This window comes from Vicugna pacos, chromosome 12, assembly GCF_048564905.1.
Source record: "Vicugna pacos chromosome 12, VicPac4, whole genome shotgun sequence".
Lineage (NCBI taxonomy): Eukaryota > Metazoa > Chordata > Mammalia > Artiodactyla > Camelidae > Vicugna > Vicugna pacos.
In genome coordinates this window covers 56,570,019-56,714,197 of record NC_132998.1, presented here as the reverse complement: position 1 = coordinate 56,714,197, position 144,179 = coordinate 56,570,019, and the positions used below count along the sequence as shown (strand labels likewise).

Below are 144,179 nucleotides of genomic sequence, written 5' to 3'. Positions count from 1 at the left end.
TCTCTAAGTCCACCCATGTTCTGCAAATGACATTATTTCATTCTTTTTTATGCTGAGTAGTATTCCATTGTATATACCACAACTTCTTTATCCAGTCATCTGTTGATGGACATCTAGGTTGCTTCCGTGTCTTGGCCATTGTAAATAGTGCTGCTATGAACATTAGGGTGTATGTATCTTTTCGAATGGGAGTTTTCTCCAGATACGTGCCCAGGAATGGGATGGCTGGATCATATGGAAAGAGACTCACAGACATAGAAAACAAACTTACAGTTACCAAAGGGGAAAGGGAGTGGGGAGGGATAAATTGGGAGTTTGGGATTAGCAGATACAAGCTACTATATATAAAATAGGTAAACAACAAGGTCTTACCATACAGCACAGGGAACTATATTCAATAACTTGTAATAACCTATAATAAAAAGACCATGGAAAGGAATGTATGTATATGTTTAACTGAATCACTATGCTGTACACCAGAAACTAACAACATTATAAATCAGCTATACTTCAATTAAAAAAAAAAACAGCTTTGTGAACACTATACTGGCAATTCACACGTATCTCAGTTTTATTTTGTGTGCCTACTCTTCGAAGCGGATGTTTTGCACCCAACTTTGCAGAAGAACCCCGAAACGTGACATGACTCACCTGGCCAGCAGAAGCAGGACTTGAACCTGTGTTCCCTCCGACTCAGGCCTCTTTCCATGACCTTGGGCTGCCTTCATGGCATCTAGGAGTCTTTTATCCCCCACCAAGTGCCTCACTGCAGATTCCAACAGCAGCTCCCTTTCGTAGGGTTGCTGGGGCTCAGGGCGTGGCAGGGAGACAGCCCCTCTTCATACTAGGATCCCCCAGGGCCCCTTCCAGCCTGTTTCCTCTCACTCAACCTTCACACAACAACCCAGGAGGCCCGGGCAACGTTCCAGCTTCACGGCTGAGGACACAACGGGCCTGTGACCTTGGTTCTGAATGCAGCTTTCCAGGAACGCCCACAGCTACTTTCGGGGATCTGTGAATCTCAGGACGCATCTTGAGGAACCTTGGGTCCTTCCGAACAGCCTTCCTTCCACACCTTCCTGTTCTAACAAGCAGAAGGTGGTAACTCCGAGAAGCAGAGCGTGGAGCTGTGCACCAGCACACGGCGTTCTAGCTTCTGGAGTCAAACAGTTCTGGGTTCAGATCAGGGCTCCACTCAGCCACTCCCTCTTAGAGTCACCTTGGGCAAGTCATCTCATTGCCACGGGCGCGGTAATATCACCTTCCTTGGACGGTTGCTAAGGACTCACTCTATGGCGGGACTTAGAGAACACTCAGCCGGTGCTGGAATGGTCACTGTTCAGGCTTTATGATCATTGTTGCTGTGTTGCCCCCATCCTGCGTGATCCCGGCAAGTGGAGTCTGCTGCTCCCCACCCTTCATCCAGAGGCGTTCTGGGGCTGGGAGGCCTGCGTCCCCTGTGAGTGACCCCTGGGGTGTGGCCTGCCGTGGCTCAGAAAAGCCTGGAGAAAGACTGGATGGGGGACCAGGAAACCTGGGTTAAAATCCACTTCTTCCCCTCACTGGGAGGGCCTTTGCCTCCAGGCCTCTGTAATGACAAGATTGAACTGAAAACCCCTGAGTCCCCGTGGTTCTGACTTCTTTGGTTCTCCATGCACAGCAGGCAGGCGAGAAGGGTTTAACCAACCATTCTGGGCACAGAGCTGAGGCACCTCAGTCAGCCTTGGCCTTCTGAGCACCAGCCACAAACCAGGCCTTGTGGTAGGCGCAGGGTCTTCACGGCTGAACAGGAGTTGGAAGACCCCCCTCCCTCTGAACAAGGCTACAAAAGAGGCCTATTTTAGATTGGGGAGAAGGTTGTCCAGCAAAACCTCTCTGTTGAAATATGAAGGGATGGATATGAGGGGGTGGGCGTTGTGTGTGAAACAGGGAAATTATATATTGGCCAGAGGGAGCAGCATGTTCAAAGGTCCTGAGGCAGAGAGGAGCAGCAGTCCCACTCCCTTAGCAGATCTCAGCAGAGCCTCCTTCTCTGCCCTCACTTTCCCAGAGTTTCCATGTGATGCACCTCCCACCCCAGGAGAATAGCTGGCGCCAGATATGGAAGAACAGATGCCCAGATGTGGGCCTTGAGCTAAGGTGGGTCAGCCGCTCTCTCGCAGTGTGGCATGAGCAGTCCTGGGACTTCACACAGGACTTACTCAGCGCCAGACCCATCCACGGGCTGCAAAATCAGAGTAAAGGCCTGAGGGCAGCCGCCCTGGCCAGTGGAGGCGAGAGACAAAGAGAGCGAAAGCCACGTGGGGCGGCGGAGGCTCTAAGACCCCAGGACTGTAGCTGGGTGGGGTGGGGAGGCGCCTTCATCTGCCCGAAGCTCCCATCATGTAGATGGAAAGATACAGGCATGAGATGTCCCAGGGCACTGCCATTGCAGCTCACACACCGTGCTGCCTTCCCTCCCCTCCCTTTACCCCCTGTGACACGGCAGGGCATGCTCATTTGAGGGCCGAGGAAGTCAAGCCCCAGGGAGGTGAAATGACTTGTCTTAGCCATGCAGACAGCAAGGAGGGAAGGCAGACACTCCCCTAGCTGGTGCCTCCTCTGTGCCTGGCATCTCATATCCTTCATCCCTTCATCCTCACAACTGCTTTTCCTGGTGGGCGTGGTTTTGCTCGCTTTTACAGTTGAGGAAGCTGGGGGTCAGAGAGATAAAGCCAATGGCTCGAGTTCAGTCAGAAAACAGAACCCACGTAGAGCCCATGCTCTTTTGGCCACTAAGGAGCCCTGGTGGGCAAGCAGGTACCCAGCAAGGACACCGTGGCTAAGAATGCTCAAGGACAGGCCTGCCAGGAAGGCACTGTCCTGGAGGACAAGCAAGGAAAACCCACATAATAAACACCGTGAACTTGGAGAGTTGGTGAAAGCCCCCCCCCCCAGAAGGGTGGAGGTCGGGGTTATGAAGTGATGGGGAAGGGCAGGTAAGAGCCCAAGGTTACATTTACTAAGGACTCAGCTCACAGTAGGGCCTCAGGAAAGGTGAGTTCCCTTGGCCTCCTCCCAAGGGAGGTCCTACTTCTACCACAAGCCACCTAGTGAGGGCCTCACTGTGCTGTCAGGTACTCCCTGAGGCATCTGTAGCGTGGCCCACACCCCTCCCCCCGCACTCTCCCGCCACCCTCTCACCCTCCAGTCTTGCATCCACTGCGCCAGAGCCCCCGGGATCCATGTCCCGCACACCCAGTGCTGCTGGACGTCTGGGTCATATCACATCACACCTCGCCATGCTGCTCAGCGCCCCCAGCCAGCCAAGCTTGTCAGCTTCTCCAGGATAGCAGCAAGGGCAACAGAGCCCAGAGGAGGCAGAGAAGGAGAATATGGGACCGGCAGACCCTCCTGACCCCTTTCAGATCGCGCTCACTCCCGAGACCATCTGCTCAGGCAGGCGCGGGCCACACCGGGCACTGGGGCAGAAGCAGCCGGCACCAGGCTGGCCACGTGCTGGCCTCCAGGGCCTGCCCCGGTCAGGAGGGCCGGCTGGCCTTCCCACTGCAGCTGCCAGCCCTGGCTGGGCTGTAGGGAGTGCCAGGCTCCAGACACAGACCCTCCCTGACAGAGGTCCCCGGGGTGGGGGGCAAGGAAGGACACTGTGACCTCAGAGGAGGGGAAAGGGGTGTGTGGAAGGGAGGAGCTGCGGTATCCAGTGTGTGTTTCCTCTTGTGGGATGAATGCTGCAGGCTGGATGCAGGGAACAGAGCCCCTGTGATGCCTGGATACTCCCTGGCCTTCTTGGTGTCCTCCAGGGCTCCAGAGACCAATGAGCGAGCTCAGTGCCCCCAGCTGACTGCCAAAGCCCCCACCCATCCCCTTGCAGCCCTGTAATCCTGGTTTGCCTCGGTCACCACGGTGACGCTGTCCCAATATCAATCTGAACATGTCACCCCATCTGCATAAAGCCCTTCTAAGGCTTGTCCCTAAGTTAATGACCCAAAACCTTGTCCTGGCCTGCACATCCATCTCACCTTGTCCCATCTTGTCCCATCTCAGACACACACACACACACACAGAGTTGGTGTTTTGGTTTCAAAGAGCATCTTTTGATTCTGTGTTTACTTAACTCTTTCGTGTCTCAGTTTCCTCATCTATTAAATGGGATATTTAATACTGTCTTAGTTTTAGTTACTCCCCAAAATAGGCCCAGAGACTAGGGTTCAGGAGCAAGTGATTATTTTGGAGGTGACCCCAGAAGCATAGTGTGCGACAGACGGAGGGGGGGCAAAGCCAAGGAGGTGGGCATTAATGGGGTTTTCCCTGCAGCAGGGGGCTTTCATATTGCCCGGCGGCCTCTGAGAGGCAGTGTCTGGCTGCCTGGAATTGCCCACTAAGGGAGAAGAAGCTGGGATATTTATCCTCCAATTCCCATCAGTCACTGGGGAGGCCAGTCCTGGGAAGTGTGGACTCCCCAGCATTTCCAGCCAACAGAAGCTGCCGGCAAGTATGAGAACTGTCCTCAAGGCAACTGGGATTGGGAGAAGCAACATGGGCAAGGCACTAATGGCTTCTGCAATTGTGAATATCATTCTCATAGAGAACTAACTGACGTAATACATGTAAAGTGCTTAGTACGGTGTCTGGCACATGGTAAGTACCCAGTCTGAGCTATAATAATAATAATAATGTCATTATTGTTGTTGTCATGACTGATATAAAGCTCTCTCTGACCTCAGGGCCTTTACCCAGGCTGTTCTCTCTGCCTAGCACACTCTTCTCTGCTCACCCTCCCTCTACCTGGTTAACATCTGCCTTGCTCAGGCCATATCCCAAATGCCACCTCCTCAGGGAAGCCCTCCCTGATCACTGGATGACCTGTCAGGTTTCTCCCTTAAATGTGCTCAGAGCATCTACTCTGCCCTTTCCTCTCAAGGCACTTAATCACTGTCGTCATTTTAAATTTAGTTGCAAGATTGTGATTCTCTGCTCATCACTGGTCTCTCCCGCTGGACTGCAAACTCCCTGAGGACACAGGATGGGTCTGTTTTGTTCACCAAGACATGCCCAGGGCCCAGCATGGTGTTCCTGCACAGGAGATGCCAGAAAAGAAGTTGGTGGAGTAGAAAGAGGAATTTGACTATGAGTGGAGAAACAGGCACAGAATGAGGAAAACACAGGGATGTCAGTGCCAGAACAGAGGTAATTACAAAGTGCTCCAGGAACGTGCGCAAAAGACAGATTCACTCTTTTCTTCAGTAGCTGTCTCCAGAATACCTATTCTGTGCTGAGCGTGGGGCAGGCAGTGTTATATAAGACAGGCGTTGTCCTGGCCCTCAGGGTGCTTCCCATACCATGGGAGGTATTTGTGCAGGGAGCAAAGCCATGGAGAAAAGGTATGGAGAGACAAGGCTGTGTGCCAAGGAGACCCTGCTTCACTGCCGTCTGAGACAGAACTACAATTCCCAGCATCCCTGTAGCTTGGTAGGATCATGTGACAAGCTCTCACTAGTGGAATGTGGGAGGAAGTGAGGTGCAGCATTTAGAGGCCTGGCTGGTAGAAACCTACCCCCAGATCTTCCACACTCTCTTCATAGGCCTACAGAGCCCAAGAGCAAGGGTTACCAAATGCTTTCTGTGAAGGCCAAAGGGCAAACATTTTAAGTTTTGTGGGACATTGGGTCTCTGTGGCAGTCAGCTACTCAATGCTGATGTTCAGGTGCCAAAGCAGCTTAGAAGATGTGGAACTAATGGACTTGGTTGTGTCTCAATAAAACTTTATTTACAAAAACAAGTCCTAGAGGATGGTAGAGCCACTGGACAGAGGATCTCAAGCTCCCATATGACTGTATAAAGCAGAGGTCACCTACCTCACCCCAGCCAACTTTGACTCAACTGTGCTCTGAATGAAAAATACTCTTATGTATTAACCATTGTGGTGTTGGGGTGTTTTTATAACAGTTAGCAAATGCTAACAAATAAAAAACCCTCACAGAAGAGATGGCATTCCTGGCCTTTACAGATGAGTAAGGCACGGTCAAGGAGGGTGAGGTAAGGAAGGGCATTCTTAGGGAAGATGAGACCCCTGTGAGTCAACCTATTGAAGAGTTGGGTGGAGTGTGGAGGATATAGTAGGGCTTTTGCTGCCAAAGGGACATAAAAAGTGGTCCCAAGGGACTGGAAAGGAGGAACTGGACGTTTGGAGGTAAGGCCAAGGGATAGAGAGGAACCATGACCTTGGAGACTTGCTGTTCCCTACCGCACTGTGTGTTTCCCCCATTTCATCCATGTGGTACCCCTGCCTCACATGCCCTCCCTTCTCCCACCTACTTTGACCCCAGCCTTCCTTCAGGACTTAATGAAGTCTCTGCGTGCCCCAGCGTGCAGAGAAGCAATAGGTTTCTCAGCAAGGGCGCAGACTTCTAGAACAGAGAGTACTGGATGCAAATCCTGCCTCTGTCAATAAGAGAAGCCAAAGAACAGACTAGTCAGTATGAAGGAGCCAGGACTTGCTGAGTTTGAAAACTTTTCTCATTCCCAGTCCACCCACGTGACAAACAGTTCTCAAAAGAAGAAATGACTTCCAGGCAAAGGTCAAAGCCAGGAACACTATCAAGAAAATGGTGTAAAGATGAATCCAAGGTGTGACTATAAAGGCTTTTGTTAAGACCTCAGAAAGAATTTAAGTGCCTCATAGTCCCTCTCAAACAAAGGCCTTCTGAGGATCTTGACAGCATATCCTGTAGAACATTTCTTTTAAATATTTGAGCTTTAAAGAATCTTAAGGGTAGCCCTTGCCAGGAGCCCAAACTAAAAAAGAGATTTGTGGGTGTGCCTTTTGTTAAATGGAATGAATTACAAACTGATTCATGAGAAACCCAAAAGATTTTTAAAGGAATTGTTTGGGCTATGAATGAATAGGACAGAGAGAGCACCAAATGAAAAGAGAGCCCTTTGGACCCGCAAATCTCTATGGGCAGAAGACAGGCTAAGAAAATTACTCAGCTGCAGACATGAATCATTTCTTATGGAAATACAAGGATGACTCAGAGAAAAGAACCAAGACTCTAGAGGGCAGAGTCAAGAGCCACAAGAATCATTCTCAGGTAGGAGGACGAGTACTAGTCAAGAAATTGGCAGCATGTGCCCAGATGGATTTCAGAATTGCTATGGACCAGTGACTGCTGTGTGCTTCCTGCATCCCCCCTTTTAGTGGGGTTGTCATATGCCTGTGCCACCACTGTTTGCTGGGTATGGAGGAGAAGGCAGAGAACTTGTTTCTTTAGCTCACAGATCTTCCTATTGAGAGGAGTGGTGCTCAAGGAGCTTTACCCAAGGATCTCTGCCTAAGGAGACGTGTTCCCGCCTGCACCTGGCTTAGATGACAAGGTCTTGGGAGAGAAGAATGAGGATCTTCTGTGTGTGGAGGTGTGTATTAGTTTACTAGGGCTGCTATAACAAAATCACTGACTGAAGGGCTTAAACAGCAGAAAGTTACATCCTGACAGTTCTGGAGGCTAGAAATCCAAGATCAAGACCTTCTGAGGGCCACGAGAGGAGATGCTGTTCCTGGCCTCTCTCCTGGGCTTGTAGATGTATGTCTTCTCTCTGTGTGTATTTGTGTCCAAATTTCCTGCTCTTATAAGGACACCAGTCAAGTCATTTTGGATTAGGGCCCACCCTGAAGACCTCATTTTAACATAATCTTCTCTTTATAGACCCCCATCTCCAAATACAATCATGTTCTGATGTATTGGTGTTAGGACTTCAACATATGAATTTGTCAGGCGGGGAGACACAACTCAACATAACAAGGGGATGTGAGCTGTTGTGAATTATTCTGGCCAGAGGGCACACTATGGAAGAAGTCTTTTCCAAGGATGTTCCCACATAATCTTCTTACAGGTGACCTCTTGACTCCCCTACCAAGAGGTGGGGTCTATGTCTGCTCCCCTTAAACCCAGATGGAGTTTTGTGACAGTCTTAGGCTATAAACTATTGCCAAGGAAGTCCGACATGAGCAACAACTTATGACTTCTGAAGATAGATCATTAAAGACAAAACAGCTGCTTAGAACCCAGTCACCATGCTGTGAGGAAGCTCAAGACACCTGGAGAGGCAAAGAGTGGCCAAACTGCCAGATGGGGTCCAGCCACCAGACATAGAAGAGACGAGGCCTTCAGAAAGACTCTGGCCTCAACCTCAGCTACTATCTGAGCATGACCCACTGAGACCCAGGGTGGGAACTACAAAGCGGAGCCCAGTCACCCCCAGAACCATGAGCCATGAGCAATAATAAGAATAATAAATGACCACTATTGCCTGACACTGCTCCCCACCATTGAATTCAGAACGATTTACAATGCAGCAAAACTGACTGATGCACCTGGGGGTGAGTATGGGAATGAGGGCAATGAGAAGGGAGGAGGCATCAATGGGAGGAAGGAAGAGGAAGAAGGAAAGAGAGGAGCCCCAGGGCAGGGATTTTGTGCATCTTATTTGCTGAAGAGGCCTGGCATACACTAGGTGCCCCGTTAATACTCGTCAACTAGTAAATACACAAAGGAAGGGGGAGAAGGAAGTACTGTAGCTCCGAGTGAGCTGAGTTTCGGGATGCACATTTGGAGACAAACCCCAGGATGGACCCAGGAGAGACAAATTCCCAGACAGAGCCCTTGGCTGCACAAGGTCCTCTGTGTGACGGTTGAAGAAGAAGGAAATCAAGTCCAGGCGCATGACCTGGGGCTTGGAGTGCAGTTGACTCTTGAGCAAACAGCAGCAGGACTCCCTAGACTGATGACCTCAGGGCAGGACAGGGCAGGTGACAGGTCTGGGAAAGATCCCGCGGAGGAGCGAGGCTCTGTGGGCTGGACATGCCCAGGATGGGCTACAGCATCACCCAGCTCTCAGAGGCTGGCCCACCCACTGTCCAAGGCCCCCAGCTTCCCCGGACCTGCCCAAAATTGCTTTCCATCTTGTCAACCAACCTTTTCTCCCCAACACTCCAGCCTTGAGGTCTTGTTTTATCTCACATCCTCTGTTTCTATTTTCCAACAAACGGCCCAACCTGATTTTCCAGGTGGTCTATTTCATCCATTTTTTCATTTCTTTTGTCCCCTTCATCCCATTCTGCCTCTTTCACCAACTTTCTTCTAGGTCTGTCTTCTTCTCTGTTCCATCCACTTAATGTTCTTTCTAAGGCTTTCATTTGTTCTTTTCAGTATTTTAGTTCCTCTAATCCCATTACCTCCCCTGAATCTCTTTTGCTAATTTCTCTTCTCTACCTTGTTTTGGCATCTCTCTTCTTCCTTACCCATTTCTCCCCCATCTTTCTCATATCATTCACCCTCACCCTTTCAAATTCCTGAGCATCTGCCTCACTCTTTCCTGCTCCCTACTCCTCTCTGCATTTTCTTCTTTTTCTTCTCTTTCTCAAACTGGGTTGTGAATGCCGTCCGCCTCGGAGCAGAACACGCTGTAAAGCTGAGGTTCCCCGAGGGCCAGGTTGTGATCATTTTATTTTTACAACGTCCTTGGATGGATCGAGGTGTTTGTGCAGGATGGGGTCGCGTGCTGCGTGGGAGGGGACCAAGACGGCGAATAGCACTTGTGATTAATGTAGGTCAGTTGCTGAGCAGTGTCCCAGTGGTCCCGGGGACGGGAGAACCTTGTCATCTGGGGACGGCTCTGCAGAGGTGACTGCGGTGCCGTCTCTGGAAAGCTGCATGGAGGGGACCTGGTGGGAAACGGAGATGGGCGGGCTGCTCTTCTGGAAGCAGAAGAGCTCCTCCTGCTTCTCCTGGGGACCTGGGAGTGCAGGAGGGCCTTCTCTAAGGCAGGCACTGCTCCTTCAGACAGGAGGACCACTCCCCATTGGCTGGCAGATGCAGGAGGCAGCCTGATCTCACCTGAAATGCAGAGAGCCCACCTTCTACCCAGCTCTGCTGCTATGTTCTTGAGCAAACTGCTTAACTTTGGTTCCCAGCATCCTTGTCTGCAAAATGGGAGCAAGGACATTTATAAAATGGGGAAGAAATAGCATTTTCTTTATATCTTCACCGTGCCAGGCTCTTCCATATCTTATCACATCTATCCTTCCCGTATATGAGGCAGCCCAAGTTAGTCTCATTTTAAAGATGATGAAATCGAGGTTTAACTGTCCCGAGAGCTAAATGAGATTAGAGATCCGAAAGAGCTCTAGAACTAGTGCTGGTTGACAACCGCATCTGGGGCAGATTCTTTCTCCGTGGCCCTTTCTAGCATGGGACTGGAATGGGCAGTTTCAGGCATCCTGGGGAAACAGCAGAAACATCCTCATTTGTTCAACTGAAACTGCTGTGTGCCCAGGCACCATGCAGGGGACAGGGACATGAGGGTGGGCAGGTAGACAAGGGTCCTGTCCTCACAGAGCTCACATTCTAAGAAGGAAACAGACTTCAAGACAAAACCAAACCATACGCACAAGTAAAAACACAAATGACAGATTATGCAGGGTGAAGGAAACACAGAGTTCTGCAAAAAAGAAAAACCAGAGAACCTCATTTAGAGAGGAAGCAGAAGGGAGCATCCCTTAGAAAGTTTCTGTTGCAGTCTGAAGGAGGAGCTGGTGTTGTTCAGGCAAAAAGCATGAGAAAAGTATGCTCCAGGTTGAAGGGTGAACATGTGCAAAGGCCCAGGGGCAGGAAAGAGTACAGTGTGGTGAAGGAACTGAAAGGTAGCCAGGGGACCACAGAGAAAGAGCTAAAGGCAGGGGCAATGACAAGAGGCAGACCTTGAGGGGACAGGCAAAACTAGGTCACACAGGGGACTGAGGATGCATGTGAACCCCGTTAAAGGTTTTAAGTAAGGACTTGACATGAACTGATGTCTGTTTCAAAAACAATCCCTCTGGCTACTGCACAGAGAAGATGCTGCAAATGAAGGAGCAAGAGTAAACAGGAGAAGACCCCTAAGAAATATCTAAGCAGTAGATGACAGCAGCTTAAATAAAGAAAATACTCAGAACTTTCCAGTTTGTAAATCTCTTTCACCTGCCCCTTGGAGATCAGTATGATTGTGCCCATTTGACAGATGAGAAAACTGAATCTTCAGGAGGTTAAATTGGTTTGGACAACATGACTCATCTAGGAAGTGCTGGACTCTGGATTGTAGGTCCAGGTACTCCCATGCCCAGTCCACACATCTTTCCTTTCTGTCATGTGATCCTAGAAAAATTAAAGACATGGGAGCCAAGGGAGTGCTCAAAAACAAGCTGTTGGGCCTTTGAAATGTGCAAGCTTTGTGACGCCTTCTTTTTATTTTCTTATGTTAGCCTTTCTAACCCTTCCTAAATCTTGGTTTCTTCATCTGTGAGATGGAGATAATGACCTTCCCTCTCTTCCAGGGCTATTGTAAGAATTAAATGATGATGGAAGTAAAGCCCTTGGGATGTCTGGCACACAGTAGGTGCTCAATCAATGTCAGCTCTCCTTTCCTTTGAAGAGGACGGAGGGTCCAGCCTGCCTGCCTTCAAGAGCCAGTGACATATGCCCACTATCAGGCCATGGACCATGGGTGACGGATTTGACAATCAGCCATGCTACACGCCCAGCCCAGGCTCCGACCAACGGCAGGGAGGCTGAGTCAGTCCTCCGGGTGCATCCCATGCTCTGGCCATGAACATATAGAGGAGGCGCCAGTCACAGAGCTGCCCTCTGGTCAGGATGTCCCTGCATCGCCCCCAGGAGCAAGCCTGGTTCCTGATTCCATCTCCTTCCAACCACATGCCCTTCTCCTGGGTTCAGCCAAAGGACAGGTCTTTCCTGGGCCCAGGAAATGCAAGAACCTGAGCAGGGAGCTTGTCCTTCCCACAGGGGACTTCGTCATCAGCACACATTGAGTCTGTGCTCCCACGGAGCCTTACAACCGAGTCCCAGGGGAAAGCTGGGTCAGGGACTCACAGCCACCTGACTCGCCCTGTGTTCCTTGTCCACGACACCCTCCTCCTCTCCTCACCCCACCCTTGTCCAGAGCACATCCCTCCTAAACACCAAGCCAGGGTCAGTGACAGCCACGTGAAAGGAGCCTGTGTCCCTGGATGACCAGAGGGAGCAGAGCCCCTACTCTCCTTGCTGCTGAATGGACTTTAGGCAAATAAATAACTTTCTCTGTGCTAAGCCACTGGGGTTTGGGGGTTTATCTGCTTCTAGAATTACCTCCATTTAATCCTAATGATAACTACAGTCCAAGGAATAAAGAGCTGCTCAGGGAAAGCAGGTAGGTGAGCAGAGAGAGGTAAGAGTGGGAGTCCAGGGGAGCATGGATGCTTATGGGATGCACAGAGGAAGAGCTATCTCCCAGGAAGTCTGGGCTGGAGAAACAAGGGGTAAAAGGAAACCTCGAAGGTGCGGTAGCAGATAAGCTGAGGGAAGCAAGGGGTTCTGGGAGGGAAGAGGCATCAGTAGGTCCAGTGCTACCCAGAGCGCCAGGGACTGAGGTCTCAAAGCATCCCCTGGAGTTAGTAACGTAGAGGTAGCCGCTGTCCTAAGCATGCCAACAGCAGGTTAGTGGAGGGATGAGGAAGCGGGTCTCAACGGAGACAATTGTTGAAAGCCTGGCTTGAAAGCGCTAGCTGCAGAGGGGTGGGGGGCTGAGCGGATTTGGGGGCGTCCTCTTTCAGAGTGGGGCATGTCACACACCAGTGAGGAAGAGCCAGCTGTAGGAAAGAAAGGCATCATTCAAGATGCAGGCTTTGTTTTGTTTTGTATCTGCGCCTTCTCAGGCTGCCCCAAATCCTGTTTGAAAGTAGAGTATAAATGAATGATCCAATAAGAAGACACTGTTCATTCCCCACCAGCTGGTGACCTTGAAAGGGTCTTCAGAACCGCCTTCGTCCTCTCCTGGCTTGCTCCACTGTCAACAACAATCAAACACTGACTGGGTGGACAACTGCCACGTGCCGGGCCCTGGGCCAGCTTGGGACACAGGGCCAGAGCCCAGCCTCCGCCCTCCAGGAGCGCACAGTCTGATGGTGCAATGGATGTGGCCCCAGCAGGACACACAACCCACACAGAGAAATGCACTTGAGGTACAGAAATCATTCTCTCAGAACTCAGGAGGGTGGAGGATAATAGAAGACCTGAGGAAGAGGCAACACCTAATCAGGAGTGCATCATGCAGAAAGAGGCACTGCATGTGCAAAGGCCCTCGGGTCTGATGGAGCAGGAGCCTACAGGGGCTTTGACACTGGAGGAGCCTAAAAGTGAGAACTAGAGTAGATGAGATGAGCCTGGAAGTGGGGACAGGGCCAACCTTTCTTGCAGGATCACAATTTCCTGGAGATTTTAACAATACCTTGCTCAGGGGCATGAATGGATACTCCCCTGTCCCCAGTCTCAGGGAGAAAGTTGAGAGGATCAGAGGGAAACTACAGAGATTCATTCATAGAGTGTCCACTCTATGCCAGGCCATGTTCCAGAAGCTTGCAGGTGAGCAAAACAGGCAGAGAGCTTCACCCCTGTGGAGTCGACAGGCTGGCATCAGGAGTTAGACAATAAATGGTAACCCTAATTCTTCTTAAGTAAACTGTATAAGATGTCAGGAGGTGATGTTTGCTATGAAACCAAGAAGACGTAGGACAGAGTGAGGGGGACTGGGAGTTTGGGGTGTGAGTAATGCAGTCCATGTAGTCAGGGAGGAAGGGGCCTGTCAAGCAAAGATGCAGAAGAGGTGAGGGGTGAGCTGCGCACATTTAGGACTAGAAAAAGCAGCCAGTGCAAAGGCCTTAAGGCAAGAGGACAGCAAAGCGACCGGCGTGGCTGAGCAGAGTGGGCGGGGAGGAGCTGGGAGGTATGAGGCCAGGTGAGTGATCCTGGAGACCTCTACAAACCTTTGATTTTATCCAGAGTGAAATGGGGAGGCATCATCCAGGCTCAGGCAGAGAGGGGACATGGTCTGATTTATGTCTTCAAAGGATCATTCCAGCTACTGTGTTGGGAATGGATGGAGGCAGAGCCAGGACAGAAACGGAGAGATCAATTAGGAAGCTAATGGGATAATCCAAGCAGGAGAGGAGGGTGGTTCAACCAGGGTGAAAGCAGAGAGAAGTGATTGATTGTGAATATAGGATTTCCTAATGGATTCGATGTGGGATGTAAGAGAGAGAGGAGCCAGCAATGACTCCAGGGCTGATGGATGGAACACGAGAAGGCTGGAGACACTGGGAATCAAGGTGGAGGGAGCTGCAGGAGAGGCAGGGTCGGGGATGGAGGAGACCTGGGGCTAGGATGCATGGAGTTCCAGGTCTCCCAGATAGCCCAGTAGAGATGAAGAGCCTGTGGGAGGTAAGAGTGCAGGAGAGGTCTCTAGCTGGAGGTCGTGTCATTGATGGATAGAGGTCATTGGTGAGGATAATGCTGTTTGTCCCCTTATGGTTACCAGAGGGGAAAAGGGGTGGGAAGGGATAAACTGGGAGTTTGAAATTTGCAGATCTAACTACTGTATATAAAAGAGATAAACAACAAATTTCTACTGTTTAGCACAGGGAACTATGGTCATGTCTTGTAGTAACCTATAATGAAAAAGAATATGAAAAGGAACATATGTATGTATATGTATGACTGGGACATTGTGTTGTACACCAGAAATTGATGCAGCATTGTAGGTTGACTAGACTGCAAGAAAGAAAGAGAGAGAAAGAGAGAAAGAAAGAAAAGAAAAAGAAGGAAGGAGGGAAGGAGGGAAGGAGGGAAGGAAGGAAGGAAGGAAGGAAGAAAGAGAGAGAGAAAGAGAGAAAGAGAGAAAGAGAGAAAGAAAGAAAGAGGGAAAGAAAAAGGGAAAGAAAGAAAGAAAATACGGTTTGTCCCCAAAGGATCCAGATGTGGCTCAGGGAGGAGATGAAGTCCCTGTTAGTATCACAGAGCCAGGATGATTTTTACAAGGAGAGAAATCAAAACCATATTAATAGTAACTGAAAAATTGTGCTCTACACTGGAATTTGACACGACATTGTAAAACGATTATAAATCAATAAAAAATGTTAAAAAGAAAACCATATTAATAGGCGTAGTGTGTGTATTTCACGTGGAGATCAAACTGCTGTCTCTGGAAGAATCAAATACTTCTGTGTTTGCCTTGAAGAAACTCAGAAGAAGCCAGGCACAGCCACTGCTGAAGAAGCGACCCCTACCATGTCTCCCCAATGCCATCCTTCAGCCTCAGCTTATTCATCTGCAGTATGGGCATATGCTTCCTCATAGGAGCTCTGGGAAAAGTAACCATGATAATGTAGGTTGCTGCTGCTTTTATGATTAGAATTGTCCTTCTCCTCAAGGACCTGGCACATGGTAGGTGCTCAGAACAATAATGATTGTCACTCTTAATAGCAAGGCTGAGAATGACGGTGATGAGGAGAATGGTGAGTCTGGCCCTTCCCGGCTGAGATCCCACCTGCCTATCGGAGAGACCCTGTAGAACTGGGGAACAAGACGGCAAGTCCGCAGCTTGAGGCCCCTGGAACATAGCAGCAGGGCCGGCTTCCCATCATCACGCCCACCTGCCAGCCTCCCGAGCCCGCTGCCACGCCGTAACATGGTCAATTAGCGCAGCTGCGGTGAGCGGCCATCTGATGTGACTTGAGCATCTGCCTGGTAGGCACTGAACCAAGACTTGTCAGCTCAGGCTGAGGGAGGCTCACCCACAGCCCTGAGGCCTCAGGACCAGGCGTGGCCACACACCCTGCCTGGATCCAACCTGAACCTGCGCCCAAGAGGAGAACAGTAATGCTAACAGCCACGGTCACTCCCTGGGTGCCAGCCTGCACCGGGCCCTGTCCTGAGCGCTTTATAAGTCAGAACTCATTGAGTCACGGAGAACAGAAGGATCCCATCAGGCAAAGGGCAGGACCCCCCAACACCACACTTAGGGTACCAGGCAGGATTATTTGATTGCAAACAACGGAAACCAACTGTGGCTGACAGGAGCTAGCAAAGTGGCGAATGGATTTTGTGGAAGGATGTTGGCTACTTCACTGAAGTGTCAGGTGAGCTGGAGAACTAGGGTCCAGAAAAGGGCAGGAAATGCAACAGTCCAGCAACCAGGAAGCCTGAGCTCCTCATCAGCCCATCAGAGCAGTGCTGGAGTGAACAGGCACCAACTCTTCCTCAGGGCTGGTCTGTTGCTTTTTATTTGGGGAGGGGGAGATGCTTGTCACTGTATCTCTCTGTTCTACATGCAAGGTCTGGACAGAGGGTCTTATAGAGACGAGTTGGAGTCATGTGTCTAAGGGAGAGCAGAGTACCTGAATTTCGGTACCCCCAAGACTGTGTCCAAAGGGGAAGAGAGCATTGCCCCAAAAGAATCAGGGTGCTGGGACCAGAGGATGAGGAGTTGATTCTGGGTGGCCCCAAATAACTAACGCCTACCACTTCTGGGCTTTGAAGACAGGCCGACCTGGATTCAAATCTTGCTTCTGCCACCTTCTGCCACTGCCAGTTCAGGCAAGCTACTTTACATATAAGCCATGGTCTCCTCCTCTGTAAAATGGGGATAATAAACCCACTGTGAGGGATGTGAGAAGCGTCAACAGATAATGTTCATCAAGAACCTGACAGTGGCTGGAGCAGACTGAGAGCTCAGTAAACAGCACTATGTATAATAGGATGCCATGAATCTGGGGCTCCCCCTGCCCCCGCACCCACCCTCCCTCTGTTGGATTCTAAATGTTCATGGTGGAGAACAGAGGGACTAAATTCTCCAGGGCCATGTCAAAGAAGGTCTGATTCCTGGACTCCTCAGACTTCCCACAGGCCCAGGGGCAGGAGAGACCAACCTGCTCGGGCAGGATTCACCAGTAAGAGAGCAGCCTGGGGAAGGAGTGCAGAGCACCTGTACAGGTGCCTTTCTATGAGACCAGAGCGCCTGAAACCACCTCCGCTGCCCACCTCCCCAGGTAAGCGAGTCTCCTTCTCTGACGGTTCTTAGCCATTGAACCTGCAAGGCATCCCATGCTTCCAAGTTTGACAATCCCTGGGGACACAGAGAAAGGGACGGAGGAGATGGTGGGGTGGAGAGGAGGGCGCCCACTGCTTGGTATGGCAAAGACACATAGGTATGCAGTGGCTTGAATGGACATCAAAGTAGGTGGCAAGGACTTAAGTCCACGGGCTAGCCCACCTCCAAGATCAGGTGCCTGGCAGTCAGAGCTTTGAGATGGACCCCCACTTGCCCATGAGAACCAAGAAGAGGAAGGAAAGTCTGAGCTCTGAGCTACCTCTGACCAATACCTCCTCCCTAGAGATCCTGACCTTGGGTACCAGCCTCACACAGGGAGCTGACAGCTACTGTGTTTTGGACAGAAATACAAGCAATACAATGATGGGGAGCAGTGTAGCAAACTCACCATCCCTGACACAGGGCTGTCTGCAGAGGAAGCAACAGGTCTGAGCCACCCAGGCGGGCACAGCCCACTCACCAGATGCAACATGACGAGGTAACCTTCCCCTGGACCCGACTCCAGAGGATGCCCACACACACGCAACCCCTGGTGGTGGGGATCTCCCAAGTTCCATTTGAGATGAACAGGAGCCTTAATAACCAAAATGAAATTATTCTTTCTAATAACTGAAAGTGATTGCAAAGTTATGGAAGCAGCCTGAGGTGTCCTGAAGGAAACCAGCAAGGACGACAAAGCTTGACAGAGAAGAGCGGGAGTAGTTATTAGAAAAAATAATACACAACCTTTTCTGTTGACCTGGCAGGCTGAGGTTTCTCTCACAAACTGGCTTTATTAATTACTATTATCGCCCTGTTTCAGGCTGGGAAGCTTCCTCGCCATCCTTCCAGGACACAGAGGAAGCTTCCATTAAGTTGGGAAACTGATGTGTAAACAAAAAAACTGGTAAATTGGAGGCACTCTTACTGCAGCCTAGTTGATTTCATATCACAAAGTATGTTTGCAGAGAAGTTCACCAGTCTGAATGGTCTAAAGAAACTTCTATAACCAAGATCCAGTAATGTTCTCCTTCTTACAGTATAATGTCATTTCTCTCCTATCCCCAGGCCTTCCCATTTCCTCCCAAATCAAGCAGAACGTAAGAAGGAGCTGGGAATTTGGAGGCAACAGATACAGATTGAAGGCCCAGTTCTGCAATTTACTAGCTGTGTGACCTGGGACAAATCACTCCCCCTTTCTGATCCCGGAAATCTTACTTGCTGTGATCATAATGCTCAGCTCAGTTAGTCTGTATGAAAAGCAGATGAGAGACGCTGTGCGGGAGAGCCCCCTGTACGTGGTAACCCACAGACGTGTGAGTTACTACCTTTAGAAACAACTTCAGAACTCCAGCTACTTACCTGCAACCAGTAATCTGATCCGATACTATAGAAATTGACTCATTCATACAAGACCAATGGAGATCACTGAAAGATTTTACTCCCGTCTTCTAAAGAGACAGGAAATTCTCTCCACTTGGCCTTAATAAAAGAAGCTTCCAAAGGTTTTTATTTTGCAAGCACCTATTTCGTGCCTGGCTCCTACCAGCTGTTTAGACACCCTGCTCGGGGGAGCCCCACGATAACAAATACCCCCACTTCACACGTGCGTGTCAGTGGGATTGCTCCGACAGCATGACAGGGGTTTGACCTCAGATCTGTCTGCCCCAAGCCCAGGAGCCCTCCCTCACCTCCCCTGTCTGGCTACGGATGCTAACGGGCTGGCCGAGGTCTCCACTAGTGTGAACTTCTGCTCTCTGAGAGGGACTCTGCTCGAAGGCCGTGCCATTCAGGCGTTTCCTCTGATTACTGCAGGATGAGTTTTCCCCACTGATCCTCCTGCCTGTGAATCAAAGCTTGTCTTTTTTTTTCCTGCTCCCAGCCTAGAGTTTCCAATTTCACCATTAGCTCATTGAACAGTGGCAACATTCCCAAACTTCATTCAGGAAGAGTCCATCTTCTGCAGGACTCAGAGGGAGAGCAAGGAGGCAGAGCCCAGGGGCTGGAGTGGCGTGGGAATCAGACCACTCCCCCTGGGGCCACCCCAAGGATGGGGCCTTAGGCCCAAATGTGACACTCTCAGCCTCTGTGTCCTCATCTGTGAGTCGAGGGTCGGCATCCTTAAACCCCAGCAGACCCTTTATGATGTATAAGCTGTAAAACACTAGAGGTGAGTGAGGGGTAGACACGTATTGTGTAGAAATAAAGGGCTTTGGATGCTGTGAGTGCTACACCCGTGCTAGGCATTAGTGCTTTTGCAAACATCGGGGAGCTACTGCAATGTGCCTTTAATGATGTCTAGAAAATGCCCCCTGGACTGGGCCTGTGAGGGTGAGACAGGGGCAAGATAATTATTGGAATTTTGAAATCAAAGACACCAGGAGGTGTCTTTGGGGCCGCTCAGGTCCCCAGTTGTCTGGGTTGTTATTAAATGAGAGAATGATGACTATGATTACCATCTGCTCTGCTGAACGCTCTGTGTGCTTCTGTCCCCTCAATGACACCACTCTGGAGGAGATGACGTCACCCCCTCCATTTGACAGATGGGCAAACTGAGACCTGGTGAGTAAGTGTGCCAAGGTCACACACTGGGGCTTGGTGATCCCAGACTCGGATTGACCAGCTGACTCCAGGGGAGCCCTCTTAACCTCCGACTGGTGTTGAGGGAGTGGCCCAGGGAATGTGGCTTCCCTATGCTTCTCACATCATGGATAGGGGGAAAGTGTCCAGCTCAAGCGAAGGAAAGCTGACTCTGCCTCTCCTGGGAGTGGACGAGAGACCAGGAATGGGACTATGGCGGCTGGGAAGGCGGGGAGATGCCTGCAGTAGATGACAGCAGCGGGATGAAGAGGATGATGTGCACTCAGGAGGCGTTAAGAAAGCCCCAGATGCTTCAGTGAAAAGAGTCCTGCGGTCACATGAGATTGGACACCTGCATTCCACGTCCCCTTCTTGGGGAGCCTAAAGACACACGAACACCGGCAAGGCACAAAGACCCGCAGTCATTGGAGCCTGTTGTGTGCACTTCAACGCAGATTCCCAAACTTGATTTGCCACAGAACCCTCATGTTCTCATTTTAATTCTGACTCCCTACTTAACATACAATTCCATGGAATTTACTATGAGGAAGCAAACTATGGGAATAGACTGAATGAGCAGGGTGACTGTATTGTTCTGTACACGTGCATGGCACGTGGTCAGTGCTTACATGACGGTTTGTTGGATGGACCAGTGGGCACAGGTGAAGTCAGAGGCCACCTGCTGGTGAGGTCCAGGGCCCAGTGAGAGGCTTTCTGCCACGTCCTCTCTCCTCCACTGCAGACCTTTGTCATCATGGCATTCATTCACCCTACTCTGTGCCAGGCACTTTATTCCATGCTTTGTTTACAATATCTTCTCACAATCATACCTCAACCCTAAGAGGATCTGAGAAGACAAGAAACCAGGTCACAGTCACTGAAAGAAAAAGTACCAGAACTAGAATTCCGATCCAAATTTGACTAACTCCAGAACTCTCTTTCTTAGCTGCTAGATGTTACTGATTCTCAAAACTCCATTCTCACGCCTTCACCCCTTTGGCTTAAACTTCTGCTGTCAAAGATAAATGTATGATCTCTTCTTTATACTATCTTATCAGACATTTACACTGTAGTATGAATGTATGTGTTGAAAAGAGTATCTGACATGTGCTTATACTAGCACAAATGCCATTACTGATTTCACCACTAGCATAAAAAATAACTGTTATCACTACAAATAATGTCTGTAATTCAATGAGCACATGTTACATGCCCAGTACTACTATAAGCACTTTAAAGTTAGTAACTCATTTAACTTTCACAACAAACCATGACTTAATGTGATTGGTAGAATTTCTGTTCAACAGAGATTCACTCCCTTCCCCTCCCGCTAGGGAGAGGGTATACATCCCTGCCCCACTGACCTGCTTTAACCAATCGGATGTTAGTAGATGTGACTCAGTAGGGGCTTGATGTGTGTTGACATGGTTGGACTTGCCCTCCTATGCTCCTGTGTTTTGCCATGAGAACATGCCCAGGTAGCCGCTGGTAAATATGGAGAAGACCTATCCTTAATCTACAGCTCAGAGCCCAGCCTAGCAAGCCCCCCTAGATAAGCCAAACCCAAGCCCACAGGTGCATGAGTGGAAGAGCAAAGCTTGTTGCTGATGTCACTAAGTTTGGGGGTGCTTTGACACACAGCGATAACCAAGACAAAAAAGTACTGCTATAAATCCCCATTCTACATACAAAAAGCCTGAGACACAGGGAGATGTAGTAACTCACAGAACTAGTGAGAACCAGAGCAAAAATGTAAACCCGCGTGGTCTGGTTCCAGAGCCTGTGAACACAGGGTAGGGGTGAGAACCTTGAAGAACAATTTCCAAAACCTTGTTAACAAAACAAACCGAAAAAGCAAATAACTCTTCTGTTTATGTTCAGACTTGACAGAAGTTAGAACCTCCAGGCCAGAGTCTGAACGTGTTGGGAAAATTCCAAGATTGAAGTGAAGTGGAAGAAAGGGGTTTTGCCCTCATTTAGAGCTCCAGGGGCTCTTCCGAGAGAAGAGGTGCAGAGACGGGGGTGTGGGTTCCATGGAGGGAAGTTCAGGGCACAATGAGACATCAGGGGTAATTAACAGTTGCTAAACATCCATAAAGTTGGCAGGCACCCTCTGGGAAGATGTCACTCACAGAATGCGTCCTCCTCCAGCTCTCCGAGGAGGAGAGGAGGAGACACTGGTCCAGGGGACAGGGGAGCAAGGAAAAGAGGTGTCTGCATACAAGGGTGGTGTGGAAGGAAGCTCTGTACCCTGGGCCATAGAATTCCTCTGTCAAAAGAACTTCATGAACCTCACTTTGTGACTCCCTGTGTCTCAGTATCCTTGCTGAGCCAAAAGAGTAATCAAGGCTCAGAGGAGGAATATGACTTACTCAAGATAAAATAATAATGAGTAATTTTCCAAGTCAGTAGGAATTCAGATCTCTCTAGAGTCTTGGATCAAACACAGTTTGAGGATGCTGTTAGGTGTCTGAATGGGAGAGCCAGAAAGACCGTTTTTGCTCCTCAGCTCTATGTTCTGAAAGATGGGGAAACAGAAACTCAGAAGGGCCACTGACCTGGCGAGAGTCACAGGGCAAAACCCACCAGGTTATTCTCTCCCCGAAACTCACTGTGATTTTCGCTTCTAGGAACCTACCTTAAGACAAAACCCAGAAACCATTTATGCACCAAGATGTTCATCTCAGCATTATTTATATTCATGAGAAATGGGAACATTCTTAATGCCAATAGTAGGAAAATTAAATCACATTTTTTCCCAATCACACATATCCTAGATTTGAGGTCATTCACCTGCTGTCTGCTTTGGGAAGACTCCCTAGCATTTGAAACCCTTCTGTCTTTGCACTTGTTACTCCCTCTGCCTAACATTCCCTTCCTTTAATCTCTGTCTGTAAGCTCCTATCCACCCTTCAATACACACCTCAAAATTATCCACAAAGATGAACAGTCTATCCTTACATGCCCATCATCTATCTCAGACCTGGCAGACAGAATTGCTCACTCAGTAACCTACTGGGTGAAGGAAGGGACCATCTAGTGAAGCAAGGACAAATATGACTGTGACTCTATCTAGAGATGTTTACTTTTTCTGGCCTTTTTACCTAACACCTAAAATCAAAAGACATTTTCTAATGTCTACATTTATGGCTTGGCATAAACTTTCACTAAATCTTTGGCCAATCTAGCATCTTTGCAGAGCAGTTTTCCTCTAGCATCCACTCCTTTGAGCCTGTAGCCTTGTTGAAGCCATGACCCATGTGGTCCAGGCCACAAAGAAGTGTAATAGTCAAAGAATCAATCCAACAACCAAAAAATTCAAGATAACTCAAGCTCCTTAGTTATGCTTCTCAGACACTATAAAGGAACGTGTTATCTGCAATGATGTTTGTTAAAATCCACCTTTCCATTCCCATCTGCTTCCTTTATTTGCCCTGCAGTTCCTCCAACTTGCTTTCCTCCAAAGCCATGAAAAATTCTGTCAGAGCCCCAGTGGACAGTTTCTTGTCTATTTCCCTCTGCCCCATTTTTTTCATTATTTCTTATTTTACTTTCTTTTTTATATATACTTTTATTGAAGTTTACAATGTGTCAATTTCTGGTGCACAGCACAATGCTTCAGTCATACATGAACATACATATATTCATTTTCATACTCTTTCTTACCATAAGTTGCCTCAAGATATTGAACATAGTTCCCTGTGCTAGTCAGCATCAACTTGTTGTCTCCCTCGCCCCCATTCTTGTGGTGTGTGAAGGCTATACTACAAATGTACCTGTGTCACCAGCCATTTTTCAAGGGAAACACTGCGCTTGGGCACATATTATCTACAGACTGAACGTGACATTGTCAGATATTTACAAATACAAACTAGCAGGGACCGTGCGAAATATTAAGCATACACACATGAGTTTGATGCAAGCAGTTACCACCAACTGCATCCTTGAGAATCTGCCTTGCAGACGCTCCTCTGACATTTGGGCCACTGGACCGCAGGTAAATTCACCTTATCAGAGGTCACCCATGCCTGGTCCCCAGCCTGTCACACATAGTTTTCTGCCTGTCAGAAGTCACTAACCACTTGCTTCCTGAGCTCCCAGTTGATCTGACATTTTATAAGCAGCATAGATCAATTGGAAAAGTGAATTATCTCTGGTTAGTGACTAATAATAAGATAATAGTGCTATAACCATCCAAAGAAGTGTGTAGGAGCTGCAGAAAATGTGGCAAGAGCAGAAAAAATTGAATCAAGTTATGCAAAAAATAAAAATCAGAAGTGGGTGACTTTGTGAGAAAGCAAAGAGCAGTTAATTTGGCTTCAGAATTAAATTTTTCCTCTGTTATAGATGAAGTTAGCACTGCAAAATGTAGGAAAATGTATTTAAGTGATCATTGAGCTAATAAACCCAATAAATCACTTTGCTCTTACTGCGATGTCTTAGTGCCTTTGTTTGAACTTATAAACATGCCTTACAGTCTGCAGTAAGATCTCGTCTGCCGCTTTGCTTATATGGCCGGCGTCCTCATCAGCTGTGATCCAGCTCCATCAGACTTCTATTTCTATCACAGAGTCTCTGCATTTGCTCGTACGCCTGCTTGGACATCTGTCCCGGATCTCCACGCAGCCTCCCCACCTTCATCCTCACTGAAGAAGGACCCCACCCCCTCCATCCTCAGTTCCACTTCCTCCCACTAATAGTCTTTCTTCCACAGTCCTACTTTAGATCTTTCACAGCCCTTCCTGATATATGAAGTAATCATATATATATATTTAGATAGATAGATAGACAGACAGACAGATTTTCATTTACAAGTTCATTGCAATGAAGAGTAGACGTAAAAGATGTGAAAGGAGGACGTGCTGCTGGAGAGCAGGGCCTTGGGGCCAGACAGCTCTGCCACTTACTAGTAAGTTACTGGGTAAGTTACTGAATTTTGTGGAGCCACGTTTTTCTCATCTGGGATGATAATATCCACCTCATGGGGCTTAATATGGACTGAACTGAGGTCCCTCCAAATTCATATGTTGAAGCCCTAACCCCTCAATGTAACAGTGTTTGGAGCTGGGGCCTTTGGAAGGAGCTCTAATGATGGAATTACTGCCCTTCTAAGAAGAGCTCAAAATCCCCTCACCCTTCCTCCCTCTCTCTCACCCCTTGCTCCCTCCCACCTCCTCCGCATTGTGAGAACGCAAGAACAATGTGGCCGTCTGCAAGACAGAAAGAGGATTCCCACCAGGAACCAAATCTGCTGGCACCTTGATCTTGAACTTCCCAGCCTCCTGACCTGTGAGAAATAAACGTCTTGTTTATGCCACCTAGTTCACTGTATTTTGTTACAATAGCCGAAGCTGGTCTAAGACAGGGCTATTTTGAGGATTTGATGAATTAACAGAAGTAAGGAGATTAGAACAATGCCTGAAACATAATAAGCTCTGAATGCATTTAAAAACTTTTTTTTATTATGGAATATTTCCAATATACACAAAAGTAGAAAGAAGAGTATAATAAATCCCCATTAAGCCATCATTGAGCTTCTATAATTATCAATTCACAGCCAATCTGGTTTCATCTATACTTCCATCCATTTCTCCCACCCCTAGCTTATTTAGAAGCAAATTCCCAGACTTAATAAAATTTTCTTCATAAATATTTCAGTATTATCTCTGAAAGACAAGGACTTCTAAGCATAATCACAATATCATGATCACACCAAAAAATAATGAACACATACCATTGTCACACTATAAAAATCAAACTTTTGTCTTGGCCTTGGCCACCACTATATCCCCAGACCCAGAATAAGGTCTAGTATACAACAGGTATTCAATAAATAGGTGTTAACTATATGAAAGACTTATCTCGTTGCTTTAAAGGTCTCAAATTGTTGTATTGGACACACCCTCCAAGTGTCTCAACATCTCTGAAGCTTTCTCTAGTTAGATCTGTCTACCCTGTATATATTTTCATGCTAACTAGTTTTGGCCTGAGTGTCACCATTTGATACCTCTTCTAGTCCTGCAGGTGGAGGGATAAGACGCAAAAGGGAAAGACAGGAGTATCAACAACAGTTAGCAAGTATCTCCTGCTCCCCAGCTGAGTGCTTGACCCCATGCAAATCGCTGAGATCCAGTGGTGACCAGATCCTATGAAAGAAAAGAGTATTAGGAAAGAACATGGCTTCTTAGAGATCAAAACATATTAAGTTCTCCATAATCAAGTCCAAATGCTGCTGACAAGGGAGTGATACATAGATCAGTGGAACAGAACAGAGAGATCAGAACTAAATCAACACAGCCACGAGAATCCAATATGTGCAGTGATGGTGTTGGTATCTCAGTGCAGTTGGAAAAAGAGTAATGGTTTAATAAATGAAACTTGCACAGCCAGCTAGCTTTTGTAAGAAAGTTGGAATCTGATTTTACATCATATAAATAAACCCCAGATGGATTAAAATGTTAATAGTCAAAAAATAAAATTAAATAATAAATATCTTAGAAGAAAATGCAGAGATGACAAGGGCAGTCACATAAAAAATAAGAAAGTCATATTTAAACAGACATTTTACTCCACAGAATTATTTTTGTGGCAATAGACATCATTCACAAGGTCAACATAAAAACAAGAAATTTGATTATGAAATTATTTGCAGCACAGATATCAAATAAAAGGTTAATATTTATAATATGCAAAGAGCTCTTACAAACTAACAAGAATTGAATGAGGAAGATTGGAGTCAGGCAAAGGATAAGACTAGACAGGACATGGTGCAAATCCAAACAGCCAACAAACGTAAGGAAAGGTGCACAAGCTCACTAGCTGAACAGGAACTTGAAATTGAAGTAACTATGAGATTTTGTTTTATCCCCATCAGACTGGCAAAAAATTAAAAATAATACTAACACCTATTGCTAGAGTGGATGTGGGGAAATAGCAGGCTCATGCATTGCTGGAGAAAATACGACTTGTTACAGCATTTTGGAAAGCAGTCTGGCAACATTGCTGAAATTAAAAAAAAAAATACATACACCCTTCGATTGAGCAATCCCACTCCTGGGGATCCAATCCATCGAAATAAAAATGCCATTTGAAAGGATGTATGTACAAGGATGTTTATTGCAGCACTGTTTATAGAGGGTGGGAGGGAGAAGGAGCAAGAAATAAAATGAATGCCTGTCAGTAGAAGGCTGGGTAAAGAAATGACAGTAATTCCTCACTATGAAATATTATGCTGCCTTTAAAAGAATGAATTAGATCTATTGCGGCTGACTCGGAGAGAATCCCATGAGTGTTGTTGTTTGAATGATAAAGCAATATGCAGGAAGGGTGCCTCATAGGATCCCACTGTGTGAAACCACCCCTTGACCTGTGAATACACACCTGTAAGTGCAAGTGTGTATTTACATGCAAAAGTTATCCACATGTATAGTTTTGTTTCCACTTGTGTGAACATGTAGAAATACACAGGTTGTTAATATGGCAGTGAAGGAGATGAAAGAGTGATATATGTCAGCAGGAGGGAGGCGAGCCAAAGAGGAAAAAGTAGGACTGAAAGAGAGCTGGCATGTCCCACATCATCGCGGTGATGCCCTCTTGCAGGTTATCTCCACGTGGATTTAAGTAGAAAGACAAAGGGAAAAGTGAGAGAATGGACCACGTAGAAGAGCATGGCTTGTCCAGAGAAAGAAGGGGAGTGTGGCTGGAACAGTGTGCATGTGGAGACGGGGAAAGAGGGACTGATGTTGGGGGGACAGGTAAAATGGTGGGTGAGATCGGAGGACACGGGGCAGGTCTGCCTAAACATGTGTAGACTCCATTACAGGTTCTAAGCAGGGAGGCGCTACCATCTCACACATTTCCAGCGCATCTCTGTGAACCACACAGTGCTGGGTGCTTAATATAAATTAACCCATACTATCCTGAGGGCGTCACTATTAGTCTTCCCATTTCTCAGATGAAGAAATTGAGGCTCCAAGGGGGAAGCAGTTTTCCCAGGGTCTCTGGGGACTCTAACCCAGGCTTCTAACTCCAGACTCCATGCTCTTTGCACTATCCATTCAGTTTTGCCTCCACAGCTAAATATAATCCCCATAGCAGAAGGGACAGGCCCAGGTGTGAGCCCAGCAGCCCCCACTGGGACAAAAAAAAAAGACAAGAGTTCAGTAGATACCTACTTGTCACTGAGTTGAGGGGAAGGGAGGAGGCAGGTGAACCTCTCCCCACTCAGAGGTGCAGACTACCTGCTGACCAAGACTGTGCCAATGGGCAGAGCTGCGTGCACGTCACAAATATGCTGTTTCCTGGCTGTTTGCCTTGGCATGTTCACACCCTGAGCTTCAGTTTCCCCAGAGTTCCTGCAGCTTCATAGGAGAAAGGATCTGGCACACCATAGGCAATCTTCAAATCAGCAGCTCCGGGGTGTGAAAGCCTCAGAGCTGGAATCAAGACTGTCACCTAGGAGCTGTGTAGCCATGGGCAAAGCTCTTAACCTCTTGGTACCCCATCTGTGAAATGAAAGCCACAGCAGAACTTCCCACGAGGGCTGGCTGTGGAGATTAAATGACTTCAGCCGATGTGAAGTGTCCCTGGCACACAGGCCATGCTCCACAAATGTCGTGGGAGCTGGATGGTCAACAGGATCCCCATCATTAAAGAAAACATGCCGCTGTTAGTCCTTTTTCTTCTCTTCTCTCTACTTCCATGTACCCCATCCCATTCACCAATGAACACATATTGAGGGCCTGTTCTGTGCCAGACTCTGGGCACGATGCAGAGGTCACAACAGAGAGCACGAGCAACAAGGATCCAGTTGCTCAGAACTTAGGGCTTATCAGGAAAGACATGAAAAGGTATTTGAGGCAAGGGGGTGAGACCCAAGGGAAGGAGGTTGGGGGAGCCCAGTTAAGGTACCAAGCCTGTCCTGGTCTGGGGACAGGCCCCCCACCCCCGGCTTGTGGAAGCCCCACGTCCACCTGGGAGACAGTGAATTTCAGGCAGTTTCTGGAGACGGGTTGCCCTGCTAGTGCACAGTGAGTTACTTGGCTCAGATCACAGACTGCTCACAAACGTGCAAGAGACTCCCACTGATGCTGATGGGGAGATTCAGGTACCCATGGGCTGATGAAGTGGAAACTGGCACCCTGAAGAACCGACATCAGGGGCCAGTGGTCAGGGTCATCGTCCACCCTCATCAGGTTTGGCCAAAGCAGGACATGGTCCTGGGCCCCATCCTATAGGCATTCAGAACTTGGCTACCCTCCCACCCTCCACGGAGCCCCCTTGGCTGTTTTGGCCATTTCCGTAAGGAGCCGGGTCAGCCACATTTATGGAATTGGTGGTACACTTGGCAGTACATAATAACAAATCACTCGTTATGAAAACTTACCAGAGGAGAGACCCCAGGCCAACCCAACTCAGTCCTTATGATTTCAACAGCCCCATGAAGCCACCATTACACCTGTTTTACAGATGAGCAAACAGAGGCACAGAAAGGTCAGTAACTTGTCCTGAGCTCACATAGCTTGGGATGGAGGGGTGGGTGGAGCCAGAACACTAGAGTCTTGGCCCCACCGCCAGGCTGTCAGTGCCCCCACATCCTGGTCTTTGGATCCATACATCAATGTAATGTCAATTCCTCCTTCCCTTGCATCCCAGGCCTAGAGAAGGAACTCTGTCAGGCTCAGAACCCTTTGCTATTAAGCCACCCTTGGGTGTGAGTAATGCTCCTTTAAGCCTACAGGAAAGAGAAAGCTGGCTCCTGAAAGGCAGGATGGTGGGCTTTGGGATTGCCATTCAATTGAAGAAAGGAGCAAAGGTCTCTTCCTCCAGGAAGCCTTCCCTGCTTGTCATTTTCCATGCTGTGTTCTTGTTGCACCGTAGACCTTCCTCTATCAATTCACATTCAGTCCTTGGTTCCTACAATGACATGCTTAGTGTTGTTCATCTTTGTATACATCCCAAAGAGCTTGGCACACAGTAGGTGTGTTCAGTGCAAGGCCCTCCCTGACCTGGTCCACCACCCTTTGCAGCCTGATCTCTGACAGTTCCTCCAGGCACTTTGGCAAAACGGAATTACCTGTAGCTCCCATAAGTGTACTGTGATTGCAATTAAACAATCAATTGTGTAATCAGTGACTGAATGTCTGCCTCCCAGGCATGTGCATTCCTGGTGGCAGAGTCTGCACCAGTCTTGTTCAATCATGTGCCTTAACACATAATAGGTGCTCAACAAACTTTTGTTGAGGGAATGTTCACATTCCTTACCTTCACATCTACTGTTCCCGCTGCCTAGAAAAGCCTTCCTGGCTTTCTCTGCTCTTGTCTTCCACTCCTCTTTCAAGCCCTTGCTGAATAGCCAGGTGGTGTTACCTGCCCCCTTGTGGTGCCCCCGTGCGCCTCCCTCCACCCCCATCCACCTTATATTGAGCTCCGTTGCAGGTCTCACTCTGCGGATTATTTCTGAGCAGGACCCGCATCTTTTTCATTTTTGCATTTAATTCAAGGCACGTAACACTCAACAGGAGCTTGATGTGTAGCTAATATTTACTTAGGGCTTACTATAAAGGAGGCACTGTGAGCACTCTTTTATTTCATTTTGTTATCAGAACCGCAACTCGAGGCAAGCGTGCTGCCCCATTTTCCAGACAGGCCAGCTGAGACTTGGGAACGTTTGGCCACTTGCCTGAAGCCACATGGCTAGGAGGCATCAGAACCGGAACTCGATCCCTGGGCTCCGCAGTCTGCCTATGGTCCAGCCCTGCCATCTCAGCAATGCCTCCTGCTCGGTCTGCCTGACATCTGCATGGACAGAAGTACCCTCCATTTTCTTCCCTACTTGTCACCTCTCTGGGTTCCACCTTGTCCAGGAACCTCTGAAGTGCCCCTCTAATTATCTCAGAAACCTCCAGCACCTTCTCCAGAAGATACCATTGGCATCTCTGTGCAGAATTTCAGGTCATCTCTCCCAGATGCTCCAACCAGGCAGTCCCCGTTTCCTTCCTCCTCTTGCCTGCTTGAGCTTCCGTGTTGCTCCCTATTGACCCAGGGATTTTACCGTGCAGTCCACACCTATGTGGTAAGCACCTACTATGTGCCAGACCCCACGTGAGAGGCAGGGAATGTAACAGCAACACAACCAAGCTCCTACCTTTATACTATAAATAAGAAAATAAATACATATTTGAGGTGAGAGGCACCGCAAAGGGTTAAGAAGAGAAATTAAACAGGTAAAGAATGAGGATGAGGGAAGAGGGGCAGATGGGCTTTTATATCGGGTGGTCAGTTGAGCATACTGTTGTGGAAATAAAGGATTGAATCGGCTGCTGGGGGATGAACATCCCAGGTAGGGGAGCTGTAATGCAAAGGTCCTGGGGTAGGCATGGGGCCGTAGGATCCAGAATAGGAGTCTGGTTTGGCTGGAGGAGACGGAGGTAGGAAAGGAGAGGGTGAAATAGGAGAGGCTCTGAGGAGGCCCAGCCTGATCACGTAGAATATTCAACACTCATACTCTCCTCTCCCAAACTTACTCGCCCAAGTGCACTCCCTTCATCCCACTTTCTCCATCCATGGTTGGATTCCTGCTCCCCTAAAAGTCACTGAAATCACCTTTTCTCTCTGCCCTTCTGCCCTTAACATTCTGTTTCTTGCTTCTCCTCTGCATCCTTATGTGTCTTCTTTATTTTTTTAACTCTGTAACTTTCTTATTAATTTTCTATCATAATTTTCTTTGCTGTAGCTCAGTTCCTGATGAAATCCCACACCATCCCCAGAGGTGGGGGGCACTGGGTGGGGAAGCATCAGACTGATTCAGACCTCAGACTGAGGGTTGAAATCCCGGTGGGAAAGCTACTTCTCGGTGGGTATTCTTGTCATGAGCACCACTGTAGATGGATTTTTCAGGCTCAGAACTAACCACACACCCTGTTTCTGAGCTGGGCCAGCCCTGCTCCACTCTCCCAGACCCTCTGACAACAGATGCTCAGGGCTCCCTGAGGTTTCCTCGGCTGCTCTCAGCTCTGCCAGGAGTAAAACTTGCCCTGTCTCCTAGTATCTCCTTTCCTCCTCATCCCAGAGCCTGAGAGCCCCATCTGGGCCTCTCTGCAGCGGATGCTCCAGCATAGGGCTGAGCAGCCTTGCAGGTGGGAAGCCTCTGGTGATTCACAGTGGGCTGGATTTGCGATCGAGGGAGCAGAGCCGTCCAGGGAGGAGCAGCGTGGAAGCCAAGTTAGTGCTGACCTCCCACGTCTGACTCCGGAACTGCCTCACCCGCTGTCCGCTCCCAGTCCTCTCAAAGCAGCTGGGGGCCCGCTTCCACCTTTCCCAGCTGCACGCCCCATCCCCACCCCTACCTGCCAAGCACCAGGGGCTTTTAAAGACCTGTTCCTACTATTTTCCAAATGTATATGTGTTGCTTAATCCCCTTAACCATAACCTTAATCTCATTCACTCAAAAAGCATTCATTGAGCACCTACAATATCCCAGGCACTTTCTAGGCACTAGGGATGCTGCAAGGAACGAGACAGATGTGCACTGATGTCCTGGGTGAGGTGGGTGTGTAGGGAGAGATCTCAGATAATAAACAAGAGAACACCAAGTTGCAATAAGTACTGTGATGGAAACAAAACAGGTCAATGTCATAGAGACTGACATTTTAAATTGTGTGACCAGCAGTGCCTCTCTGGGGGTGATACTTCAGCTAAGACCTGAATGATGAGCTAGACATCCAGCATTCAGGGTGGACAGCAACAGAGGGAGCAGCAAGTGTAAAGAGCTTCAGGTAGGGAAAAACAAATGAGGAAGCTCAGAGCGGTTAAATCACAGTCCAATGTCACACAGAGAGTCAGCAGCAGAGCTGGGATTCAAACCCAGGTCCTTCTGGCTCCATGACCTGTTCTCTTTCCACCTCATAGCTTCTGCCTGGGCAAGGACATGGATGCCAAAGGATGTCTCACCACCCCACACACAGCATTCTCTCTGGATTCAGCCCCAGCCTTCCTGTCCATCCCCATCCGTCATACCCGCCTCCCTGAGGTTCCTGATCCTGCTTCAAGTCTGGTTACGAGGCCCTCCTCTATTCCTTGACCAGTTGTGATCTTTTCTCCCGGCCTTTGAGGGTGAGCTTGTCACGAAAGCCTTCTGAGACACTCCAAGACAGAAACAACTCTTTTCTGAGGTTATTCCTCACCTGTCTGCTCCTTCTGCTTGTGTTCAGGTCCTTGGAAGAAGGGACCACATGTCTCCTGCTCAACATCCCCAGGAAACCTACTGTGTGTACCTGACACATAGTAGGTGCTTGATTTGCTAAAAGAATGGATGAACAAATGAATTTAAACTGTGAGACTTGGATTTCATAAATTGAAAATGAAGCGTATGTCTTCATTTTGTTCATTCGTTCATCAAATATGTCCTGTGGACCTACTATATGTCAGCCATGAAACAGAAATCCCAAATCCAGAGAGATTTGCCACAAGAGGAGAAGCTTGGAGCTCGGGGGCACACCGAGGGGAATGCCAGACACCCCAGATCTTCCTGGGCCTAGGTAGTACTGCCTTGGAATTAACTGACTTCTTACTAATCTCCCTGATTATGGTATTTCAATCTTCTCTGCCTCCATACCACCTGAGCACGTTGCCAGACCCAGAGCAGGCATGCCTTTGGATTTCGGTATCAGTAAAGTAATTTGTTTTTATCAAGCACCTGCTGTGTGCTGGGCACTACTCTAAGTGTTGGAAATACGGCAAGAACACAGCAGACCCAGATACCTGCCTTCATGAGGCTTAATTCAAGTAGGGATAGAATGTCACTGAATGGATGGTTCTCATGTCCAATTACTTAGTGGACATGCTGAGGAGAGATAGAAAGAGAACAGAGAGGAGGCAATAGCATGGAACAACACTGTGCACATGACCAAAGCAGAATTCTCCATTTTCCCTGTTTCATGCAGCCCCTACGCTCCACTCTGCCTTTTCTTCAGAGCAACACATCTCAGTCATGAACACCAATATTTATCAATTTTCTCCGCAATATTCCCTAGTTCCTCCACTTCTTTCCATCCCCGTCGCCACATGCTGGTCCAGGCCACCACTGTCTCTCGCTTAGAGTCCAGTAATAGCTGCCTTACGGTCTCTCTGCCTCTGGGTTTGGTTCTCACACTTCTTATCCCACCAGCCTCCTCCAGGTGGCTTCTTCTGCTTCAGCCTCCTTCCTCTGTCCTCCAGGCTCTTAGCCTAAAACATTTCCCATCATTGTCTTTAGATCAGACATACTTAGCACGTATTCCCTAAAACCAGCCAATCCTCTTTTCCCACGCAAGCACACTTCTGCACTTTTGCACGTGCTGTTCCCTCAGCCTGGAATGCCCCTTCTCTTCTCAGCTCTCCTCCGTCCTCCCACTCCCATCTTAGCCTAGCTGACTCTGAGTTAATCTCAGTTTAAATGTCCTATCCTCCGAGAGGATGTCCCTCACCCCCTAGGTTGGGTTTAGTCTCCTTCTCTGTGGCCCCACAGCATCCCTCACCTAACATTCTCCTCAGCTCAGCATGGTTATTCCTCACCTGTCTGCTCCTTCTGCTTGTGTTCAGGTCCTTGGAAGAAGGGACCACATGTCTCCTGCTCAACATCCCCAGGAAACCTACTGTATGTACCTGACACATAGTAGGTGCTTGATTTGTTAAAAGAATGGATGAACAAATGAATTTAAACTGTGAGACTTGGATTTCATAAAACTTGAAGCAAAATGTTCAAATCTCTGCTGTTTCACTTAACTTGATATATGACCTTGGGACTTGGTTTATAGCCTCCCCAAACCTCTGTTCCCCTCTAGGAAAAGATAGTAATATGCAGGATTGTTAGAATGGTAAGTGTGAAAACCTGTGTGAAAACAACTTGCATCTAGAAGTTACTCCCTAAATGCTTGCCAAATCTGTGGATGAGAAGCAAACAGCTTTGGTGTGATACTCTCATTCAGAAAGGTCATATCTTGAGTCAAGGCACAGTGGTTAAGATATAGTCTCTTTGATGAGCTGCTGGACTAGACTCAACTCTTCCACTCACTCCCTATCATTCACAATCTTAGACCAGCTATTCAAACCATTATGTGACTCAGTTTCCTCATCTGTAGAATGGTTCTTTCCTCCACAGGATTGTTGCGGGAGGTTGCCTGTTGTCATTACTTTTAACACATAACACTGACAACCACACCACAAGGCACCTGCCAGTGGTCCTCCTTGACAGATAAAGGGAGATTTCTAGAGAGGTGAAGTGACTGCCCAAGGTCATACAATGAGGAAAAGGCAGGCTTGTGCTTTAAGGCCGGGTCTGCTGCACCCAAATCCCATGTTATTTCCACTCCATCAAAAAGGGAGCTCAAAATAGGCCTGTGGCATTTCAGCTAATTTCCTCTAAGCCCTTACCAAGTCACCAACCACAGGCGCACAAAGCTGCTCCCCTAAGAGCATCCATTCAGCAATTGCTAAGTATGTGTGCCTGGTGGATCCAAACCGTCTAATGCGGTTTGCACCAAGCCAGCCTGGTCTGCAGAGGAGACCTCAGGAGAGAGCTAGGTTAAGATGAGGGAAGGGGAGTGTGGTACATAAGTTAGATGGAAGAAGAATTTGGAGACCAATCTGGATTTAAATGGGGGGAGGAGAAATGCAAGGCAAGCCACATTAATTGAGTGCCTCCTATGTACCAGATACACCACTTAAATCTCACTATAATCACTCAGCCCTTATTTATCAAGCATCTATTATGTATCAAGCCCTGCACTAGGCCCCAAAGACATAATGGTGAACAAGGCACAGCTATTGACCTCAAAGGGCTCACAAGTCAGTGTGAAGCCGACACATGCATGAAATAAAGTGCTACAGATGGGGTGGTAGAGTTGGAGCAGGGGGCAGTCCTGCTGAAAAGCAGGGAGTACCAGGGAACAACTTCAGAAAGGAAGAGGCAAAACTAATGTGCTCATTTTACATACGGTGAAACTGAGGCTCTGGGAAGCTGGCTTGTTTAAATCGCACAGAGGCAGGCTGTGCCCCCAGGCCTGCTGTGTCTCCAGAAGTGTCTGTTCTCTCCACACCATCTGCCTAAGTCTGTTACATCCCCTCCATCAGCCCCTTTCCTTTTCTCAATGATTATCTGGCCAGAAGATTAATCAAATGCTGCTAAAGCTGCAGCCACTGTCCGTGGCTAAGATGTTAGCAGGTTCTGTGGACAAACAGAGGCTTCTGAGCCTCTGTTACTGAGCAAAAGATTCAGAGGTTGGTCAGAAAGGGATGGGGGAAAGGAATAAGAGGGAGGGCTCTATCTCTAGTCTGAAGGGACTTCTTGGACAAGTCAAAGGCAACCAAGGTGACAGGAGGAAGTGAGAGCAAGCTTCTCAGGCTCATGTGGCTGCACCCAAACCTCTCTTCACTGCCCACAAAAGGTCCAGCCCATCTAAGAGGCCTTCTTGCTGGCCCCTCACTTTTTCCTCAAAGATGGAAGCCAAGAAAATCACTCACCTGAACCACTCGCTGAACTTGCTATTTTCCTTGGTGAATGAGATCAGCAGATTAGTACCTCTTCCATCCCAATTCCCACCTGTATCCTCAAAGGACATGAAACCAAACCAGAGCAATCCTCAATCTGCAAATGTAGCTCTTGCTATACCCTGAAGGTACTTTAGCTGAGTTTGCTGAAGCCTTAGTCCTGTTCTCCAGATACCAGGACCCTCTCCCAGGTGCCAGGAGCACAGCATTTACCCCTCATAGGAGTCCTTCCATTCTGAGAAGTGAATACAGAGTAAGAGAAGGAAGTTTTATACAGAGTGGAGAAATAGGTAGTTTTTCTACATCAAAAAGGAAAAATGCACTGGCTGTATCTGCAGACCAACTCTGGGCTAAGGGAAAGAAGTTAGCAACACCAAAGAAAGTTTGTTTTGAATTCAGTCATCTTTCATATGCTCTTTGATAATCACCAAATCACTGAGAAATTGTCAAGCAAATGATCTCCAGACAAAAATGGAAGAGAGAAGAAATTATAGAATATTTGAGCTATGAAACTGAAACATCTCTAACCCCCAATTGACCCATCAGACTCACACCTCTCTCTAGGCTCCTCCCCACCAAAATTAAAAACAGTGCACCTACATCATGCCTTATGTGCTCTCCCCACCTAACTATGGAACTGATCAGAGAGAAATATAATCAGTAGCAGAAGGAATCAGACTAATGGACTTCTTTTTCCAGGGGTCACATTATCAAAAATTTGCACGAATAGAAACAAGAGATGACGCTTTAATTAGCCCAGGATAACGATTCTGCTGAAGAGGGGAAGGTTGCGATGTGTCTCAGTATTCACAGCAGGGAGATTCTTATCTCTTCCAATCCAGTTTACGAATGACATGGGAAACTTAAAAGGACTCACGTTTCACCCACTTCCCCGGCAAACATGTTTATCGTTGAGATGAAATCATTGCCAGAGCTCCAACTGCCAGCCAGTCACCCTTTTTCACCCTTTTCCATGAATAATCTTTCCAAAATGTCTGCTTGTAGGAGGAAGATTCAGAATTTCACGGAAAACTACAGAGAAACACACACAGTGCACTACACACCCCTTGTTAGCCAGAAAGAGACAAAGAGATGAGAGAGGAAAGACCAAAAGGAGACAGAGCTAACAGAATAAAACAAATCCTCCAAACAGCAAAGTGAAAATGATTTAAAAGACACATAGAGACCGTATCTGTAATTACCCATCCAGGTTATATTTTCACGGCTTCCAGGCAAGGAAACGGCTGGTTGAAGTTTTGTGCCCGTCTGATTGTGATGGGAGGGTTGTATTTGAAGCTCTGGGCACGTAGAGATGGAATGAGAAGGAGGCTGAGCTGGAAGAAACACCGAGGGGGGAGGGATGGGGAGCGAGTGTGAGAGAGGGAGAGGGAGCGGAGCTATCTCTAGCTACGCCTTCCTCTAAGCTCCGGGAGCCCAGAAGAGCGCTCATTTTAGGATTTGGGAGAGGGGTAAAAAGAGGAAAGGCAGCCCGTGCTCCGCCCTGGCCTTGCTGCCCCCGAAGGGAGGGAGGACTCTGGCCCGCGCCCCCCTCCTGGCGGGCCGCCCCGGGAGCCGGGGAGCGCGCGAAGCGGGCGGCGCAGGGAGCTGTCCAGTTCAGCACCACCCGGTAATGCAGTAGGTGGGAGCGCCTCCGCCGGGGGCCGAGCCGGCAGGGAGTTGGGGGGGGGGCAGGCGGGCGGCCCATCCTGCAGCAAGACGCCGGCTCCCTTGTTTCCAGGAGCTTTGCAGATAGGGGGAGGGAAACCCGCCTCGATTCTCCGGGAGAAACCCCCTCCCTCCCCCACTTCGCCAACACTACCACAGCCACCAACAACAATAACCGCCGCCGCTGCTCGTCCTGCCGCCGCCGCCGCCGCCGCCGCCGCCGCCGCCGCGCCTGCCCGCCCTGCTGCCGCCGCTGCCGCTGCCGGGGCAAAACCATGGAAGGCGAGACCCCCGCACCTGTTCAACTGACATCAAGGGCTTACAGAATACTGGGAAGTCTGGTCTGAAACGAAAGCGCCAGAGACCTCCCAAGGAAGAGAACTGGCGGAGCAAAGGATTTTCATGGCGCAGGCCGCAGAGCCGAGAGCGAAGACGGAAGGTTGCATCTCGGCTTTTACAATCTCTAACTGTCTAGGTCCCGACCATGAGAGATTGTGTTGAGAATGCGGCTGTTCCCTGGTTCACTGTGGAAGCCATCTCCAAATTAGCTATCACATATGGAAACTGGAGACCAGAATTTTAGGAAAAGAGATTAAGGCATCTCACTTGGGGGGGGTGGGGGGGTGTCTTTTTATTTTTTCCTTTTTTTTAAAATCACTGCAGCTGGAACAGTTTCTGATCTCAAAAGGCAAGCCTCTCTTCCCGTGTGATCTTTATAATTTACACTCTTTTCCGTGAGCTTTCTTACCTCCTTTTTTTATATCTCTCCATATTCTCTATTCACACATATAGCCATTATATTAGTAGTGGAATTATTTTTATTTTTATTTTTTGCTTTAGTACTCGCACCCTCACACACACTCTCCCGAGAACCAGAAGTCGGTTGGGTGTTTATATAATGAAGAATTATGGGGCTGTTTGATCGAGGTGTTCAAATGCTTTTAACCACCGTTGGTGCTTTCGCTGCCTTCAGTCTGATGACCATAGCTGTGGGAACCGACTATTGGCTCTACTCCAGAGGGGTTTGCAAGACCAAAAGTGTCAGTGAGAATGAAACCAGCAAAAAGAACGAGGAAGTTATGACCCATTCTGGATTATGGAGAACCTGCTGCCTGGAAGGTATTTGATTTCCCATCTCCTCCCCTTCTCCACCCCCCCTCCCCTTCTCACTCCCCCTCCCCACCCTCCTCCAAATAAGTCCCCTTTACATTCCACCATTTTCTTACTTCACTCCTTCCACCACAGATCAAGGCTGGTTGGGTTAGTTTCAGAAGAAAGAAAATCAATAAGCAAAAACCATACTCAACTCTCAAGCCTCTACCACCCCCCTTCCCCCAAACCTCTTCATTGGAATAATCTCTGATATGATCAAGACAACAAGAGATTGTCTTTAAAAGTCAAATGTGCTCCACCTGCTTTGGAATCATTAGGATTTGCCTTTTGAAGTAGCATTGCCATCTATGAGGGGGTAAAAAATAATTTCATCTCTCAACTCTGCTTCTCTTTTCGTAATGAAGAATTCCAAAATGCTCTCCCTTTTCCCTCCTCCTCCCTTTACTCCCCAGAAGTCCCAGACACAGCATCATCTGCAAATTTCCTTTCAAAAAAATCTGTTGTTTCTAAGAAACCTTATTTGGTAAATCCTAATTATTCCAGGATCGCAAGTTGAGTTCAAGAGCATTTCGTAATGTCTATGAGCCACACATATCATTCATTCGAAGCGACCGGCTGCGTCTGTGTATGTGTGTTTTAACGTTTACAAAGTCTAAAAATACGTACGTCTCTCACAGGAAACAAGCCCAAGTTCTAATAAACAGCAATTCACTGGCAGGTTAGGCTGAGAACCAATTCACTTCCACGCAGAGTGACATGTCTGTTATCCAGAAGCGAGTAGAGTCAGCACTGCAGCCAGCTTGGGAATCAGACATTGTGCAGGGAGACCGGGAGGGAGGCGAGGGCTTGGGAGGCTGAGGGAGGACAGGGGGGAGCAGTGGGGCGGGGGTGTCAGCTGTCTGCCTTGATCTTGCAGGATCATTGGGACATGTGTGCCTGTGCATGTGCTGTAGGCAAAGAGGTCCCCACGGTGTAAAGGCTGGGAGATCAGGGTACGAAATGAAAGCATGTGCTTCTGAAACACATTAATAAGCACAGGGGAAGAAAATAAAACAACTCCTGCACGTCATACAACCTGCATTTAGCAACAGACTTTAATATGAGGGACTGCATTTGAGAGGCTATGTCTGTGTGTACAAGCCACAGCCACCCATAGAAAGACGCACAGATTTACATGTTTCTGTGTGGAAAGAAATGCTTATGCTCTATGCTTCTGATACGAACCAATACGGAGGCCGTTTGAGGCAGCGTCGGGGAGCGGGGACTGCAGGATTGTTTGTTAAGCTCAACATGGGATGGTGATGCAGGGGGTTGAAGCCAGGAGATGAAAGAGAAGAGAGGGAAACAGAAGGAAGATGATGGGAGTAGGAGGACTGATGTGGCCCCAGGGTCTAACCCAAACTGAGCAAAAGCCACTCTTTGGGAAATGGTTACGTCTGGGAAAGGGCACCAATTCCGTGCCCCCGCTCCCAACATTCTTGGTGCAAATGGTTGAGTGATGGCTGAACATGTTTTGAATAGCTAAGTGACTTCATTGAGCGATGGTCTATTTGACGCATACTGCATTTGGTGCCCTTTCTCAATCCAAACTGCTGCCTTGAACATAGTCTGCAGAGGAGCTCTATGCTGAATACTATATGCTCTTCCCCAGCCAGAGAATCAATATCGGGAAATTAATAGGCACTGTTTTAAACATACCGCTCTTTTAAAAAATGAAGAGCCTTTCATGCAGCTTGTCATTCACAGTGGAAAGACTTCCATTTAATTAAACATTGATGGCAGACTTTTATTCCAAAAGAGAAGAAAAGCAAAGTGAATGAGGATCGCTCTGGGGAAATGATCATAGTAGCAATTTACCTTCCTCGGATTTTAGTTAGACAGATGGAGATAGGCAGCCAAGAGATTAGAGGAAAGACAGAACATGGTTTTAGGAGAAATATTCCCAGAAATTGGTGAGTTGGTATAAATTACTTTCTTATCAGGGTTTTATTTGCAAATTCTTAACACTGTGATCTTTTAAACATTTTATAATTCCCGGAAGGCAAGAGGACTAGAGGTAGCTTTGGATCACTTGTGCATTAAAAGTCTTAAGTATGTTCATTAAAATTCTGCTTGGCATCTACATTCCCAAATGTGCTGCCCACCCCATTCACCTCTCTCTCCAAGTCGCAACCCCAACTCTTGCTCCCTGAATCATCCCTAAAAGGATTGGAATTGCAGCACTTCCCAAGAATTGTGTGATGTGCACAGGAGCCCTGGGTTTGGCTCCTCTCCCCAGGATTGGGCCCTCCAGGCAATGGGAAAGCAGAGGGGGTGAGGGGGCCGGGCCAGCTTCCCTTCAGAATTGCTATTCCTTTTCCACTTGCAACCAAGGCCCGGGTAGGAAGGGTGGGTACTCAGGGCCCCAGTTCAATCTGACCTTTAATTTCCAAAGCCTCTGTCTGTATGGGGTTTTATAGGCCTGGGACCCCTTTAGGAGACTGGGCCTTCATCACTTAGGAAGTGGTTTGAAGGTTTTAAGCCACACATTTTCAAAGACTTGCCCTGATTTCCAAAGACTGCAAGTGCACTAATTCCCAAAGGTTGGTGTAGATGGTTCTTGTGGGGCGCTTGTGTGCTGGCTTTTTCGAGCATTCAGAATAGGGTCGGCTTTTACAGAAATCAAGTTGTCAGGATCCCCCAAACTACGAATTTTTTGCGAGAAACTAGACTTTCATAGAAGTTCCCCCACTACCTGTTTCTTGTGTTCCCTCCCCGTACCCAAAAAGTTGTGAACAGATTTCAAATCTTCTCCCCAGGATGCTGCTAATGACTCCAGGTGAAAAACAGCCCTGTCTTCTTATGATCCCTTTGGCTCTCTGGGTTGCATTAGGGCTTTTTGTATCCTGAGATGATTTTTTTCATTCACTTCTTGATAAAAAGTAAGAATCAGAAAATATTTCCTTGCCTCTCTGGCCGCTTCCTTTGGAATGAATTCACCTGCTGAGGAATGAGCAGGTACAGGACCACCTGTTAGTGGGAGACACAGCAGGGAGGGGAGGGGAATCAGGAAGAAACCACAACATTTTTCCCCCTCTGCAGAGTAAACAGCAGTAGTGTCTCTGTGTGTGAACTTGAAACTCCTAGCAAATGAGTGCCCTTAATGGGATTTGAGGGGGTGGGAGATGGTCTGCACATGGATACAGGGAGGTGGAGAGCGATAGGAGAAGTTCTTGAACTTTTCAGGAAAGCTGCTTTAAGAGCCTCCAAATGCGAAGATGAATTGGCCCTTTCAGGGAAGAGTTCAATAAAATCTTCAACAGGACACTAAAACGGCTTTTCCAAGCATGGTGTCTCTGGGCCACGCACTGGCTTGCTGCTCAGGATATTAACCTCTGTTGTCACCGAAAGGAATCATTGTCTCCAGGGGCAGCAAAAAATTCACTCTTTGTGTTTATTCTCTCCTGCCCTCTCCTGCCCACTGTCTGGGCTCCATGCCTCCCCCAGAGGACTCCCAGCCCTGCAGGGGAGGAGCCAGCAGCAGTACAACATGGTCCATAGCAGAAACGCAGCCTCCTCTCTCCCTCTCTCACCCCTTTCCTCGCTGTGAGGCAAAGCAGTCATCTTTCTCTGTCTAGACTGTTCAAGTCCTTCTGCAGAATTCCTAAGCTCTTCTGCCTTCCTGGCTTCTCCTCTCTTCCCCTCCACATGCTGCTTACTCACAGTGGCTCTGCCATCCATTCTCCAACCCTATTCTCTTTAAGTCAGAAGCGTCTCAATCTTCCTGAACTATCTTTCCCAAGTTCCCAATTGCAAAGCCTTTGCTTGACCTGCAAGGTGGCGAGTGCACCATGCTGGGTTCAGCCATGGCTCTCTTGTTCTGCAGAAGGAAATTAGATATCTTTTATTTTAGGAATGCCCACTGTCTTTCCCGGACACTCTTTCCTTTAAGCGTGGATGAGCTGAGTTTGGAAGTTATTAATGGACCTTCATAACATGCACGTATCTCTCCATAATCTCCAAGATAATTTGACTCTCTTTAGGTACGTTACATACAGTAGGTGCATAAAAAATATTAATCAATTGGATGATTCAGAAATTCTTAAAGTTATTGAAATGAATTCAAAGATCATAAGGGCATGCGGCAACCAAGTAATCCAGAGACGGAGAGAAAGGGATGAGGAAGTCAGGATGATTTGTTTGTTCTTCCTGGAACTTCTCTTTTAAAAGAATAATAATGAGTCATGAATTCAGTATTACAAAATAAGAGAATTCAAAAGGAGTCAGTTATTGGGTTGCCCAGCTCCTAATCAGCTAAAGAAAAATTATCAGTACACTCAGCCTCTACAGGGAAGGAAAAAAATAACCCATTGATTTTCTTCCCTCTTCAGCTTTTATAGTATGCCAAAGTCTAGTTTGATCTTAACACTCATCAGAACAGACACTTTGGGCAGAGAGCAGGCATCATGGACCATCCCTGTTTAGCTTCCCTGAAACCTTCCCCAGAATTGTTCACTAAACTTCCCCACCAAGTTCCCAGGACCTCGAGAAATTTGCCCAGGATCTTAGGTTCTGATCAGCAGTTTTCCAGAGAGCCAGGCCCCACATTCCTAACCCTTCTCACCTTATAAGACAAACCTGATTCCTTTAATGAGGAACCAGCCCTGCAAGCCACAGCCCATTTGTACTGCCCTCCTGCCCCTCCCTTGACAGGTAAGCAGACTGGGGCACCAGGTGTGATGCCAAGGCCACATGGGCAGAAGGTGGCAGAGCCAGAACTTGAATCCAGGCCTCTTGTTCTACCCTGCCAACTTCCAGAAGGCTCTATGTACAGACTCTGGTCTTCTGCAGTCTTGTGTTCATATTCACAGCCAGCACGGATTCTATTCTGTCTGCGATCCCACTGAATGTCCCCACTGAGCGCCCAGCCCAAGCATACCCAGACACCTGAGTTCTGACCCACTTGGCTCCCCAAACTGCCACTCCCTCCAGCCGCCCGCACCTTGCAGGGTGACAACTCTGTCATAATCCCCTCAGTCCCATGAGGCCGAGGGAATGCAACATTGAACTTCAGGCCAGACCTTCCATACTCCTCCTTGGTTTTGTCCTTCCATTTTGAAAGTGTCCTCCGTGTAAATAACCCGTGAGGTTTATGTTTGCAAGCATTTTTCAGAAAATAGCAAATTTATGTCCCCTGAAGTCATGGAAGTTTTCAGATGCAGCTTTGTGATGTGTGGTCCAGTTGAAAGAATTTTGCAGCCACCCAGACCTGGGTTTGCTTCAAGCACTGCAGCCTTATGAGTTGTGTGAGTTGGGGCAATTTACTTAACCTCTCCAAGCCTCAGTTACCCTTTCTACAAAAGGAAGTGTAACAGCCTTCTCACAGGGTGGCTGGTGGCTTAGGGATTAAACCAATGCGTGTCTGTCATCTTCTTTCGTGACCATCAGGTTTGAAATTACAGTCAACAGCCCTACCCCATACCCCTCATACATCCTTTTGGTTTGTTTTTCTTTTCTTTCTTTTTTTACATAGTACTTCCCACCTTTTAGCACACTATGAAATTTAGAAATTTACTTATGCTGTTCGTTGCCTGTCTGCACCACTAGACTGTCAGCCCCATGAGGGTAGGGATTTTTGTCTGTTCTGCCCATTGCTGTAGCCACTGCAATTATGATGATGCAACATGTTAACCCACCTTCATTAGCAAATGAACAAGCCCACCGCTGTCCACTACAGGGAAGGCACTGAAAAACGGTCGGCCCTTCGTATCATCAAAGGATTATTTTTAAATTACAGACCATAAGCAATGGTGGCAGAAGCATCTTTTTTTTCCCCCTGACATTCCAAAAAATAAATAATGGACTCAACACAGAGAAAAGAGAGAAGAGGGAGACAGGGAAGGAGAGAAAGGGGAGTGAGAGAGTTTCGACACACAAGGGACAATAACAAAGAAGGATAATCAAAAAAGAAAGTGATCGAAAAGAAAATAAACGCTGAGAAGGAGGCGCTGGGGGGTGAACGTCCTCTAAATAGATCCTGGCCATGCTTTCCTCTCTCCACATCATCCAGAGCGTCTGTCACAAAGCTCCTCGGGGACAGCTTCCCATGAGTGTTCGCTTTCAGGTCAGTGGGGGAGGAGGAGGTATGTAACCTGACTGATAATGCAAGAGATTTTATAAATGGTTCAAAATTCATTGGTTCTATTTAGCCATAAATATATATATTTTATATATATTTATATATATATATATATATATATATATAATATTAATATTATATATATATAAGTATTTTGGCCCCAAAACCCTTATTCAGATGAAATATGCATTTTTAGTTTCCAGATTAGTTTATAGCCACAGATCAAGCAATTCCATCACTTGTTTATTTTGTTTGTTAAATCTTTGATGAGTCCCTGCAACGTGCCAGGTGCTGGGCCAAGGATTGGGGTCGTGGTAGGAAGTCGCTTCCTTCAGGGTCACTGCCTTCAGGGTCCCTAGAGCATTCTGGGGAAGACAGATCCTACTTCAAAGCGTTCTCCAAAGTATACATAAGTTATAACTATTATAAGACTCAAGGCCGGTCACATGGGACTGTGAGTTTATGATACTAAGGCCATTCTAATCAGAGAAGGCTTCCCTGAGGAGGTGAGAGGTGAAGAGGTATCTGAAGCATGCGTAGAAGTAAACTGGGTAAACAGAAGAAGAAGGAACATTCTAGGTTGGAGGGCAGCAGGCGCAGAGGCCAGTGTGGAAGAGAAGGGGCAAGTAATGGGAGGAGGCCAGGGTGGCCGGAGGACCCAGATTGGGGGAATACCTGGTGGGGGGATGATGCTGGATGGAGGCTGAAGCAGAAGTAGTTAGGACTCAAAGGTGTGGACTTTGTTAGTCTTGATAAAGTTTTCTTCTTTGACTTCTGGCTTCTTTCTTATAAGCTGTGTGACCTTGAGCTGGTTAATTCTGTCTCTGTGCCTCATCTATCTAATGGACCTGATAACGCCTGCCCCTAGGGGCACTCCCCTTTTCTTCTTTGTCGTGCTCTTCCTACTTCCTCCCAGATCTGAGACTGGTGGTCACTTGGGCCTCAAGACTTACCATGACAGTGCAGAGAAGGGAGGAAATAGATTGGTTTAGCTCCAATCAACAAAATTCAGTGGAGGTGTTGACGATTGGTGCCAATCCTGCACTAAACATCGGGAGGCAGTGGTGAATAAGCCTCACCCTCCCTCAGGACTGTCCAGGTGAGTCCCAGCAGGGAATCCCAAAGAACAGGCATCTCACAAAATGACTCCACTCCATGCAAGACACCTGACATCGCCTGCTGCCATCTCTCCTTATCACCCTGCCACAAACTTAGAGAGATTCCAGGCGGCTCTTACAATCAGTTAGGATCATCAAGGATTTGAGCTGGAATTAGAATGAGGCTCAGTCAAATCCACCAGGTTTTTTGAAAATAGGAATGAGAATAGAGAGATGCGAACTGTGCTCCCAAGGCCAAGAAATGCCTGTTATGGAATCGTCAGTGAGCTCTATGACCTCGCCAGAGTCCTGGCCCTTTCTCCTAGGTATCTAAAGGGCTCTCATCTCCCAGTTTCATCTTCTCTTAGTTCTGACGCCAACAATTACAAAAATGAACTATCTCCTTGAAGAGCTTTCAAGGGAGGGGAACACAAATTTAATGTACACATCAGCTGTAAAACACTGTAATTTCAGAAACCTTTGAAACTTAAAACATATGCCTCAGAATCAAAGGAAGATGGTAAGCTGTCTTGCTGGCAGAGAGAAATGCAGGCGAGGTGCTGAGAGAGCCCAGGGAATTTCTCATTGTGCAGTAGTGCCTGTCCCATAACTCAGGAAGCAGCACAGAGAAGCATGTGGTCTTATGAGCGCTTTTCTTGATGAGGAAAAGGGTGATAGTTGATCTTTGTTCCACAGCTCTTCCCCGACTACTTGCCAGGTGCTGTGTGAGAGTCTAAGAGAGTCAAAATCTCAGTCTCTCCTCAAGAAACCTCTAGTCTAGTAGAGAAAACATACCAGTGAACAGACGATGATGATGGCACAGCATGAATCAGAAGCACAGGGGATTCTGGGAGCACAGAGACGGGGGAGGAGGGGATGCCAGGGAAGATGGGGTTCTGAAGGATGTGTAGGAGTGAGCAAGTTAGGGAGAGGAAGCGCACTTCAGACAGAAGGAACAACATGTGCAGAAACATAGATGCCCGAGCGGCCATGCCAATGGTTCAGTGTGGCTGGAAGGTAGAAGACAGGGAAGGCACAGTGTGGGAGGCAGTGGAGATGTGATTCCAAAGGGACAGAAATGGCTCACAGGACAGTTTGTGTTTCAGCATGGAAAAAAAGGGAGGCCTGTAGAAGTGGTAAGCAGTGGAGGGTCGCAACTGGCTTTGCCCACTAGTGAGATCACTGGATGTTCAGAGACCCTAATGGATGTGATCGGAGTGGGTGAGACTTAAGTGGGAAGGTGTGAGGGGGGAGCCTTCCTGACCAGCCTGTCTAAAGTAGCCTCCTGTCCCATTATCCAATTTTATTTCCTTCTCTAACATTTTAACATTGACTTTTTTCTTTTTACTTGTTTATGATCTGTGTCCGGCTAGGAGACCATGAGTAGAGGCCAGAGGCTGTGTTGGCCTTAGCAATGAAAGTGTGCTTAGGAGCTAAATGTTGAGTAAATGACTAGGGAAATGATGCCTGCCCTCAAGGAAGTCCCAGCTGGGGAGGCAGGGAGGTGGGCTTTTCAACAAAAACTCCAAGCTTCCTCTTGATCCATTGTCCCTCTCAGGTTTGGCTGGAACTGCAGCAGAAAGACACTTGAGAAGAGGCTGGGGTTTCCCTAACACCCCGCAATCTGGGATGCTCTCTGGGTGCCTCCTGGGCCACAGCTTTGCCACAAAGCTTCAGGAAGCTGATAAGCCGCCGCGAGCCTGTTCCCTCCTGGGCAGCTGTCCCCTTTGCTCGCAATCCAAATCCTTGTACGTTATCGCCTGGCCCGGAGGTACTGACTTAGCCCTGGGTCAGCCTCTGAGGAGCTGCCTCCCCTTTTTCCTTATTGACACTGTATTTATTCACTCTTCCCTGAACTTCCTTGACTTTGGGGAGTCTTCCAGCTGCTCACAAGGATGCAAAGGATTAGGTACGAGATCCCAGGTGTATGGTTGCTAAGGGATCAGCACCTTGCTTTGCTGCTGCGTTCACCGTGCAGTTTACACATCCCAGGGCCAGCCTCTCCCTGGCCTTGCCTTGGGGCAAAAGTTACTGACGACTGGCTGTTCCTGAACCCTAGACCTTTCTTTGTCCCAGCTTTGTCCCCATGCTCTCCTCTCTCACTTTCTCTGTGTAAAGTCATTCATTCTTTTCTGCCATGTTTTTCCCTCAACCTGGATCTCTGTCTGCACAAGTCGTCTTATTTATACTTCTTGACTTTTCCCTAAGACAGAACTCTGTTCCTGAATTTTCCTCCAACGTATTTTGCAAAGGTTATTTTGAAAAACGACTATTCTGGCATTAACACCAATAAGAACAATAATAATAACAATTCACTCATTGAGGCTTTCCTTTGAGCTGAGCATTGTTTAGATGCTTTCAAGAGATTAGCTCTTATTTAATCTTCACAATTTTGAAGGTATGTGCCGTGATACCCATTATCTTCATCTTAAGAGGCTCAGAGAAGTTAAGCAACTTACCCAAGGTCACACAGCAAGTGGCAGAGCTGGGATTCTGATTCAAGCCTGTCCAACCCCAAAACCTGAGCACAACCTTCTATTATGTGAATTATATTTACACCTTCCCCTTGGCCCCCAAATCTATAAATACATTTCTTTGAGAAGTTGAAGACAAGGCTGAGCAGAAAGTGCTGTTTGTACTCTGTGCATGATTAAGAATTCCAAACTTTGAAGCTTAAATTAGGATATGGTCTTTACTCAAGGCAGAGTAGGGAAAAGTGGAGGGGTTGTCAGGTTTTCCCTTTGGCTTTGAAAACAGAAGGATGCCTCAGTGTGCATGAGCAGCCCTCTCTTTGCAGTTTGTGGGGGGGAGGACGTAAAGACATGAGATTCCCTCTCCCTGGCCGTCTGCCTAGAGGTCCACCCCAACCGCATTCCACTTGTCTTCAGGACTCAGCTAAGTTGTCACTTCCCCTAACAGTTCTGCCACCTCCCACCCTGTTTCCTCCCTCTTTCCTTCCACAGCATCTATGCATGCCTCCAACACAGCATCTTCCATCTTCTCTGTTGCCTGTTTCCATTTCTGCCTCCACCTCCAGACCACGAGTTCCCTGGTCCATTTCTTCAACAAAATGTACTCAGTTACTGCTGTGCACCAGTGACCGCCCTAGGCTCTGGGACCCTGCCCTCTAGGAGCGATGGGGACACAGGCAAGCACACACAGGGGTGGAGAGGTTGTTCCAGAAAGAGGTGTGAGAGGGCACGGGGTGTTTGGGGGACCACAGAAGGGTTCTAGTATTGCTGGAGGACCAGGTGTGGGAGGAGAGGTAAGGGAAGGTATGAATACTGAGGAATGAAATTAGACAGAGATCGTTCACATATAAAGAAGCCAAAGAGGAGAATTTTGAGAAGGAAATGATAGGATCAGGTTTGCATTTTAGGAGGATGGCTCAGGAAGCCGTGTGAAGTTGAGATGGGAAGAAGAGGAGGACAGAGCAGGGAGTCCAGGAAGGAGATGATCGCAGAGACCAACGAGTGATGAGACAGCTGAGCCAGGGCAGGGGCAATGGGGCTGTCAAGCAGAAGAACAGACATCAGAGGGTCCACAGGACCTGGGATGGTTGCTTGTGTCGAGTAAGGAGTGACGGTGAGTGACCTCCACTGAGACAGGTCAAACAGGAGAAATTTGCAGGAAGAAGATGCTGCCTTTAATCTTGGATAGAGTGATGCCACACCTGTGTCTCCAGAGCTTTGCCCAGTGCTTGGCACATAGTAGGTGCTCAGTCACTGTTGAATGAATGAATGTAGGGAAAAAAACTTTGCATGAGATTATGATGCATACTTAATTTCAGATTTTCCCCAGCATCATCATAATGAAAATGAGCATGTTCTAACCAGGCCTGGAGTTCGGGTCAGCTCTGGCATCGGACAGACAGGGTTCAAATCCCGCCCCCCCACCCCCACCCCTTGATGCCTTACCAGCTTTGTGGCTTTGGACAAGGAGTTTCACCTTTCTAAGTTGATTTCTCTGGGTGTAAATGGGGGAAAGTGTATCTCACACATGAATTGATTGTGATATTTTAGTACGATGCTCCGTGCAAAGTGCTTAGCAAGATGCCGGTCCGTAATAAAAACTCAGTAAATGTCAGGCGCTGTTATTACCGGGGGGGGGGGGGGGTACTACTGATCATACCAACAGTTGCCCACGGGGACCTGCAAGCGAGTTATGTTTGGTGCTCAAATGTTCTACAAATTGAGAATTTTCCTATAAAAGCCCTGTCTTTGGCTTCCCTTGGGGGAAAAAAATGTCAGATTTTTGTAACCCTGGGCCCCCTTCTGGCTTGGGAAGTCTCCAAAGCTCCCGAGTGTCTTTTGAGGCTGCTGGGCTCCTCTGGCCTTCCCCTGGCCTCTGTAGGCATCCGAGTTTGCAAACGCTCCTCTCTGCCAATGGCAAATTACAGGCAGAGTCTTTGTCTTCTGAGGGCTGAAAACGTAAGCAAAACACCACCAGCCCAGGCGGAGCGGCGCAGCTCACAGAGTGAATAAAGCCATGCATCTGGAAATAAATGCATCAACGTTCAGCATTCCGGGCAGTGCTTGCTGATAAGGTTCAGGTGGAAGGCGATCCTCATCTACTCCCTTTTACTCAGCATTTCTAGGGTAAGTTGTTACTTTTAAAATGAGAGGCTCTTGCCCTTTTTGTGCCACCCTCACAGCTTCTTTTTTTCCGAGGCTGACATTTTCTGACCTTGACCCCAGTTCGGAAAGTGCACCCTGTTGTGCCGATCACGTGGTGGGCTTTATTCAATAACTAAATGGCAGACGCCAGGGAGACAGTCTACGTTGTTTGTGCTAGCCAGAGAGAGAGAGGTGGGGGTATTTCTGGAGAAGGTGAGATTCGCCACTTAAAATTTTTACCTCCTATTAAAGGAGACTTCATAGAGAAGAAGGGAATTTCACGAGTTTCTTGGTAGGAAAAAAAAAATGCCTAGCAATATCTCTGAAAGGACGTGAACTTAAAGACACGCAGTTTGATCTGGGTGTCAGATCTGATCCAATCTGACAGTTTTTGTATGTTTGATATGTTGGGCCCCGTGTTAATTCGTGAGGCACAGAAACAAGTCAGCTCCTATGGGGGGTGATCTGCCTGATCCCCTCCGCTAACAGTACCCAACGTGTTCCCAGTCTCTCTTGTCTATTTTATTTTCTTCCTCACAGTTTACGTTCCCTGAATTTGCCTACAGTATATATTATTTCTCTTCCAACCAGAATATAAGGTCTATGAAACCAGGACCCTTTTCAGCCCTATTTACTCCAAAGCCCAGGACTAAGATCAGCACCTGGCACCTACGAGGTGCTTAGTCAATGTTGATTGGATGACAGAAGACATATCCCTGCTCTGAAAAAGATTGAGGCATAGAAGGGACAGGCATGTACTGAGATCATTACCAGTGATCTCAGGCACTGTGAAGGTCTGTGTCAGGGCCAGACAAAAGAGCAACTCTATTTGGGGAGGTGGGGAAGGGGTCCTAAGGAAGTGCCCTCTGCAGTGGGTTTTGGAGGATGAACAGGAGTTTGCCAAATAGAACAGAGGAGAAAGGCCCAAAGCAGATGAAAGAAATTAAATCAACTGAGGCTTCCTCTTAAAGAGTAAGGGCAAGGAGAGAACGGAGCACTTCTGGGTCTAAAGCAGTACTTCTCAAATTTCGGTGTGCACACTGATCCCTTAGGGATCTATCTTGCTGAACTGCAGATGCTGATGTGGAGGTCCAAGTTGGGGCAGATCTGTGTTTCTGGTTCTCAGGTGGGGCTGATACCACACTTTGAGAAGCAAGCCTTTGGAGCAGTGGGCTCTGATGAACACGGAGCTAAATCCTACCTCTGCCACTGGCAGACTGGCCCTGTTTCCTCAACTCTAAGAAGATGATGACCACCTTCCTCCTAGGCACCGAGTAAATTCAGAGTGCCTGAATTTGGAAAAGCCATCATTTCAGCCCTGCGCACTTCATATCAGTGTATTTCAGCTAATATTGGCATTAATGGCTAAAGGTGATTGACTAGAGGTGTAAGAGGAAGGGATGATTTTCCCTAAGAACTAATGTGTTTGAAAGTCTCCTGTGTGTTGGGCCCGTCCTAGGGACCACTCATGTGTCACCTTCCTCAAGCCACATAGCACTGTATAACGTGGGGGTAGTATGGTGTCACTTTGCTAGTAAGAAACCAGGGGCTGTGTATTCATTTCCGGCATTCCACACGTGCATTCGCTGCTGTAACAAATGATCACAAATTAGTGGCCGAAAATGACACAGACTTATTGTCTTACAGTTCTGTAGGTCAGAAGTCTGGAATAGGTCTCTGTGGGCTAGAATCAAGGTGTCAGCAGGGCTCTGTTCCTTCTGGGGGCTCTAAGGGAAAAGCTGTTTCCATGCCTTATCCAGCTTCTAGAGGCCGCCCACATTCCTTGGTCAGTGGCCCCTTCCTCCATCTTCAAACCCAACAAAGTCAGACCGAGTCTTTCTCATGCTGCAATCCTCTGATGCTGATTCTTCTGCCTCCCTCCTCCATTTCTAAGGACTTTTGTGACTATAGGGACTCCTGGGTAATCCAGGATTATCTATGTTAAGGTCAGCTGATTAGCACCTTTAATTCCGTATGCAACTTTGATTGCCTCTTACTATATGAAACATATTCACAGGTTACAGGAATTGGAACCTGTACATCTTTGGCAGGTCACTATTCTGTCAAGCACAGGGAATGAGTGCTTAAAGAACTCCCCTACTGTCACAAGCTTAGAATCTTTTCCCTGGAAGGGATTTTAGAGCTTATATCAGGATTAGATTTGACTATAAGCAACAGGAAAAAAAAAATTAACAGTGGCTTATTCAACAAAAAGTTTATTCTCTCTCAAGTAGACTAATCTGGAGACATGAAATATAAGGCTGGTCTGGAGGCTCCACAAACTGGTTAGCAGTTCAGGCTCCTACCAGCAACCTGCCCCACCATCTGTAGAGTGTGGCCTTTGACCTCACAGTACAAAGTGGCTGCCAGAGCTCCAGCCACTGCCTTCACGCTCCATGCATCAAGGTGGAGAATGGCACAAAGACACAAAGGCAAAAGGCACCTGTTGCATGGCTCTTAAGGAGGTTTCCTGGAAGATATTGCACAACATTTTTGCTTCGGTCTCATTGGCCAGAAGTTTGTCATGTGACCACATATTAGCTAGAAGGAAGTCTGGAAACATAACTGTTATTCCAGATAGACACCTGCTTGGTAAAAAATGAGAGATTCTATTGCTACAAGGGAAGGAAAGAAGGAAGGCAACTAGAGATGTATCCAGGAACCTCACCTGGTCCAGACCTTCACCTTATAATCCAAGAACGTGAGGTCCAGAGAGGGAAGGGACCTGGCACCATGGAGCCAGCTTGCAACAGTGCTGGGTCTAGAGCCCACATACCTTGGTCCCAGTCTAGCATTTAGCTTCCAGCACCTCACACAGTGCCTGGCACAACATAGGAGGTGAGTGATGCTTGTGCAACTGAAGGGATCTGGCCGTTCCAGTGCACCAACAGTCCCCTCTGGACCGCACACTCTGCTGCTACCTCTTCAGGGCAGATGCAACCCCATGTTTAGGAGGCCTGGCCAACTTCACTCCAGAATCTCTTCATCCTTCTTCCTCCCAGCTTACATCCCTGCTTGCACCATTGGATAAGCTCTGGGCTTCTCTATCTGTCCCACAAAGTCCCATGAAAGGGCAGTGGGATTTGGCAAAAGAGAATTCCCAAATAGTGCTGAAAAATGGAGATTATTTTCCCCTTTGGGATTTTCTGTATGACCAGGAGATTCTACTTAGAGATTTATATCTGGGGTGGGTTGTGGCAGGAAACAGTTTCTATCATCTTGGCATTCCAGTTTTCATTCTGATACAGTGAAGGGAGGGATGGGGGCTGATCAAAGCCAGAAGCCACGTGGCAACCCTCGCCTTTTTCCCACGGACTGCAATGCCAAAGGAGCACCACTGGCCAGCATTTGCTCCCCTGCCAGTTCAGACATGCACAGAGATCTGTGTACTCTCCCATACCTCTCTGTTTTCAAGTCCTTGTTCCCCCAACCAGACAGTAAGGGTCCTGAAACATGACGGTGTCAGGTTGGCCTCTGTGCCCCTTGCCTGGCGTGGTGCCTGGCACACACAGGCACTTGGTTGAGAAATGGGGGATTGACCAGTTGCAATGAAGCAGCTAAGGCAGTGTCTGGCACATGGTGGGCTCTCAGAAAAATCTTTCCATGAAAAAAGGAAGAAAACGAGGACAGGAAGAAAGGATAGAAGGACAGATGGAGGGAGGAATAAATTGGAGTCTTGGCTTGCCATAGAAGTAGCAGCTCAGAGAAGAGGCGACTCTCCCGCCTTCAGTCCTGGAATAGCGAGCCCCTCCCCCAGGGACCGAGTTCACAGGAGAACATGAGAACCCGGAAGGTCTGTTTCAAAGGGCTTCCCCTCCAGCTTGAGAGCACTGTGCCTTTCAGGCTTCCCAACAGACCTCCGCGGCCATGGTACCTGGTGCCAGGGCTACAAGGACGTGACCAGAGACAGAATGGGTGGGGCAGCTGATGTGAGGGAAAGAGGGATTGATGTAGGGGAAAAGGAACCCACCCCCCACCCCATGCCTAAGTCAGTGGCTTTTCAAGCCAAGGGAGAGGAGGAGACAGGGACGGGAGGGATGATGGGAGGCAGAAGCTCAGCACAACGAGGTTGATGGGGGAGGGGCGAGAGCATGGAAAGGATGGGCAGAGGTGACCTGGGCACGGAGGTCTGTCTGCTCTTGGAGCAGATGGAACATGGGGGCCAGAGAGTCCAGGACAGCTGGTCAGAGGGAAGGGGAGCAGCACAGAAAGCGGGGAGGGGCCTGCCTCTCCCCAGGCAGGGACAGACACCCTTTCCAGCTCCAGAAACACTGCAGAAGGAGAACTCGCTGAGACTCGGAGAGCAGAGAGAACCACCGGGCAGGGCATAAATACTTGTGGAGTGAATGATGAAGCCACAGACCCTGTGGCCAGGGCTCAGGCTAAAATTCCAGACCAGATGACAGGACCACACACTGGAGCAGCCCAGGACCATAGATTTTCCTTAGAACCCAACCACTTCCTGCCCTAGTTTCTTCCCAGATGGATTCAGCAGCAGGATCCAGCAGAAAGAGCCCTGTTTGGGCATCAGACGGGCCTGGGTTTGAATCCTGATTAGCCCTGGAACCTCAGGCAGGGTGGCTAATCTCACTGAAAGGCCATTTCTTGTCTGCAACACGAATAATAATGCTGAGCAAGCAATGTGTTATAAAAGTTAAAATAATCTGCATAAGGGATTTGCACACAGAATAGGGGCTCAAAAGATGATTGATGTTGTTTTAAATCAAGATTCCCCATCCTTCAGTATTTTGGGTACCACCTGCATTATTTTTGCCATATCCAGTTACCACCTATATTGTTATTAATCAAACACCTATTTTTAAATCGATCTCAATTTTAGCTTCATCCTAAGCAATAATATCTAAGGAATCCCTGGTTTAATGCTCTAGTTACATTTGTGACACACATTAAAAATACTCAGATTAAATTTGTTTAAGTGTTCACCCCTATACCAACTAAGTTCATCTCGGATACCAAAATAGCCCACCACTCACTTTGCAAGAGCACATTGTGACTAATCAACCTTCCACCGGCTTTGAAAGAGGGAGAGACGAGTGTCCATCCATCCCCATTACTCATCAGCTTTTTTCTTTAGATGATAAAGGGGCAGTATGATGGAAAGCGAAGAGAAGGTCAGAGGCCAATCCTTAGAAATTGCTTGAACTACAAGAGCCGTTCGGTGGCATCAGGAACCCTTAGCTCTTTGTTACAATTTGACCCATTTTTCCCTCTAGAAAGGAGAGTGGTGCGGGTTACAGTCCACAGAGAGAGGGGCCATGAACTCGCTTCCCTTGTTGACACGCTGGCTTGAGCTAGTGGGTCTTCCCTTTGTCTTCCTGCAGGGTCTTCAGGAGATGCCCCCCACAAGACCACCAGAGTGAGAGGAATTAGCTCTTCCCTCTGCATCTACCAGAGGTGAAGGGATTTCTTTCTTTATGCTAGAGTCTTTTAAACATAGAGGGATTTGCCCCTCGTGTGAAGAGGCACTATGAGATTTCTCAGTAATGATTGTGACCGGGGGTAGCAGGGAAGAGGAAATTCAACCTTTTAATAACAATGATAACTGTCTCATGACAGCAGTGGCAGAAAGGATTTGGGAGCATATAGGATGGGTTTGAAATAATGTGATCAGAAGAGTCTCAAGGGTCAGGAACCCAGATGTGGGGTCAGAGCAGGGAACACCAGTATCTCCTTCCTTACCTTTGGTCCTGACTCAATCACTTTGTTTGGTGGGCTTCACGCCCCTCACCTAGGAAGCACGCTCTGAACTTGAAGTGTTGAACTTCACCCCGAGCCTGTTTATCAGGAAGATCCAGCACTGTCTCTTTAGAGCTTAGACTACTGAGAAGAGACAGTGATTTCTTAAACAGTTGAATGAAGTAACACATTTATTAAAGATATAAACTAATTTCTGGGCATTAATGTGAGGGCCTGGAAATGAATCACAGGGTCTGTGCAACCGTGAATGGAGAGACCAGGAAAGAAAGGCAGGAGGCCTCAAAGAAAGAGTCGGGAGCAGCATGCCTCCCCTTCGGAGGGGCCTGAGCGATCATGGACTAGTTGGCTCTAAGAGCCCCCTTTGGGATGGCAGGCGTGGGGGAAGTAAGTGTTCTCGCAATGAAGCTGATGGGATTTTAATAGCCAGACAGATGGTCTGAGAAAAAAGGAAGATTTTTTTTCAAATGAGGGAAAACACTTTCATAGCTTCCCTTCAATTAAAACAAAATGAGAGCCCTCCATGTCGGGAAGATTTATCACCATTATTAGTATTGTCACTTTGGAGGTCTTCTTTTTAATAATTGCATGATTGAGCATCAATGATAAACTAGGGTAGTATTTTCAAACAAATCAGAGGGTGTATCTGTCCACTTTCAATGCAATTATTATTTTGGCTTCATTGGATCTCACAGTTTAATGATCCCCAATCATTGTGTGGTTGTCCTGATTTATGTAATCAAACATTTATCACTTATTGGATTTTTTAGTGGCCAGTCTCCTAACGACTGCAGGTTGCATACAAGCCATGTGTGAGCCACCAGCATTTCTCAAAATCTGTTATCACAGAACCTGGGAAGAAGAGGAAATGCATACAAAGGAAGTCTTCAAAAAGAGAGGATAGAGAGGGAAGGAAAGGAGAAAAGCAACACCTATTTGAGCACCCAAATGTTTTTATTTTATCCTCAGACCAACATGTAGAATCTGCTTTAGGAGCTCCATGTAGCCGATGAAAGATTAATTGCCCAGATTCACACAGTTAACAGGTGCAGAGGTGAAAGTCAGGTTTAACACTCCCTCTTTGCCCTCTTTACTCTAGCCTGGGACTTTCTTCTCTAAGCATCACCAAGCCATGGGGAACATCCCCATCCGTGGAGATGGGCTGTGTCGTAGGGCTCCTGCAGTGAGTAAAGGGGCAGCAAATTCACCTGGGAGCACTGCCTGCTGGCCTGCCTGTGTCACATTCCCCTAATTCAATGATCAGCTTCCCCTATGGGCTGAGCACTGTAAAGATAAGTTGGTGGTAGAGGGAGAATTGAGCCCCAAGAGCCAAAGCCCATGCTTTGGCTGTACCAGAAATACACACCATGGAGAGAGGAGGAAGTGACATTCCACACGAAACATGCATGTGCCGAGCACACATCTACCATGGGCTGGCCACTTTGGGGGCTACTGTATATACCTTATTTCACTCAATTTCCACAACATTTCCTGTGTGGCTGTGATTACTGTGACAAAGATGAGAAAACTAAAACCAGAAGAAGTTAAGTGATTTTTTTTCAGGCTAATTTGGTGGAGTTTGAATTTAAACCCTATCAACCCAATGGATTCCAAATGGTCAATTTTGCTTCAGCATCTGGGTCATGAATTTTGCTAAAAGACGAAAGGAAGAAGTGGGAGAGATTAGGGATATGACCCAAAAAGAGATTGAGAATAAAGGCGGCCCAAGGGGCTATGGATTTAATTCCTTTCCAGTCCAAAAGCTGACACTCAAATTCAATTCAGCAGGCCTTCACTGGATGTCACCAGTGTGCACATCATGGTGCTAAGGTACCAGAAGCTGATCAAAGATTTGGATTACTGCCTTCTTTCATTTTAGAAACATTCCCTCTAGATGAAGAATTGTACTTTTTTCCCCACAAAAGATTAAATAATTTAGTTGCTCTTCATCCTGCAGTTTCCAAACAGAAAGAGTCTGGTATCTTTATGAGGGCATCGGGAAGCATTTTCAATATTCTCAGGTGCTGTGTCAGTTACTTTAGACTGAGGTCTAAACCAACTACAAGTGATGCTGGAAGAATGAAGAAAAAGAAAAAAGGAAGAGTCACAGAAATACAACCAAAAATAGAAAAAGAATGAGAGGGAGAGAGAAAGAGAGAGACAGATCTTGAGCTTCGAACTTATGAAGAAAACAGATAAACATTCTTAAAATAATTTTTAAAATAGGAAACGATTTTTTCTATTTTTCTTTCTTATTCTTTATAAAGGCTAGAATTACAAATACAGAGGTTGACAGGGGGAAAGAATATAAGAGGTGAAGATCAGGATCGGAGATGTTCACATACAGTGGTGGTAACGGTAGTGGTAACAATGAAGGTTGTGATGAAGATGGTGATGGTGATGGCGGTGGTGGTGATGCCGAAGGTGACTAATTGGGTTGAAACTGGTGGTGATGGAGCTGGTAGTGATGATGCTGATGGTGACAGTGATGAAGAGGTAGCCATGAAGATGGTGGTGCTGATTATGATGATACTGGGTATTGACTTCGTAACAATGGCTAACATTTGGAACATTCTTCACAGTATCCAAAGCCTCTCAACTTGCATGACTTCATTTTAGAAGAAAAATCCTATTCCCATCAATATGCTAGATTTTTTTAAAACAACAACTATTTCTAATCCTACTTCCACCCTAAGTATCGCCCCAACTCAACCAAGTTCAGAGAAAAAGAAAGTGTGATGGACTCTTTCTGCATCAAGCGTTAGTGGACATTTAGACAGGATGAATGGACAGTTATGGAAACTAGAGCAGTGCACAAAAGCCCTCTCCAGTCTTCCCTCAACCAGTCGCCCCTGCCCCAAGGTTATTCATCCAAATTAGTGCCCAAAATTGATAGTACGTAATGCCCTTGTCACCTGATGGCTCTTTAGCAGCTTTTATAAAATGCATACATGATTGTGGTCTGGTTCCAGTGGATAAATAAAAATCATTTGTGATAATTGAAGCATATTTACTTTTTAACTAGGTAGCAGCCAAGAATGAGGAGTCCACGGAGAGTCATCTCCTATAACCTCTTCAGGAGTCTTACTGACATGGCGAGGGGGGTGTTCAGTGGCAGGTGCATTTATTTGTTCTTTTCCACACTTTCCAATAAAGACCTTTAGTCCCTGACTGTCAGTCACCCCACTTCACTGGAACTATTCACACATCATATTTTTTATAGAAAAAGAAAATTCAAAGTGCTGACAGATATGCTGTCAACAAGACCATTTCTTTAAGACTAACCTAATAACTGCATATCAGATGAAGTCACAGGCAGCTGTGCCGTTTCCCCTGGCCATGCCAGGTCCCACGGTAATTGCGCGCTCTGGGTTGTGCTGCAGACTTTAACTGGGAATGTTGGCTGTGTCGGAGGGCTGGACGTTCCAGCAATGACACAAACAGCGTGTCCTTGGGAAGAGCAGGGGCAAGGAGATGGGTGGCCTGAGTAGGGCTTGTGGAGTGGGAGAATCAGGTCAAGTCACATCATCCCCGTGAGTGTCCTCAAGCAGAGAGAAGGTTGACGTGCAGAAGTGAAGCTGGGTCTTCAGCACTTTTAGAGAAGGGGCTAGTGTCCTGTGTGCAGGATGAGGAGGTAATGGTTCTGGCTCCGCTCCATTGGGATGCAAGGTGGGGAACAGGTGTGAATGATTAGCATGGAGGCGGAAATTAGGTCAGATCCGTTGTGTGGGGAGGTGTAGGGGGAACGTTATCGCATGTGCATGGGGAAGGATGGAGGCAAATTGGGTCACGTCTTTGTGGAAATGATGAGAGAATTGGGTCAGAACTGTGGGGGAGAAGGCTCGAGAATTGGGTCGAGTCTTTGGATAGAAGGGGGAACTGGGTCAAGTGTGAATGTGTGTGGACAGAGGGTAGGTCTAGAAGGTGATCTAGAAAGTGGGCTGATTCTCTAAGATCAGAGGTGGAGGAGAATGAGGAAGCAACTTTGAATCACACAGGGGTTAAAACTTGAACTGAGTTGTGGTCATTACCTCCCGATTCCATTAACTTGCTGGCTCCCCTCATGTAACATTAGACAAAGTAAGGTTTTCTTACTCTTACCCCGAATTAGGTGTCTTAAATCTCCACCAGCACAGGATGCAATTCACTCTTCTGTACTTTGCAAGCTAGGTTGGCGTTTGGGAATGTAACAGTTCCATAACTTGATGTGGCCTCATTCCACCTGGGACGTATGTCTGGTGAGCAGCCCACCTCCCCTTCGGGTTTCCACTCATCAACAAACCCAACACCAATTCCCTCTTCTCTCCAACCACCAGCATCATCATGGCATGATCACCACATGACTTGGTGCTTCAAAATACATTTTGTAAATAAAAGCTGAGTAATAAGTTCATTTTAGCAACCTCCACACTGGCTTTGTTTGAATCCATGCAATCATGGGGCAGTCGAACCACAATAATACTCTAAATTGTACCTAAAAGGAATGTACTTTTATTAATTAGCTGCGCTCTCATTGGCTACTTGGTTGAACAGAACTATTCTCAAAGCCAAAACAGAAATGGGCAATTCACAGCTCCGTCTGCTGTGAAGCTCTACAGAGAAAATTGATTAAATCCGCAGAACTTTATTATGATTGAACAGAGAGCCACAGGGTCAGCAAACACCAGTGTATATTTCTCTGGTAATTTCAGTTTCATTTATGCCCATGTGGGTTAAGTAGGGTTTCTATTGAAACGTACAGTACACCCATGACCTGCCATGTCCTCTGGGGACCTATGTAAGGAGTTATAATGAATCTGCTTAGATAGGGCTACATTGGTTAAATCTGCATTTCAGCTTCTTCCGAGAATTCCCTTCTATTGATGTGGCTCACAGTGATTAATGGGATAAGCTTGTAATAGGCTTCTGCGGCATATGGACCAGTCTGATCATCCCAGAGGAAGATGCACGTGTGGACAGTACAGAGGTGGGGAAACCGTATCGTTCTCTGTGGACCAGAGAATGCTTAAAGGAGAGACTAGAACATCAATGCTTCTTATTCTTAAGAAGACATTGGTGGTATTTTGGAATTACCAGGATAGATACCTGACAAATAACACTTTTAGATCAGATAACTTGACTGGTTTTTCTTGACTCTCAGAATCTTAGGATATAGAAGGATCTTGCAGATTCTGAAAGCCGTCGTCACCAGGAAATGAAGAGAGAGAACAAAAAGGGAGTCATTCTCTCTGCAATTCAAATCAAACCTTCAGTTTCTTCAGCAGAGTTATTTTAAGTCATTCATTATTATTTTTGCTCTGAAGCGGAGGCTGTTTGATACTGTAAGATTGTTAGAACCAGGAAGAGTAAAGAGGACACTGAAGTATTATTCTTGCTGCAATTTCAGATGAATCTGGTGCTGACAAAAAGGATTTTTTAAATACACACACGCATGCGAGTGTGTGCATACATGCACAGAGACAGATACACACACACTTCATATTATAAGAAGCAGAAAGAGGGACAAGTCTTCCACCAGGCAGCTGGGGGAAACGAAGTCCCTGCCGTTTATCCAGGGCGCTCACTGAGGCTGGCCCCAGGTGTTCCCAGCAGTGGGGTAGAGAAAGTGGCGCTGGATGTGGAGGCAGAGAATCTGGGCTAGAGGGCGGTCTGCATCTTCCACTTCTGAGCGTAAGGACCTTGATCAAGGCTCTTCACCTCGCCAAGCCTCCATTTCTTCCTCTGACAGACAGAGAATGCAGAGAATATCTAGCATTTCAGGAGCAAGACATGGCTTCCAAACCCCTTCCCAAAGAGCCCCGCAAGTCAAGCTTACAGTAGCCCCATGAGGAAGGGGATATTGACACGATGATCTAAGGCAGGGCTCCACAGCGTGGATCTGAGCATCGAATGACTTTAAATTGGAGCCAGCTGGTGTCCTTAGGCCAATGGTTTAGCCTCTCTGAGCCTCACGTTTTTTGTTTGCAAAATGAGTGCTGTTGAATGAGGTCCTAAACTGGGATCTATGAGTGACAGGTGGTCGGGACATGACAATAGTGGCCATTCGCATTGGACAGGTGGCAAATACTCTTCTAAAGAGAAGGCCGTGGTCCCAACCAGAGAAGGATCTGCTGCCGCCAACCTAGATTCGGGTTTGGAGGGACTTCCAAGACAGTTGTAATGAAAGGTCAAAGTGCACTGACAGGAAGGGCAAGAGCAACTTTGTCTGCAAAAATGCACGTGGGGCAGCAAATATCCCATGTCTGGCCTTCCCAAGAGAGATCCCAGGAGGACCCCACCCCACAAGGATTGGAACCACACAGTGTTCTGTATCGCACAGGCCTGGGGTGACTGGTCAGCATCCACCGCTGCCCAGGCATGTGGATGTAAATCTAGTGCATCTCTCTGTGCGTCCTAAAATCAGGGATGGGAGCCACATAGATTTCCTAGGGTCGTTGTGAGGATTCGGCTTGATAGTGCCAATGGCACACTTCCCGAAGAACCGTGGCCACTCCTGTTACTGTGTTATTATTGCTGTAGTCACTGTTGTTAATGGTAGTAACAGAATATTAAGACCGGCCTTTCTTTTCCTTCTCTCTCTTTTTCAAATATCTCCCTACGGAGAGAGAAGAGGTAGGGCAGGATGCTGCAGTCACAAGGGAACAGGTTTAAGGCAGGAGAGAGAAACAGCAGTCAGGGAGTGTGTGCTGGGTACTTTGGAGCCCTGACACTGCTATGACAGCTGTGCCTTCCACTTGCAGGGTGACATCAGAACCCTAAAGTAGCCCAACGGGCCACCTGGATGTTTGATGGCACATGATTCTTACTACTGTTATCCAGACAGTGAGACTCGCCATCTTGGAAGTACTCCCAGTGCTCTGAGAAAAGTCAACATAAAAAAGTGGAGTGTGTGTGTCACAGGATGGAATTCAGTCCCACCTGGCTTTAGAATCTGATCGGAGCTTACCTGTTGGGTCAGAGAAGGAGGAGCGGGGAAAGGGCTATTCATTTTTGATCTCGCATCTTGGAATCTTTGGATATAGAATGATCTTGCAGATTCTGAAAGCCATCATCAGAAAATCAAGACAGAGAAGAACAAAATGACTTTGTTTCATCCTCTCACCAACCCTATGAATAATGAGAGTGAGCATTGATTGAGCACTTACTGTATTCCAGGCACAGTTCTAAATGACTGACTTGTAGAGCCTCATTTTAATCTCCAGAACAACTTTTGAGACAGTTATTGTTAGATTATTGAGACAGAGATGTTATTATGAGTACCTTTCATTACGACTGTGTTGGGAGCCCCTGCAAGCCCGAACTTAGACTGGCAGCATACACATAAAATTATGGCAGCATAAATATATACTTAAACTTGTCTTACAGATGAGGAAACTGAGGCTCAGAGAGATTAAGTGACTTGATCAAGGCCACACAGCCTTAATTAGCAGGAAGCGGGGATTCAAGTCCAGCTCCAGAGTGCCCACTTGGAGCCTCCATCGCCCCCTCTCCCCTGCAGCCTGGCACAGAGAGTCAGAGCATGGCCTAGGGAGTCAAACTTCCTGTGTTCAATCCAGCTCTTTCAGTGGCCTGCACTAGGGTCCCAATCACAGGTAAGGTTTAAGAATTAAAAGAGAATGAGTGAGTGTATCCTGGCTTTATCTGGAGAAAGCAGGAGCCAGAAGGTGGAATAGTTTTCCCATGGTTGCCCTTCCTCCTGCTCATAGGTAGGAGAGCTAAGAACACAGCCTGGTCTGAGCCCACCACGTGGCACCCTCAGCCGGGACCAACAGTAGCCCACAGCTCTCAGCTGCAAAGTGGGTACCAGCTAGGCCATCTCTTCCATCACCAGGGCTGACCTGGTCAAGCACGGGTGCCACCAAGTCTGTCTTCAACTTGATCATGAGGGAGGATGGCCACCAGCGGCCCCAAGCCCTGTGACCCACCCACCGTCAAGTGCAACGTAGAAAAATTCATATGGGACGCCTCTATCAAATCACCCTGTCCTCCTTATTCACAGGCATATCCCCCTTCCAGAAGCACACTGCCACCTCTTCCGCCTGCCTGAGTTTTTCACCTCCTGGAAGTGACAAGTTGAGGGGACATGTGTGAAAACTCTAGTGCTCCACAAACTGTAAGGTGCACTGCTCCAGAGAGGTCTTGGTACAAAGGCTGGGACCTCTGGGTGGAGTCCATGGCCCTTCTCTCCCCATCTGCGCTCACCTTTCTCCATCTTTTGGCAACAGTGCAGCAGAAAGGCGGCCAGTTCTCGTTTGCTCTCTCCCAGGGCTTGGGACCCAAACTTCTCTTCTCTCCCCTCTCCTGCCCCTCCATCTGCCTACCCTACTCCGAACTATTCTTCCCACTGGAATGATCCCTCCATGGAGATGCGTTTCCGCAGCATTTAAGAATTTGTAAGAGATCAATATATGTCTTCTGCAAGATGTCTTTCTCATAGGCAGGCTACCGTCCACATAAGAGTTTTACCGATAGTTCTGACATCATTCGAGTTCAGAGAATTCAACTTCCAGCCTTCTCTCTCTTCTCCTAATCCTTACAGCCTACTCAGATTGATTGATGGCCTTCCTTTCTTTCCCGGACCCCCCTTCCCTGCCCCCACCATCTTTGCTTCTGCAGAGATCCATGCTTTCCCTCCTTCAATGCATGTCTATTAAGGTGCCAGTACACGACCAGCCCTGTGCTTTGGGATCAGAACAGCCAGTAAGGTAGGCACCGTCCTGAGCCCCGCACGGAGCTTGCCGTCCCCAGGTTTGCCTCTCAGACTTCAATGTGTGCCAGTCTCCTGGGGTCTGATTCAAACACAGTTCTGGTTCAGTTGGTTTGGAGTGGGGCCCTGCTGTAGGGAACCCAATGATGAATAATGGCAGTGATGTCCTGGGAAGCAGAGGGTTTATTGGGAGCCTGGGGAAGGAGGACTGATCGTGTGAACTGAGAACTGGAAGGAAACTGAAATTGCTCCCAGGTTCAAGGTCACCCCAACAAGCTGGGAAATCTGACATCTTAAGACCCAGCTAATCAGAGTGGCTGCTATCTGCACAGAGCCTTTCTGAAGCCAGCCTGTGGAAGCCCCTTCACTGCTTGTGGTTTCTCAGTCTCCTGCACTACTCAGAAGGTAGCCCCACCTGGTGCCCCTTCCTGGCTTCCCTGACAGGTTTTCCCAACAGGTGTAGCTTCGAGGTCTGTGTTCATCTTCTCTCTCTTACTGGTCCGAGGAAGTGTTTTTTCTCTTTCTGAGAATTTGGTCTGTTTCTTTCTTCCCATCACTCCTTAGTGCCCTCCTTCAAAAGTGCCCTTTTATTTTGGTTACCACCATCTTACCCCTCTCAGCCCCTCTCCCCATCTCGAACCTCTTACCTCCAGGAACATACCTCTTTTCTCTTCTCTTCAAAGAGGCTGGCCATTTTGCCCATGAGTCCTGGGCAAGCAGCTGGGAGAACTTGGAGTTCCCCCCATATTAATAGCAGGAGATATTTGTACCAGGCGATGAAGCTCCATCCTAGAGAACCAGGAGGCGGGGGCTCCATGCAGACCTTTGGAGTGTGCAGCTCCAGCCAGAGCAGTAACTTAGGGTGCAGATGTCTCCAGGTGTCCCAGAAAACATGGCCAACCCTCTCCCTTTGGTCACAGGAAAGCTAGGAACACACGTATGTTCAGAATACCCCAAAATTGCTTTACAAAAGAGTGAGATCCTAACAGAGATTTGCCTTAAGATGCTGGGGGAGGTGACTGTTTGAGCCTCTCTCTGGAACATGTCAGCCTGTAATCTCCCATCAGTCACAGCCCTCATCAAGCAAATGCCGACTCTAAGCAACGGCCTCAGGAGAGGCTATGAATTATTTAAACCAATCAGCTGTCAATGAGCGGAACCATTATGGGGGTCGAATCCAAGGGGAACATAGAGGTATTTTTCAGCCTGCTTGGAGATTGTCAGATTAATTTTCACTTATTTATTTCTGGCCTTACAGAAAATATATTACTACAAGGTCAAAATATCTCTCTATAACTTTAGAACTTCAGAAGTAGAGAGATAGAAATCAGTAAAGAATATAGATTTTGGACCTAACCTGCAATTCTGGCTGCCCTGCCTCATGGGCAAATGATGTAAACTCACTAAGCCTCAGTTTCCCCTTCAGAGTGGTAGGTATGAGGAGTCCCGTCCTGGGAGGGTGGTCTGGACATTAAGCAACTTGTAAGTGAAGCCTTGTATTTTAAAAGCTCAATTATATGGTTATTATGATAATCATTCTTTGCATCACAGCCCAGCAAGATTGCCCTGTTACAAAGATACAAACTTAAAAATAGATCTCTCCAAACAAGCCAAATAGTCAGAAGGTGTTAAGCTATATAATCTATATTTCTACTTCATATTTAACTTTATTTGTAATTTACAGCATGATTTGGTAAGTTAGGTCAAACTTGGCATTGTGGAACTTTGGGTTTCAAAAACTACATGGGCACGAATCTATTGGTTTTTCCTTAATTCTCTCTTCACATTTGCTTGTCCATCAACAGTCAGTCAGGGTCTAGCCCAGCACCCCAGTGCTGGTTATGGTGTCTGGTATACAGTAGATGTTTAATAAATGTTTGCTGTTGCTTTTTTTTCTTAATGAATGAAGCATGTCAGGAGAATCTTCTAGTTTGATCAGTGTTCTGTTGGAGCTGAGAAGCAGAGAGAGAGAGAGAGACTTGATACCTACATTCATATAGTTAATAATCTAAATATGGAAAGGAAGTGATCACACAAGCATGCACACATACACACATACACACCCAATCACGCACACACAAGCATGCGCACACCACCCCTGGGCCGCCTAACATTAAAGCAGGTGGTTTGGACACCGAGTGCAACAGGAGCTCAGAGAGAACTTTCTGGCCAAGTCAGGACGCAAGCCACACCTTGGAGGATGCATGGGGGATACAGATGGGAGGTAGGCGGGCATCCTGGGTTGGGTGGGCAAGAGCACAGGGAGGCAGGGACCCTGGGTCACCATCACCCTGGAGCTCGGGTTTATGCCTGGGAATCCACGTGCTCTGCATGACCAGAATGAAGACTGGGAGTGGGAGCTGGGAGATAAGGATGAGGAGGAAGAAGGGGTCTGAGAGCCACGCAGAGGCGCCAAAGTCCCCAGAAGCAGTGAGCCTCGGTCCCCAGCCTGTAAACTGGGGATAATGGTATCACCTGCCTCCCAGATTGTGCGGAGATCTGAGGAGTCTGTGGGCCTGAAACACTTGGAACAGCACTGGGCACGGGGCTGGAGCTGGGAGCCTTGCTGTTTGGTGGCGGTGGTTAACCTCTTCCCTGAAGGCTTTGAGAAGGAACAGCGTAGATGAACTGTTTTAGGAAGCCGAGTCTGGCAAAGCAAAAAACCAAGATAATTACCAGATATTTAGGCCAGAAGAGAACTGATTAGCATAGCTCTGTAAGGCACACTTAACAACACCCAGTGACCTAATTTCTCGAAGGAGAAACACGAACCCTCGCTTTCTTCCTCCCAGTTACAGAAGCGATGGGAAGGCAAAGGCAGCGCTCCCTCCCCGGCTCTTCGTCTCAAAGGATTTTAACCAGCGAGATAATCGGAACAGCCTTTCACGGTTCTGCATGGACTTTACATTTCCCCATAAAGGGGCATGCGCTCACTTATAACAATAGCAGGTTGTGGGGGCCACTTCTGGCCCGCACGTTCTCCTTTTTTAATGCTCCAGATCCATTCAGCAGCACGAAGGCACGATGCTAAGAAGTGGGCAGGACAGGGAGTTCAGAAACAGCAGGGCCTATGTCCTAACTGTCGAGTGAGGGGGACGGTCATGTGAACAGCTCAAAACAATGAAATTATGAAGGAACCTGGGCAAACCCTCTGGAGGGCTCAGTACAGGCACAAGAGAGGGAGCAGTGAATTCCAGGGTGGACAAAAGGGTCAGAAAATTCTCTCCAAGGAGGGTGTTGAGTCTCAAAGCTGACTCCACGTGGCATACGGGCAAGAGTGGGAGGTCCTGGCAGAGGAAGAAGTACCAGCAAAACGCAGAGAGTAAAAAGCAAGGTGCTGGTAGGAGCTGCTGGTCATTGAGTCCAGTGGGAATTCAGGGATGGACAGACAGAGCAGTGATACAGAAAACTAGAAAGTCCAGCAGAGGCCAGATCACAAAACACCTCAAATGCCAATCTTTCCTCTGAAGGCAACCAAGAGCCTCCACTCACGGTTTTTAGAAATGGGGGTCATATACACAAGGGTCAAATAATGACAACACCTCATGCTAACTGAGAATCTACTATGTGCCCGGCACATTGGTTCATTCGATCTTCATGACAATCATGAGTATGGCACTATTTCAATCCTCACTTGGAGATGAAGAAATGGATGTTCAGAATGGGCTAGTAATCTGCCCAGGGTCACACAGCATAGGAAGGGCTACACTAAGCTTCAAAACTAGGCAGCTTGGCTCTAGGGCCCACATGCTAGTCACTAGTCTCTACTGTTGCTAGAAAGATCACTCTGCCTGCCCATGAAGGGGACACTGGGAGAACAAGCTGGAGGCTTGGAGAGGTTGGAGGAGGAGTTTGAAATAAATCCAGCAGGTCACCCAGATCTTCACTATCGCTTGCCTCCAGCAACTCTACTTCCTTTTGACAATTCTCTTCCCATCAACCTCTCTGCTCCATCCTGGTGTCCTTCCGGTGGGACCTCCCATCCTCAGCATCTCCCTCCAGCCACCAGCCTGGTCTTTCCTGGGGGGCCAGTCTCTCAGGGTACCCGGGATCCCCTCAAAAGAGCTGAGTTACATAATCAGGAATCGATTTCTTCTGGGTCTATTCTCTTTACATTTCAGCCTAAAACACGTGCTTTTCTCCCTGGAAATTCCTATCTTAATTTTGCTTTCTTGTTCAGTAAACATTAGGAGATGATGCTTAAGAGATGACTCCGTTTTATTACTTTGCAGCCTAGCAAACATAATCGAATTAGGCAATGCCTTATTTGAGCACACTTCAGCTGCATTCTTGCTCCCGGACTGCACTGTCTCTCTCAGCTTGGCTTTCTTTTTTTTTTTAAACATTTTTTTTTATTGAGTTATAGTCAGTTTACAATATTGTGTCAATTTCCAGTGTAGAGCATAATTTTTCACTTATACATGAGCATACATATATTCATTGTCACATTCTTTGTCTCTGTGAGCCACCACAGGATCTTGTATTTCCCTGTGCTATACTCATCTTGACTTTCTTACTTAGATTTGAGCAGTAAGTAGAAGGAGAAGGGGCCTGGAATCTAGAATCAGATTCCAGGTCCACAAACCCGGACAGGCTGATCTCTCTGTGCTTAGATCCCTTGTCCAGAAAGTAGGGGTTCGGGTGGTGTCCACCTGTTTTACTTCATAATGTGAAATTAACCCTATGACATCCTGGCTCCTGGAGAAACTCTCCCACTAGAACCCTGGAGTGAGTGTAAGCTCTAGGGCAATGAGAACCTTGGTAGTCTTGTCCACTGCTGCATCCCCAGTGCCCAGAACAGTGCTTAGCACCGAGTAGCTGATCAATAAGTATTTTTGAGTGAATGAATGACTGTCAAAATATGCCTCCCATTTCGCAGTGCACATGCATGCACGCACATGTCTGTGTCTGTCTGTCTGTCCCCGCAACTTTCTTGGCTCTTGAGTCCTTACTGTAGAACTTTTCAATTCTGTCGTGCTCTCCTAAACCTACCTTGCATTTCCTAAGTCAGTGGAATGAGGTCTGCATGATGCCAAGTTGCAGATTTTGGGGGCCACCTTCATGCAGTGCCCACCACAGGGAAGGGGGCGTGGGAAGCAGCAGTCAGCTAGGCAGTGACAGCAGAGCTGCGGCGGATGGAGATGCGGGCGCTGATGACTGGGTGTGCTCCTCAATGAACTCGGGTGTGACCCCTCCTAGGCAAGATTGGTGCTTGTGCCTGCAACGGACAGCCTGGTTCCTCCTGAGTCTCTTCAGGGCATCTGTGCCCTTGGTTACAAGCGGGCCCATGTGACCGAGGCCCGTGTCCTGGATTCCTCTTGTCTTCCAGCCCCCCCACAGATGGGAGCTGGGTTAGAGCCGCCTTGTTCTTGCCCAGGACACAGCGGGTCCCCGTGACGCGGCCCTGCTAGACTCTGAACAGTATCAGACAGTCATCTAAGGCGCCCAGGGATGCTGAGGACTGTGAGCGATGCAAACTCTTTGGATGTCTGCTTCCCACAGCTTGCAGGAGAGGCCCCCTTGTGACACATTAATAAAGATTAAAGGTCTCTCTAGTCCCTGTGATCTTCACCATGTCAAAGGGAAAGAGTCATTTTTCCATCCTTCTCTCTGTCATTTATTAATATTGCAGGGTTTTGCTCTAAAAAGGAAAAGCTCAGGATGCCTGGAGAAGATGGGTATTCTGAGCACCTAACTTTCATATCGCTTTGTTATTTCATCTCTTACTTATGCGTGTAGCAGTCATCAGAACTCCAATTTCTCCGACTCTGGGGAGAGTAGGGATCGCTTTTTCCTCTACAGACCCCTTGGCATAAACCAAAGACCTCTGGATTCAGGGGCTCCAAAGGAGATTGTGTTCACAGAGAGGAGAACTGTCTAAAATTTCACGCACAAGGGGAAAATGCAACCTAATTGTCAACGCCATGTTTTCTGAGCATTCCCTCTGTGCTAGGCACTGGAATAGGCATGCATTGACCGACTGATGCAATGGTCACTTCTCACAAGGCTTCTGCTCCTAATGAGAACTTGTCTTAAACCAGTGAGGAGGCTGGGAAACTGGGATATTTGATTGAGTTCTGTTTTTTTTAAACTATTATTATTCTAGAAACACATCATGAGTGCTCAGGACCCATTCAATAACCACTGTTTGAATCCCTACATCCCTACGTGGTCTCTCACAAAAACACCTGCAAGATGAATATTGGTGTGCCCATTTCCCAGATGAAGAAACTGAGGCTCAGAAAAGTTAAGGAACTTGCCGGAGACCTCACAGGGAGTGAGGGTAGAAATACTGCTCAAATCTGTTCAGTCTGAGTCCCAAGCCTATCAGGCCACTTTGCCTCCAAAGCCAGAAGTTTCATCCTCTGACAAATTCTAGGCCAGCCCCCACCCCCACCCCCACCTCAGGGGCCCTTAGTTTGGTGTCCCTTTCATTTGGTGGCATGAAGTGGAGCTAGTTCCAAAACAGCTCTGCCTTCCACCAGGATACCCATCTCTTCACGCAGGAGAACTCTGAGACTTCAGAACGACAGCATCGCCGGTCAAGCTGGCTGCTCTTAGGAACAGAACTCAGTTTTGAATTCCCCACTCCAGGCCCCATGCTCAGCCCTAACACACAAGACCACGCTGAACCCTCCTGACTCCTCTCAGTGTAGGTGCAATTATCAACGCCATTCACAGACGAGGACGTAGGCACAAGAGAAGTTGAGTCAGCTGTCCCAGGTCACTCAGCTCAGAGGTGGCAGAGGTGGAATGCCAAGGTCACGCTTTTTCCTCTTTATCATATAATCTTCAACTGAGTAGGCACCATGTTTCCATCTGACATACGTCCTCAGGAGTCCAGCATTTAAATTTTGCTCCCCGACCAGCATGGAAGGAGTGGAGAGGCCAGCAAGGTGTCCAGTCCTCATGTCAGCCCAGTTCCTCGTGCAGTTTCATGACCCTGGAGACTTAATCCAAGTCTTCTCTCAAAGTGGGCACCTGGGGGAGAGTCCGAGCACGAGGGTGATTGATTTCACAGTCATGGGGCTTGTGGCTGAGGAACATCGCGCCCTGCGGAGGCCTGAGCTCAGAGAACACATGCTAATGCTGATACAGGACATCAGCACCCCAGCCAACAGCTTGTAAATGCTTATTGTCCACCAAGCACTGAGCAGTGTTGTCACCAGATCTCATTTTTGGGGGGGAGGGTATGAGGACTTTCATTATAACTGTATTTTAAAATGAAAACATGGAGTAATAATCATTTAAAATCATGTTCTTAATATTTAAGGAATATTTATGGAAAATGGAATCTATGTAAGTGGGGAAAAGGCAGCTTACAAAATGGCACATATAGTGTTGCTGCAAAGTACATCAGCTATATATATGCATACATTTTAAAGACTAAGATCTAAAACAATTCTTTTTATTGAAGTATAGTTGATTTTTTATTGAAGTAGAGTTGTTAGTTTCAGGCGTACAGCAAACTGATTCAGTTATATAAGATTCTTTTTCAGATTCTTTTCCATTATAAGTTATTACAACCTATTGAATATAGTTCCCCGTGCTGTACAGTAGGACCTTGTTGTTTATCTATTTTATATATAGTAGTGTGTATCTGTTAATCCCAAACTCCTAATTTATCCCACTCCCCCTCTTTCCCCTCTGGTAACCGTAAGTTTGTTTTCTATGTCTTTGAGTCTGTTTCTGATTTGTAAGTAAGTTCATTTGTATCTTTTTTTTTTAGATTCCACACTGAAGTGGTATCATATGCTTTTTGTCTTTCTCTGTTGGACTTACCTCACTTAGTATGATAATTTCTAGATCCATCCATGTTGCTGCAAATGGCATTATTTCATTCTTTTTTTACGGCTGTTAAACAAATATTACTAGTGCTAATCTCTGGGCTAGTAATTGACATATTTTATTTCTTTATACTTCTCTGTATTTCCTAATTTTCTCAATAAACATGCATTAATGTTATATTCAGAAAAAAGTTATACATTTTTATTGTTTTGTATCTACATTTTATTTTATATTTACATTACATTAATTTGCAATCACATTGCATTATAAATGTACATTACAATACATTTCCATTCTTTGCTTTTGGTCAAGTAGAGTAACTTTTTGGCACCATCCTACCATCATATTAACCATGTCTCATTTAATCTTCATAACCGTCTTGTGCTGTGACACTTCCATTTTCCAGGTGAGGAAACAGAGGCACAGAGAGAGTGAGTTATTTACCCCAAGTCACACAGCAATTGAGAAACTAGAAAGAGGCCTGATTTAGAAAACCAGGGGTGAGGGGGCGTGAATAGGGACTAGGGTGCGTGACTGTCAGGGTTATTCCCATTGGCCAACTCACGGCCGTGTTTATTTCACAACCCGCACCTCCCAATCCTGGGTGCACTCACTGTAAGGTGATTTGTGGGTGAGAACCGGGCCAGCGAGGCACACAGCCTGCCCCCTCTCTCCTGGGCAAGTTTGGGGGTCAGGCAGGCTGGCAGAGGGAAGGAAGCCATTGAGCTGGAAGTGGCAACGTCTTTGTTTGTGCGGGAACTCGGTGCCATGTGCTCAATTCCGCTTGAATCACGTTGGCAAGAATTCCAGGAGCAGCGTGGAGTTTCCTTGTGATTTTCCAAGACAGAAAGTGAGAATGGGCTGGAATAAAACCAGCAATTGAAAGCATCAGAAGGAAAACAATGCCGAGATATGGCAGATGCCTGTGCGTGCTTTGCACGGAGGGCCGCTGCTTCAGGGTGAGTGCAGCTCAGACTCCGCGGTCAGGGTCATGGGACTCTGTCTCCACCGGGGTCAGCAAGGGTGGGGGGATTTCCTGTTAGATTCAAAAGGGAATTCAGCAAATACTTGGTGAGCAGCCCCTACATTGTCCGAGGTCCTGTTGTGGGCACCAGGGACAGGAGATGACTCAGGCACATCCCTGCCCTGCAAGTGCTCATGGTCTAATGAGGGACAATGACACATTAACATACAAGCACAAACAATAGAGTGGCACAGCTGTGTCCTGGGCCGTGAGAGGGCCACCTGGTAGGCTGAGGCTTCCTCGGGTACTAGGAACAGAGTCGTGATGCGCTTGGGCCGGTCCGTCCCCCAGAGAAGGCTGGGCACTCAGAGCAAGCAGGGAGGTATGAGGCCACTGGGCCACTGTCCTCTGCAGCTCCGGTGGCTGGGAGCCAAGGTGAATGAGTCAGGCTCTTCTAGGGGACTGCTTACTCAGACCTCCAGAGGCAAGAGCAGCTCTGGGGGCCTCCTCTGGGGGCGGCAGGCTGCGGGAGGGGCAGCGTGGGGAGTTGAGTTATTCAAGGTGCACCCTCTACCTGCTAGATTCTAGCAACTGGCGCAGGGGCGATCTGAACACAGGTCCATCTGATCCCAACAGCAAAGCCCACTCCAGCATGCCAGAGTTGTCCCTTCACCCCCCAATCCCCGCCTGCACCCCTTCCCCTGGAATGACCCCCAGGTCCTGCTTCCCTGGTCTCCCTCCCTCCCCGGCCCAACTGATCGGCTGCCCCCCAGCCTGGTTCACAGGAAAGAACATGGAATTGGAGTCACCCTTACCAGCTGAGTGACCTTGGGCAAGTTACTTTAACTTCTCTGAGCCTCAGTTTCCCCATTTATAAGATGGAGACAGGAGAGGCATCTAGGAGGTAAGGCACATGAAATGTTCAGGGCGGAGAAGGCTTTGGCCAGCGTCACCTCCCCTCTCCTCTCCGTTTCTCGTCTGTGAGAAAGGCCACGGGGATCTCCACAGTAGATGGGCTTTGAGCCACATGTGACCCCTCCACCCGCCCCCACTACCTTGTGACTCCAGCCTGGCCTCTTCTCTGATTCGAGGTCAGAGCTTGTGTTGTGACACGACAGGTTGTGGTCCAGGACCTCGCCCTCAAAGGGGTGGAGCCCTGCCTTCTGGTTTGCCATAATGATGCGTCAGGAATCTCTCAGCCGGGCAGTATCCACACCTGTAGGGAAATGGTTGGTATTTTCTGCCCACACCATCTCTTAAGATTTCCAGAGGCTGCAAGTTTCCTACCCACTGTGTAAAGTGGTATTTTCCCTTCTAACTGGATGCCCTCTTGGAAAGCCACACGTTAGCGTGAGAAGGGTACACGCTCTGGAGAAACACCTTCAGATTCCCTTTCCCCTCTGCTGACTCCTCTGCAGACTCAGGTGTTCTCTCAGCTCCCAGGACATACAAACCCCTTCCCTCCCGACTCCGCACCCAGCCCTTCTCATGCTGTGCTCCATCTTATCTCAAGTCTGTGTCAAAGCCAGTCCCTGACCACCCAGCCTAGGGAGCTTCCACCCAACTTTCTTCCCCATCCCTTCACAACACGGTCACCATTTGTGATTGTTTTACTGATCTGTTACTTTGTTCTTGGTCGACATCCCGCCATAGATTGGAAGCTCCAAGAGGGCAGGAACAGTCCTGCCTGAGCCACTGCCGGCTGCCCAGTACCCGAGCAGGGCCTGGCACTCAGAGGGTGCCAGATGCAAATGCATCAGAGGAAGGAAGGAATTAAAGAAGAGATAGCAGAGAAAGACAGGTGCAGGTCTGAATCCCAGCTCAACATTTAGAAGCCACGAGACATGCAGTAATCTGTCTAGGTTCTGAGTTTCATTCTCCTCATCTGGAAAATGGGAAGAATAATAACCATTTCCAGACGTTTAAGGTGCTCGCATATGTGAAATGCTTAGTATGTCATGAGTGCTTCACTCCCTTGCCCTTTTTGGTGAGAGCAGCATGTTCCTTTACTATCAAGGGAAACATCTGACTTTGGTTCTTGTCCTGGTTTGAAATTCACAGCCCCAGGACCCATCTTCCTCCCAACCAAGGTTAGACTGTTTTCCCTTTACACCTGCCCACACTTAAGTTCACTGGCCATTTTCTTCTTCACTTCTGTGGCTTTGTGAGGTCTTTGTTCATATTGGTTGGCCCTGTATTTGCTCGAACAGCTTAAGGATTCCCACGGACCATGCTGGCAGCCCTACTGCAAACCCATACTTGCTGTAAGACGCCATCAGAATATACTTATATGTGACAACCCAGAGGGATGTTCTAGATGCCCCCCTAGAAATGACAAGTCTATAGGCTTATCCCATGAAACAAAGTACCTGCTGGCCTACTGTCTTCTTTAAGCCTCTCGAGTCCTCCATGCTCAGAGCAGCTGGAAGTGGACAAGAACTGGAGAATTGCTTTGTGCCACCAGGCACCAGAACCATGGCAGGACTTTACCACCTGCCTGGGTCACAAGAGCCCCAGAGCCCTCAGTGCCTGCTTGATATTCTGGAATTAGAAACTTCCACTCTCTGGGTCATGGCAGAGAAAACACACAAACCTCAAAACATTCTTCTTCATCACAGTGCTGCCCATTCACAGGCCAATCTTACCATGCCCGGTCAAAAAAAGTTTCAAGATTTATAAAAATGAAAACTTGATACAGGTTAAAAAAAAAGTTAAAGGCAGAGTGTAAACCCAGTATCTAGCCCCATCCAGTTTAGGAAACAAAATCTTATCAAGATAAACTTCTCAATCCAGAAAATATTCATCCAAGTAAAGGCAATTCCAGCCCCAGGATCCCCCAGCCTGACTTCTCCTCTCAAGCAGAGGCTTCCCTGGGCCCAGGCCAAGCTTCTCTGTCCTCAACATGTGAGCCATATGTGTCTTCTGAAGCCAGTGGCTCTTTTCCTTTGAGGCTGAGTTCTGTATACCCACACATCTAAACATGAAGCATAATCTCCCCTTGTTTTGATCTCCTATGGAACTGAAGACATGAACACCTTGGTTCTCTTCTGCTCAACTGTCCTTCCATGCCCAGAACCACTTGGCCTCTCCTGCAGAAAGCAAAATGGCAAGAATTAAACATCAATCCTCCACAATTAAGCCACAGGCGCTTCACACATATACACAATCATCTCCACATGATCATAGTAAACATCAGAAACCAAGGCACGAGTCCTGGGGAAGCGACCAACCATTGTCCACAAGGGATCTCAGCGTTCATTCCACAGATGCTGTTGGGCACTTTTATGTTCTAGGCACTGTGCCAGGGGCTGGAACACAATAGTGGGCAGAACAAACCAAAGTCCTCACCCTCATGAAGGGCCCTCATTCTACGGAAGACAGACAGTCGATAAACAAATCAGAAAGCCAAATGTAGGTCAGATGACAGTAAGTGCTATGGGGAAGAATTCAACAGGGAAAGAGGCTGGGGAGGGTGAGCAGAGGAGCTGCAATCTGACGTGGGGAGGCCAGGGAAGGCCTCAGTGAGAATAATCTAACTGAAGAGAGGGAAAGAGCCACAACGATATCTGGTGCAGAGCCTCGCATGGCAGGAGAAACAAGAATGTGCTCCGTGTATTTGAGAAGCATGAAGAGGTCAGTGTCCCTGGAGCTGGGGAGGTCAGGGAGGCAGTCGAGGCCAGATTGAAAAGACTTTCTTTGGCTTTTGTTCTGAGCATGATGGAAGCCATCGGAGCGCTAGGAGTGGAGGAGGGTCACAATCTGGTTGGTAAATGGGAACAGACCCCAGGGGCCAGAGTCATAGGAAGACCAGTCAGGAAGCCATTACAACAACCCAAAGAGTGAGGATGTGGCTTGGGTTGGGAGAGTTGGGAGGAGGTGATGAGAAGTGGTTGGATTTGGGCTGTGTGTTGAAGGTAAGGCCCACAGGATTTGTTAGGGACTGAATGTGGGTTAGGAGAGAAAGACAGAAGTCAAGGATGGGTCTAAGTTTGGGACCAAGTGAGTATCATTGGCAACTCGCCAATGCATCATCTCTTCTCTCCCTGAATCATTTATAAGAAACATAACAAGGGCCCAACACTGTTTCCTGGTAACATTCATATTCCTGCTCTTCTCCATCCCAGAAATAATAAATTAGAGTCATATTATTAGACTGCTCCATCCTACGCTGCCTGAATGTTTTCAGTAGAACCTTGATATGGACCTAGGTGAAGAGATTTGAAAGACTTAAGTCAATCACATCCATTGGGAGCCTCATTCATTTTGTTCAACAAACATTTACTGAGTGCCTAGCATGTGCCAGCAACTGTGGTCCTAGCAATGGGCTAAATCTATAAAGAGCAACAAAACATAGTTGGTCTCTATTCTCCAGAGCCTTATGGCCAAGGAAGGGAAATAAACATATAAACTGATGAACTGCCATGGGAGGGTGGGTTAAGTAGAACCAAGAACAACCAGGTGTGGGGATGTTAAGAAGCTAGCTAACTGCAGAGAAGAGGACGAAGGTTTCACTCAACCCAGATTTTTATTACTTAGCTAAACCCTCAGGTGGAATAGTTGATATTCCCCTTGCAGGAATGATTTTTCCCTACATCCAATAGCTTAAACTTGTGTAGTTCTAACAAATAATAAGGCTCTGAGTGGCTCAGCTCTGCAGAGAGTCACATATGAAGAAACCAGTCAAAGAGGAATTTTAAAAGAATTTCAATCCAATCTCTACTCAGGATCCCTAAAGAACATTAAAAAGGAGCCAATTTATAATCCACAGAAATATTTCTCACTTCTAGAGCTTCCTACACCAAATGCCAAAATCCTCCCGCCCCAGTCCCAGCCTTCTGCTGTCTCCTCTCCCCAAATCACAGATGCCATTTGTCAAGATGAACCTGGGCTTCCTTGGCAATCCTTTCCCCTTTCTGTCTGCCTTTCTGTTTCTCTCAACACTTTTCTTCATTCTGCCTCACAAAGATGCAGACATCAGTATGGCAAGAACTAACCTGGAATAGAGAATAGCAGGAATATGTCCCATCACATTGGTGTATGAAGGCTGCTTTCCTGCCCTTGATAACCAGAGTGCCCCATATGGAGAAGAAACTCAAGCATCTGCAGCACAGGCCCCAGCCAAAGCAGCCCCGTGTCAGCTCCAGCCAGCTGATGCACTGTAGGCCCAAGTTTTCTGGATCTTTCGATTTTTCAAAAGAAGCCAAATATTCAAATGTTTATGTTAAACCTTATGGGTTTTCAATGTTAGCAACCCATTCAATTTTTTCAAAAAAAGAAGGAAGAAAGAAGAGAGAGAGAGAGAGAGAAAGAAAGAAAGAAAGAAAGAAAGAAAGAAAGAAAGAAAGAAAGAAAGAAAGAAAGAAAGAGAGAGAGAGAAAGAAAGAAAGAAAGAAAGAAAGAAAGAAAGAAAGAAAGAAAGAAAGAAAGAAAGAAAGAAAGAAAGAAAGGAAGAAAGAAAGAAAGGAAGAAAGAAAGGAAGGAAGGAAGGAAGGAAGGAAGGAAGGAAGAAAGGAAGAAAGAAAGAAAGAAAATGGAGGGAGAGAGGGAGGACAGAAGGAAGGAAGGAAGAAAGAGAAAGGAAGAAAGGAAGACCACGTGGGCCAAGTCTGTGCTTGTCAAACAAAGCATCTCCACATATAGCCTGGGCCCTCCAGCATGGGGGCAACATTGTGTCTTGGCCTTATGGCCAAATGCCATCATCATGCCCCTGAGGTGTTTCTGTCTCCTTGGGATGGGTTTGAAAATCAACTCCCCAGTGAATACTCAACATAATTTAATATCTCAGCAGGGCACCTTGCCCCACATTCACCCATTCGAGCACAAGTACTGGGCATCCACTGTGTGCTTGACGACAGCTTGCTGAGCAACGGGCTGCAAAGATCTCAGAAGAGTTGACCCTACTCTCCGACCTTACAGGCCTATGGGCAAAAGAGACACCAGTCCAAGAAAGCACACTGATCACTGTCCAGTCCCTGAGACGACAAGTCTTACAGAGAAGAAGCACCTGGGGGTTTGGCCATGACAGTAAATATTGGAGAGATTTAGCTCAGAGGTTCAGGAAAAGGCCTGAGATATGAGGGTAAGCAAGAGTTCATAGAGTGAAGGGTGTTCTAGAAACACGGGATGGAAGGGTTTACATGTTAAAAAAAAAAAAACAACAAACAAGCAAACAAACAAAAAATCAACAACAACAACAACTAAAAACATGTTTGCAGGGTCCAAACAAGGCCAGAGAGGATGCACTGCTGAGAGGCAGAATGAGAGGATGTGGCAGAAAAGGTGGACAGGGCCAGCTCAGGCAGGGCCTTGAAGTCATGCTAAGGACTGTGACCTTCTTCTTGGGTTCTCTGCCCAGTACAAGGCACTAACTATGGGGACTCTTTGGAGGGGACATATGGGGACGTTTGGAGACCAGTTAGGAAGTGCGTTACAAGGAAGCATCCAGGTAGTTTGGCCAAGGGAGGTGCAGCGAAAATAAAGAGGAGAGAACAGGAGCAAAGTGTATTTAAGGAGCAAAATGGATGGAACCTGAATACTGGGGCCCAGGGAAACCTATGTCAAGGATGACTCCAAACTACTGGCTAGTTTAACTGGGAGAACTCATTTATTTACAAATATTTCTTGAGTCTCTGCAACTTACCAGGCTCTGTTCCTAGCACTGGAGTTACAGTGAAGGACAAAATAGACAAATGTTCCTGCCCTGGAGCTCACTCCCCAGTGGGAGAAGACAAAAGTAACAAAATAAGTCAAATATAGATCATGTGGCTAGGACCAGCTCCATAATTCTGAGACCAAGATCAAAACAAACCTGTGGGATCTCTTGTCTAAAAAAAAAATTAAAAATTTCAAGATGGCAACACTACAGCATTAAACCAAATACAGGTGCCTTCTAGGCACAGGATCTGTGTGACTGCACAAGTTGTACACTCACAAAGCCAGCCCTGTGTGCTGCAGAGAGACCAGTGCTAAGGAGAAAAATTCATCAGGGAAGTGGGCTAGTGTGTTTCTGGGGAAGGGAAGTTGCAATTTTATATAGAGTAGATAGGAAAGTCCTTAGTGACAAGGTAACATTTGGGGGAAAAAAATACCTGAAGAAGATGAGGAGTCCAATAATACCTAGGAAACGATAAATAAATTATAAATATCTAGGGGAAGGTGTCATAGCCAGTGCAAAGGTCCTGAGACATGGATATGCCTGCTGTGTTGAGGAACAGGAAAGAGACCAATGTAGCCAAAACGAAGCAAGCAAAGCAGAAAGGAGAAAATGATGAGACTAAAGATGTATGGGGATGAATGGGGTTGGGGGAATCACATGGGGTCTTATAGGTCACTATGAGAATGTTAGCTTTCTCTCTGAGTGAGGTGGGAGCCATTGGAGGGTTTGGAGCAGAAGCCTGACCTAACCTGACCTATATTTTAGCATCATGACTCCAGATTGAGTTGAGAATTTAACAAAGGGAGATGAGGGCGCTCGGGGAGAGGACAAGAACAAAAGCAGAAAGATGAGTTGGGAGGCCATTGCCATCATCCAGGCAAGAATTGGAGGTGTCTTGGACCAGGGTGGTCCCAGAAGAAGCTGTGAGATGTGGCCAGACTTGGGGCACATTCTGAAGATTAGAGTTGATCCAAGATTTGCTGGCTGATTGGAAATGGGGTGTGAATTAGCGAGAGGAGTCAAGGGTGACTCCAAGTTTTCTGGCCTGAGCAACTGGAAGGATGGAGCTGCCACTTCCTGAGAGGAAGGAAGCTGAGGGAGGAACGATTGGGAGTTGGAGAGGATCATGGGCTCAGTTGAGGACGTGCCCAGTCTGCCACCACTGAAGTAAGGATGTTGAGTTGGGAAGGCCCTGAGGTGGGGACAGCAATAAAATTTAAAAGGCAAGAACTAACTCACACAGGGCTTTAGAAGTCATGGAGGGGAATTTGAGTATTTTTCTTGGTGAAATGGGAAGCCATAGAAGAGTTTTAAGCACCAGCTAATTTACTTTCAGAAGATTAAGTGACTACTGAGAGAAGAATGAAGGAGAGGGGTGGAAGGGAGAAGACCCATCAGGAAACCTCTGCAGGGTGGATGGTGGTTATGATTAAGACGATGGAGTTGGAGAAAAGGAACAAATTTGGGACAAGACTTGCTGGTGGATGGGATATGACTGCTACTGGAGAGAGGAGAAAGAAGCCAAGTTGATTTCCAGGGGTCCACCTTGAGCAAATGTAGATGGAGCCATTTACTGAGATGGCAAAGAGGAAATTAAAACTTCAATTGGATACAGAAATGTTGGTTAAGGTGTTACTTGAGCAGGGAAATGATAAAAAAAAAACTGTTCATCTAGGGAATCCTGGAGATGGAAGGAGGAAGAGGAAGGAAGGAAAGGGGTAGATGGTTTGAGGCAGAGAGAACCACAGTTTCCCATTGTGGACTTGTTTGGGGCACTCTGAGCAAAGCTGTGCTGGAACATAATATATGAACAGTGGATGGCAAGACGAGCTAGAAATGCTAGCAGGAGCCTAGTGAAGGGGAATCATTTATTTCAGATCAGAGATATGGGTCCTGAGGACAGTCCATGTCAATGAATTCTTCATTATCTATTTCACTGATAAAGAATCATCACCATTCAATTGTATGATATTATATTTTTCTGTTGCTTGATTTGTAAATCGTATGCCCTTCAAAATTGTTTTATTTGTATTTCATTATGGGCTTCTTGGACACTTGCCTTGACTTAATGGAATCGTTTTTTAAAGAGATGAACTTATACTGGGAAGAGAATTGGATCATTTCTCAGGTTGATATCACGGACTGCTGATAGTAAAGCTGGTTGATGCTGTTACCTGGTTGATCCACATCTTCTTGGCAGTTGGAAAATAGACTTTTGAGCACATAGATTTCTCCTCTGGATCTTGCTTTATTAGACAAAGATTTTTAATTTATCCTGGAGTTGTCCATTCACTCATTCACTCAACAAAATTTTTGTTCCAGGGAAGCCTGAGCTCTGGGGACAAAGCGGCTCAGCAAATAATTGTGCCAGTTCCTGCTGTCATAAAGCTTAGACACATACTCACACACACAAACTACAAAATGTGCTAAGTGTTGTGAAAGAAATGTACTGAGAGTTAGGGGAGTGTGTAACCAGAGGTTTAGCCTGCCTGGGGAAAGCTACACTTTAAGGGATGATGGTAATTTGAAGAAAGGTGAGGAAGAAAAGGCTGTTCCAGGCAGAAATAATAGCATGTGCAAAGGTCCTGAGGCAGGAGAGCAAACAGAGATAATTAAAGACTAAGAAGGAAGGCATAGTGGCTAGAGCAGAAAGTAAAGCAAGTCTTGTGGAAGGCAAAACCAAGGAAGAGGTTTATTTTTATCTTTAGAGCAATGAGAACCACTGAAAGATTTTAAGAAACTTAGAATTGACTTGATAAGATTTGCATTTTGAATGATCCCTCTGGCTACAGTGCAGATGAAGCAATAAGAAGGAGCAAGAATGACTGAAGGCAGACCTGTGAGGAACCACTGCTGCTGTCCAGATAAGAAGTGATGGTGGCCTGAACTAGGATGGTGATAGAGAGGGAGAAAAGTGGAAGGATTTGAGAAGTAAAACAATAGGACTGAATGCAGTTAAGTAAGTGACAGCCTCCATAGGAATTTAAAATGAAGATATGCCAGAATCTTTTGACTTATTATTTGCAAAATGGCTAATCCTCTAGGAACAAAAATCCATGTGGAGCTGTTGTGAACTGACAGTGACTGGATGGTTTGAATAAATAGCATCATTGTCTTCCCCCCACCACCAAGCAATCAGACCGCCATACCAAAGGCTATAAGAAAATATAAAATAAAGGTCCCTATCTTATGAAGTTAACACCCAGATCATTTATTCATTTTTTCCTTTGTTTACTATTATGTGAGAAATCTCATAACATACAAGAGATTATGGGAGCCCAGAGGAGAGACTATTAATGTCTGGAGCTGGGAAGGGTGCAACAGAGGGAAATAAAAAGTGAAGAAAGCTGATGAGAACCTCAAATAGAATAAAAAAATCATAACACTAGAAAATCTAGGAAATGAGTGGTGTGACTGGAGCTCAATGTGTTGAGGAATAAGAAAATGGCCATTACTCCAGATATGGGTTTTACATTTTATTCATAGAAAAGAGGCAATTATTTGCTCCAATTTACAGACTAAAATAGGCTTCTTAGATTTTATGGGAGTTTTAAAAGCAAATATAAGTGTTTGCAAATCAATTTTGGGGAGGCTACAGATAAACTTGGCTGAGGAGCTACAAATGGTAGTGATGATAGCATTCTTATCTGATTCAGATTTCATCACCACTTGAACAGATCCCAAACAAGGTCTGTGTTCTTCCCCTGTGTAGTGCTAAATTTTACTTCTAGTGAATTTTCTTTTTTCAATATGCCAGGATTGATGTCATTATCTCAAACCTGAGTTAGGAAAGAGATATCTTAAAGAAAATGGGTTAGTTTCATCTAACAGTGGCCAATCATACCTATACCTATAAGTATTTCCCTATAAAACAGAGATAAACAGATAATTTTTTAAAAAGAAATACACATATAACCATGGAAAGATACGTCTAACATGAGAGTTTGCTATTAGTCATTTCACATTTTTTTAACAAAATCAAGCCAAGCCAAGCCAAGATTTTTCATAGCTTTTTAGGATGAGAAACCCAATACATAATTTTAATTATTGAAGTTTGTATCTATCCCTAATTTCCTTTGTTTCTGCTTTATATTTTTATTTCAACTTAATGTTGCTCAAACTTTAGCATTAATTAATGGGAGGGGTGTTCTGTACCCCCAAAAAACTGGCTCTATCCAGGAAATTCTACGTAGAAATATGTATTTGAGATTTTGAAATTTGGATACACATAGTTGTTTTTTATAATGTTTCTTTTCACATTTGTTTAACTGTGGAAATTGGAGTTGAATGAGGAGGAGGGTGCAAAAGTGAAAGAAGAAATGCTTTATGTATATTTCCCATTATGAGATTCCTGTAGCTCTAGAGATACAATGTCTCCATGAAGTGATTTAACACCCATAAATGCCAATTGACAAAACATTATCCACTGCTATCAAGGGAAAAATATATTCTCCCTCTTTCCCTACCCAATAAGTAACCTTTGAAAACAATTACAAGCACATGTAATAATAATACAGCAACTTGCATTTCTATAGCAACTTTCACTAGAGGATTTCTCAGTGCTTTGCAAACAGTAATTAATTAGACCCCCTAACATCCCTGTGAGGGAGTCAAGAGACATGGGTATGCAGTAAACAACCCCCAACACTTACTTACTGTCACCTCTGGGGTGGATGAACAGCTGCTGTTTTAAAACTATACAGCAAACAGAATTCAACATTTTAGAAAATGACTGGAGTCAGAATTCCAAGATGTAACATAAAATTGGATTTGGTGCCAGCTTTTTGTCTTGTTGTGTAAATATGAAAAGAAGGATTAGAGCAAGACACAGTTTTCTAAGTCATCTGCCATCACTGCATCCCCTAAGGCTAGATTTACCCCTTGGCATGAAGTAACTGGCAGATTTATCATCCCCGAGATGACCCCATTACCAAGCAATTTTGCCTTAAGGAATGTAACAAACTTTCTTAACAAACGCATATACAGAACTTTTTATTTGCCAGGCTCTGTCTTAAGTGCTTAGTAACTTAAAACTCATTTGATCTTCACAGAAACTCTTTCTGGGATTGTTTTTGTTTTGTTTTGTTTTGTTTTGTTTTGTTTTTACAATTTTACAGTTTGGAAACTAAGGCATAGAGGTTTAAGAAATTTACCCAAGGTCACTCAGCTAGTGAGTAACTGAGCCAACATAGTCTGGCTCCAGAATCCTTTACTCTGTGCTACCTTTCAGGGTTGGCATCACTGGAAATAAACTTAAACTCTTGCAAATTGGCACATTTTCTCAACTCAGTCATGTAGGTTGTATCTTTTTTCAAGGAGAATTTTTTTTTGACTCACCTGGTTACCAGAAGTAGTGATTCAGAGGCAAGAAGCCAACCTGAGAAAAAGAAAAATAAGCCCTGCTTGTTTCAGCATCTTGGAGAGCATCTTTCAACCGCTGTCCCCTCCAACATAGTGGCTCTTGGAGGACTAATGAGGTTCCACAATAACAGGGTGAGCCTGAGTACAGGCAGGAACCAAGCTAATGGGGATTTTTTAAAACTCATTTCTCTTACTACATCTTTCCTTTAAGATGACAGAAAGTAAGTACAAGACTGTCAGGCCAGTTTAGTCCAGATCATTTTGAGCTTGGGACCTGACAGCTCTGGTTTTCCGATTTGTGGGCTATTGGAATGTCTTTGGCCTAAAAGCTGATAAATTTCATACTTACCATCCAATTTCCCGACTACATATGCATTTACATCTCTCTTCTTTTTATTTTATTTTTTTTTCTTTTTTCCTCCCAGATCCCTGGCAGAAGACTATCTCCTAAGAAAATTAGGCTTTTGCCCAAGGACGATTGTGTGCTTTTTCAGTCTACCCTATAGAAAAGGCAGTAAAGTATATGTTAAGAGCACAGGCTCTGAATTAAGACTGCCTGAAAATTCATTTCAGCTCTGTCACTTTCCAGCTATGACCATGGGTGAGATCCTTAAATTTGTTAAACCCCAGTTTTTCCATCTCTGAGATGGAGCTAGTAGTGATCACTGAGTCGTAAGATTGTTCTAGGGCTTAAATAAGGTGATATGATTGGATAACAGATTTTATCATAAGAAATAGGGAAAGTAGTGATGTCCTTTTCCGAACAATGAGATTCATGTGACTGACAGACTTTCCCTCTCTGCCCTGGCTGTCAGGGAGCTTTGGATCAAAGTTCCCACTTAGCTCTGGCAGCTCTCTAGGACTTTGGACTGCCCCTTGGTATTTCTTTTCTTCTCCTCTGGTCCTGACCTTCACTTCTGATTGACAACTTCTTTGATCCTGATTCTTTTGTGATTTTACTCTCCGTATCGTTTCAGGTCACTGCATGAAATGGATAGATAGATGTAGATCATTAGACTGTAACTCCCTAGTGAACAATGAGTTTTGCCTGGTTTTTTTGTTGTCATACTGGTAAAAGTCTAGGACAGTACAAGGCAGTCACATCTGCCCATAACTGATGCTCAGAATAATCCTTTTGCTAGGATTTACTACAATCACTAGCCCAATAGATTTGCAGTGGTGCTGGGTTAGCTGGCTGATATAACTTCATTAATTATCCATGATTCCATGAGCCTTTGCCTGGCAGACGAGCTGCAGGGGACGTTTCGGTGACAACACTATTCACAGTACAGTCTGTCTTTCCCCTGTTGTGTAAGGACATAAAACGAGGAAGCAGAGCTGGAGGTTAGTTATGGAAATTCCTCTTCATCAAGATAACTAATATTAAGACCTCAGCTGGTACAGGCCCCTTCCCCTAAAAAGCTAACAGGGTTTGACCAATGCAGTAGAAACAACAGTAGTAAAATTAGTCGCAGCAAAAGCATGCCCTTCTGACTCAGAGACCCAGTGTGTGGGCGGAGCTGTGCCATGTCTGTGATGGGGAGACTCCCCTGGGAAGGGCTGGATCCTTCCCTGTGGCACAGCCAAAGGCTTCCGCGCTGCTGCTATTTGGGACAGATTATTAGGCAATAGGAATTCACAGGAGGGCTGGGAGGGGAGACACTTGGTCGAATCCCCATCCACATCACTGAAGCTAACACAGCCTCCAAACCCTCACCAGCCAAGTTCAACTCCAGTTCAACATAACACTTCTTGAGTGCTTACTGTGTGCCAGGGCCAGGGAATCGCTAGATGCAGCAAATTTCCAGGCACTTGGTTTAAAGAAAATAGTAAGAACTGGAAAAGACTTTCACACATTTCCCTCTCTCCTCCGCTTCCTCTCCTTGGTCTGTCGGCCTTGGTCTTAAGATATTAACAGCCTCCCAGATTGGAATCAGCTTCTCTTCTGATTTTTGGAAGAAATCCAGTCTACCCTCTTTTCTCTCTCAGCAGGTATTATACACACAGCAATTCCAATCAGGCAGGAAATGCTTTTCTTTCCCCCCTTCAAGAAATCTTCCAGTTCTGGTCCTGTTATAAGAACCTTGCATTTAAAGTCTCCCTGGGAATAAACACACATTTCCTATAACTCTGAAGATTAAGCCAATGAAATAAAAATTCATTTTTGAGACATAAACTGTAAATGACCGGGGCTTTTCACAGACATATTGGCACTTTGGTGGAGGCATGGGGGCCCTCAAGTTGACAGTAATTTGCTGCAATATGCCAGCAGTCCTGAAGTCATTCAATAGACAAGACATCATCAAATACCACATCTGAATTCTGTTCATATTATTAGAATGAAAAGGGTAATGCAATTCAATTGCCTGGAGAATCATCGTACACACAGACATAAACAGAGCTGGCCAGAGGCAAAATTGCTTAGCAAGTGAAGTTTGTCTAGAGTCCCTGGCTTGCCTTCCTTTGCCCTCCCTACTCAGGCCTTCCTTGTACAGGAATCCCAACCTGCTGCCCCCACCATGGGTATTTGCTCTTTTAATGTTCTTTCTAGTTGGATAATGAGGGGATTAAACACCACATTTATCAAACACCTACAATGGACCATGCACATTTTCCCAAACAACATTAATGCTGGTTGCGTATTACACAACTGTTCATTCAAAAAATACATATTGACTGTCTACACCGAACCAGGCACATGGCTGGGTAGCAGAGACCCAGCAGAGATCGAAAATTCAGACCCTCTCCTCATGGGCTCCACACCCTAATGGGAAGAAAGAAGCAATAAAATCACAAACATACAAACGTTTGCCAGGGATAAGTGTTACGCAGAAAAATAAAGAAGAGTAGAGGATTGTGACAGAAAGGGAATGCTAGATGATACAGGGTGACCCTGGTGGGCCCCTCAGAGGAGGTGGCACTTGAGCAGAGCCCTCGGAGGAGATGAATGAAGGAGGTATGTTGATATCTAGGCCAAACACTTTCTAAGTCCAAAGATGCTCAGTGTGTTCCAGATGGAGGCAGGTGGGAGACAGCAGAGTGAATAAGGGGAGAAGCTGAGGGAAGTGGGCCAGAGAAGTGAAGGTCACACAGGGAGGTGCTATAGGCTAGGATGAGGAATTCACTCTGAGGGACATCGCAGGCCATTGTGGGGTCTAAGGGGAGGAGCGATGTTCCCTGACTTGGGTTTTCAGAAGCTCGCTCTGGCTGCTCGGTGAAACACAGCCTGTATGGGAATAAGTGTGGAAACAGAGGCCCATGAGGATAAAGTTGCAGTTATCAAGGCAAGAAATGAAGGCAGCCTGGACGCGAGTGAACTAGGGGAGGTGATGCTAAACAGTCAGACTTCACCCTCTGATGCAGGGATTATGGTCTCCATCTTGCAGGTGAGGAAACTGAGATACAGAGAAGGTAGGTAGTCGCTCATGGCCAGTTGGTTAATAGGCAGCCGAATTGAATCCTACAGGCTGGCCAGCTGCAGAAGCCTGGCTCCGGGCTCTGCCACAGGCATCTCTGTTTTTGGGTGATGAAAGGCTGTGCTCCTTGGTGAAGAAATTTTACACCCCCAGAGAGCAGGAAGAAGAATTTGGGAATTTTTCTGGGCCCTTGTAAGCTCACTCTAGCCCTTGCTTTAAAAGGGTTCCATCAAGAGTCAATAATAATAGTCACCACATATCGAGCTATTATTATGGACTCAGCAATGTTCCACGTGCTTCCCACTTGTTATTGTAACTACTGCTCACAACATTGCCCACCAAGGAACTTCTCTTACCATCCCCATTTTACAGACGAGAAAATGAAGGCTCAGCTATATTAACTGGTCCAAGTTGGTAGAGTGTGGATGTGGACCCTGGTGGTTTGGTTCCCAGAGCCCCTACTCTTGAACATCATACTATTTATTCCTGAAAGAGATGTTTACTTTTCAGCACTTTTGTACTGAATTTTGGGCGTGAGACTAAAGTTCACACTACTGGTACACATTTCAGCGAACTTCCCTTGACATGAACTTGGGGGACATTGGAGAGTGTCCAGGCAGGGGTTGAATGCCCCTCCCCAAGGGTGCCGCCAAGGCCTTCTTGTGCAGGGTGAAAGCTGGATGAGATGGCCTCAAGGTCCTCATCCATCTCCAAGTTGCTGATAAATCTCTCTCTGTGTTATCACTGGCTTGTCCATCCTGGGGCACAAATCTTCCAGATGTTCGGAGAGAAGAATTGAGTAGCCATTAATAAAACCACAGCTGCCAACTCCCAATTTTATTTGATGGATGACAGAGATGTTTCCAATCCTTCATTCCTCCCAGTTTTAGGATGAAAGGGGTAACTAGAAGTGCAGGCTAATATGGGGAGAAAAGGATGGGACCAGGGTTGAGAGTCAGGAAGGATGGATGTGTAGGTAGGGGGATTCCCAGAAGACAAACTGAACTATTCTGGGAAGAAAGGGTGATGTGTGCCCCTCAGGGAGAGGGAGAGATGGGAGAATGCTATTCTCAAAGTACTACAATCCCAGATGTCCCCAGAAGACCCTTTTTGCTCTCACCCTAAAAACTTTCCCTTCTTTATCCACCTTGCCTCAAGAGCACTTACTCATTTATAAGCACTCCCTTAATCACCTCCCTTAGATGGAATTGACCTAACTCCTTCGTATGCCCCATCCAAGTAATAAAAACAAACCATGATAACAACAACATTTTCTCTTTACTGAGCTTTGCTTTTACATACTTCATCTCATTCAATTTAGCATCAGAACAGCCCTGCAAGATGTGTATGCTTATCTCCATTGTACAACAAGACCATTCAGAGCTCAGACACATGCAGTCACTTGCCCAAGTTCACGCAGTAGAGGAGCTGAAGGGACAGTGATCCAAACTCAGAAATTTGACTCAGGTCTTTGCCCTCCATGTTTCTACATCTACCCTGGCCCACCCCCAACTGAATCACCAGAGGGCTGGCACTTTTCCTCATTCACTTTTGCATCCTCAGCACCTAGTTGGTATTAAGTAAATATTGATGGAGATGACGCACAGATGAATAAACGGATGAAAGCTGAGTTACAATGAACTGGCTTCTATAAATATGCTCATATGCACTTACATTGTCAGAGACAATGCCAACATTTATTCATTCGACAAATTTGAAAAATGCTTATTGGAAATCCACTACATGCCAGACTGGTGAGAACGTGGGGAACAGACCCATCTGGATCCCTAACCTTGAGGAGTTCATAAAATAGAGGGCGAGAAAGACCAAAAACAAACTAACAGTTAGTGCCGTGTCACAAAGGAAAAGATATTTGCAAATTGATGGAGGAGAGCGGGATACTAAGGAGAAGACTATAGTTAGACAGGAACGGTCACTGTGTAAGAAATATTTAAGGTTGAGTAAAAGTCATCCAGGAAAAAAGTAGGGGGGACAGAGTGTTTCATGCAGAAGAAATGGCATCTGTGAAGGCCCTAAAGGAGGACTAAGAGCTTAGAACCTTCCAGAAAGTACAGGGAGACCAGTGTCAGTAGAGCCAAGGGTGGAGGAGATGGAAAGAGATGAAGCAAGAGGCACAGGCAGAGACTTGTCTGCCACATTAAACATTTTGGCTCCTAGCAAAATGGTGATAGGAACCCTCTGAGGGGTGAGAAGTAGGGACATGACATCTTCAAATCTGTTGCTGCTATGTGGGTATGGGAACCAGAGAAGGAAGCAGGAAGGAAACAGAGAGACTGATTAGGAGGCTATTGGAGTCATGCATGTTAGAGCCATTGGGGTCAGGCATGGTGAAAAGAAATGGATGGATTGGAGATCTCCTTTGTAAGCAGGATATTGAGCACAGAAGACAATATTGACACAACATTGGCACAGCTGGTCACATCCACTATGTAGTAAAGGCAATGGGGACTTAGGAAACAGACAAGATTCTAATCCACAGTCTTTTATGGTTATGTGGTTGTAGACAGGGCATAACCCCTTGGACCCTCAGTTTTCCCATCTGTAAAATGAGGCTAAGAGAGCCAGCCTCCCAAGAATACTGTCATTGAATGAGACGTAAGGCAGTGCAGAGCCAGGTGACCCTCGCTGACAAGCAAGCATCTCTTTGCTACCTCTAGATACCAGTAGTCTGACTTCCCGACTGCCCTCCTGATTATTGGGCTCTACTGCCCTAGTAAACATTTTTTAAGAAAGAATTAATCCCCATATACTCCATGCCAAAAAGAAAATGCAGAATGGTCTTGCAATAGCCTACCAGCCTCATGCCATTAATACTTGTCACTGACCACAGCCTCTCATCACTTTAGCAGTAACTCAATTACCAGTCCCTGGGCACCTTCAGACACAAAGCCTCTCCCATGGGTCCTCATTGTTGTCTTGAGAAGCTCAGGACACAAGTCAATTTCTTGGCCCTAATGAGAGCTTTTCAACACCTGACAGTAGCTATTGAGCATGTGCTAAGTGCAGCCTTAAGGCCACCCAGGCTGCCTCCCAAGACGGAGGTCCTGGATAGCCAGTGGGGTGCAACGGAGGGTCTGGCATCAGAGCCTCACACAGCAGATGTTGCCACCTTCAATGGTGGCCCAATTATGATGTTAGCACTCTGGACATTAATCCCTGGGTCCTTGCCAGTCAGGACCTGCTCGGCTCTCTGGTTTAATAACACAAGTCCTCTGGAGGGGATCAAGGAAGGGTCTTGGGAAAGCCACGCTTTCAAACTGCTCAGATTCAAAGCCCCACTTCTCCTCTGCATCACATTCAAGGCCTGAAGGTGTCCAAGGATTTTAGCAGCATGAATGCTGGCCTGAGTCACCACGGAGCAGTCAGCAAAGATCGTTATTGCAACTGAGACCCAGAAAATTAAATGTCTTACTCAAGGAAATAAAACACATTCGCAGGAGTTCCCTGAACACAAATATGCTTTCCTGTTACCCAGGTGTTTGAAATGTGTTGAATAAATGGTAAGCTCCACAAGAGTAGGGGAAACAGTGCAGTGTCTGGCACATAGTAAATATTTTTAGCACAAATGACTAGCCCTGATTCAAATTCAATGTCAGAATCATGCTCTATGGCTTGACACTCAGTTGTATAAACGTAGAATATCCATGTTGTATTATCAGCAGTAAGTGTTCTTTAACACCTGGCTCCTCACTGTCCAGAATGACCTGAGCCACATTTTCCCTTGCCCAGTCTGTGTGTAAGCTATGAAGCAGGTCCCAAAGGCACCTAACCTAGATGCAGGACCATAGGCAACTTTCTTTGAAGTGATTGAGTCTATGAGATCTGGAAGATACATATACATGAACCTGGCAATGGTGCATTTGGAGGTGAGGAAGTGGGTTTGGAAAGTGCATTCTGAGCTTTCTGTCTTTGAGACATCCAAATAAAGACACCCTGTAGGCAGTTGAAGATATAGGAGTAGAGTTTGGAGAAATCAGGGGCAAAATCATAATGTAGGAGTCATTCTGTGCAGATGGAAATTTAAATTGTGGACTTTGATGGGACTTCCTAGGGACAGATTACATCTAAAGGGTCTACCATGATTTATTTAAGCATTCTCCTGATATTGAACATTTGGGTTGTTTCTGATCATTTGACATTGTAAGTGTCCCAGTAATGAGCATCCTTTCTTTTAATTTACAGCTTTTTCCATATTCTAGGTTAATTTTCTAAATACCCTACCTTGCTTACATGGTTAGCAATGGATGACTGCTGAGAGAATGAATACATCATGTGTCCAAAACGAAACAGAAATTCTTCTTTGATTGCCCACTATTTGAGGGGCCAAGTAGCTGCTCTTTTTCCACATAGATGATTTATTATCTTCCCTGACTAGCCCAACCAAAGAGACCTTCTTCCTCTGAGTTCTAATGTTTAATCCTTGAGACACTCACTCCATTCTTGGTTTTCAGAGGCTCGATATTTTAGGATACAAATACACATGAAGGGTAATTGTCTTCCCCATTGTAGGTATCCGGAACTTGAGATTTGGGACTCTATTTTACATTTGATATCCCCTTGCAGTCTAGCAAAACCCCCATAGGGTTGATGTGTGATGAGTATTGTAGATTACCTAAGCAAGAGGATGGTAAGAACAAATATCTATTAAACCCCTGCTACATACCAAGACATTCTGTGAGCTTTAAACAAAATATATATCACCCCCTCCCAAGAAAATCTTTATACCCACTTTACAAATGTAGTAGGATAATGGTGTCTGATATAACAACTAAACACCCAAATCCCAGTGGCTTAATACATAGAAGTCTATTTCTCACTTGCATTTGTTTTTCACTCTGAAAGTCAAAAACAGGCAGCCCTCCTCCAAGCAATGATTCAGGGACAGATGCCTTTCAATCTGTAGCTCCACCGTCTTCAGCACACAGCTTCTGAAGCCAACAGGCTCCTCTGCCTCAAACCAGAAGAGAAAAGAGCATGGCGGATGGCCCAGGAGAGGCTCCTATGGGCTAAGCCTGGAAGTAACACACCTCACATTCGTCACATTCTACTGGCCAGAACTCAGTCGTGGGATCATACTTGACTGTGAGGAAGGCTGAGAAATGCAGTCAGGGTGAGTGTTAGACTACAGGGAAAACAGGTTTGGGTGATCATAGCAATCTCTGCCATGTGATCGTAGAAACCAAAGCTCTGAGATGTTAAGTACCTGAAGATACTCAGTCTATGCACAGGAGAGCTAGGTTTCAAACTCCAGGCAGTATAACTCCAAAGTCCTTGCTTTCTCCACCATGCTCTGTTGATTGGCAGCAATCACTGGGGGTGCTGTCCTTCTGGGACCTCTGAGATGCATCTATTTGGATCACCTTGGCAACTGTTCAATTTCACATACAACCCACCTTCAAACTGCAGCAAGAGTGACAGATTCACCCTAAACCCAAGTTTCAGGTGTATTTCACAAATGCATCCTCCGTTTCTTCCAAATATGTTACCAGTGTTCTCCTTCAAAAAGTCAGTCAACTCACTGACATGCCCTCACATTAGGTAGGCACATATTCCTATTCTGAAGTCTCTGCCTTATAAACTTGACATATTCAGATGTTATGGCTTTTATCGTGAGTAAATTAAGGCTCTTAAAATGTCAGAATGTTTTTGTTTCATTTGACATTCACCATAGGTCAAAATGCCTCCCAAACAGACATGTCTAAATGGCTGTCTAACCATATTGCTCAGGATGGCTTTTTAGGAAGTCTAGGACATCCAGGAGTGTGGTGATCTGAGGCTCTTGAGCATCAGTAATTCTGTTTGGATCTCTTCCCATGTAAGCAATTTACAGAGCATCCGCTACACTATGGATCGTGGGCTGGGGAAATCAAAAGTCACTGGCTCTCCTTCTTGCTTTATAAGCATGAACAGTAGAATCTTAAAGTTGGGAAAAATAATGACACAAGCAGTAACAACAGCAGTAACCCTCAATGAATGCATTCGTTCAACAAATACATATTGAGAACCCACTTTGTGTCAAACACAGTTATAGAAGCTGGAGATACAGGGATAGTACAGGGATCTTGTTTTATGTACAAGATCCCTGTCCTCGTGGAGCTGATATTCTAATGAGGGAAATGTACAAATAAGTACATAATGCACTGAGTGGTGCTGAGTGCTATGAAGATAGATTAAGGAGAGAGGATGGAGACTGATGAGGTGGGGGGTTGTTGGATTATACAGGGTGGCTAGGGACAGTTTCTCTGAAACAGTGACATTGAACAAAGAGCTGAAAGAACAGAAGCAGTGAGACTCTAGGGAGAGTGGATAATAAGAGCCTTGAAGGGAGAGTGTGCTTGGCATTTTCCAAGAAGAGTAAGGGGATCCAGTGACCTGGGAGAGTGGTAGGAGAGGTGGCAGAGAAGATTGGGGAAGAAGGGAAATTGGCTAAAGCCTTATAGCCCATGATAAGATGCTGGGTTTTCACCTTGAACTGGAATAAGGGAAGATACGAGGAACCAACAAAGAGACTGAGACGGAGTAGCCAGTGAGGTAGGAAGACAGCCAAGCAAGAGGGTACCTGAAGGCAAGTGAAGGAGTTCAAGGAGAAAGTGGTCAATTAGATCAAATGCCACTGATTGGTCAAGTAAGGTAAGACAGAGAACTAACCATCAGATCTGACAAGCAGAGGATGCTGAAGATGAAAGCCTGATGGGGGAAAGATCGAGAGAGAATGGTAAAAAAAAAAAAAAATGAAGGTCTCTCTCTCTCTCTCTCATATATACATATCTCCATCTCCATCTCCATCTCTGTCTCTGTCTCTGTCTCCCACTTTTCCCTCCCTCCCTCTCTCACCCTTACCATTTTCTGGGCACAGAAGAGAATTTTTATGAGTTTCCCAGTTTCATTCACAGGACCACCTTTTTTTCTCCATTTTACAAATGAGGCTCAGAGAGACAATGCAGGTCCTAAATGTGAAAGCTGAGCTCAGCCTTTATGTGTGCCAGACCCCAAAGCTCCTGTCTTCTGTCCTCTAGGCTAGCCACGTCTCTTAGAGGTCGTCTGGGGCAACCAACACGAAATGAATTTCCACTTTTTAAAAAATCTCAGAAAATAGGTCATTCAGCCTCTCTTTAAACAATGTCTGAATCATTCTAATGATTAGCATCTCTCTTTTAGATTTTTAATTAAAAAGGTTCCATAATCCACTCTGGGACACTACCACACCATGGAGAGTGTTCTTCAAGTAAGTTCTTCCTATCATTACTCCACTTCCTTCCTTGCTTAAAAAAAATAGTTTTATTTGGATAGAAAAACAGACCTATAGTACCACCTCTTAGAATAGCATAAGCATTGGAGTTCTTTATCCATCTCATTCTCCTGAGATAGACAGGGGTCTGAGCTCCAGACCTAGACAGAAAGCCCATGTGTCCACTGGAAATCTACACCTGGATGTCCTACTGGCCCTTGTATCAGTTTAGATGCTTTGAACTGCAATAAGGGAAAATACAACTCAAACTGGCTTCACAATAAGGAAATGGGTGGCTCGTGTAACTGGGTGGCTCCAGCCGGTTTGCCTGTTTCTCTCAATATCTTCAAGACAGCTACAGTGACTTAGGGCTACACATCCTCAAAGGACATCCAGAGGACCACAGAGGGTCACTTCTAGATGCTCACAGGTAAAAGCAAGGAAGTTGTTTTCCCAAAAGCATCCAGAAAACCTCTCCTCCTATCTTAATGACCCAAGTTGGTCACATGACCATTCTCCTGCTAATCATTGGCCTCAGTGTGTTACCTGCCTAGACACAAGAAACATCCCCAGAGCTGGGGGTGTGGTCGGCTTCCCCTGAAGGACACGACTGCATGGAAGACGAGGAAGGCAGGCAGGTGGGAACAAAATCAGTATTCAGTGAGGAAGGAGGAAGGGCCAAACAGATACCAGGGGAGCAACACACCACATCCATTACACTCGGGTCCATGACTAAGCTCATCTCCTCCTCAACCTTCCCCAGACTCTACATTGCATTGCAGTGAACAGAAACATCATCACTGAACTCAGAAACTTCAAAAATAAGAGTTCACTCTCTCCCTCTTCTCACACACATAATGATTCACTGTGTCTTATGTCTTCACCCATTAAACAGCCCAAGCACCTGCCCACTTCTATTCATTCCACCTTACTTCAGGTTATCAGCTCTGCCTGGGCTGTTACAGCAGCATCTTAACTAGTCTTTGCTTCTGCCCCATCCTGCAAATAAACTCTACCCTGGAAGCTCATCTCTCAGAAGATGAAATCTGACAGTGTTGCTCTACTTTGTAAAGGCTTTCATTGACACCTGGGTCTTCAGTGTTGCATCTGGCTCCCTCACAGGGCCAGGAAGGTCCTTCATGACCACTGCCTGCCCCTCCAGCTATCTCTATAAAATGGGGTTTATGCCATATTGAACCATATGTAGATCCTCAAATGCTTGTTATCCTTCCCACCCCACCCCCAATAAATGGCCACCATCTACTTGCCACTCAGGCAAAAATCCTAGGAGTTATCTTTGATTCCTCTCCTTCTTTCTTCCATTAAATCTAATCCTTCCATGGATAATGTTGATTCTACCTCCAGAGTATAGTTCCAGACTGTCATCTTCTGTCCTTGTCCACAACTAACACCTTGACCCAGGCCACTATGACTTCCCATGGAGCTTATCACAGTAGCTGAGCAACTGGTCTACCTACCCACTCCTGCCCCTTCCAAACAATTCTTAAAGTCCTCACCAGGACCCGCAGGCATTCTGTGATCTGACTCCTGCTTACCTCTTTAACCATGTGAGCTCCTTCCACTGTTCCTCTCACTTACTGCCCTTTCTTCTGGTCCTTGATGACACCAAGCTTAGTCCCACCCAAAGCCCTTACACTTGCTGTTTTCTCCACCTGGAATGTTCCTCCCCAGGTCTTCATGTTGCCGACTCAGGGTGTAACATGGAAGGTCATCTCTCTGAGATGGCCTCCTGGCCACCTTCATCCCCACCACACTCTCAGATCGCATTATACTTTCTTCACAGCACATCAGTATTTGAAAGCCTCTTTGTTGATTTGCTTGCTTACTTCTTCATTGCATGTTCCCCTAGAATATAAGCTCTCTGAAGGCAGGGACATCATCTGTCTTGTTCTTCTACTTCTTGGGACAGTGCCCAGAACACAGTGAGAGCTCCATATATGTGTTGAATGAGAGAATGAAAATAGGTATTCTACTGGCTTTTGTGCTTATCACCTGACCCCCTTTACCTGCCTAACTCCTTTGCATCCTTCAAACTCTGTTCTGCAAATCATTAGCTTACATGTGCATGCAGGCATATGCATACACACACACACACACACACACACACACATATACACAGTGTTGCCTCTCTTCTATCTCTCACAATAACAACCAGCATTTACCTCTTTCACTGTATATAACACTCTGCATTATAGCTATGGCTCCTCCCCCAATGCTCTGGGCTCCTTGGGGATAGGTCTATGTCCTTCCACTCTGCATCTCCATCACCCAGCTCATAGCCGTCACAGACAAGGCACTCGGTGACTGCCTAGTAAGTGAATGAAAGAATGTATTCCTCACTGATAGTTAGGGTTTCTATTATTCCTTAAAAGATAAAATTAGACCTGTATTGCCCATTTCTCTCAATCAGCCTCCAAGTTTGAAATTTTGGGGGCATCCTCAATTCCCTCTCAATGTCCCTTTAAGTCTTCACTCTTGCTGTAACAGGCTAACACTTCTTTGAATTATTTGGGAACTGGAGCCTCCGTTGACGTTGTAATTCCAATTGGTTGCTATTTGTTTTGACAGCTGTCAGAATTTTTTATTTCGACCAGGCTCTCTCTGGGGTTTACTTTACTGGATCCTCTCAATCTAACACCTAGAAAGAAGAGAAAATGACTTACCTGTAAATCTTTTTTACTGAAGATGTACCATAAACCAGACCTCCTTTCACCTCTCCCTTCTCCTCTGAGATTTAAGGAGTCTTGGTTTTTACTGTTGTCTTTACCACTCATTAGGAAAGGACAGAGCAGTGGGAGCCTGGAGCGGCTTATTAGCTCCACCCAGGAGGGACTGCTGGGCTCCAGACATCCCTGCCAGTGGGCCCAAACAGAGGGAGCATTCAAGGGAATTCTTGACAGTTTCATATGAGAAACATATACCAAACTGAGGAAATTTACTATATGATACACAACCACAGAGTCAAAATGACAGGCTATTTTCTCCTACCTGTTCCTTCTGTTTGATTTCTGTCATGTACCCATGGGCAAAAACATCAGTTTCCAATGGAAAAGAAGAGCCCTAACTATAAATGAAGATTTCTGGAGCTCCTCCAGAGAGAAAATTTTCTTGCTCATTTTAGCTGATATGTCCACTCATAAGAGGTGGTGCAGAGTTGAGGCACTTGAAGGAAATGAATATTTCAGAAACCCAAACAGACATTTCCTCTGCCATTTACTCCCACCCGCCTCCTCCAACATCCATCCAGACTAGAATGTTGATTAAGGTCAATGGGAAATTGCTCAGCTTCATTTTGTCTCTGCACATACTAGTCACTGTCTATTGCAAAAATATCTCGGTCCCAATCATCTATTCTTTTTTAAAAAAAGCATGTATTATTCTTTGACTGTACAAGGAAAACATACTCATTATAAAAAATTCAATAAATACAGAAAAATATAAAGAAGACACTTAAAATAATTCACCCAGAAGTAAGCATTGGTAATATTTTAGAAGAAATACTAAAAGTTCTTTATCTTTTTTTTCTTTGAATGTAGATATATATTTTTTTATTGAGGTATAGTTGATGTACAATATTATGTAGGTTTCAGGCATACAACATAGTGATTCACAATGTTTGAAGGTTATATTCCATTTTTAGTCTATTTAGCCAACATATTGGCCATATCCTCTGCGTTGTACAATACATCGTGTAGCTTGCCTATTTTATACATAGTTGTTTATGCCCCTTAAACCCCTGCCCCTATCTTGCCCCCACTTCCCCTCTCCCCTCTGGTAACCACTAGTTTGTTCTCTATTGTAGCTATAGATCCTAATCAAGACTCAGATCACTGTGGATACATACTTTTATGTTCTCTTTTTTCTTAACATGAGATCAAAACTTTTCCCATATCCTTAATCTTTGAAAATACGACTTTTAATGGGCGAATTTTATTTCGCTAGCTTTATGGTTCATTGCAGATAAAATAAACCCAAAGAAGTTATCAGGTGCCAACAACCTAGCTACCCCAAAGTGATAAGTGAGTCCAAAATTGAAAAATTAGAGTTCTTCATGCTGTTTTCTGGAGGTCTTCATGGCAACTCGCCAACAGGCAAGACTGAGGTGAGTTTAAGGTAGCTAAACCTGGGAATGCAGAATTCAAAGCCCAGTTGTGGGTCACGGTTCTCTTTAGATTGTGGGATAACAGGCTGTTTTCACTTCCTTTTTTAGTTCTTTCTGTACAGACTAAATCTGTTACCATGAGTATGCCTTGCTTTTAAAATCAGAAATAAACCATAATGTTATTTTCATTTTGGAAGCAAACAACACCTAATTATATATTTACCCTGATTCTCTCAGCCTCATTCTCTCTCTCTCTCTCTCTCTCCACACTCACAAAGCCAGGAGTCCCATTCCCACCTCTGATTTTCCAGGACCACGGTCTCCACCCCCACTCATCCCGCCGCCCTCTTCTCTGCCTCTCCGGGATCCTGGACAGACAGGAGTAGGCGAAGGGGGCTTTGACTTGACTCCTCCCTCTTGCCCTGTCTGGCTCCAACCCACTCATCTTGAGCCTAATGCCAGGAGCCAGCATTGCTCAGCAGAAAGGAGGCAAACTTTGATGGAAACAAGCTTCTGATGTCACAAGGGCTGTGCCGCTTCCTGTCTGCATGGCCCTGACCCAGGCACTTGACTTCTCGGAACCTCAGTTTTCTCATCTGTAAAATGAGGATAAGGATACCTAGTTTGCAGGATTATGCCTGGATTAAATGATACCATCTCTGACAAAACCTTGCGCCAAACGATTTTCTTCATCATATGTTCACTGACCATCCTGGGGGGGTTAATTTTACTCTAAACTTGTCCATCCTTCCTCTGGCCACGGCTAAGCCCGAGATCTCCTTAGCCACAGCTGCCAACTCTTAATCAGTCAAGACTCTTCTCCTTGGACAAAAGGATACCTTTTAACGTTGGACCAGAACTCTCACAAAGGACCGGGAGCCTGGTTTTAAAAGCAAAACATTGAGTAGATGAGAACCAAAATATTACTTGACTTTCAAGAAAGCTCTCTCCTGTTGGTTGAGTTTCAGCTTGCCTCAGTGAAATCTACAAAGATCTTCCATAAATATTGTCTTCATTGATAAAGAAGGGAACAGACCAAGGAAACCCTGACCATTTCTATTTTCTAAGCCCACATTTTATCTGATCAAAAATTAAGAAAGAGGAGGAGGGGGTAAAGGAGGAGAAAAAAGCAAGGAGGAAGAGGAAAAAATGAGAAAGAGTGAAATAGATCAGACGAGTCTCTTAAAAAACCAAAAAATGTGATGGGGGTAAAAAGAAAGAAACATTGGACAAGAGTGAAGTAGGTCAGTGCTGTCAGCCCTTGCCAGAAAAGTGGGCTGGTGCCTAGCGTTCAAGTGACTGTTCAGAGGCTAAAACAAGTCAGATTGAGAAATAGCATTAGAATTTTCAACTCTTAGTTGGTCTGCAAGTGACACTAATTTTAAAGATGTCCATGAAAATGTATAACTGGTTTTAAGTTGGTTGTAAGACAGCCAGCTCACTCTGCTCAATTTTTCCTGTCTGTGCCTTTAAATTCTCTAGCAGCCTGTTACTAACACTTGTTTTCATTTTTTGCTTTTTTCCAAGAAAATGACTAGAGGTAGAAAAAAAAAACAGTTTGTCAAATTACTTTCAGAAGGTTTTACTAGAAATTATTTTTTTTAACTGGAGTTAAAGATAAACACAATTTCTCCAAAGCTGAGCTATTTTTTTCAAATCAGACAAAACATAATACAGTTTCTTTTCTCAGAATCCAGATTAGCTGCGATCGTGGGTGATTATCTGGATGTACTACAATACCATTTGCAGAATAGAGCAGCCTACTAGATACATTGAAGCACCATTCATTCATTCCACAGTAACTGACTCAACACAGAGTTTGTGAGAAGTGCTATCTGGACCCTGGGAACACTGACTAAAGCAAATGAGGGTGCCGATGCCCTGCCTGAATGACCCTGCCCTCCAACAAGGGGATGGGCAGGTACACAAGCAAGTAGAAGGCAGAATGTGATCTCCAAATTGTAGAACCATAAGGATTATCTCATGCAATCCGCATTTAAAATGAGGCACAGAAAGGGGAAGGGACTTGCCCAAAGTCACACAGCAAGTGATTGGGAGAGCCAGAGTGAGTTTCCGGACTCTATATCCAGTGCTCTTTCCTCTGTATAAAGAATAGATTTGGGTTTAAGTTTTGAAATGTGCTCCAGTCCCACATCTCGGATTGTGCAAAGCCTACGTGAGCTAAAGAGATGCCCTTTTAACACATTTTAGGACCCTAGCCTCAAAGGATGCTAAATCCAGAAGGGACCCCCAGGATCATCTGGCCCTGTGGTTCATAATCAAGAGAGCACATCACCCGGAGCTACCAAATCAGAGTCTGGGGGTTGGATGTCTTCACTGCTTCTTAGTACCTTGAAGGTGCTTGTCAGACCTTTCCTGGGACACTAGGAATGGGTTTGGAGAGGGGCCAGCAGAAGGAAGGGACAATCAGGAGTTAGGGAAAAGAGGAAGAAATAAACACGGAGGGACAGCTTAGGGTGGTGGTCACTGTCATGAGCTTAGGATGCAGACAAGCCTGGGTTCAGATCCTGACTCTGACCCTCAAACTGGGTGGCTTTGGGTGAGCAGCCTGACCTCTCTGGGTCTGTCTTCTCATCTGTAAAATGGAACTTTGCATGTCCCTACCTCACAGGCTTTCTACCCAGGCTCAGGGAGCTCAGAGGGATATCACATGGTACCCGGCAGGCAGTCAGCACTGGATAAAGATGAGCCACTGCTCCCATCACCGAGCGGGCTTAGGAGGCGCCAGAAACCTCTGCCTGGTTCACAGCTTCACCTCAGGCCATCCCGTTGCCTTCCACACAGACGACCAGAGCTCAAAAGTGGTGCATGGTTTGGAAATTATTTGTGAGGTGTCTAGAATTCCAAATCATGAATTCCAGGGAGCCTGGTCCTTTGACACCTGAAACTTGAGAGAAAGGAGCTCCCGGCTCTGGGATCACAAGGCTTTAAGAACTGATGTGTCTAAATGATACAGGGTGAGGAGTCAGCAGGTGGGAGCAGCCCAGCCCTCAGAGGACATGGAGGCCAGTCCCACTGTGGAGGCCCAGAGAGGTCAGGTAATTCACCCAAGGTCACACAGGGTGTTAACGGGGTTAACAAGACAGAGCCTCAGTCTCTCCCTCCCGACAGCAGAAGTGATCATTGGAATTACTGAGAGAATGCAATGAAAGTTTGCAGTAGGGCATTTTGCACATGACTGGCCCACAAATGTCTCAATAACCGATACAAAGGGAAATTTACATCATCATCATCATCATCACTACCACCACCACCATTATCATCAATATTATTATCATCAGTTTTTAAACAATTCCACAGAACCTCAATCCAGTTCCCTTTCTGGGGCTTGAAACTCACTCCTCCCAGCCTTTTGAACCAACTAACCGTTAACAAAGTCATTGACAAACTCTGGGCTACACCCCGCTGTTCTAACTCACTTGACCCTCACTGTGAACATTATATGGTAGGTACTCTTGTCACCTCGTTTCTTAGATAAGGAAACTGGACACAAGGCAATTAAATCACATACCCAGGATTACACCCCCAGGGAGGGCCACAGCTGTGACAGTTACTGAGGCAGTCCTGCCCCAGCACATGAACACCGAATGCTATATACTCTTAACATGTCAAAACCTGCTCCAAAGTTATGTCCCTGTTACTTCTCCAAATTCTAAAGACTGTGTAAGGAAGATGTCTTGCCTTTTGAAGTAATTTAGTGTCAGAGTAGGGCTGGCCTATAGGAAGGGTCTAAACATTGTTCATTTTTCCCATTTGAGTTCCAGAGATGAATTTCTTCTCTCACTGGGCATTTTTTGGCCCCGGCCCCAACAACCGATGGCTTGCTGACCTCGCTTTTCCTAGTCTAAGAGTAAGGAAGAAAGGTTTAGACCAATGGCTCCCCGAGTGCATTCCCCAGACCATTAGCACCTGGGAACTTGTTACAAAGGCAGATTTTCTGGTGTCACCCCAAACTCACTCAATTAGAAACTCTGGGGTTGGGGTCCAGCAGCCTGTGTTTTAACAAGCCCTCCAAGACATTGTGGGGCACACTGACAATTGAGAACTGCTGACGGAGTGATTTGTGCCACACCTGGACTGCGCCCAGTGCATACTGGGGACTCAGGAAATGTAGGCTAAACCAACTGGCCAGGTCTGAGTCTGCCCCTCCGCTGACTAGAGAAGCAACCTTGAGCAGGTCACTTAACGAACACTTTGTTTCAGTTTCCCCATTTCTCGGCAGGCAATGACAGTACCACCTGCTTTGTAATCGTGTTTGGAGGGTTAAATGAGATTGTAGATATAAAGCATGGAGTAGGGTGAGCAGCAGATAGCGAGTCCTCAGTAAATGTCACCTGCTGTTTAACTGCTGTTATCGCTGGCGAACACACGAACCAACATGCATACTTAACAGGATGGAAAACCATGTGGCTTGCCTTGCAAACCTGCAAGTTCTGCTTAAATGGCTGGAGCGCCAGTTGTCTTTTTAAGTCAGCTTCACTGGGGAAATATTTACTGAGCATCTACTATTTGCCAGTGCCTTTTTACGCTGTGATGCCGGAATGAATAAGATTGTCCCGGGACACTGTGCTGTACACCAGAAATTGACACATTGTAATTGACAGCACTTCAATTGAAAAAAAAAAAAGACACTGTCCCAGGAGACAAATGGAGCTGCTCTTCGGGGAAAGATAGAGACAGGCATGTGTCCTCGTACCCGTGGGTGAGTGGAATGGAAAAGGAAGGCTCCAGGGTGTGTGTCTGTGTGTGTGATGTAAGCACATGCACGCACACACACACAGACTCTACTTAACCTTTTTTTTTTTTAAGTAAAAAGCACATATGGGCATCAGGAATGGAATTCATTCTCTTCTGACTTCTTTGTCAATTTCAAGAATGATTTCAATACCTATGCCACAGTGTTATTAGTCATTAAGCTTAATCCAAAAATAAAAGTCATCTTTGCCCTCAAATTGCTCCCATCTCATAAGATGTAAGATTCATAAAGATAAAATATGTGACCAGAACAAACAAGCATGGACCGGGTGGCAAAGCCAGCAGCCAGGAGCAGGCTTGATGAAGGCAGCTCTCGCTCTGTGCTTTCAGAAGTGGGGAAGGCTTCCCAGAGGAGGTGCAACCCAACTCAGCCTTCCTGAGGGATAGGACTTGAATAGTAAATACTGTATTCCTTCTTTTTGGAGTTCCTACTGGCCTCTGGCCAGATGCAAGTGGTGCGTAATGCAAAATGACCTAGCACTGGCTCATGGGCTCAGTGATACAACACCACACACTGAGTATTTCATATGCATGCTTTATGTGAGCTCTGGAACAAACCCAGTAGGTGGCCACACATTACTCCCAGCATCATTTTACAGATGAGCAAAAAGAAGCACAGAGAGATTAAGTAATTTGCCCAAGGTCACACAGCCAGCAAGAGAGTTTGCTGGCATTCAGATCTGGGAAGCCTCACTCAGAAGTCTATGCTCTTAAAAGCTTCACCGCATCATAGAACAAATGAACTGGCAGAAGGGACCAGAAGAGATGTTGCAGGTGGCAACTGTTTATTTGAAGGAAAAGGGAAAAAAACATTAGAATCCTTTTTCTCCAAGTGCATTTATGTGAACACATTTCTTTCCACACTGTAAGCCTCCCTCTGCAGTGAGGGTTTTGCTATTGCTTGGCTAAGAATCATTCAGTTGCCTCCCAGAGGACCACCTGCTTTAAGTTCCCATGCCAGTAAGGGATTGCTTTTCTGAGCCACTTGCCCTCTGCAAACAGATTTGGAAGATTTGTGCTGAAAGGTGAGAGTTGCATTCCTTGTCTTTGCTAGTCTAATCTGAGCGCAGTCACAGAGGACGGGGGAGGATTTCCCAGAGTGAAGTCTTTCCTAGACGCACGGTCCAGGCACTGTGTGTGTGTATGCACACACGCGTATGTATTTTCTAGTTGATGATAATCTTTCAAAATCCACTTATGCATAACTGGCTTATCCAGATCTGTAGAGGCCCCTTTGAACACCATTTCAGTGCTGAAAGTTGCCTTTGTGTTCACACAAAGCAACGACCCCAAGTGACAGCTTTTAACTTTTAACAGGTTGATAAACATGTCCAGCTGCCACTCCACGGGCAGGGATGTCCAACTTTCAAGTGACAGCAATCGGCCCTCAGCTTGAAATCGTTTACGTTGCAAAGACTGAACTTCCCTCTTGCGGTCTGTGGCAATGGAAGGTCAGACTTCTTTAATTATCTGATAAATTTGAGTTTACATCACAAAAGTCATCTCACTGAGCAGGACATTTGTTGCCCTGATGGTCACAGACCGATGAGAAAAGAACAGAAGCCAACGTGGAGGACAGACTCTTGTGAACTGAGTTCAAATGATATGGTGGTGGTCTTTACGTATGAGGGTCTTGAGCACATTCAAGGGGAAACGGTGGTAGATGAGCAGAGAAATCACTTGGCACATATTGGCCAAAGCATAACGAACTCAAAAGAGGCTCCAGCAAAACAGCATCATTCATTGCATTAAATCGGTGTTGTTCATCTGAGTTCGATTAGTATCTCACCTCTGTATTTCCTTGGTAATTTTGTTCGTGTTTTTACTGTTGTATAAGGGCCACAAACTCTTATGCTGTGAGCATAAGGAATATGTTTTTACATTTGAAACGTCAGAATTTTTAAAAACCTGTCATCTCGCGGAGCCATAAGAATTCTATTCACTTAGTACACCCTTGCGCTGTTCAAGTTTGAGAAATAGAATTGGGCATAGAAATGGGAGCTGGGCAGAACTGGGTTTAAATGGCTCTGGCCCATGGCTGTTGCATGATCTTGGACAATCCTTTATCAACCCTTCTGGGCCTCAGTTTCCTCATCTGAGTGGTAGGTAGTGAGAATTTTAAAAGATCTTTTAAGGAAAGTGCCGGGCATGTAGTAGGCACCCACTAAAAGTGAATTTCCTTTTCTCTAAGTTTTATCTCCATCTGCATGCCATTCTGTTGTTCCCCTCCTTTTTTCAAAACTGGAGGATAGTCCAGGGAGAGCAGCCACAGCTACTGTCAGCGACACCTCTTATTTAAGCACGTCCATTTCATCTTTCTGGCCTGTCAGGAGCAGGGGCAGGCAAGCCCCAGTGGCCATCAGGACAGCAGAGAGGTGGAGGGGAACTGAGCCCAGATAGCTGCCACCTGTCTCCCCAGGAAGGGGAAAGCCAGTCACTCGTGTGAGGGTGGTGAGCAGACCTGGCAACAAATCAGGGCAGCCTCTGCAGCCTGGGATGTGACAGAGGAGCAGCTGCTTTGGAGGCGCCCCTCCGGGCACACTTGGCTGCTTTCCTCCAGGCTCCACCCAGGTTCCAGCCCAGCTGAAGACATGGCCATATGGCAGCGGACTCCTCTTCGGAAAAAAAGGGGAGGTCAATGCTTCCAAGACCCAAGGGAGCAAAGTCACAAAGGAGAGGCTGGCAGTGTCCCAGATCCGAGTCCTGGAACCCATCCAAACACCACCAGGTGTCACCAGCACACAACTCAGAATTCACCATCCACCCCCCCCCCTTCTGCCCTCTGCCTCTACCTAGGATGATGTGTAGCCACATAAAATCAGACAGTCGTTCGGCATGTGTTAATTCATCAGCTACTATGGCCAGGTAGCTGCTGCAAGGACTTCATGTTTATAGTCTTTGTAAGTAACTAAAACAGGTAGGACTTCTAAGTTTTAGGCTGATGGCTAACAGAGTTACCAGACCCCAAAATGGGGCAGACTGTTCAATGTAAGTTACCTCATTGAAATTCTCAAAAGCAGAAGCTATTATTCCCTTCTCAGAACTCAGGGGCTCAGAGGGGTGATGAAGACAGAAGTTAATTCTTGTCTGATTCCCAAGCCCTTCTCCACCCACCACACCATTGCCTTTTGAATTGAAGAGGGAAAAGAGATCGATGTTTCAGTGAACACTTACTGGCTGCCAGGGATGGGAAATTTTATGTAGTTTTTACCTTCATAATAAGCCTATGAGGTAAATATGATTATACATCTTTTTTGGGTGAGGAATCTGAGACTCAGATTAAGTAAGTGACAAAGCCAAGGTTCACACCAAGTGTGTCCACTTCCAAAAGCCCTTGAACCTCTCCTCCCTCAGATTCCTCCTCTGAGCAAGTCTCCAGATAACAACATTTTCATCATGACTAGATTGATATAATCCTACCCATCATCAACTAACTTACATTAAGCACCAACTTTGCTTTCAGCTCTATGCTAGGCTTTGTAATAATTTTTTAAAATAGTTTCTGCTCCTGGTCCCCAAGGCACACCCCTCCAGATAGGTAGATGAGACATGAAGCATGAAGAGAGAGTGTAAAATACACCAGTGCTCTAACAGACTGGATAATGGGGAAGTATCAGTCTCCCTTTTCCTTGTCCTCTGCCCAGCAAGTTCCTGGTCATCCTTCTGGTCTCTACTTCAACACAGATTCCTCAAGGAGGGCTTCACTGAACCCCAGACTGGGTTTTGTCCTAGTTACCCATTTCCAGGATTCTCAGAACTTCCCCTTCCCAACACCCCCGACATGCACCATCTCTTGGTTAATATCTGTGTCCCCCACCAGCCTGTATCTGTCCTGAGTACAAGAATGGTCCCCTACTCATTCTCTCTCTCCCCAGTGCCTAGCATCCCCAGTGCCTAGCACAATGCCCAACACAAAGTAGAAAATAAATCATGATGCAACTAATGAACGATGGATTCATCAGGAAAGACTTCATGAAGGAGGAGGGATTTTAGTTGTGCCTTGAAGAACATGGGAGACTCAAACAGATCATGAGAAGGGAGATGCCCATCCAGGCAGGGAGCATATTATATGCCAAATAAAGCAGGACATGGGGCTGTACCAACTGGATATCCACAAAGGGACAAAATGTATCTCGACCCCTACCTCACACCATACAGGGAAAAAAAAATCCTAGCGAATTACAGATCTAAACGAGAAAGGGAAAACAGTAAAGCTTCATCCAGCTCTCTATTAGCAATAGTCTCTCTAATCTTCAGGGACTTACATTCTCATTGGGAAGACAGAGCAACAAGAACAACTGGAGACAATAAAATCCAGTGCATTATAAGGCTCTGCTCTGTATGGTGCAGCCCCATAGCTCAATAGTAAAGGACAACGATTTAATGTAAATCTTACCTACAACACAATTGCATGAAAAACACATCCAAAATGCAAGGAAAGACCTTTTAACAAGGAGGAACTTCTATTAAAATTCAATATTAAAATGGCTCAACAGTAACAACTAATAGTTAAAGAGTTCTTAGTATGTGCTTCTCTAAGCACTGAACCAAATTAACTCCTTCATAGCAACTCTATGAGCCATATACTTTGCTTATCCCCATATTACAGGTGAGGAAACCGAGGCAACAAAAGGTTAAGTAATTCCAGCCAAACTCTTAGAAAAAGAGAATACAACAGTGGTTGCCAGGGGCTGAGGAAGGGGGAAATGGGGAGTTGTTTTTCAACAGGTATAAAGTCTCAGTTATGCCAGATCAATAGATTTCTAGACGTCTGCTATACCACATAGTGGCCTCTAGATAACAATACAGTATTGTGCACTTCAAAATTTGCTGAGGGTAAATCTCATGTTAACTGTTCTTACCACCAAAAAAAAGGGCAAAAAGGGGGATTGAGGAAACTTTGGGAGGTGCTGAGCGTTTCTATTACCTTGATTGCGGTGATGTATCACAGGTGTTTGCAATCATCCAAACTCATCAAATTGTATACATTTAACATGTGCAGTTCTTTGAGTATCAATTATATGACAACAAAGCTGTTTTTAAAAACCAAAAAAAAAAAAGCTAAGTAATTCAAGGGCATTGTCATTCAAAGGATACCAGATTTGGAGTCTTTGGGGCAAGTGAGCCCTGTGTTAGAAAAATAGGAAGTGAAAATCTTTCCTACCATTAGGTAGTTGTAAGGGACAAATGGGAGAATTAACACAAACACATTTTTTTACCTTTCAACGCAGTTTGCCAGTAAGGTTGTTTTTGTTTTTTTTTTTTTGTTTGTGTTTTTTTTTTTGATGCCCACTGTGACATTATTTCTTTAGAAAAAAGAAGGCTAAATCAGAGCATGCAAAAGATTCATTCACGTACCCCGTCATTTTTCGTTGAGCACCTGCTATGTGCCAGGCACTGATTTAAACACTGGGGCTGCAACAGTAAACAAAGCAAAGCCTGGTCCTTGTGGCTCTTCTATTCTCACAAGAAAGACAAATAAAAATGCAATGAGACATCAGCTAATGATTAAACAAGAAGAGAAATAAAACCTGCTAAGGGAATAGAGGATGGTGATCAGATGATTTTGGTTCAGAGACCTGAATGAAGCAAGAAGGATAGCCACGTAGATGCAGGGCAAGAGCACTGCAGGGGGGAGACCACAAGTGCAAAGGCTCTGAGGGGGAAGCCTGCCTCATGTGTTTCAGGACAAACTAGGAATCCAGTGTGGCTGGAGCAGAGTGAACAGGGGGGAGTGGCAGCTGAGTGTAGCTGTCACCACAGACTAAACAAACTGCAGCCCCTGTAGGTGTGGTACCTACGAGATACACAAAATGTATACACTAGGCGGCAACTCATGCAGCTTGCTCACTGGTCTTTTTTGTGTGATATTCCAGCCAATCACTACAATCCTTGTGCACACTTCCTCCTAGCCAATCCAGTGGAGCCTTATATGCTGAAGTGGGCGTGTGGCTGAAAACACATTCTATCAATTCATTCCTTCTGCAGACGTGTCTGAGCACCTGGTGTGTAAGCCAAGGCCTTTGCTGGGTGGTGGGAATGCATTGTGAATAGAACAGTCCCTGCTCCAATGGCAGGCATCCTCTAGTGAGGAGGAGAGCAAGTAAACCAAGTCATGGTGCCTGGTGACAGAGGCCCTTGCTGCCAGCCTGGCACTGCTCAAGGGGTGAGAAAAGGCAAAAAAGAAGCTGAGAAAAGAGACATCAGTTCTGCCCCCAGGCAGAAGCTCCCTTCCTTCCTGTGCAGTAGGTCCAGGTCATGTGTCAGTGCTGCCAATTCCACATCACAGCTGGTAATGGGCAAATGGGTTATTGCAAACCACAGAAAGTCCCCAAACCTCATTTGAGTCAATAGATGCAATCTCTTCCCTCAACAAGCCTTCCACTAGCTGCACCACAGCAGAACTGACTATGGCATCACAGTTCCCACTACTTACTGCTCCCAGTACCCCGCCTGCTCCCTGGCAAGGGCTGAGATGTTGCCTGGGCACGTCTGGAGACACAAGAAGGTAGGCAGGCCACCCTCTGCCTAAGGACATGGTGGTAAACACAACAGCTCTTTAAGAGACGAGGAAACAGGCCATCTCAAGGTGGTGTGGGAAGTGTTACCAAGTTGGCGAGCATGAAGGGCTATGGGAAAGAGAAAAGGGGTGATGTGGGGGAAGGAGCAGACTTCAGGAAGACTTCCTAGAGGAATTGATGAGTAAACTGAGAGCTGAAGCACCAATATGAGGCATCGGGGGTGGGGGTGGGCAGAGAGGAGGGAGTTCTAAGCAAGAAGAAAAGGAAGCCCAGGCAGAAAGTATGTGGAAAAGTCTGAGATATTAGCAAGCATGTGGAGTGGCTCATGGGTGTCAGGACAGCTCAGGGCGGCTGGGGGGTGGCTTCTGGAGAGGGATGAGGCTGGAGAGTTAAGTGGCAGTCAGATTGCGCTGGATCCTGGACACCTTGCCCAAGAGAACTATCCCATAGGAATGGGGAGCCATCAAGGGTCTTTAAGCAGAAAAGAAGCAGCCCAGATTTCACCTTTTGCAAATCACAGCGGCTGCAGGGTGGATGGCAGACTGGAAGTGGGTAAGAGCGGTGCAAGGAAGCCAGTTGGAAAGTCAGTAGTGGTATGAGGCATGAATGATTCAAGATGTGCTAAAGGACTGGCAATTAGACGAGAGTGAAGATGGAAAGGTAGAAATCAAGGGAGACTCTGAGATTTGCTGTTCGGGAAACTGGCTGCATGAAGGGAGGGTTTATTCAGAGAGACTCTGGGAAGAGAGTCTGGGGAAGGAGGCAATAAGTTCATATGGAGGTTCAGATATCTGTGGGATGTTCGAGAGGGAACATCAGTGCAGCATGAAGTCCAGGGTAAACAGATTTGGGCTGGAAATAAAAACTCATGGGTCATCAGTATGTAGATGAAAATTGAAGTCGTGAGATGAGCTTCTCGGAGGAATTTACATAGAGTGAGAAGAGAAGAGAGCCAAGGGGAGAGCCCCAAGGACACCACGTGAACAAGACAATCAGAGGAAGAGGAGCTTGCAAAGGAGCCTGGCAATGAGCAGGAGGAAAACCAGGCACCGAGGGAAGAGGTGCGTCAGGAGGCAGGAGTGCTGGGCTGGGTCAAATGATGCCAAGAGGGCACAGCGGAGGTGAGCGGATGTTGTAGGGACATGTGTAAAAATGCCTGCCATGCTAGTGCTCACGGATAAGAAAGTGTTGGAAAGCTTTGTACTCTACTTTTTCATTACCCTCTGCTCTGTATGAAAGTACAGGTGTGAAATCCAAGATTCATTTAGTGCAGTGTTTTCCAAAGGATGATCCAAAGAATCTGCCCCATGAGGTGAAACACACACACACACACACACACACACACACAGAGTCTCTAGGGAAATGAATTTTTTAAAAGATTCTGCCCTATATTCCTACATTAGAGTCTGACAATGCAATTAGCATAGTAAAGGCTCAGAAAAGCCCGACAGTAAAGAATCCTATTTAACCTCATTTAACCCAGCATCGCCCCCAACTTTGGCAATGGAACCCCACTACGGTGTATCCACTACTAGCATCTCTTGGGCTGGAATCAACAAAACACACTTTGTAAATCATAGTATTCACAGAGAAGTGTACGTCTAACTGATGAAATGTCTGCAGCTGGAAAACCACTAGTAAAAAGCATTCTCTCCCATGTTTAGGACAAAAGACTTCCTTGGTCTGGATTCCCTCATTATCCATTGACTTAAAATTTATGGGGTACCTGCTAAGTCGTGGCATGGCCTGGAGGGTGATGGACGTGGTACATTTGGGGAAACAAAATCGAGGAGACATGGGGGAGGGCATTCTTCAGACATACTTGCATGTGTTGATTATACTATTGATTGTATTAGCCAAGTATCCAAGCAGATCCTGGTCAGTTAGGAGGGACAGAGGAAGAAGCATCACCATGAGGTGACCTTCTCTCTTCTAAGAAGTTACACAGTTTGGGGGACCAAAAACAGTACAGAAAACATTGAGTGATAAGGCAAGAATACTGGTAAAGATCATTCTCAAAGTGGTTGTGGTCACTACCATTTATTAAGCACCTATTCTGTGCAAGCATTTACACCATAGCAATAAAGTAACATTTACTGAATTCTTACTCTGCACCAAATACTTCCCTAAGTCCATTAGCTCATTCATCCTGCCAATAACTCTGTAGATATTTACGATCTCATTTTTTGGACAAGGAAACTCACTGAGAGGTGGCATTTCTGCCCAAAGTCATGGCTAGTAAGTGGGAGAGCTGAGATCTGAACCTAGACAGTCTGGTCCAGATAGTGTACACTTAAACTATACATTCTACACCCCTTAAAAACATCCCACTGATAGTTGAACTTGGATTGCTGGAGTCTGAACCTAAAGAGCTAACCATTACACCCAGGAACCACCCACATTATTTATGTTCTTTGATTTTCACAACAATGTTTTGATGTAGGTGTTATTATTAACTCATTTACAGAGGAGGCTCAGAGTACTAACACAGCTCGTAGCCGGCAGCACTGAGGATTTTAATTCTGTGGCGTCTGACTCCAAAGCTCCTGCGACAGGTCTATAACCCCTTTCCACCCAGACTATTGTCACTTTCAAGGCTGGAGTTGGGGTGATAGTCAGCACACTGCATGACTGCTGAGACCTCAGACCCTGACCAGACAGGGCAGACGCTGGCCATGGTGCTGGAACAGCATCCTGGAGACACTCAGTGTCAGGATCCAACACTTTAGTAGCCGGTTGGGGTGGGGGGCGGGAGAGTGCAGGAACTCCTGAAGGAGGGGCCAGTGTGACCAGGGCAGTGGGGAGGAGAATCTGGGGTGCTTAGACAGCAGTCTTTTTCCAAACCCAAATTTGACAACTAGTGTAGCTGTATCAGACACACCTGCAAAATGTCAACCTTGGCTGGGATAAAAAAACATGACTGTTTACCAGCGTTCAGCAGCCTGGACCTTCCATGCCCCTGGGGTCAGGGCCAAGTGGACATGAAGACAGTTCTCCTGTCCACAGATTCCTCACCTGACCTGGGGTCATGGCCTTGAGCCTCACATAGGTTAGGGTTCATTTGCATCATTCTACAGTCACATGCTGCAGCCCCAACCCCAGCAAACAGACTTCCACACACAGAGTGGGCTGGGACCCTCCATTACCTCTACCAGAGCTGCAGAAAGCAGTGTCCTTGAGCTAGAATCTGCAGACAGCGAGCTTCCGGCTCGGTGGTGCCATCCCAGCCTGAGCAGTCCCTCCGGGGCGCTGGAGATCCAGCAGACCAGACCCTGAAGTAGGTGCTAATTGAAGGGCATGCGAAGCCCTCTGTACATGGTGGATCTAATTAAGTTCTGACATTACATCAAATTGAATCCTTTTATTAAACATTTATCTTCAGATTCCAGAGTGTCACAACACCACATTGTTTTAAGTGACAAAAACGCAAACAGTGCCTTCCCAACAGCAATCAAAGTGCTGCCCTTAGCAGCCAACCATGGGACAGAGGCTCCAACAGGGCAGGTCTTTCTGGAGCCTGCTCTTCCTCAGTGGGGCCGCAGAGGCCTTGGAGGATCCCCCCAAGAGTTTGCCTCCATCTCTTCCACACATACCCGGTAACGGGTACAACCAACTCCGCCTCCCTCCTGATCTTTGTCCTCACCAAGCTGTCTGGATCAGCTGCAACTTCTCTCAGTAATTTTCCTCATCTCTCAAGAACCCCTTTCCTCTCGGGGATTGTGGTAAAGAAGCAGGAGGTGGCCTGGCTGTCTCATCTGCTCCTCTCTGAGTACAGGCTGGCTTTAGGGGGCAGGGCTCACTGGGTGCACCCCTCTGTCCTCCTCTAACCCGTCCCTCAGACTGGGAAGGCTTCAGAGCAAAGATTCTGATTTTTTTTTCATCCTATCTGCTTCCCTAGAAGAGTGGTGAGCACAGAGAAGGCTGCCAACGTGTTTTTTGATCAATTAATTAATCAATAATTGAAGACCAAGTCTTACCCTCAGCTTTATAGTTTCAAGAACTCTTTTTGCAATTTCCCCAAAGGTGATCGAGTTCTGGAGGACTGATTCCTGACAGTCAGACTCATGAGAGACCCAATGAGTCCCATGTTTCCATTTCTACAAATGGCTTCTTTGGGTAGGATTCTTTGTCCTAGGGAGAGGGACAGTTCTGAGAAAATCACAAGCTTCAAGGGTGAGTAGCTTGTCTTCCCACTGGATGACTGATCCATTTCTATTTAAGCACCTGGCAATAGGAACACTCACATTCTGGTCTTTCGTGCTTTTCTAGGTATGACAAGGCTCACCACTCTGGTGATAACAATGACCATAGAAATTGATAACAGATAACATCTACTGAAAGCTCATGGCATGCACTGTTCTAAGACCTTTATTTATATATATGCATGTTAACTTATTCCACCCACACAAGTACCTGTGAAATTGGTGGTGTTATTATCCCATTTTATAGTGAGGAAACTGAGGGTCACAGCACTTAAGCAGCTTGCACGAGGCTCCACTCCCAGGCAGTATGATAGCATCAGTTCTGAGTTTCTGTTGAAAAGAGTAGCTAATATTAATCAAGCTCTATGAACCTCCAGTTTCTCATCTGTAAAATGGGCTCAGTAACAGAACCTATCCAAGGGTTGGATGTGATCACTGAATCAGGTGAGATGTAAAGTACTGGCACAGAGAGGATTTTTAATAAATATTACAGAGTCTCCCACACCCACTGAGAGAGAATGGAAAGTGCACAGTTTGATCCCTGTCCTTGGTGCATGTGGAATGCTATTAGGAAAATGACACATACACTCATGAAATTTGAAATGACAAGACAGCAATACAAGAGCTGTCATGAGGCAGCCTGTGGTTAATTGCCAGATGAGTGATCTTGGAGGTAAAAGTGGAGTTGAAAGGAAGGAGAGGAAGCTCTGAGCTGTGGGGTCAGGGAGGGATCCTTAAATCCCAGCTTCCACAGGATAGAAGACCTCAGAATCCCCTACTCCACCTTCCAGTTACTGCAGAAATGCCCTCTTCAGCATCCTTAAGAGGCTGCTCACCATCTTCTTCTTTAAATCCTCCAGTGACAGGGAGCTCACTCCCTTGGGAGACAGTTCTGAAATCACAACACTCACCCAGGTACTGATCCAGCATCTCCCTTTCAGTGGGCCAGGCTAGCGCAAGCTGCAGAATTGAAGGAGGAGGTGAGTGCCTCCTTAAATTTGGACGCTACATGACCCTAGTCCCCATCCTGCCTGTACATCCCTACCCATGGCTCCTAGCTCTCCCTCTGGAGTAAAAATGGCATTGTTTTAAATATAGAAGATGGGAGAGCTTGATTCAGCTGGGAGGGAATGTGTAAGCAACGGTGAGGAACGGGGAAAAGGCAAATGCTTTTCTGAGTCCAGCGTAGCTGAGAGAGAAGAATCACAGCAGAAAATGTGGGAAGCTTTGAGTCCAACTGGACATAGCCGGGAATCTGGTTCTTAAGATGTCTGCCCTTTGTCCTGCAGACAATGGGTGTCTTGAAGATTTCTGAGCAGAGGAGTATGCTTGGCTTGGAAACAAGAGTGTGGTTAGATGGGCTTCCCCAGGCTTATGGAGCCTCATTGCATGAAACGTTTTTATCCTCATGAGTCAGTGGTTTCGATGGCATTTGACCACTTTGGCCTGGATCTCTGCCGTGAAATTGAATGTGCCTCAGCAGATGAAAATGAACCAGAGTAGGGGCTGGAGGAAATTGGTGGTCAAAAAATTAAGGTGGTCTCTCCAAAGTGAGAAAGGCCACTGGCATTTTCTCATTCCATGGAGACCTTCATAAGATGCTGGTGGGAAGGAATGCCCTTCAGATGCCAATGTTATTGGGACACATCCTGGCAGCCAGGCCCCACGATCTTGTGCACAGAGTAGTGGAAGACACAGTATCTCTGTAAAGATTTTTTATTTCCTGACACTTCCTATGGGACAGGCATAGTGTCCCACACTCTTCCCATTATATTGTTCATTTTTACAACAACCTAACCCCCTTTTACAGAGGAGGAGACAGAAGCTGAGAGGAGGGAAGTGACTTACCCAGGGTGGCACGACGGGTGAGTTTTAGAACAGCAGTGTATCCGGGTGGGCGGAAGTGTACACACGGAGGGACAACTGTGTGTCTCTTTCACTAAAGGATGCCCGTGCTAATCAGCCTGCACCTTAGCACAGAGTTTTTCAATTTACCAAGTAGCTTTATTAACTCTCAGTTTTATCACATTTCATCTATTCAACTACACCCTCAGGGAAGCAGGACTGGCCCATTTCCCCATTTTACAGATAGAAAGATCTCAGCTGACTTCATATCCACCCACGTCTCTCCAACCCCATGCCTCCACTCCTGCCTGGGCCACCTCCATCTCTCATCTGGACTACTTTCATCACAGTGGTCCAGGCAAGAGATGTGTGGCTTCAGTGGGGCTCATGGCTTCCAGTCTTGTCCTTCTAGTCCACTCCCCACACAGCCACCAGGACCATCATTCCAAAACACAAGTCTGGTTACACTAGCCCCCTGCTTAAAACCCCTCAGTGGCTCTCCACTACTCCTAAGTTCGTACTTTGAATGGCTTATTAGGTCCTGAACAATCTAACTGAAGCTACTATCTCTCCAGGCTAGTTTTACACACACACACACACACATACACACACACACACGCACACACACATATCCAACCCAAACATCTGTCCTTCAGACAAACCAAAGCTCTTGACCACAAGACCCCAACCTCACTCTCTGGTTAACTCTTGCTCTTCTTCCCAACACCTCCCCACCCTCCCTCTCATCTGCCAATTTCCACTTACCTTTTATGGCTCATCTGAGATGGGGCTTATTCCAGGAAGCCATCCTGACAACCCACCACAACTCAAACAGAGCCATGTACCTTCCTACCCACACTCCAGCATCCTGTGCTCTTGCTGTAACAATATCACCTAGAACCCCACTGCCTGGGGTCAAAGCCCAGCTCCTTGGCTCACATTGTGAATCCTTCGATGCTTTTCTTCACCTCTCTGAGCCTCTATTTCCACACCTTCATGGTGGAGAAAATAATAAGAGGGTTTTTTTTAGGATTAAACGTTAAGTGCTTAGCCCAGAACCTAGCTCATGTCAGCTTCTCCAAGGGGCACCCATGACCATCCCTACACTTGCTGTTGGTTTCATTCTGGGTCATGTAAGTTAATTATGTGTCTCGGTGCCTTCTAGACACCGTTCTTGGGGACAAGGAATCCTGCTGTACTGATCCCTCTCTACCACCATGCCCAGCTCAACAAGCTAGTGGGCACTCAGTAAAAGTTTGAGGACCAGCTGAAATATTGAATAAATCCAAAAGTGAATGACTAGCTCAAGATCCCATTGTAGTAAGTGGCAGAAAGACGGCTCAAACGCCATCTCTCCACTACACCTCGAGCTTCTCAAGATGAATTTAGGGATGTTGGCACATGACAGTGTTTATCCATTACCTGCCTACTCCTGGGGCTCTGGGGTTGACAGAGTCATTTGAACAGTCCTGTTCCACAGGATAGATGCATATCAGGTTCCTGTATCCCTGGGCCTGCCTCCAGCTGGGAGCAATCTCGACACAGCAGAGTAGAATCAGTACTCTCTCTGACTAGTCCGTGAGCTTCTTGAAAGTAGGGACTGTGTGTGATCCATTTATGCCCCCAGCACAAGGCCCAGCAACAGGCAGTAGCATTTGACCTGCTGGGTGCCAGGCATGGGCTAAGTCCTCTCAATGCAGTGCTTATGCAATTCACAGCCCTAGGAGCTAGGTCTACTGTCTCCCCATTTTACAGATGAGAAGACTGAGATTCAGGGAGTTCAGTGATATAAACTGGAATGCGAACTCAGGTGGCTTGCCTCCAGACTCTGAGGCTAACCACTTAACCTTTGCTGCCTCTCCAGCAATGTGAGTTGAACTAACAGAATTGTATTGGGGAAGGTTCCTTCATCGCCTGTGACAACACCCAAACCTAGAGGTCTACCTTTTACATTTTAGGTTGATTTGTTACCTCTGTGGGGGGTCCTTAACCTCATCAGGAAAAGGCTTTCAACCACATTGTGGTGCTTGTGGGTCTGAGGCTTCCCTGTCCCCAGGAGCCTGCTCCAGTGTCAGCACTATGGGGCGGGGATAGAGCTGCAAGGCTGTGATGAAGGGGCCTTGGAGCTCAGAACCCAGATCCTTCCAAGTTCTCAGTCTTGGAGAGGTCATATCAATCTGCCAGCCAAGGACAGCATCCCTGCTCATGAGCCCCAGAGCCCCGGGTGCAGGGCCCTGACCACCTCTCTGGGGCCTCATCCAGTCTCTGAGCACCAACAACCCTGGTTCACTTACCATCACAGGGATCCATTCACTCCTCCTGTCTGAGGTCGAACCTTGTACCTCCCTCCTGGCTCCCTTGTCTAAGGCAGACTTACTCCCTCCCACAGTCATTCTCAGCGGTGCCCCGACCACCTCTTTCCTTATTCAGAGCCGCAGCCGGCACCGAACCAGAGCAAAGTTTACGCTGAACAAAGAGGTTGTGAGGAACGCTGAGACGGCTTTTAATTCATTCATTCATTCAATTAGATACTTAGCGAGCTCCTGTTAGGTGCAAGCACTGAGGGTTGAACAAATCGCCCTCTTTAAAGTGTGTTTAATATTAAGTACGTTCAAAAGGCTATTTTAACATGTATGATTACATTCATTAGGATTAAGTTTGCAGCAAGTTTTTTTTAACTAAAATTTAAAGGATAGTTACAAGAGTTTATTTTTCTCTCATTGCCCAGCTTTGGGGATAAGATGTTCAGGAGATAAGACACTCCTTGGTGGCATGGCCCAGATGCCTGTCTCTTACTCCACCAGCATGCAGCTCTCCAGGCTGTGTCATGGACCAAGATGGCAACCGGAGTTCCATGTTCCCCGTGCCCAGAGGAAAGGCCTGAGAAGGGCACGTGCCACCCCCAGAAGGACATTTCTCAGGAGATGCTCCCTCCACTTCCACTTCCATCCCATTCTTCAGAGCTTGGTCACATGGCCACCTCTAGCTGCAAGAAAGGCTGAGAACTAAGGGCTATATTCTGGGAAGTCATATGTCCAGGCAAAATATGGAAGACAGAGAGAACAGGACATTAGGAAGCAGTCAGCAAACTCTGCCACGGCGAGGTATAGAAAATGATGATAAAATGAGGGCCTGAGCACCCACCAGAAGGTCAAGAAATGGAGCATCTCTGTACATGGACGCTCTCATGTGTCCTCCCCGCCACCATCCCCGCCCCTCTCCCATCTCGGGGCAACACCCCCTTGAGATCTATGTTTGTCGTCGCTGGCTTGACTTCACAGTCTCACCACAAAACAACCTACAGTCCAGTTGTACATGCTTAACTCTGTGAAAATGGAATCTTACCATCGGTATTTTTTCCACGGTTTGATTTTCATGCTCAGTGTTATGTGCATGGAATTCACCTGTGTCGACATGTGTAGCTGTAATCTACTCCCCTTCACAGCTGTGTAATATCCAATTATATTAATATACTCCAAGTTATAATCAGCCTTCTAATAAAAGAAATGAGTTGTTCCCAGTGCTTTGCTGTTACAAGCACGGCTGTTAGGAACATTTGTGCACACAGCTTCTGATGCATACACGCAAGAGTTTTCCAAGGCAGGTGTATAAGAGAAATTGCTGGGTTTGGGGTTATATACATATTCTGACATTGTCAAATAGGCTTTTAATAAGAGAGGTGCAAATGTTTCTGGTGCCCCAGGGGTTCTAACAGTTGGCAAAATGTCCATCTGTTCAGGAGAATGGAAATGTACAGTATACTCTCTGTCCACGCACACACACACACACACACACACACACACACACACACTGATTCATTCATTTATTTATCCATTTGTTCAATAAACATTTGTTGTGTAGCCGTTATCATTAATTATAAGACACACCATCAATGTAATAATGATTTTTTGGGAGAACAGAGACACACTGCAGTCAATGAACCCATCAGTGACAAGACACATCCCAAGTTCACTGAAATGTGCATCTGAGCATCTTGGAGTCAAAGGAAATATGGTATGCTCAGGAAACTCTCTAGACGAAATTCTACCCTCAAGGGGCTTACGGATTTGCAGCTATTTGTTCCCAGACAATAATACTGAAACACAAAATGTGATCAAAGCAGATATAAAGTGCTCAAAAAACAACCCAAAGTGTGGTCTGCCAGGGACCCTGCAGCATTGGCATTGCCTGGGAGCATGCAAGAAATGCAGAGTCTCAGGCCCCACCCCAGACCCACTGAGTCAAAATCTGGCTCATCGTGATCCCCCAGGGATTCCTATGCCCATTAAAATCCAGAAGCACTTCACAGGGCATGGGGAAGAAAGAGTTTTTCCAACTGAGGGCAATCACGAAAGGCTTCCTGAAAGCGGTGTCATTTGAAGAAGAAAGAGAAAGAAGGACTATATTCGTTTAGTGCCTGCTCTGGGTTAGGAACTGCACTAAAGGCCTCTGCTTCTATCTCACTGAGTCCTCAGAATCACCCCGTAGGGATTAATATTCCTTTTCTACAGCCAAGGAGGTGGAGACACAGAGAGGTCACATGACTTGCTCAGGGCCACACAGCTAATAGCTAGCAGAGCCAGGCTTAGAAGCCAGAACTCTCTGAGTCTGGGGTCCAATCTCTTCCCCATATCAAATGGAAAGAACTAAAGAAGCAACTATGAAGACAAGAATGACAGGAATCAGGACAGGATATCCTCCTGGCGTTTGTGTGAGCAATGCCACACAATGAGCAATGCCCAGGACTTCTGGGGGGCAAGAGCTTGGGGCACAAGATAGGGCAGACTCAGGGAAGGCAGGTAGGCACAACTGACTTCTTACCCCTCCCTAAGTGCCTGCATCACCAAACCAAGCTTGGATCCACTTGCCCATGCGCAGTAAAGCCAATCTCCTGACCCCAGGCTGTGGGGAAGGAAAGTGCAGTGTTTATTGCAGGCGCCAAGCAAGGAGTCCAGGCAGCTAGTGCTTCAAAGACCTGAACTCCCTGAAGGCTTTCAGGGAAGGTTTCCAAAGACAGGGTGAGGGAGGGGGTTGTGGCGTGTGTGCTCAGCTCTGACTGGTGGACGGTGAGGTCGTCGCGAGTCAACATCCTCAACCTTCTGGTTCCAAAGGCTCTGGGGTCTACATGCTTGTGGGCAGCATACAGTTAACTTCTTCCACCTGGTGGGGGTTTCAGTCTGCAAAACAGCTCAAAGGACATGGCTCAGAATATTATGTATAGCCCTTGAGGAGGAACTAAATGTTCTCGACTTTGTTTAATGGCTGAACTAGTATTATTTTGTCTTGCTTGACTGTTTTCCTTTCTTTCTGCATTTTCTCACTTCTCTGATGAAATGTACTCTTTGGAACTCAGGGAGACTAAAGTTTTTCTACAGACAAGAGGCAGGTGGAAGACATGGGCAGCGTTGGGGGGGGAGGTCCGTTCTGGGAAGGCCCCATAGGGTCCTGCTCAGTTACACCTGCACAGGACCTAGTACATTGCAGGTATTCAAAACAATTCAATGAATGAATGAACAAGGAATGAGCAAACTCACCGACAGCCACAGAGGCTGTTTCAAACCCTCCAGCACCAGCTGATGGCAGCGCATTCTGGGGGCTGGGGTTCCCTAGAGGGACAAGCCAGGCCCCGCCCACCCATCCTGAGGTTTCCTGAATCCCTGCCGTCAGGGAGGGCTGTGCCGGCAAAGCAAAAAGCCAGGAGCAGAAAAGGTTTAAAACACAGTGAAAGCAGCTTCTTACCAAACCCTTCATTTGCTTCACTTTAAAAATTACTTAGACAACCTCCCCACCAGGCGTCAGCGGGCTCCCTCTGCGCACCCTCCCAGCACCCGAGCCACTCTTTCAGCCTCTCACGAATATGTGGAAAATAAAACAGCGTCTGTTCAACACTTAATAACCAGGTTTATGAAGAGCTTATTGTATCTCAAAGAAATGAGACAGCAGTTGGGGTTGCGAGATATCAATGTGCTTTTTACAAAGCTGATGAAACCTCCTTTTAAACTACTTAATACCTACAAGCTGAAATTTCCAGTCTGAAGTGGCAAATTCCTGGAGGCAGAGCTGTGGCTGCCTAAGGCAGCCTTCCCACCTCGATTTGCCCTGGAGTCCCTGGGCCCTGGGGTCTGCACCGCTGGCCCTTCTCAGGTGGGGGTTCAGTGAAGATTTCACGTTTGTTGGGCCCCTTGGCAGAATAATCCTTTATATTTCATGATGGGAGCATCTCCCCCACATCATCACTCTCTGAAAGTTCAAAGCCAATGCCTGAGCGGGGAGTGGGCTGTGAGATGCTCTCTCCTCTGTTCAGCCTGGATCACAAGCCCCTGAGGGAACTGGCCCCAGTCCCCTCCACCCCCTTATCTCTACCCTCACCCTCACCCATCCAGCCCCCTCAGTGGGACCAATCTGCTTGTAAATCTCCAATCCCACAAAGATGCCATGTCTTTGCACCAGCCAACCCCTCCCATGGGATTAACCTCACCCTAACCCTTCGTCCAGGGGTGTGCTGGTAAAAGTTTAATGACTGGTTCTCTGAGAAGGGGGAAGGGGACTTAGATCTGTAGTGTTTGCCAATCATGCCCCAATACACATACACACACACACACACACACACACCCCTACCTGCTTCAACTGGCTAACATCTTCTTGACCTTCTGAGTCAGCTCAGTCCCCTCCTCTACAGAAGGCCTGGGTCAATACCCGCACATGCCTGGATACACAGCTCTCCGTGTGCTCCCAACACCCTGCCTTGTCACAACACATGGCATCTGTTGTCTGTCTCCCATAGATGGCATGCTCTGTAGGGACAGAAAGGATTTTTTCCCTCTGTGTCCTCGGCAGGTTGTACAGAGCATGGCATACAGTTGGTGCCACATAAATGTTAGCTAAACAACTATATTCCCAGAAGGTCTTATACGTCCCTCTAGTACAGAATGTGAGATGTTGTATTCTAGTAAATTATGTGCTTTCTGTCTTTCCCCCCAGACTGTGAGCCCCTGAAGAGCAGGAATCAGGTCAGATTTCCCTCCCTGACCCCAGGACCAGGCCCTTAGTCATCCCTTAGTCTTTCCCCTGGGCACAGAGCCTGCCCAAGAATGAAGCCAACTAGAGGAAAGCCAAATAGAGATGGTGAGAAACACCAGATTTTTTGAGCACCTGGATCCACCTATGCCTGAAGCTACATCAATACTTTTTGCTAATCACCAACCAGAAAGAAATAGAGCAGGACTCTGGGCTAGCATCAGGAAAATAAGGTGACACCACTCTTCAATGACTGGAATGACATCCGCCAATACAGGTCTTCTACCAAATGTAAATTCCACCAAAGGTGATTGGTTGCCACTGGTGGCACCACCCCTTCATAGGTCTCAGCACCACGTTAGTCATACTGAGTCCAGGGACACAGAGCACCAAGTGCTCCTGGAGACCTCTTAGGCTTCCAGCTGACCCTCACAGCCTCATCATCGCCATCAACCTCAGAGATCGCTGAGACCAATCCCATCATAACCTGGGTCCCAGTTTACCTGGCTCATTCCTCACTACTCATCATTGTCCCTCAGGGCTCTGTTCATCCCCTAATCTGACCCATCTTCAACTCCCCCAGCCCCACAAATCCTCGCCCAGGGATGGGTGGAAGGGTGAGCTCTGTGCCACAGGCAAATCTGGCTCTGCAGGGGGAGCACCAGAGCCAAAGAAGAACAGAACCTCCGTAGAGCCCTGAGTGGCAGAGCCAGGCTGCGCTCACCCCACTGCCCGTGAAAGCACGACCTCCAAATGTTCCAACAGTTCTGATGGTTTCTGTCCTTCTCACCACCACCACCCCGACTCTACCACTCCCAGTACCCACACTTGCGTGGACAGAGGGCTATTTCCTCGGAGATGTCCTCCAACTGACCAGCATCAGACAGGTTAGGAGAAAACTCTGTACCACTGAGATGGAATGACTCTTCCTCTAACAGAGAAGGGCCGGGAGCATCTGGTGTGATTCCCTGTGTCAAATCTCAGTCCAGACAGGGCCATCATTTAGCTTGTAAGAGCCTCATCATCAAAAGATCACACCAATAATTTCTAAAAACCAACCATTGATTTGGGGCTTATTACAATAATTTGATGAATCATTTGCACATCAGTGTTTGACTTGGTAAGCAGTTTTATCAGCTATACTTGGTGTGTGTAGGAAATAAAAGTGGACATTTAGTTTTATCTTCTAAGTAAAAGCTATTTAGTTTTGTCTTGTATATTAATTTGTAAGAGATTTGCTAAACACTTTGAATGTCATCCCTGAGCCACCCAGTTCATGGTCTTATCCTTGACCCTGGCGTTATAATTAACCACGCCCCCTCCACAGTGTCTTTTGCATCTGCTCTCTGATTCCCATGCCCCACCCTTCCAGCTCACTCCCGTGAGCATCTCCCTGAAAAAATTCCTTGATCCTCCCTAGGCTTTCAATGCATTGATCCCCCACCTTTTCACTGCCTTCTTTACCAGCTTAGGGTCTAATCCATTTTCATAATCACTCCCTTCCCCCCTTCCCTTCATGCATTCATCTCACAGACCCCCATCCTGGTTAAAGAAAACCCTCCAGCCAGATTGCAGCCACACGCTAAATGTGTTCAGAGAAAACCACAGAATCGCAAGAGGGACCTTCAGGCCACCCCTACACATATACCTCATGTCACAAGCCTGGTCCATTGCCTCTCCCATTCTCCTGGAGAAAAATTTCACTTCCTTCCTGCTTCCTCAAACCTCCAACCCTTCTACCCCTCCCTCAGTCTCAGTTGATGATTCTGCCTCCCATTTGTCAGGAAGATAGAAGCAACCAGAAGAGACGTGTCCCAGGGTCCCACCATGTCTACCCATCTTCTGCATCTGTATCCACAGGTGCCCCACTCCCTCCAAGTGCAGTGGGTGTACCCTTATCCACCCCACCTAAGGCCAACCTTGCACCTGTGTCCTGGACCTCATCCCCTCTCACGTTGCTCCTGCATTGCTCCATCCCCTCCCTGGGTTATCAATTGTCCCTCTCTTCTAGAACATTCCCACCAGCATCACTCATGCCTTAACACCTCCCCTCGACACAGTGAGCATAGCAGTAGACACCCCACTAGCACAGTGCGGGAGGGCAAAGGGAGGTTGAGGGAGGAACAAAAAAGGATATGGTGGTAGCACAGGAAGCCAGAAGAGCATGTGCAAAGGCCCCATGGCCGGAGCACACGCAGCAGGAAAGACAGCAGAGATGGCACGTGCACAGAGAGGAAGGGGAGACCAGACAGAAGTCGGGGGTCAGGCCCTGTTAATAATGTTGAGCTTTTCTTGAAGAGCATCAGGAAGCTGTTGAGTGTTTTAAGCTGGAGGTGACTTGAGCAGATTTGCGTTTTCAAAGGCTCACTATGACTACTCTCTAGAGATGGATGAGAGTGGGTACAAAAAGGCCAGTGGGGAGGCTACTGCACTCATCTAAGGAAGCAAGGAGGGTGGCCTGGCGATGGGTGTTGCTGTTGTTGGAGAGCAATCGATGAGTCTGAGAGATACTGAGAGCTAATGCAGACAGGGCGTCATGATGGATGGAGCCTGCAGGGAAGAGGAGATGTCAGCGATGGTGGCTGGGCTCAGGCCTGCACGAGGGAGAGATGTAGAGGCACTGGATGACCTAGTTGGTGGCTCCAGAAGACCAGGCTTGAGGGACAGATCATGAGTTCCGGTTTGGACCTGCTGAGTGTACGATGCTTTGAAAACATCCACCGGGAGACATCAAATAGGCAGCTGGACACCCAGGTCTGAACCTCACAGGAGAGGTCTAGGCTGCTGATTATTTCACACGGCCTCTCAACCAGCATCTCTGGAGCCCCTCTCCTGTGACAGGACCTAGCGGTCCACGGATGACTGAGGCCCGGGCTGGGGCAGCGGAATAGCCAGGCTGCATGGGGAGCAGGTGCAGGCGTGATTCACCAGCCCTAAGTGGGGCCCCTTAGAAGACAGACGTGGAGGCACCACCTACCAGCCCTTGGTTGGGGGTTGAGCAGCGCCCCCAGTTTGTAAGGATCCTCAGGTCGTGTCAGTACTGCTGTCTGCACCTCACCTCCTGCACGGATTCTTTGTAAAGATGCCTGGCACCAAGTTGGTGCCGACGAAATATTTGTCAGGCTGGATGGAGAGAAAATGAAAGTGCTTTGCAAAGTGCTTTTCAAATACACTGATTTGTAATTTTAACAATGGTGAGGGTATTTTATCCTCTTAGCAGCCGGTATGAAGACTCTTCTCTCGAGAGAGAGGAGTGTGTGGTTGGATAGGAGGAGGGGGAGGCCCCTGGTTAATGCACCAAGATGCTAAGAGCAGAGCCGGCAGGTGCTCAGGACAACAGAGGAGGGGGAGACAGCAAGGGGTGGGGCGAGAGAAGCAAGAGGAGAGGCTGCCCAGCACACTTCGGGAAGTGGCCTGCCCTTTGGGAGCATTTTGAGAGAAACGCTGTGCTCTTCAGATCCTGCAGAGCTTCAGTGAAGCTATTCAAAGTCCCGATGCGCTCTGGGGAGTGATTTTTCTTGCAGAAGTCGAGAAAGGGAGTGAATTTGGTACAGAGACAGTGAAGGCGGGTTTGAGAGCCAACCGTCTTCTCTGTAATACATAGTACAGAATTATCGATACAATATAATAATAGCTAGACATATCTACAATACTTACGTAAGCACACCTGTATCCTGTAGATAACAGCTGTGTGTGATACATACGAGTCTGTGTAATAATGCCTTCAAATTCCTAAATAATCCCTATAGTATATATTTTTAAAAACCTACTTTATGAGCTATGAAGACTCAGGACCTTATAAAGAAAATAAATTGCTAACATGTATTGAGGACTGCATTAATTAGGTTATATTAGCTCCTATCAGAAAAATCCTGAATGTCAGTGGCAAAGTAGCTGCAGTTCATTTCTCTCTCCCATCAGTGCCCCCAGCACATTTACTACCGTGCCAGGCACCGCTCTGAACACTTTATACGTGTGAACTCATTTAACCCCCACGACAATCTGTGAAGGAAGAACTCCTACGATCTCCACTTTCAGATGAGGAAACTGAGGCATCTCCAGGCTGCTGAGCCAGACCCAGGCAGTCCAGCTGCAGTACCTGCCTCTTACCCACCATGGTGGTCACATCTCCCAGCACAGGTCCAAGTATTCAGTCACTCAGAGAAAGTGAGCTGACATCTGTCATGCCTGTGCTGGTGTTGGGGATACGATATTGAATGAAACAGACAAACGTCTCTGCTGTCAGGAAACCGATGTGACTGTAAATTCTATTCTCTGTGTGAGTTTGTATGAAGATTGCATTCAATGGTTCATTCCTTCATTTAGTGATCCCTGCTGGAGCTCCTCTGGGCACTGGGCAAGTTTTTCTCTGAGCACCTTCTCAGCAACCACCAAGGAAACTGTTAGAAACAAAGGGTCTTCGTTTGAGCCCTGAGCCCATCATTTCCTGGCCATGAGGACTTCAGTCATTTAGACTCCCTGAGCCTCAGTTTCTTCATCTGTGAAATGGAGATGATAATATCCCTCTCACAGGTTGTATCTTAGTCCAAGAGACCGGCAGAGGGCGCAGCCACCAGTGGGGGCTCAACCCAGGTGGTATTTCAGAACTTACACAGGCTCTGTCCAGTGAATTCCATGTAATTGCAAATGGGAAGATGCTTTACCAGCTCATCTAAAGGGCTGTGGGAAAGTTCGCCAGCCTCCATCTGGGGTCTGCCTTCTTTAGAAAGCGATCTGCTTTCTCACCTGTAAAACGCGGGGTGACTCCCAGCTGGGCTGGGGCACAGAGGCAGGTGCACTGACGTTCATCAGCCTCCTCCGTGGCAGTCCCCAGCCCAGAATCAAACCTCCACCGCCTGCCAAGCTTCAGCTAATCCTCAGAAGCCTCGATGCAGAGATGGAAGGCTAGGTTTTGAAGTCTTAAGCCTTAGATCCTCTCCGCAGCACCATGGGTGTGTGTTTTGATTCACCAGGCAGATGTCCAAACAGACAAAGTGATACCTTCCTTTGTGGGTGAGGGAGAGGGGTGAGCCAGCTTCAGAAGAGAGAGAAGTCAGGAAGCGGCCGGTGGGCGCTGAGCCCCCGGAGATGATGCTGTCTCACAAGTACTTTTTCCCCTTGTTTTCTAGGGAATTTCAAAGGTCTCTGCAAGCAAATCGATCACTTTCCAGAGGATGCAGATTACGAAGCTGACACAGCAGAATATTTCCTCCGTGAGTGCATGCAATTTTTTATCTCCCTCTCGGTGGTGGGTCCTGCCCTTCCATCCTTCGAGAGCCCAAGGCCTGGACTATCTAGAGGTCCCTGTCACGGCAGAGGGCAGGATAAAACTGAGCCTCCCTCCTTCCCTCCTGTCCGGAGGTCAAACCTTCATGCATGCTGTTCGCTCTACCTACAACACATTTCTCTCCCCTCTTTGTCTTGCAAATTCGTATTCATCTGCCAGGTTTCAGCTGAAACATCACCTCCTCCAAGAAGTCCTCCAGGCCCCTAAAGGGCTTCCCAGAGTACAGCACCTTTATCATGCTGTGTCTATTTGAGCAACCATCTCTCTCAACTAGTGCCAACCAACTCCACTAGGGCTCTGCTAGGATTCTACCCACCTCTTTCACCATCATATTCCCAGCCCAGTGCCCGGCCCATATAAAGCACTCAGTAAACATTTCTTGAATAACCAAATGAAGACACCCATCAGGCAGTGCCAGATTGGAACTTCTACTGAAACAGTCAATGAGATTTTTTTTCCTTCCTCCACAAGTCAAGGCAAAGTTAAATCCTGATGTAATAGCTGTGATCTTAAACCCACCTGAGACATATTATCAAAAGAAAGCATTTTGAGGCCCAAAGAAAATCTCTCAAGAGTCAGCAAATACTAACAAGGTAGAATGTTCCCTGGAAAGGGATTTCCAGGAGAGGGCCTGAGGGTCCTGGACGCCTGGGACAGCAAAGCCATCCTGAGCAGAAGTGACTGAAAGCTCTGCTCCAGGCTCTCAGGCAGCACTTCCTGAGGGGGTGTGTTCTCCCAGAAGCGCCTCCCCCTTCCACCCCTGCACAGCCCCTCCTCCGCTTCTACCCCCAGGTGCCCTTCCTCCAGGCCATGGAGGCCGAACAAAGCCTCCCTCCCACCCCATCCCCCACAGCAGCGGTTAGTTTCACCCCTGGCTCACTTTCGCGAAAAATGTAGGAAGCTTTTTATCATATGGATCACCCCTGTCGCTTTTGATAATTACTCCTCGCATCAAACCCAGCTCTCAAGTCAGCCTGGAACGTGGGTTTCACTGTGGAACACGAAGCCTGCCAGGCGGCGGGAAGAGAAAGGAAGAGAACATGACGTCACTTATGGATTTCTTTTTAAAGAGGGGAAAATATCTTATAAGGTTCATCCTTCCCCTTTGTGCATTCCTGCAAGGCACTGCTCTTAGGTGGAATTCCTAAAGTGTGCTTTGGTCATCATTCCTGGTTACCAGGTCTGGGGCCCTCAAAGGGGGCTGGCAGCAGCATAAAAGAAAGTTGAGCACCTTCTGTATGGTGGAGGCCGTGCTCAGTGCTGGGGAGGTCCAGATGAGTGAATGAGACGCAGTCGGTGACTGCACAGCCTGGCAGGAGGACCCTCAGAGAAACAGCTAGATTTGGGAGCCAGGGCCCACAGAGATGCAGCCCGAGTGTGGGGATGGGGGGGGGGGTGGCAAATCTGGCAGAGGCAGGAGTCTCACTGGCTGAGCACAGCGAAGGTGTGATACTTTATCAGCTGGACACCAAGTGCATGGGGTGGGAACCTTGTCTCATTCATTGCTCTGCCTAGAACAGGTCCTGGAATACAGTGGGTGCTCAATCGATGCTGTTTGCTAAATAAGGAAAGACAGGATTCTTTACAGGCTATCCCTACCTACTCTCTACCTCCATTTCCCTAATTTTAAAGAGAGAACTGTTTAGAGTGTTTGGTTTATTTTGGTGTCTCTGGACAGAAGACTTGAATGTATGCTAGCAGTGCAGGATTCCTAGGGTCTGACTTGAGTTGATTCAGTCCAACAATATTTTTTGAGCATCTGTAACAGAGATCGGCCAACTTTTCCTGTAAAGCAACAGGGAGTATATATTCCAGGCTTTGCGGGCCATAGAGTCTCTGTCCCAACCACTCAACTCTGACCATGTAGCACAAAAGCAAATATGGAAGCAAATGAGTGTGGCTATGCTTGCTCCAATGAAACAACTCTACTTACCAAAAACAGGCAGCAGACCTCACTCGTCAATAGTTTGCTGACCCCAGATCTGTAATATGCTAGTCTGGAGCTAGACAACAAAAGTAAGGTTTTAAAGTTGGAAGAAATGAATTCCTATCATTCTCTATTAAGCTCTAACCTGGTTGGCTAGAGAAGCAAGAAGATAGAGAACATTCTTGTAAAAGGATCTTCTGCCCCAATAAGGTGGGCGGAGCTGGGGCCCAGGAAGGTGGACGGAGCTTCTCCTGGAGATAGGCATGCCTTTGGCCCAGGGAGGTGGTGGAGCTGCGCCTGGGTGGGCGTGGCCTGAGTCAGCTTCCGGTTCCGGTCTATTAAATCTACAGCACATCAGTCACGTGAGTGCACAGACTCATGAACATAATATATATGCCTCAGGCAGGGATAGAAGAAATGTGGGCTGCAAAGGGAGCCTGGCCCCTAACCGAGACTGGGGTCATTCCAGAAGGGTTCCCTAGAGAAGATGGCACCAAAGCTGAGAGTTGGACTCCAGAAGCATTCATTCGTTCATTCCTTCACTCACTCGGGAGATGTTTGCTACACACTTTGTACAGGGCACTGTTGATCGTACTGGAAGTACAGGGACCCAAGGGTGAGCGAAACAAAGGAAGTCAGTGCCTTCATAAAGGTTACATTCCAGTGGACGAAACAAGCAAAAAGCAAGGGTACAAACATCCCTGAGACCGATCAGAGCACTGTAGGTTAGAGCGTGGAGAAGGAGGGGCAGGCAGGGGGAGGGAGGGGGTGTTCCTTAGATAAGGTGGTCAGAGCAGCTTCTCTAAATGAAGAGCCGGAGGAAGTAAGAGGATTTCTGGGAAGTGAGTACCTTCTAAGGCGGGAGTAAGGTGGTCTGTTTGAGAATCAGAGCGCAGACAGGTCTGGCTGAGCACAGGGCATGAATGGAGGGGCGTCTGCAGCATGAGGTCCGAGAGACAATGGAGGGCCAGTATCACGTGGGGAAGAAATCCGATCTCACTCTAAGCTTGACGGGAACCATGAGCAAGGGACACTGACTTGGAAGGTCGGTTCTGGCTGCTGGCAGGGAGGCAGGGAGGCCAGTTGGAGGCTGTTGCAGTCATCCCCAGGAGAAGTGATGGCCGTTGGACCAGAGAGTTGGCTGCAGTGGTGGTGAGAAAGTGAGAGTTTGGGAGGCAGAGCTGACAGGGGCAGGAAGGCTGAGTGACTAGGGGTGGCCTGTGGGACAGGACACTGGGTTTCCAGACGACAGTAGAAGACTATGAGGAGGCACTGGGGTGGAGGAGCGGAGAGGCCCTGGGGCCCCTGTGGGTGACAGCACGGACTCAGGTGTTCTCTCCAGCTGAGGTAGGAAGCCATTGGAGGGTCTGAGCAGAGGAGAGACACCATCTCACATTTAACAGGACCCTCTGGTTACTGTGCTGATAAGAGACTGCAATAGGGCCAGGAGAACAGTGAGGAGCCCGTTACAATGATCCATACAAGAGATGACAGCAACTTGAACCCAGGCGGCAGCAGTGAAGGAGGTGGGAAGGGGTCAGATCCTGAAAATAGTCCCATGGGTCTGCATACAGGATTTTCTGAAAGGCTGCATGTGGATTTCCCAGGGACAGGAAGCAATCCAAGATGACTCAGAAGTTGGCACCCACAAGGGGAGAGGGTTGGGACTGAGAAGGACTGGCGCTCAGTGTCGGCCACATTAAGGTAGAGAGGCCCATGGGCTCCCCGGGGAGGTGTCCTGGGGCCTGGGACTCACAGGGCAGGACCTGGCCGGGGACAGGGGTCTGAGAGCTGTCAGCATGTGGATAGTATGTAAAGCCATGAGACTTGATGAAGGCGCCAAGGGAGTGGTGCACAGAGAGAAGAGGTGTGGGAACCGAGCCCCACGAAGCCAAGGTTTAGAGGCTAGAGAGAGAAAGGGCCCCAGGGAAGGAGCTGAGGAGGGGTGGCCAGTCAGGCGGCCTGGGTCACTCCTGCATCCTCGATCTGCCAGCTGGACAGAGCATCTGGAGCAGGGAGGGAGGAGGGAGAACGCCAGAAGGGCGCGGCTGGCCAGGAGCACAGAGCTCATCTCCTGGGTGGGCAGAGAGGGCAGGGCTCACTTGCTTTGTAGCCAACAGGCCAAGGTTCGGGCAAATCCAGCATCTCTTGGGGGACCAGGAAGAAGGAGGCTCCCACTTAATATCTGACGGGATGAATGAATGAATGCACGCTCTTACTCCCCAGTCCCTATGGGTATTAGAGGCATCCACAGCCTCTCCCGAACCACAGGGTCCAGGGGCTCCTTAGTGAACAGGAGGAACAGCTCTAGCTGGTCCCCGTCATCAACCTGGGCCCACAAAGGTGGGGCTAGTATGGGCCCTGCCCACCGACCCCTAGCTTACCCAGGAAGGAATGTGACCAGCCTGTTTTTCCTGAGCAGCTCCGTGGGGCCGTCGGATGGGTTGGCTGTGGCACCTTCCTAGTCCTGTCCCTCCTTACCAAAGCTTGAGGATCTGGTGAAGAATAGAGGCCGTGGTGACCGGGGTGGTGACTTCCTATGACTCTCAGTGTGTGTTGGTGTGTCCGCGTGTCTGTCTCATGCACGAGGGCATGAGTCTGTGCTGTGTTCTGTGTCTTCTGGGGCCTGCACATCCATGCGCCTGAGTGTCTATCAATCTGAATATAAATGGCCATGTGTTTGCACGTGTCTGCCTGTGTGCACGTGGGTCTCTTTGTGGTGTGTGTGTGTGTGTGTGTGTGTGTGTGTGTGTGTGTGTGTTTTGTCCAGGAAATGGGAAGTGGGATTTCCTAGCTTTCCTAGATTCCTAGATTTCCAAAGTGATTTGGAGGTGGGGAAGAAGATACAGAAGAATTTAGTTCCCTTCCACAATCATGTATTAAGCACCTACTGTGTGCTGGACTCCAAAAAATCACTGTCATGTGGCCCAGGACTGCAGGGTGAGCTGAAGCTCTCCCCACTCCACAGTCAGCGCCTGCAGTGATGGGCCCCAGGTTGGCTACTGTCCCTGACATACTCTGCCCGGGGGCAGGGGAGGGGCTGGTGCCCACAGGCCACATGCACACACATGCACACACACGTGTGTGCACATCATACACACATGCTGCAGTATCAGAGCCTCGCCACATCAATCACTCTTTCTCCAGGGCTCGAAGTGGGCAGAAGAGGGGTGGGAAAGAGGGCTCTGGGCAGGGCCTATTTCTTCCCACTCAAGAGAGGTCTTACCTGAGTACACTTGAACTAGGAGTTGACACTTTCCCAGAGTCACTGACCACCTGAGAGCAAGCATAAGCAGGCGGAGTGTTCCCAGGGCAGCTGTGGGCCAGGAACAGACACCTGTCAGGGAGACAGAGGGGATATCTGTACGGGAGGTGGAAAGCAGCCAAGGCACAGAGGGCTGAGGATTATATGGGGGCTAAATTTGTGGAACTCAGCCACCAGTAGAAAGCATGAGACACAACAGCAGGCCTTAACACAAGCTGCCCAGATTCAGATCCGGCTCTCCCACTTCTTGGTTAATTCCCCTGGGCCTTGGATTCCTGGCAATGGGGATGATGCTCTTCGGTACTTTCCCAGGGTTGTAATGAGGCTTGAGTGAGTCAGTATAAAACAGCTCTTCACTCCAGCCCAGAGCATCATAAGCACTCGGAAGGCATTAGCCATTACTGTGTATGCTACATACTGAAAAGTACAAAGGATAAAGATGAAGCAGGGAAGGGAGAGAGGGAGTGCCGAGAGTTTTCAGTAAGTGGTCAGAGAGGTCCTCACTGGGACGGTAACATTTAAGCAGAGACCTGAAGGAGGTGAGGGAGCGTGGCTGGTCCTGCAGATATCCTGGGAAGAGCATTAAGGCAGAGGGAACAGCCAGTGCAAAGTGTCTAAGGCTGGCATGCTCAGGGCTGCCAGGAGACCATGCAGTTAAGCAGAGGGTGTGAGTAGTGAGTGGGAGGCCAGGCCAGGCCAGGAATTTACTCTGAGATGGGACCATGGGGAGGTTCTGAGCAAAGAGGCGTGGACTAACCTCATCTCTCCACTTCTGCTGGAGAAGTGACCAGTAGGAGATGGCCATAATCCAGGCTGGAAATGTAGGTGCTTGGACCAGAGCAGAAGTAGGGGGGTCACTGAGAAGCAGGCAGGTTCTGGAGTCGGCAGGATTCACTGACAGGTAAAGAAGGCAGGTAAGAGAAAGAGGACTCATGCAAAGTCCTGACTGGGAGACAGTGAAAAGTACTGCCCTTCTCTGAAGCCAGGAAGAGCGAGGAGGCTGGGTTGCAGGGAGGTGACTGCTCAATTTTCCGACCTGCATGTCATGATTTCTGTTATGGATTCTTCTCTCCCACTGGATGGTGAACAGCTTAGGACACTGAGAGGAGTAGCTACAAAGAGAGAGTCTGTTCCCACCCACATCCCACCCGGCCCAGCACAGGACCTGCCCCCAGTCTGGTCTGGGAGATGTTTGTCAAGCGAATAAATGAGGAATTACCTGCCCCTTTATAGCCACCTGACTGTTTACCCTCCTCCCAGAATGAGGATGGAGATGCAGGGTCTCAAGCTGAGCCAAAGCCACCCTTCCCAGCCTCAGAGAACCCCCCTCCTCCCTGTTCCATCTCCACCCCCCTCTGCCCTCCCCACCGGGCACTGAAGGCATTCCTAGGTACCTAGGTTGGAAGGTGTAGGGGACACCAGTTGTCGTAGTCTGAGCTTGGGACGTGGAGTGAAAGGTTCTGAATTCAAGATGAGTTCTGCTCTGTGGTCTTGGAACAGTTACTCAACTTCTCTGAGCCTCGATGAATACCAGTCCCTCAAGGATACAATGAGACAAGAGTAAGGGCAGTGCTTTGTTAGGGCTCCGCAGCTGCCCTAGGGGAGGGCTGGGGGAAGTCCACCATACCCTCCTTCTCAGGTTTAGAAGTGCGGGGAGACGTCCTTCTAGCACCTGGAATGTGGGAGGCAGACACTCCCTGAGGGTCACCCAGCCTCACTCTCCCATTTTGCAGATGAGGGAAAAATTGAGGCCCAGAGAGATACCTACCCCAGCCCAGGGCACTTTCTGGGATGCCAGCTGCCTCCCAGATGGTTATGGGGCTGATTGCTCCTGTCTGCTACCTCAGCCCTGCAGTCCTTTCGAGCAAAATTGTTGAGAGGGACATTCCCTCCGGAGGTCACCACTATGGGCGTGGCTAAACCGCAGTGACCACACCCCGTGGTTAGGGAACATCTAAGCTACAGCTCTGTACTCATATCCATGCGACCAGTGCACACACTTCACAGAACGGCGCCTCCCCGTCACGCCCTCCACACATGGAGACAGTTTCTGTTCTGTCCTGGTTCATTTATTTAAGTGCTGAATGCCGCCACCACCGTGCTGACTTCGCGACCTGGACTTTAATAAACACCAGTCGAGGTAACCCCAGGCCCATGAGAAACAGCAATAATTCGCTCTGCTGTGTGAGAACTAACATCTCCTGGTGCTCGGCGCTGGGTACCCGGCACTGTGCTAATTGCTTCAAATGCGTTGACTCATCACCCCTCATTGCAGCCCTGGGAGCTGGGTGCGCCGATCGAGCTGGGGGGTGGGGGTTGGGGTCAAAGTAGCAAGTGGGATGTGCTCAGGCTATTCTCCTGAGCTCCTGCAGCCGATCACCAACCCCAGGGACCACAGGAAGTGGGAAAGCATCCAGCATCTGCACAGGTGGCGCCAAAGGAAGCCCGCTGGGCTCCAAAATTCCTTTCATAGGTCAATACGTATCACAGACATTCATTGGACACTTGGCTATGTGTGTGCTAGGCCTGATACTTTATAGCTTCATTCATCTCACAACAACTGTAAGATGCAGGTACTGTTGATGTCCCCATTATGCAGAGGAGAATGGTGAGGCACAGAGATCACACAGCCAGTGCAGAGGGGACCCCAGGGGGTCTACATCAGGAGCCCATGCTCCGAGCCACCACTCTCAACAGCTCTCCTTCCTCCATCCAGAATCTCCTTTCCGCCCTTCCTCTTTCTTTGAGATCTCTCATCTCCAGGAGCATCTTCCCTCTCCCTCTCTCTCCCTCCCCCTGCCTCTCCACTTCTCCCTTCTCTCTCTCACCTCCTCTCTCCCGGTCTCTCTCTTTCACACACACTCTCTCTCGTATACACTCGCTCTTGCATGCATTTACAGCAGCCTGACCCCTTTCACAGTCCCTGGCTACCCATCCAGCACAGCATGGAGGAGGAGAGGGGGAGAGATGCTCCAGAGCCTAGAAGCTCCCCGCAACCCAGCACATCTGCGATTCTATCCTGTTAGAATCAATCAAACTCCAAATGGAATAACAGGCATAAAGAGCTTAATGCCTTGTCCAGAAAAGAGGAAGCCAGCCCTCCAAATACCCGACCATGATGACTATTTTGATTAAAGGCACAACTGGCACCTGGCTGGCCTGACTGAGTGGTCCTGGAGCAGAGGTCTTGGAGGCACAGGACCATCAGGGACAGGCGGAACCTTAGAGATCATCTGGTCCAACCTCATCAGAGCACAGACCCAGAGGAGGGAAAGCCCACCCTCAGGCCCGTGAAGAGCCAGGCAGAATGGGCACCAGGCTCAGGTCTGCCCACTCCCCACCCCGGACCATTCCCCTCCCCACTGCCAGGGCCTCCGCGTGCAGCTGTCCGCCTGCCCTCCAGCTGTGCCCACCGGGAAGAGCGATTCCACGGCAGGACACCATAGGTGCCCGGCCCCCAGAGTGCTAGATCATGAAACGATGTGTCTACAGGATTTGGCCAAAAAGATGGTTAGTGAGGGATTTATGGCTGAGGCCACCCCCTCCAGAAGACAAGATGTCATTCCCTCCCGGGTACTTATGACACTCTTCATTTCTGTCACCAGCATAGAAAATAATACATTGTGCGTAGTTGACTAACATTCTGTATTTTCCAAAGCTTCCGCCTTCTTCTTCCTGTGGAATCACTGTAACCCTGTAAGGTAGACAGAGTTTGGTTTTTCATCTCCATTTTACAGACAAGGAGGTGGAGGCCCAGGGACACTGTGAGCTTGGCCCAAGATCTTCCCAAGCCAGTCAGCAAACACTGGGGCTCCCCAAGCCTCAAGGCTAGACCCTCTTCTCTTCTGTGCACTTCTCTTCTGCGACCCCCGCTTACAGCTTCAGCCCAGACTGCACACCTGAGCCCCTAAGCATCCATATCTGAATGCACCCCAAAGTCCAAGTGTCTCAAGCCAAACCTTGATTTCCCTCCCCTCACCCCTTAGACTTCATCCTGTCCTAGTCTTATAAGTGGTTTTATCCAGCCACCCAGTAAATCTGAGACCTAGAAGTTATCCTCAATGCCACCCACTTCTCCACCCTAAACATCCCTCAGATCCACCCACCTCTGCCCACGCCCTTCGTATTCACCCTGGTCCAAGCACCACCAGCGCTTGTCTGGCCAACAGCAGCAGTCTCCTCACTGGTGCCCTGTAGCAACCCTTGACCCCTTCTTTGTTTATTCGCTTCTTAAAATGCAAATCAGATCGTGGCAGCCCTGCCTGCTTTGAGGCCTTTAAAGGAAACTCGTGAGCCCCCGTATGTCCTGAGCCCTTAGAGCACCCCTAGGCCCTGCGCTAACTCTTCGTGAGCCAGCTCTTTTAAGTCCCCACATGAGCCATGCCTCTTCCTTGTTCAGTGCGCTTCCTCTCTCTGGAACCCTCCCCACCCTCTGCCTCGCTTCTGCCCAATCAGCTTCTCCTTATCCGTCGACCTCAGTACCGACATCACTCCTTCAGGGAAGCCCTCCCTGAGCCCCACGTGAGCTCAGAGGATGCTCTGGGAGGCCGGAAGCACGGGGTGCAGTGATTAGGCACACAGAGCCTGGAGCCAGGCTCCCTGGGCTCACAAACCCAGCCCTTCCATTTCCTTGCTGGCTGGCCTTGAACAAAAGGTTTGACCTCTCTTTGCCTCAGTTTTAACCTCTGTGTGATGGAGGTAATTAAAGTACTTATTTCATGGAGCTGTAAATGAGAACTAATGGGTTCATCCTGAGCACAGTGCTCAGAACAGCCCCTCACTGAATCCCCAGTAAACATTGGCCATCTACATGTGACATCAGCCTGTCACTTGCCTTCATGGGGCCATATGGGTAGCTTTCTTGCATAACACTTCATCCTGGTTGCTAATTACACATTCCTCTGTGCTGTCTCTCCTTCATGAGAACGCAAGCTCTATAAAGTCAGGGACCTGCTTTGCACCCCTATGTCTTCCATGCCCAGCCTGGAGCCAGACACGGTGACTGCCACTGTATTTATTCACTGGACTCACAGCTAGTCAAAAGCAAAGCATCCCCCTACTCTGGACCACACAGCTTTTCCCCAGTATAGTGTATGATGCTCTCGGCCAGGGGAGGCCAGATTTGGCCCCCCGACTGTTTCTATCAGTAAAGTTTATTGGAGCCCATCCACACTCATTTGCTCATGTATCGTCCATGGCTGTTCTCACACTACAAGGGCAGAGTTGAGCGGTTACAACAGAGACCATATGGCCGGCAAAACCAGAAAGATTTACTATGTAACCCTTTACAGAAAAAGTTTGCCAGTGCCTGCTTTAGGTGTTTATAATCTCCTTGATGCCAAGGTCTGTGGGTTTCATGGGGTTGGTGTGAGGTTTAAATGGGTTCATCCATGGAAGGCACTTAGAACAGAGCCTAGCAGATAAGAAGAGCCCCAGAAATGTTATAGATGCTATGTAGTTCCAAGTGCAGAGGAAGGAGCTGATATCTTTGCCTAAGGAAATCAGGAAAGGCTTCATGGAGGAGGGGACTTTGAGCTGGGTTTTGATAGATGAATGGAAGTTTGCTGAGTGAAAAAGAGCAGGAAAGACATTCTAGTAAGAAAGCTCGGGATGTCAAAAGTCAGAAATGTGCAATAACACGTCATGGGAAGTTGGCTGTGGCTGGGCAAGATGGAACGTAGGGATGGGCAGAGACCAAGTCCCACGGGGCGCTTCGGGCCTCATGAAGCCCTGGGGTTTGATCCTTGAGGAAGTAGGGAGCCCCTGCAGGGCAGTGAGCCAGGAGGCAGCTTGCTCCCTCTCCCTCCCTCCCTAGCGTTGCCAAACAACCCCTACTCTGGTCCTGTATCCATAAACCCCTACTCCTGTGGGATGTCCTCTCTCCTCCCTCCTACATCCCCCATCTCATAGCCATGCCACTCTCTCTCCCCAACCCTCCGTGTTCTTCAGGGGCTGTGAGGGCTTCGAGCATCTTCCCGATCCTGAGCGTGATTCTGCTCTTTATGGGTGGACTCTGCATCGCAGCCAGCGAGTTCTACAAGACTCGACACAACATCATCCTGAGTGCCGGCATCTTCTTCGTGTCTGCAGGTAACAGCCACTGAGCCAGGCAGGCCAGAGTCCAGGCCCCCCCAGTGGGGCGAAGGCTGAGGTTTGGGTACCCGGTGGCTGGGAGGAACTGGCAGAGAGAGGAGGGGAGAGGAGAGAGAATTTCCAGGTCTTGCAACAGGTTGAGTTGTAGGGAAGGCAGGCTGTGCTGGGGCTGTCACCCCATAGCAGTGCCTGAGCCCCCACTCCAGGAACATCCCTAGACCCGGGCCCTGAGCCCAATGGCCCCTCTCTCTCCCACCTCCTAGAAAAGGGCTCAAATCCCAGGTCCCTCTCAGAACATTGGGACTATCCTCACTTGCCCTCTCCCCTCACTGTCCTACCCAGGTGGGAGCAGGCAGGCACCCAAACCACACTTCTCAGCCCAGTTACATGACTAGTCACACTGGCTTCAGCTGCCAGAAAAGGAACATGGGCTGCAGCACGAGCCGATTACTAAGAATGACTAACGTTTAAGCAGCTCTTACCACGTCCCAGACTCCAGCAGCTCTCTCGTGGAATATCTCGTTTCAGTCCTCTCCGTGGCCCAGCAGGAGTATGTCCTATCATTACACCCGTTTCACAAACGTGGAAACTCAGACGAAGGTTACCTTGCCGAAGGCTTTGCATTCAGGCAGTCTGGCTCCAGGAGGCAGTCTTAACCCCCAGCTACACAAGCTTCAAATCCCTGTGCAGCCTTGAGCAAGTTACTTAACCTCTCTGTGATCTGTTTTCTCACTTGCAAATCCCTTGAAATGTACTCAGCAGTGAAGACAGGTAGTAAATGCTCAATAAATATTATTATTATTATTATTATTATTATTATTATTATTATTACTACTATTACTACTACTATTCAATACATTGTAGAATGCCTCCCTCCCCTCTCCCTTCTTCCTGTATCTGTTTCCATTAGCTCTTCCTTTGTGGCGCTCCCCAAATGGACTGATAGAATAGTAAGGTGATGCTGGTAACATCCCTCTATACCCATCCGTCTGTTCTCCATGAAAACGCCGGACCAGGGAAAGCCCCTCCAGCCGCCGTGTCTTTTAATCCTGCCCAGTGCCTGGCATCCTCCTGGGAAACTAACCAGCACTCTCTCTGCTTTCCCTCCGCCCCGCCCACCCCCAACCCCGTGCCCGGCAGGTCTGAGTAACATCATTGGCATCATAGTGTACATATCTGCCAATGCCGGAGACCCCTCCAAGAGCGACTCCAAAAAGAATAGTTACTCGTACGGCTGGTCCTTCTACTTCGGGGCCCTGTCTTTCATCATTGCCGAGATGGTCGGGGTGCTGGCCGTGCACATGTTTATCGACCGGCACAAACAGCTGCGGGCCACGGCCCGCGCCACGGACTACCTCCAGGCCTCCGCCATCACCCGCATCCCCAGCTACCGCTACCGCTACCAGCGCCGCAGCCGCTCCAGCTCCCGCTCCACCGAGCCCTCACACTCCAGGGACGCCTCCCCCGTGGGCATCAAGGGCTTCAACACCCTGCCGTCCACGGAGATCTCCATGTACACCCTCAGCAGGGACCCCCTGAAGGCCGCCACCACGCCCACCGCCACCTACAACTCCGACAGGGATAACAGCTTCCTTCAAGTTCACAACTGTATCCAGAAGGACAACAAAGACTCTCTCCACTCCAACACAGCCAACCGCCGGACCACCCCCGTATGAAGCCCACGGGGGGCCTCGCCAGCGCCGCCGCCGCCGCCGCCGCCGCCGCCGCCGCCGCCGGGGTCCCGGGCAGAGCCGGGAGGAGGGGCGCGGCCCCGCCGCCGGGGTGGGCCAGGGGGTGGGGGGAGGGTGGGGGGGATACCAAACCATCCATGGGGGGTGGGGGGGAACCTTCCAAAAGCAAAAAAACAAAAAAAAGAGAAAAACATAACAAGTAAATTAAAAAAAAAAAAAAGAACAAAATATAAGAGGAACAAAGAAGCAAAATCATAGGAAATGTGAAAAAAAAATAACCGAGGGAAGGAAAAACAAACTTTAAAAAAAAAAGCGAGAGAGGATAAAAATTTAAAATAGAAAATAAATCTAAAAGCAAATGCATGATTTCCCATGTACCATTATTTTAACATTTAATAAAAACCAATTTAAATGAAAAAATAAAAGGGAACCAAGATAATATTAAAGCAAAATGTGAGAAGGAGCAGAAAGGAAGGGAACTGTTCTTTGCATTTATATCAGGGGTTTATGTTACTTTTTTTTCTTTTTTTCTTTTTAACGCGGGAGAGTTACTTTTCTGTTCCCTTTAACCCCAAGCGGGCTCTGCCTCCCTGGGCAAGTAGGGGGTGGAGACTCAGGGCCCCGGGGCCAGGTGAGCCTCTCGGTCACTGCCAGGTGCCTGGAGCCTCTGGATGGATGCCCCAGGAACGCTGGGCAAGCTCAGTGGCTTGCAAGCTGGCTCCACCCAGCGTTGATGGGGCAATTGTAGGCCTCCAGGTGACCCAAGAGTCCTTGGTCCCTCCTGTCCGAAAGGTGCCTGGAGGGGGGTGCACCTGGGGCTTGCCCAGCCCTGGGGTTCCCAGTCCTTAATGGTCCTTAACCCACTGTGATGACTTCCTAGGCCTTGAGGGAAGGGAAGGAGAGGGATG

The 144,179-nt window shown here is 47.3% G+C and overlaps 1 protein-coding gene across 1 annotated transcript; it reads left to right on the top strand.

Moving 5' to 3' along the window:
* The first annotated feature begins 37,776 nt into the window (after nt 1-37,776).
* On the top strand, nt 37,777-143,278 carry CACNG2 (calcium voltage-gated channel auxiliary subunit gamma 2). Its single transcript, XM_006207042.3, has 4 exons — nt 37,777-38,844; nt 130,138-130,221; nt 141,437-141,577; nt 142,721-143,278. The coding sequence occupies exons 1-4, from the start codon at nt 38,634-38,636 to the stop codon at nt 143,254-143,256; spliced, it is 972 nt and encodes a 323-aa protein (XP_006207104.1). The 5' UTR covers nt 37,777-38,633; the 3' UTR covers nt 143,257-143,278.
* Nucleotides 143,279-144,179: the final 901 nt, after the last annotated feature.

What these genes read in the sequence shown, in the direction of transcription:
- CACNG2 (XM_006207042.3), top strand. Translation starts at nt 38,634, where the DNA reads ATGGGGCTGTTTGATCGAGGTGTTCAAATGCTTTTAACCACCGTTGGT. An exon ending in GAGAACCTGCTGCCTGGAAG is followed by an intron (nt 38,845 to 130,137) that starts GTATTTGATTTC and finishes CTTGTTTTCTAG; the next exon opens with GGAATTTCAAAGGTCTCTGC. An exon ending in CACAGCAGAATATTTCCTCC is followed by an intron (nt 130,222 to 141,436) that starts GTGAGTGCATGC and finishes CGTGTTCTTCAG; the next exon opens with GGGCTGTGAGGGCTTCGAGC.